Genomic DNA, 144179 nt, shown 5'->3' on the forward strand with positions numbered 1-144179 from the left:
CACCGATGTTTTTACTCTGCTAATTGGATGAGGCCACCCCGTAATTCATTCCATGCATTTCCTCATTGATCAGAAGAGTCAAAAAGATAAATCTGCCCCCGCAGTTTTATTCCCTCCTGATTTGGGAATATTAGTAAAAGTTCTCAGGATTATGTCCGTTCACTAGAACGGTCTCTGGGGGTTGAAAGGCAGCTATAGGGCAGAATCAAGCCTTATCCCCCTGCCCTGCTCTGATTGAATCAGGACTCCTCTATCTTTCTTTCTTTTTTTAAAATTTAATTGATGAATTTTGAAATGCGGAAGAGGTATGTTGTTTCTTCATGTTTACTCATCTCTTTAGGTATTGGGAAAGAGACTTTCTGTGAAGACGTTTCCATTTTAAGGCAGAAATTGAGTTGCTTTTTTTCTATGAATGCAATATTCTCTTGATCCTTACCTGTGATCTTCATTTTGCTTTTCGAAAAGGGTTTTTACAGTTGTCTCCTGTGTTAACCATTTTTCCTCCAATATTGTTTCTTCTTTTCTTTAAGTTTATTTCTTTTGAGAGAAGAGAGAGAGAGTGCGTGCGCACGAGTGAGCAGGAGTGGGGGAGGAGCAGAGAGAGGGGGAGAGAGAGAATCCCAAGCAGGCTCTACACCGTCAGCACAGAACCCAGCAGCCGGCTCACAAAGACCAAACCGTAATATCGTGACCTGAGCAGAAATCAAGAGTGGGACGCTTAACTGACTGAGCCACCCAGGCGCCCCTGTTTCTCCTTTGAGTGCAACTAGGTATCGATCTGTCTTGATGCTTCAAATCAGGTTAAACCAAATGTCATTACTGATACTTGCTGTGGTGTAACCTACAAAAAGGGCAGTTTCGTATCTGGCAAAGCTTTAAGAATCTCTTGTTTTTCCACCTCCGCTTTTCTCTGTAGTGTGGCCACTGATGGGGGGGTTAGGAGCTGTTGCCAGGTGAGGTGGGCTGAGCCCTTTGTGAACCGGAGCCTCTGAGGGTTTCCCACTGCTGGGCCACACGGCAAGTGGCTGTGGGTGGAAGGGGAGGAGGGGGAGGGTTGAGCGTCATTTCCCATTTCATCATCCTGAGGAGTTGCCCTTCGCTTTTTGAGCCCACGTGTCGACCGTGACATTGGGACCACATGGGACCACTCTCATCTCTGAATCAGTGTCTCCTACAGTATTTTGGACAGCACTCGGCTCCATGTAACTAATCTGTTTTTCTATTCTGCTTGCCTGCATTCTGCAACATTTCTGGTCTCCTTGTTACATTATTTTCCACCCCCCCCCCCCCAACCCTTAAGGTAATTGATTCACTTTGAGTGGGTGAAAACACGGATGGGTGTCCTCTTTGCCATCTGGACCTCATTTCTTGCGAATGACTTTAAGGAATCGTTACTGATTCCAAAAAAGGCTAGAAGTTCTTAATATAACAACAGCGAAAAAATTTTTCATTGTCTCCATTAGGGCCCCAGATCTGAATTGCTGTATGGATAATTTTGATATTACTCTCAAGAAATAGTTAACCCATCGGTTATGTTTACTCTTGGAGAGCCCTCAAAAGTACAGAAAGTTTTCATGTCATTTTAGAAAGCCAGCTTAATCATACTAAAACACCTGACAAAAATTGAACACAGCAAAAGGTGGCCTTTTAAATGACTGTAGATGTAAGCAAATAAAACCTTAGCAGAAAACATACAATAACAAAATAACATAATAACAATACCACATTACCAAAGAAGTGAATGTGAGTGCATTAAAGTCACACACACACACACACACACACACACACACACACACACAAAACAAATAAACAAAACAAACCCCCCAAACCTCAAGTATCTAAGCATCTGTAAAAGGTCCTACACAAAATCCAAACCATCTAGGGGTGCCTGGGTGGCTCAGTCAGTTAAGGGGTTCATGATCTCACAGTTTGTGAGTTTGAGCCCCACATCAGGCTCTCTGCTGTCAGCCTTCTGTCCCCCTCTCTCTCAGCCCCTCCCCTGCTTGTGCACATGCCCTCTCCCTCTCTCTCTCTCCCTCTCAAAAACAAACATTAAAAAAATTTAAAAAATTTTTTATCGAGAAATTAGGTAATTGTCTACTGAAACATTGAAAGTAATAGGCGTGGCCAGTAAAGGTGCAAGTTCCTAAATATATATGGAAAAGTTCATAGCCTGCTTAGATTCAGGGGGAAAAATCATGAAGATATCACGGGGGAATGATTCATTCACAGAGCAATCATTTATCTAAATTGTTTAGGAACAACCACAGCAAAAAAAAAAAAAAAAAAAAAAAAAAAGCAGGAATTGTACGAAGGCAATGAAAAATTTTCCCACGTCATACAATATAATAAGGCATTCCATGTTCTTTGAAGGGGTGATAATGTATTATATTATAAATATGTGAATTCCCTCCCCCGCAACAATCCATAAGAGTAATGAAAGTCCAATAAAAATGTAAACAGCATGTTTTGAGGGTGACTGACCTAATAAGCCTAAAATCTGGGGGAGAATAACCATGTGAGAATAACCAAGACGTTTTGAAGTGATAGCATTTGGAGTCTTTGAGTGAAAGCATGTAATAAATACTATGACGACAATGTGAGGTTCTCATGACAATGACAGATCGATGGACCAAAATAGGATGTCCCAAGAGAGATTCAAGTATGTATCAATTTAAATACAAGATAAATGTGTTGATTCACATCAGCGAGAAAAGAATAGGTATTAGGAAAACTAGTTCATCATTTGGAAAGAAAAAAGTTAGATGGTTCCTTCATTACAAACAGAGAAATTGATCAGGTAAGAAGCTCACTGGGAGGGTCTCTTTCTTGGTCACTCTCTCCCTGTTTATAAACGAGAACAAAGAGACCTAATCATATCCAAGCAAAGAAGGGGGCGTTCTTAAACTCACTAGATAACCATGTTGAAAAACATTATTTTGTCCTGTGTAATGGGTCTTGAAAAGTCACATTCGTACGTAGCGATGTGAGTTATTCTAGGCCCTTTACAAGACTGCACCTGTGTCAGAGGTCAAGCTGTAAAAAGCATAGAGGTGACCTTGGGCGTCCAGTGTTTGGTTAGTAAAAATAAGCAGTTTCTTTGCAGCCTTAGCTAATATTATTTCAACAGTTAAAGGGCAGAATGCTAAAGAGAAGAGACGATCAGATGGATAAAATGGTCCTCTACCCGCAGAAAAGTGACATTTGCAAAATCGGTCTGTTTCTCTCTCTTCCTCTCTCTACTGCCTCTTTTTCTTTCTCCTTCTCTCTCTTTTTCTCTATCTCTCCCCTTTCTTTCCTGGAAAGCCTGCAAGAATCATGGAGGCGATGGGGGATGTAAGAGAATCAACTTCCGGTCTTTCCCAGGAAATGAGAATGATAAGAAGGAGCAGAAGCTTCCAGAGCAGAAATCTCCTGGGAGTTCTACCACCTGAGGACATTTCTGGGACACCTACAGGTATGAACAAGATACAGCAACGTGCTTCTGAGCTGCACAACTCAGGGCACGCTGCCTAGTCTTTGGGCCTCAACTTCTCCATCTGTCAAATAGGGGTAATAAAACCTCAGGGGTCCACGTGAGGATTGAGGGAGAGCCTGGTTGAAAGGCACTTGGGGCGCCTGGGTGGCTCAGTCAGTTAAGTAACTGACTTCGGCTCAGGTCATGATCTCACGGTTCATGGGTTCGAGCCCCACATCGGGCTCTGTGCTGACAGCTCAGAGCCTGGAACCTGCTTCAGATTCTGTCTCCCTCTCTCTCTCTGCCCCTCCCCCACTTGTGCTCTGTCTCTCTCTCTCTGTCTCTCAAAAATAAATAAAATGTAAAAAAAATTAAAAAAAAAAAAAGAAAGACACTTAACACAGGGTGGGAGCTCATCAGTGTTAGCTGTTATTATTAAACTAACCGCATTGACACATTTGTTGTGCTTTGAATTGTGTCCTCCCAAAAGGTATATGTTTGATTCCTAGTCCTTAATACCTGTGAACATGATCTCTTTTAAAAATACAGTCTTCGGGGCGCCTGGGTGGCTCAGTCGGTTAAGCGTCCGACTTCAGCTCAGGTCACGATCTCGTAGTCCATGAGTTCGAGCCCCGCATCGGGCTCTGGGCTGATGGCTCAGAGCCTGGAGCCTGCTTCCGATTCTGTGTCTCCCTCTCTCTCTGCCCCTCCCCCGTTCATGCTCTGTCTCTTTCTGTCTCAAAAATAAATAAACGTTAAAAAAAAAAGTAAAAAAAAATACGGTCTTCACGGCTGCAATTAATATTTACGTTAAAACGAAGTCATGCTGGATTAAGGTGGGCCCTCAGACTAATCACTGGCCTCCTGATAAGAAGAAACAGAGACGGACACACTGAGGGGAGATGACCTTGAGATATGATAGAGACAGAAATTGGAGCTAAGCATCTATGCGCCAAGAAACTCCAAGAATTCGTGCAACCACCAGAAGCCGGAAAGAGGCAAGGAAGGATCCTTCCCTAGGGCTTACGGAGGGAGTATGGCTCTGCAGACACCTTGTTTCAGACTTTCAGTCTCCAGAACTACGAGAAAGTAATTTTCTGTTGTCTAAAACCACCCCGTTGGTGGTAAATCGTTATGGCGGCCTTGGAAAAATAATACAGCGCAGACTAATGAATCTTGAATTTTTAGGTGCTTAATGATATGACCGAAAAAACTATATTATTACGCAGAAAATAACAGGCGGAACTAAAAAGAAAAATAAAAACCATCTACAGAAGGATGTGCTATCCATGGGTGTTTGAAGGCACGCCTTCTAGGTTCTCATGAGAAAACCAAGCCTAAGCGTCTATGCCTACGTCAGTAAGTGCCACAGACACAAAAATCCCTGTCTGGGAAATCGGGTGGGCAAAAAAGAACTCTCTTGCACCTTTGAAAACTGAACTGAGTTTCCATTCAAATGCCCATCTTCCCAAGTGGTAGAGATGTAATCTCAGAACATTCTGGGTCATCTCAGGGGCACTCCCTGATCCTCTCCCCCCTGGACCCTTATCTAATCCCTCTGCTCCCACCCAGTATCTCCCGGTTGGTCTTAGAGAGTGCCAAGACATCATAGGGAATCTGGGCTTTGGCCATTGTTACCCAGCCACGGGGCAAATGATGAGCTGCCCTTTTGCCCTACCCATCTTCCGTCACTAGTCCGTGCCTGTCACAGTTGTGCATGTGTGTGTGTGTGTGTTTGTTTTTAAATTTATTGATTTATTTAAATTTATTGATTTATTGAGACAGCGTGAGCAGGGGAGGGACAGAGAGAGAATCCCAAGCGGGCTCTGAGCCATCAGCACAGAGCCCGATGTGGGGCTCAAACTCACAAAACCGTGAGATCGTGACCTGAGCTGAGATCAAGAGTCAGTCACTTATGGCCACCTGGGAGGTTCCATCACTTAAGCGTGGACTTCAGCTGAGGTCATGATCTCACGGTTCATGAGATCGAGCCCCACGTTGGGCTCTGCGCGGACAGCTCGGAGCCTGGGGCCTGCTTCAGAATCTGTGTCTCCCTCTCTCTCTCTGCCCCTCCCCCACTCATGCTCTGTATCTATCTCTCAAGAACAAATAAACATTAAAAAAAAAAAATTAAAGCCAAAAGAAGCGTCAGATTCTGAACCCACTGAGCCACCCAGGCGCCCCTGTTTTTCTTTTTTTTAAACAGTTGTTTTATGCCTTGTTCCAGATTGCCAGGCTTCTCTGGATGTCACTCCCTTATCTAGCCCCTGCTCCCTCTCCGTTATTTTTAGACCCTTCTCCATGCCTCCAGAGCTTTTTTTTTTTTTAATTTTTTTTTTAACGTTTATTTATTTTTGAGACAGAGAGAGACAGAGCATGAACGGGGGAGGGGCAGAGAGAGAGGGAGACACAGAATCGGAAGCAGGCTCCAGGCTCTGAGCCGTCAGCCCAGAGCCTGACGCGGGGCTCGAACTCACGGACCTCGAGATCGTGACCTGAGCTGAAGTCGGATGCTCAACCGACTGAGCCACCCAGGCGCCCCCCCATGCCTCCAGAGCTTTGAGGGGCCCCTAAAGAGGTGTTACGGGTCCTTTGTGCTAAGGAGCACCACAGCCCTTCTTTTCTGCTCTCGGAGACTTGCCCCTTCCCTGAACCCTCCTTGGGGACTGAGGTACAAGCCTCCTTTGCTCTGAGATTCCCTCAGGCTTAGTCTACGTCTCTCCTCCAGCTCCTGATGAATATATGCCTTGGAGTAGAAGTGACAGGACATTGGCTTCTGCTCAGAAAGCATCAGCATATCACTCTTTCCCTTTCCCTCTGATTTATCCCCCTCTCTTACAACACAAAGAAAAAAAAATTTAATCTCTCATAGAGGTGGGGGCCCAAGGAAACTCACCCAGAGTCCCTTACATTTCAGATTTATTATTTACATCCTACATCCTTTACTTGAAAGATTAACGTAATTTTTATCTACTATGAAAAGTGTAGGCTATATTTAAAATAAAAGAAAGTACCTAAATTACATTAAAACAAACAAACAAACTTGTGGACTGAGCATCCGACTTGAGCTCAGGTCATGATCTCACGGCTCTTGAGTTCGAGCCCTGCGTCAGGCTCTGTGTTGACAGCTCAGAGCCTGGAGCCTGCTTCTGCGTCTCCCTTTCTCTCTGCCTCTCCCCCGCTCAACACTCTGCCTCTGTCTCTCTCTCAAAAATAAATAAACATTAAAAAAAACGCAGAACAAGTAAAATAATTGCATGACCCTCGATGAATCGACTTTCAGCTCTCCTTTACTTATCTAAACAGGACCCGTTTTTCAACGAACAGTTGTTTCTTCTGATGCTCTTTTATTATCATTATTATTGTACCCAAGAGATTTTGAAAGCCGGGATGGTTAGTCTCCTGAAAAAAAAAAAAAAAAGGTCTCCACATTTTTGCATGCTAATTCAGTTTTTGATAGGGTGTCTTTCAAAACCTGCACCCCTTCCTTTCATATGTGAAATAATTGACCCAGACCAGAGGCAGGAAGCATGAGGAAATCTTTATGCAATTATCAATCTTTCCAATGATTTTTGGCCGAATCAATAATTCATGAAGATTGCCATTTGTCAAGTCCTTAGTTAAAACCCTATCCCTTGGGGGCTGTGGGCCTCTGGGGAAATAACAGAACAAAGAAAACCCCAGATACTTGGTGACTTGTCCTCCACCTGGTCTCAAAGTAAACCAAGCCCTTGCTGTATGCAGCTGGGGCCCCGGGACGTTCACAAAACACGTGTCCTCTGGGGTTCCTGACAATAACAAGTCCTGTACAGTTTAGGATTATGTTTCTTGACCCGTGTTCCTCAGAACAGTGACTGTTACTAGCTAGGGCACGGGTAAAGAGAGCCCGTGGTCCAAAAGGCTTGCAAACTTCGGACTGAGCAAATTGCCTTTCTGTCTTTACTGAAAAGTCGTCTCAGAGACTAGACTATGCTACTATTGAACAGGAATGCTCGAGACTTCTTACTATTGCCTTGCCCTAATTTTTATTTGTTTCCCAATCTGGAACAACCACCCCTCGCTCATCCCCATCTGCAAAAAATCGTACTCCTTCTTCAACAAGGTCTTTCTAAATTCCACTGACTTCGGAAATTCCTGCTCACCTCTCCATTGGATCTGAATTCTCAGTAACTCACAGCTCGATAATAATAAATTGTCGCCATCAAGTCACTTGCGATCGAGGAAGCAATTTTTACCTTGGCGTGAGATTAGCGAGAACCATAGAGGATTTGGATAAAGGTCAGCAGAGTCCCTGCGGCCTCGTTTCAAGCCTGCCTCCACGTCTGGTGGGAACTGACTCGACACCAAGACGGTACCTTCGGTTCTGAATGGCACTTGACCCTCCTTCCATGTGGAGTGGGTCCCGACTTCTGCTATTCCTTCCTCTGTTGTATCGACTCTATCGTGTTCCTTGCTCTGTGAGATATTTTAGATTTTCTCTTCCTGTTTGTACCCTCTACCGACGTTGCAGTTTGGGATTCTATGATTCTATGGCTGGCATCTAACTATAGCTTCTTTACTAGGTTGTCGGCTGCAAGCTTTTCTCACTTGGCCCGAATTCGGTTCTCAGCGTCTTCTTCTAAAATGCTACCTTTATTATGCCTGGGGCCGAGGACAAGAAATTGGGCATTTGCATTTGAGGTCTGAAGATCCTGGACCTCCTTGTTGCCTCTTTGTTTTTGTCTGTGTGGATTTATAAATAAGTCCAAGTCTGTGGGACCAGGTAGGTCTATACCCCAAGCAAGGATGTACCAACCTTCTATTCTCTTCACGTTGTTGTGATTGAAGGAAGTTCTGAGAAGCAAAAGGTTTCCATTCATGAATGATAAAGCTTTTACAAACTGTATGGGAATGTTGCACATGCAGAATTCAAAGCAGCAGGTGTATCTGTTGTGTAAGAGTCGTCAGTTGGATTTCAAGGGCTAACATTCTTCTATGATGATAAAAAAAAAAAATAGCAATGTGTTAAACCTCTCATCAGGTAAATACAATTTATTTTATGTTTAAAAAATTTTTTAATGTTTATTTTTGAAAGAGAGAGAGAGAGAGCACAAGCAGGGGAGGGCCAGGGAGAGAGGGAGACAAAGAATCTCAAACAGGCTCCAGGCTCCGAGCTATCAGCACAGAGCCCGACACGGGGCTCAAACCCACGAACTGTGAGATCATGACCTGAGCCGAAGTCGGACGCTTAACTGATGAACCACCCAGGTGCCTCAATACAGAGATAACTTAAAATGTCAAAATGAGGGGCACCCCAGTGGCTCAGTCGGTTAAGCATCTGACTCTCGGTTTTGGCTCAGGTCATGATCTCACGGTTTCGTGAGTTCGAGTCCCGCACTGGGCTCTGTGCTGGCACCATGGAGCCTGCTTGGGATTCTCTCTCTCCCTCTTTCTCTGCTCCCACCCCGCTCACGCCATCTCCGTCTCTCTCAAAATAAATAAATAGACCTTAAAAATAAAATGTCGGAATTAGTTTACTGTGTTTGGGCTACACTTTCTGGAGTCAGGCTAGGTAGGTGGTGAGCAGTTCAGGCCTGGCTGGTGGATGCGGGCAAAAGGGCAGGTATAATCAGTCAGGTGCATGGGGTAACACGTGGTCAGTCTCAATGGTGAGCACGCCCCGTATAGGCTGGGGTCATTAATAACATCACTGGCGGGACGGTCTGGTCGGCTGGCAAGAGAGTCTGTGTGGTGGAATGCGAAACCAGATCTGATGACACAGAGACAGGCATGCTTTCCTAAAATCTCAAAGAACGTTGGAAAGAGCAGATTTTACTCCGCGGTGGAGATGAATCAGGGTCTCAGAGCAAGTTTCCTGGAATCGCTCTCTCTCCCTGGCTCACCTTCGTATTCCTGTGTTGACTTCAACCTCAGGCATGTTCCCCCTCAGTGAGGAAAGTGTAACCGCCTGGAAACCTAGGGCAAGGGCACGGATCGTCCAGCAGTCACCCCGCCCGGCAAAGCCCTGTCGTTGAAGGATTCTGCGTCTTGCTTATTTCCCCGAAGTCTGGAAAAGCAGATGCTACAGACTGGCAGATAGATTACTCTGACATCGAAAGCCAAGGGTGAGTTTAGCTGTACTGAGATTTCACGGCATGAGCGTAAGAAGGAGTTTTTGCCTAGAGGAAGCCTTGGGAACTGTTTTTAGAAAAAAGGGCAGACGGACATTATAGATATCCATTGCAACAGCCACCCATCTCTGGTCTGAATTGTCAACACTTGGGGCAGAAAGCACCTCTTCCCAGGGCCCCACACAGGTCATAAGCAAACTTCATCCTGGAGGCGTTCAGCGCCCGTGTGAGTGCCGTTGACAATGATCAAGGTGTTTCATCCCCAAAACACTGTACTGCCATCGGGCAGGAAGCTGTCACAAGGAATTGTACCCTTGCAGTGATTACCATGTGGACGTGTCTCCTGGAATTCATGAAGGAAGGGACAGCCTGTACGTCGAAAGTCTGGCCCACAGTAGATATTCCTTTGATCCCTGCCTCCCGCCTTCTGATGAACAAGGGCTTTTTCGAGGCTATTTCTGACCGAAGGTGATCTTTTTGGGTCTTCAGGAAAATTCCTAGATGCAAAATGTCTGATGCAGGTCTTGAGAGGGAGAGAGCTGATGATAACAGAAGCGTTAGGTGAGAACATGAAGAAAAAAACGAAAATGGCATCTTATCCGGTAACTTCGTTCTCAGGAATAGTGAGTCCCCTAAAGAAAAGACAGGGGTATGTGGTTAAATAGAGACTAAAGCAATGCAAGAGCCTAAGGCAAGTTCTGAGGCTACTAAAATCACACTCCGGCTTCTAGAAAACCTCCTTAAGTTCATCGATTAGGGGCGCCTGGGTGGCTCAGTCGGTTAAGCGGTTCAGTATCTGACTTCGGCTCAGGTCACCATCTCACAGTTTGTGAGTTCGAGCCCCGTGCCGGGCTCTGTGCTGACAGCTTGGAGCCTGGAGCCTGCTTCCGGTTCTGTGTTCTGTGTCTCCCTCTCTTTCTCTGCCCCTCCCCTTCTCACGCTCTCTCTCAAAAAATAAATAAGCATTAAAAATAAATTAGTTGATTAAGAGAAACACTTTCTTGGGGGCTAAAACAAGTATAAATAAAGATTTGGTCACAGTTACGTATTCAACATTTACTGGCTGCCCGTTGTGACCGCCACACTGGGAATTTCCCCTGTGATCCAACCTATCAGGCCCCTGCCCCCATTCAATTCCTCAGGACCCATTTCAAAATCCACCCTCCCCATAATTTCTAGCTGATTATTTATTGCCACAATGGCTCTGTGCTAACAGGAATCGGTCACTGAGCTGGAATCCCGCCCTCCAGTCTCAATGCTGCTGAGAAATCCTTCTCTTGGAGAAATCTTCCTTAAAAAGCCAAGCATTTGCCTGTTGATCTCCACAGATGTCCGATAAAAGTACAAACTCTCAAGAAAAATCACACGAGGCCCTCGGGATCTGGCTCCTGGCTTTCATCTCTGTTGTCATTTCTTGTGTTCCTTCTAGCTCCCCCCCAGTGACTTCCCCAGGCCAAGCCCATGCTTCATTCAGGCTGAAACACGAGCAGTTTACAACACACAGTGCCCTCTCTTGACTCGGCCTTTTCGTGAGGTGCTCTCTGACGGGAATGCCCAGGTCTATTCTTCCCTGGGTCCCTTAGCTCGTCAACATGTCTTTACTGGACATCTCCTTGCACCAAGTGATATGCTAGATGTCCACGGGCACTACTGAGCGATGGCCTTGGGCTCTTTGGAGTGCTTATAGTCTAAGGGGGGGGGCATAGCATAAGCTCATACCTTTAATGTTACAAACCCTCATAGAGTCTGTAAGGAAGATAGCTGGGGACTCCAGAGAATCCGTGCCAGGAGACTTGATCAAAATAGGGGTGGGGGAGGGACACAGAAGACATCCTTAAGATGTGTTCCAGCTGATAGCTGAAGGGTGAAGGGGATGCATATTATAGGTAGAGACACCAGGGACCCTGAGACAGGAAGGGGAGCACATAACCAAGAACTGAAAATGAATCTGGTGAACGTGTAGCAAAATATCTGCTACTTCAGTAGAACACAATGCAAATTTGCATGCTAAAGAGTGTGTGCGTGTCTCATCTCATTAAGATTATAAGCTCCTAAGGCTCATGTTTCCCCATTTGCAGGACAGACTCTGCTCTGCCAGATCCATTTTACCCCCTGTTCCAGCCCCAGGAGGAGGTGACTTTCATCTGTTGTATCAATGGGCTCCTGAACTCTCTGGCTTCCATGTTGGTGTGGCCAGTGGGGTTGGAAAGACCTGGAAGGAGGGCCGGGAGTGTAGGACGGACGGTAAAGGAATGGGGCAATGGAGTGCTATATGCATGTTTTCTGGGGTAAAGGAGGTAACACAGGTCCAGTGAAGCATGCAGGTTCTTTGAGCAGGACCATTTGTGGGTTCATACACATCAATTAGGCTCATTATTACAGATGTCCAAAGGATGCTCTCTGTATTCTCCACACTGCTAGAAAGTCTTAGTATTTTTAAAGAATTATCTAGCTCTATCATCTATCTGTCATCTATATCTACCTACCATCTATCTATTACCTATATATATATCTTTATCTATCATCTATCTCATCTTTTTATCTATCTGTCTCATATATACCTACGTCCACCTCTCTATATGTATTTATGTATACTTATGTATATAACATTATATATAACTTATATATACTTATGTATATATATAGCACATATATTTACGAGTTATATATATATGTTATATATATATATATATACTACGATTAGTATATATAAGCATATAGAACTATAAGCTATATATATATATATACTATAAGTAGTATATATATACTATAAGTTATATATATATACTAATTATATATATATAACTTACATATACTTATGTATATAACATTATACAGAAATATATATAAATAATGTATAATATATATAAATAACTGGCCAGTATATTAATCATGGTCATTTCTGGGCCAAAAAAATTTGAAATTTTGGGTATGATTTGTTTTATTCTTTATGCTTTATTGTGTTTTGCATTTTTTAAAGTTTCTTTTTATGTATTTTGAGAGAAAGAGAGAGGGAGAGAGCACATGCGGGGGAGGGGCAGAGAGAGAGGGAGAGGGAGAGAGAGAGAATCCCAAGTAAGCTCTGCACTGTCAGCACAGAGTCCCATGCCGGCTCAAACTCATGAACTATGAGATCATGAGCCGAAATCAAGAATCGGACGCTTAACTGACTGGGCCACCCAGGCGCCCCTGGGTGCTGCATTTTTAAAAATAGCTTAAATGATTGCTTTTGGGGCAGGTAGGAGAAAGTCATTTTTAAAGGGATTCCTCACCCTAAAATGTAAATCCACTGTGGGTGCCACATGAGAGAAGGTAAGCAAGTGCCTGTACAGCAGAGTGAACGGGTTTTTGAGATCCAGGGCTGGGAAAGGTCTGAGGGTAAAGACACCAGACGAGGACGCCAGAGCAGGAGTGAGTGCCCACTAGGGAAAATGAAAGAAGCTGGAAGTCGCCAAACATCAACCTCATCTATGTCACTCCCCCTCCCCCACCAGTAGGAGACCAGATTCTGACAGCAAACGCTTTTCCTGGCACAACCTGATCATTTTCAAGGAGTGGCTGTGTGCTCTGCCATGGAAGGACAGGGGAAAGGGAGAAATAAGAAGAAATTGCAACTAAGTCCATTGTACTTGTTTTCATGGCCATTTTTTCTCTCTCAAAGAGTCCCGATAACGATTAGCTGGAATTGCTTTCCATTCTAACAAATGCATCTGAGTGGATCAAAGAAAAAGCATTTTCTAAGGAGTTGTGGAGTGGGACTCTCACAAATGTTATCCAGAAACTTTAATCAGGTTTCTGCATGTTTTTTTCCTGATGAGACAAAATGCCACAGTCTTCCCTCCTGCTGTTTTGTCAAAGATCTTTCTTTCCCCGACTGTTTCCCTGAGCTATTCATTGCCTTAGGTGGTCTGGGTCCCAGCAATGAAGCTTGCTTCCTCTGTGAAGGGTTTCCTCCAAAGGACTTTTTCCTTCCAGATTTTTTTATTTCTAATGTACAGAGCCGCCCTAGGTATTGTGAGTGATCCTGAAACTATGTCTCCTAAGTAGGGGAGGTCTTCAATATCCACATAAAGAAAATACCTATGTTTGAAATGTGAAAGCAGAAATGCACAACATTTTAACCTGTTGGAGCCAGAAGGGAATTTGGAGACCATCATTTCCCCAAGGAGGAAACCAAAGCCTGTTTGTCAGCATTTGTGAGACAGCATATGCTTTCAGACTAACTTTAAAATGGTGTTTGATTTTTTAAAATCTTTTTCCCCCCTGAATCGGACCGAAACGTCTAGAGAAAAAGTTCAAAATATATTACAGCTCAAAATAGTATTAAAACTGAACAGGTTTGTCGATATCCAATTTTAGGACACAACGAGACCTCAGACCTTGGTGTTCATCCTTGTAAAAGTTCATTGCTTTTAAGGCATCAGAAGCATTATAATAAGCTCTAGGCTCGTTTGTAGAATAGGTTGGGATTGGTACTTCTCAACACAAAACCGTGTCTAGCAAGCCACAAATACCCCCCAAGCTCCACCCAAGCATAGAGTTAGAATCACCAGCTCTTCTTTGGAAGGTCGAGGCGGTCTTCGCTGACTTGCACTTCCAGGGTCAAATAGAGCACGCAGCGCAGGAAGGCAGGCAAGAGGAAGGCTGGAAAGTCCCAGCAGTGGGCAGCAGAATTCCCTGGAAGGCACAGGACGCCGTGCCTGCTGCGGGGCCAGGTTAGCGGGCCCAGAGAGCTGCCTCTGTAATTTACACGGGCTGGTGCCCAGCTGCCAGGCTACCGCCCACACTGCCGGGCGTCCCGCTGAGACCAGGAAGCTAGGAAATCAGCAACAAATCGGAATGGAATAAAAAAAACCCAAAAAACCCTACCTCATGCAGGTTCCACGGGCCACCTCCCTCCATTACACAGCAAGGTGATTTGTATCCCTTCCTGACCTACTCTCAGCGGAACGCGCGAAGAGGATATAGGGTCAGGGGAGGCAAGAGAAAGAGGAAACCGCTGTTTATGGAAGGCAATTGAACTCCTTCACCGAGACGCGTGCGCACACGCGCGCGCGCGCACACACACACACACACGCAGCAATACAAACAACATAAAAAAAAATTCCTTCGTCAAAAGCTGGGCATATGGATTTGGAATCGGAGATGATTTTTTTTTTTTTTTTTTATAAACCTCTTCATTTCTCTCCTTGATTCTACTGGCTCATTTCCCAAGAGGTGGTTCCTTTCTCGGTCCTGGGGAACTCTCGATCATCCTAGACGAACACAAGCCAAAACAACCAAAAGCAAAGACGAAATACCGCCCTCGGGAGAAAAGGCTTCGCTCGCCCTTGGCCCGCAGCGGACCAACTCCGTAGGTGCAAGTCAAGTAGGAGCTGCTGGGAGGAATTCGGGTCGCCCGAGACAAACGGGGGCGTGGCGAGCAGCGCGGTACGCGCAACTGAAGCCAACAAAACTTCCAGAGGGCCGGGGAGGTGGCAGGGGGCGGGGCGGGGTAGGGGAGAATGTAGGGACACAGGCGGGAGCGGGGACTCGGAGGAGGTCAGTGCTGCGATGGGCTGAGCCGAGTCTGAGAGGTGGCTCGCCGGGTGGAAGTCAGGCCCCCGGGGATCCGGCCGGTCCTAGCTGTCAGTCAGACTCCCCCGGAGCCCCCAGCTCGCCGGAAAGGGGGCGAGGCTGAGGCGGTGCGGGGAGGGGAGGGAGGGCGGAGTGGGGAAGGGGCGTCGCCCCGATCGCCCCCGCCCTCTCCGATGTCATTGGGCCGACGCTGCGGGGTCCGCGCCACCTTTTCTCCATCCCACCCGGTCCGCCCGGCTGCGCTCGTCAGGCGGCTGGTGCGGCCCGGGACGTTGACGTCACCGCCAAGTTTGCTGCCCTCGGCGCCCCACGTGTGGCGGCGGCGGCGGCGGCGACCGCCCGGAGGCGGCGGGGGAGCGTCTGCGAGCGCTGTGGCCGCGGCCGCTGACAGGTCCTGCGCCGCCGGGCTCCGGCACGCCGCACCCAGGTGGGGACCGAGAGCAGTTTGGAGCAGCCGGGAGCGCACAGAAAGGGCGCACGGCTTGGCGCGGGCCTCGGGCTCCCGCTCGGGCAGCGGGACTCGGCGGGACCTCGCAGCGGGGCGCTGAGGGCGCGTCCCGGCGGCCACGGTCACGAAGGAAGAGGCACTGTCGCACGCTGTCGTCTGCATTGCACGGAGCTCCGCGGCCCCGGGGCCTGGAGTCTCTTCCCCGCGACCGAGCGAGGGATGCGCGATCGCTGAGCAGGGATCCAGGCCGGGAGGCCGCTCGGGGCCGGGGCTGAGACGCGCGCCTTCGCCGCCGCCAGGACTCCCCATTCCGGTCACTGTCGCAGAGCGCGTCCCCAAGGCTCAGGACTCGGGAGAGTCTGAGACGATGGTTTCTTAAGCACCGCACCACGTCCCCCTCCCGCCCCCTCGACCGGAGGCAGGGATCCCGCGCCGGGCGCCCGCGGCTACGTCTCCGCGGGGCAGCGCGCACGGCCGCAGGGACGCACGGGCGATGCGGGCCCCCCCGCACGAGGTCGCGGCCCCCGTTGGAGTCCCGGCCTAGCATGGCCCGCGCGCGGCCCGACGTCGCCTCCGGCTAGGATGGCCCCTCCGGGCCCGGCCGGCGCCCACCCCACCCCGGCCGAGCCGCTGTCCCGCAGCATCTTCCGGAAGTTCTTGCTGATGCTCTGCTCCCTGCTCACGTCCCTTTACGTCTTCTACTGTCTGGCCGAGCGCTGCCAGACCCTGGCGGGCCCCGTGGTGCGGCCGTCGGGCGGCGGCGAGGAGGCGGGGGCCCCGGGGCGCGGCGCCCTGGCCGGAGGCCCGAGGGAGCTGGCGGTGTGGCCCGCGGCGGCGCAGAGGAAGCGGCTCCTGCAGCGGCAGCAGCGGCGGAGGCGCCGGCCGCCCGCGCCACGCGACGACGGCGAGGAGGCGGCCTGGGAAGAGGAGCCCCCCGGCCTGGCCGGAGGTCCCGGCGGCTCCGGGGCCGGGAGCAGCGCGGCCGAGGCCCCGCCGGGGACCCTGGCCCTGCTGCTGGACGAGGGCAGCAAGCAGCTGCCGCAGGCCATCATCATCGGCGTGAAGAAGGGCGGCACGCGGGCGCTGCTCGAGTTCCTGCGCGTGCACCCCGACGTGCGCGCCGTGGGCGCCGAACCCCACTTCTTCGACCGCAGCTACGACAAGGGCCTCGCCTGGTACCGGTGAGCTGGCTCCGGGTGCCGCCGGGGTGGGGGGTGGGGGGCAGCCGGGGCTTCGGGTGGGCGAGGTGGGGGGGAACCCCCCCTACTCACCTCCCTCCCCATTTTCTGCAGAAGGCAGAGGGTCATCAGTAATTCTTGGGTTCGGAGGTCTTGTTCCCCACCGTGCCTTCTGTTTGCAGGGAGGTAGGTGTTGAGGGGGGCGGTGGGAGGGACATTTTGGCCTTGATGACTTTTTCTTTAGTTTTTGGGATTTCCTTTCCCTCAAACAGCCAATCTTCCTCCTCTTTTTCGTCTACTCTGCGAAAGTATCCCTGCTGTGGGCTAAAGGGGGGGAGGGGAGTACTTAAGTTAGAAACCTGTTCATCAATTATTAGGCACGTCGTTTACTCCATGCCTTTCCCAAGAAAGCCTGTCTTTATTTCTTCTCTATCTGCCGAACAAACCCCCGTGGCTCACGCTTGGTCTTTGCCATCAGGCATTCATTTCCCTTGACCCTTTGCCAGATCACTGTCCTAGGTGGTAAGTAATCTGGAGACTTAGTAAAAGTGTCAAGAACCTGAGGCTAAGGCAGTCGGGAAATCTATGTCTATGTCCGGGCAGGCAGCGTGCTTTAAGGAAAGGCTTCCTGGATAATAACTTTTGTTCGGAGTGAGGAATGAGTTTTGGAAAGTGTTTTCTATATTTAAAGGGGGAAAAAAGTACCTTGTGTCTTCGGCCTGGCTGAAACTTTTCTAAACATCTTCAAGCACTTCTCTTTACAAATGAGGTAGCCAATTTTTTTTTTTTTTTTTTAAGAAGAAAGACGGGAGGTGGGGGGTGGGTGGGAATGACACTGGTCACATTGTGAACGACTCTCCTAATAAAGTTTAGGAAACAGGTCTGATTCAGATCGTAATCTTAAATTTGCCAGTCTTCTCAAATTTAGACCACCTTTAATAAAGGAATCAGCCAAACTCCAGTAAATCCAAGTGTCTCCTGGATTTTGTTTGCCATAAAATATTGGCGTGTTCTTTTTTTTCTCTGAGAACAAGGAAAAATCGTGTGGCCGGAATTTTCATTTTTTAAAGTGTAATCTATTTCATTAAGTATGCATTCTTTTTGTTATTTTAACTGAAACAACATTACAAAAGTTATAACACAATTCAGATATATTTCAAAAGTCCACTAAGTAAATAATTCATCTCCAAAACAAAAATGAACATGATCTGACAAGTTTATTTACTTGAGGGGTCATGCATACCCCTCGGATTGATTTCGGGAGCCGAATTTACAGTAATCCAACTCATGAGAAAACATTTGGTCTTAAAAGTCAAGTTCAAACATTAAACACTTTTAAAACAGTAACTTTCCATTTGTTGGAAAGAAAAACAAACAACCTTCCCTTAATATAGAATATATATCATTTAAAATCATCAGCCACTTAAAAAAATCCCCTTGTGTTTCTGACATTTATGTTGTATCCTCTGGGAAGTTCTTATAAAAATGACCTGTTGAATCTGGAAACAACAGGTCCTTCTTTTTAGCACAAAGACTTCTCTGTTTTTTCCATCAAGGACACAAGAAAAAAGTGATTAAAGACCCCTAAAACTCTTATCTGTAGCAGTTTGCATTGAATCGGGCCTTGCACGGTGCTGTAAGTGAACACATTTCAAGCCAACTTCGCGGAACGCCTAAGACAACTTTTGACTCTGAGGTGCCATTAAATATGGTGAAATATGTAGTCCTAAAAACCCTTTATTTTCGTATTGCTGTGTAGCCTTTGTTTCCACAAAGTAGGATGGTTTCTTCTTCCAGAAGTGAGTCCTTGAGGGCACAGTGTCTCTACAGACGTGGATCTTACTTTACGTGAATCTTTCTAAGCTCATGTAAGAGAAGGAAGGTTTCAAGGTAACTAGAAACACAAGTATTAACAAAAGAAAGAGCCGTAAGCTTTTAGGTCACTCTCTCTTTTGGAAACTAGATGCACGCTGTAAAGTAAATCTCTCCTTGGATTGTTTATTTCAGCAGAAGAGTGCTGTGAAGCAATTTACGGTGGTTACAAAAATACAGTAGACTTCATGGTTTGGTGAATTTAATTTTCTAAGTGTTGGAGTAATGTCTTTGTTTTACCATTCGCAATGGTGTTTTATTGGATGCATAAATTTAAGTTTAACTCAATTACGTATAAAAATCTTATTAAAAAAAAAAACAACCTCCACCTATGGAGCCAGGATCGTGCGATTAGTTAATGAAATTTTGCCACGGTTCTCTTTGATCTTGTCTCTGAACTTGCGAGTCTGATGTTCATGAGAAAGATTGAAGACAAATATATGTGTATATATGTATATATATATATATATATATATATATATATATATATAAATCTCTTACGCAGAATGCTACTTACCTATATTAAGTGCATGTTACGGCTTTGTGTTTAGCCCATATTTACAGTTAGGGATTCGGTGAGACCTTCCGGAGCCAGCCCCAAATTTGTAATATGGGATTTCTATCACATACTTCTGTCTCCCCCCACCGCCCCACCTCACTTCCTCCCCACACATGAACAGAAGGAAAACTCCAGTGTTTGCGCCCCGAAGTGAATTATGGAAGAAAAAAAAAACCCTGTAAGATATTTCTTAGATGCTTGTTGAGATGGGACAATCTTGTAAACCCAGCCTTGTTTTTTTTTGCCTGGTGAAATCTTTCAGTAGGCCATAATAGTTCGTTGTGGCAGCGCCCCCTACCGTCGTGACAGAAGGAGAAGTGCGTTCCTGTTAGGAAGTTGGAAAAAAACAGTATGGACAATGAGTTTGAGAATTAAAACCACCCCAGCCAGGATATCTCGGTAAATTTCTCTCACTGAGAGAAAACATAAAGTACTTTGTAAATTGCATCCCGAGAATAGTATAATCTGTTTCTCCGTGGGAACAGATTTGTAGTGATGGCAAGAAAATGAAATTTTACTGCAAATCTCTAAAAAAATGGCTTCAGTGGAGTGTTCTGGGGATGAAACTCCACCCTGATGGGGTTTAAAACAACATTCCGCATTACTTAATTTAGCAGACATGATATCAGGACAACAAATGTCTGTGGCTTACGTATCATGGGAAAGCAATCCTTTGCAACGAACAGTCTGCGTTTCCATTATAGGGGTGGCGGGTTCGTAAATGAAAGTAGGGAACTGTTTTATTAGCTTTAAAACTTTGGGAGTTTAAGAGCAGGTGAGCTCTTAAACTGGAATGGAATAAAGAGGCCCCCCTCTCTCCCTGTGTATCTCTGCACCAACAAGTTGCGGTTTGTGTGTGTGTGTGTGTGTGTGTATGTAAGATAAGAGATACGTATTTATAAAGTATTTAAAGGATGTAGTGTTTAAAGGACTGCGAACGTACGTATACGTAACACTTCAGTTTCTGTTAACGCTTCTGTCTCATAGTTTTGGACAGGATAGTAAGTGTCCAGTACCTAATCTCTTATAGCATATTTCTTTCCTACGCTGTGATGTGTTTTTTTAGTAATACTGGATAATTTGAGCGGAGAAGAATATCACTAAAATATTGTACTCTTACAGGATCCAGGAAGATCAAAGATCACTCAGCTTGTAGTTTAGTAGAAATGAGTTCTTCCCCCGCCTCCCGTCCCCCACTCCCCACCACAGCTTCGTCAAAATTTCAAGTATTCTGGCCTCTAATGATCAGTGCCTTGTTTTTCAAGTCCCCCGAAGAGGCAGACAGAACAGAGGAACTTTCGGTTCCTATCAGGGGAAACCGGCATTTCTCAGCAGCTGGGAGCAGCTGTAGAGTACCTCCCTGTGCCATTTTCCCCCCTCCTGAGCCACACACCCCTTCTGCATGAAGGGGTGGAAATGAAATTCGAGCCAAGGGAGCTGCGAAGTCTGTGGCCACCCATGCAAGGTCATGTGGACTGAAGTCCAGAGAGGCTCTTCTGTCCTTAGATCGGAGTGAAGAACGCTGAGAAGGGGTGTGGGGTAGGAGGAAAGCGGGAAGACGTTGCTTTGGACCGCGAGCTGAGGGTGCACGCGTACAAGGGGAGGGATGTAATTTCTCTGGCACATATAGTTCCCGGGGGCTGAGAAGCCACAGTGTTGTCATTTTGTTAGCTGAATGTCTGTACTCTGGGCTTAGCATCCCAGTAGACTGCCCCAGCAGTACCAGTCAGACAGCCTAGTTCGTGTGTGTGTGTGTGTGTGTGTCCACGCGTACGTGCAAAAGCAGACACCTGGTAGGTAGGGAAGGTGATGAAATTGGTAACAGACAAGTTGTTAATTGGGGGGAGGAGCTTCTGGACAAGATCAGACAGCCAGCATATGGAACAGCCTCTTGATGATTGAGTCCAGGCATGAAAAACAACAGCAACAAAAAACACTTAGGTGGTGTAGCCCAGAACTGGAATACTTTGCGGGCGCGAATGCTCGTTTAGAACAATGAGATTTATCACGTACGGATGCGTTTTGTGGATACATTCGATGTGAGATGCATAACTCCTCTTGGATTGAAAACTCCTCCTTGATGTGATCTGCTCTCCACTTAAAAAGAAAGCCCTGGGGCCAAAATATTTGTCTCTTCTACGTAAGTCTGTTGATCGGCCCGGGAAAGGATAGATGCCAGGTCTGTATTTTGGAGGGGTCATGGGAATAAAACAATAAGCCTGTGCAATTAACGACATCAGGGGCCGACCTGCCACAGACCAGATGCTCACATTGTGAGGAGACCGTCACAGAGTTGCTACAATATTAGCAACGAAGGGCCTCACATCTCTAAGGGATGCATTCGAACAACTGTAAATCGTAGTTACCATGGGTCAGATTGCCGGGCTCCGTTGGGAACTTCACACACGTAGCGCTTTCCCTTGGGGGAGGGGACATCCTCTTCCACCCAAGTAATGGTAACTTGGCTGATAGACAGCGTCCTCTCTTGGTACGTTTCCCGGTGATGTCCGCCTCCACGCTTTTGGAAGATTGGTTTCTGCCGAGGGGATGAGTTAACAGTGGTGAAAACGAGGTTTATCATTAAATCTGTGCCTTTAATATGAATGGGAGTCATATTGTAACTACGGGCGTGTAGAAGGAACATCTTAAAGTGTTTGATAGCACATTCGCTAACTGGACACAGTTGAGCCCTCTCTGGGGGGTGGGGGATAGTGATACAGTTGGTAAGATAAACTGATGTGAAACCAGAGCTTAGAAATTGGGGAAGCACTGCGTTCAGTGCCCCCTGAAACCGCTTCCCAGTTGCTCGCCTCTGCTCCTGCGGTCGTGAGTACCATGGCCGTGACCGTTAACATGCGCCCTGTGATCACTTGAGGACCGTATTCCAAAAGTTCAGATTTGACCTGTTTCAGAACCCGTCAGACGACCGTGCGTGTCAGAAAAGAGGAAGCGTTCATTACGAGGGAAATTTAGTGCTTGCCGTTAGGCGCGGGACCCTCTTGCACAGCCGAAAAAGAAAATCAGTGGAGAGCAGCCCACGATGAAGGTGACATCTGGTGCCACCTAGTGGGAGGGAGAGTCTGCAAGGGACCCAAGCCGCTGAACTTGGGGAGAAAAACCTCCCTTACCAGGGAGTAAAGTGCAGTCTTAATTAGGGAAAGGGGGGGGGGGCGGGTCGCCTTTAGGTAGCATCTTACAGCAAGGATGGTCTGTTGGGCGTGGCTGAACAGTGTTTTTTTTGCCTGTCTGCCTGAGCTCGCTCCTTTCAGGCAGGGGGTTGATCCTTTGGAGAGAAATCAAAGAGACTTGCCTTCACAATAAACCTGAGAAACAAGATATAAGTGATTAGGAGATTTATATTGGAAACGTGCATGAGTGAAACGGGATGCCTGGTGCCCCAGATTAGTTTGGTTAGTGTGTTTTTTTCCCCCTCCCTTTCTGTAAGCCAGCTTCAAATGAAAATACTTCCAGATGATTTTAGTTCAACAGCAGTGATGCAGGCGTATTCCTTCCCCCGAGCCGTCCAGGAACGGGCACCGCACAGAAGCCTGTTTCACCCCGATTCCACAGACACACCGTAAAGATCCTGCCCATGAGGGACAGTTGCACGGGAAGATGATTTCAGGGTTCCAACGGGAGAGCCCTTCCTGTGACTGCAGCCCGGTGCCTGGGGAGGATGGAAGCGGGGGGGGAGAGGGGTGGGGGTCAGGTGAAAGTAAGGCAGGGGGGAGGGGAAAAATAGGAACATTAGAGCGGAGAGATTGGCAGACCCCAAGTGTAGCCAGGCGATAATGTTAACACTGCCTTGTATCACGTGGAGATCACACGCCCCCTGGTATGTGGCAGCAAGGAGGGCACCTCACCTGTGGGGATATTCTTCCCCCAAATCCCTAATCCCAGTCTAATGAGAAAACATTGGACCAACCCAAATGGCAGGGTAGCTACAAAGTAAATCCCTGACCACCGGTATTTTTTTTTTTAATTTTTTAACGTTTATTTATTATTGAGAGACAGAGAGACACAGACCGTGGGCAGGGGAGGGGCAGAGAGAGAGGGAGACACAGAATCCGAAGCAGGCTCCAGGCTCCGAGCTGTCAGCACAGAGCCCGACCTGGGACTCGAACTCGCGAACCGCGAGATCATGACCTGAGCCGCGAAGTTGGACACTTAAGTGACTGAGCCACCCGGGTGCCCCAAAGGCATTCTTAAAAAAATAATCAAGATCATGGGGTGCCTGGAAGGCTCAGGCAGTTAAGCATCATGACTCTCGATTTCGGCTCAGGTCACGATCTCACGGTTTGTGGGTTCGAGCCCCGTGTCGGGCTCTGTGCTGACCGTGCGGAGCCCGCTTGTGATCCTCTCCCTCTCCTTCTCTCTACCCCTGCCCTGCTCATGCTCTCTCTCTCTCTCTTTCTCAAAACAAATAAAGTCAGGATGGTGAAAACCAAAGACCGGTAAACTGTCACACATCAGAGACTAATCACCAGTGAGTAAAAACAGTGCGGGACCTGATTAGATCCTGTTGGAGGAAGGACGTTGGTGGAAAAGCTGGTGAAATGGGTATTGCGCGTGTTTAGGTTTCGTTCATGGAATTAGACGAAGATTAATTTCTAGTTTTGATCACCATCGTAGAGTCATGTAAGATGATCACCTTGGGATCTGGGTGGAGGGGTACCTGAGGATTCGCGGTGCTATTATTTGGGAGCAGTTTTAACATCCCAAATTACTCTAAAACCAAAGGATGCCCGACAGCATCCAGGGATAAAGGCTTCTACTCCTTCGCACGCCAGCTCCCTTTTGTGCCTTCCTCCTTCTTTCCTTCCGAAGGCCCCCGGCACAGCCCTGCCAGCTTCTCCCCTGCACTGCCAGCACCTGTTGCTTCCAGACATGCTGATCTTTCTCTCGGCTTATTCCGTAGTAAAATTGGCTCACGGCTCCCCTCCTACTCTCTTGTCCCTGAAACAGACACAGAGACGGTTTTGTTTTTCTTTCTTTCTCTCTCTCTCTCTCTTTTTCTCTAATGCCTGGCACATGTAAAGTGAAGAAGGCGTGAAAAGTCACCCACCCTGACCGGATCCTCGTGCTGGAGAGCAGAAACTTTGATGTAAAGGACAAGGTTTTTGAGAACACAAAGAACTGAAGGAGGGGTCAGAGGAAAATCAGTCTGGGGCATCTGGGTTTTTTTTTTTTTTTTTGGTACAATGTAGGAGGAGCGGTTGTGGGGGGTTATAGAAAGCTGGTTATGGGGTGGACCCATGGCACTGTGGCTCGTGGCTCGAGGTGACAGCACAGCCCCCATTTTCTTGACCAGCTTCCCTATTCTATCTGCTTGCTTGACCTGGTGCTTTCCGCCTTTGATTTAGACACTGGCTTTGGTTAGTGGCTTATGAGACCAGCCACTGGGAGCAAAACAGACGTGGAATGACCACAGAGTTCACGGACGAGGAAGGATCGGAGAAAATCCAACTTCTAGAGTGCTGGAGAACCCGGACCAGGGCGTCCTGGGTGGTTCTTCCCGCCGGGGCTGCTGAGCCCGGTGCCACTGTCCGTTTGGACTCCCATGTCCAGCCCAGGTGACAGGCTGGCATTTTCTGCTTCTGTTTTTAACACACAGTTGTGCGTCTGAGATTCTGGTTTGACACAGTAATGAAGATCTCCTTCGAAACGTTTCCTTTGATATTTTTAACAACTGTAAAAATAGTTTTATCCACGTTACGTTTTGACTTAAGCAAAACAAAACAGCCTCGACTGCATCTCAAGAACTTAGTGTTTCCTTTTAATCATCCCTCACTTATCTTTATCAGATCAGTTTTACGAGCCTGTTTTGTGCAAAGGACAGGCTACTCATGCTGACGTAGATAAAATAATTTTTGTGGTTTAATTCCTTACTTGTTTGGCTTTTTTCCATCTCAGTTGTATATACTTTTCTTTATGCATCTTGAACCTTAAAAAAAATTTTTTTAAACGTGTATTCATTTTTTTGAGAGACAGAGACAGAATGTGAGTCCCGGAGGGGCAGAGAGAGAGAGACAGAGACAGAGACAGAGACAGAATCCGAAGCAGGCTCCAGGCTCTAAGCTGTCAGCACAGAGCCTGACGAGGGGCTCAAACTCACAAACTGAGAGATCATGACCTGAGCTGAAGTCGGCTGTTTAACCGACTGAGCCACCCAGGTGCCCCATCTTGAAACTTTTTTTAAATTTTTTAAATAGCAAAATATTTTAACCCTGATGAAATATATCATTTTAGTCTCTCTTTCATTTATTTCTGCTCTGATCTTTGTTACTCTCTTTCTTCTACTAACTTTGGGCTTAAGTGGGTTTTTTCTAGTTCCTGGAGATGTCAAGTTAGGTTGCTCATTTGAGAGCTTTCTTTTTTTTCCAGGGTAGTTAGGCGTTTGTGGCTATAAACGTCCCTCTTAAATCTGTTTCAGGAGCATGTTGTTCAATCTCCACATATTTGTGAGGTTTCCAGTTTGCCTCGTGTTATTACCTGCTGGTTTCATGTGATTTGGTCGGGAAAGATACTTGATAGGGTTTCAGCCTTCCTAAATTTGTTGATACTTGTTCTGTGGAGCAGCAGGTGATCTGTCCTGGAGAATGTTCTACGTGTCCTAGAGATGAAATGTGTGTTTCTGGTGCTGTTGGGTAGAATGGTCTGCGTGTATCTGTGAGGTCCATCTGGTCTAAAGTGTCGCTCAAGTCAGTGTTTGTTCCCTCTGTGATTTTCTGTCTGGATGATCTATTGCTAAAAAAAATTTTCAAATATTTATTCACTTTTTGAGAGACAGTGTGAGAGGGGGGTAGGACAGAGAGAGAGAGGGAGACACAGAATCTGAGCAGGCTCCAGGCTCCGAGCTCTCAGCACAGAGCCCGATGGGGGCTCCCACTCAACGAACCTCAAGATCATGACCTGAGCCGAGGTCGGACGCTTAACCGACTGAGCCACCCGAGCTCCCCATGGATGATCTATCATTTTAGACGAAAGGTAACCATAGCCACTTGGGGTGCGGCTTCACCCTGTTGCTGAATGGTCTGCTGCGTGTAGTCTGAATATTTTATTAATGTGGTGACTAATATTGGGGAGATCATGTCACCGTTTGCTTTTTAGAGATCAGGAAACAGAGACCCAGAAAGGTGAAGTAACTTGCCCAAGGTCTTTTAGCCAAGTGAATGGTAGACCAGTGCTGGATCCGGGTCTGTCTACCTCCCGCGTGTCACTGCTTTGCCACTGGGGTAATCTGTCATGTTCTCAGGATTGCTCTGTGTGGTTCCTGCCCAGACAGCAAGCCATCAGTGGCTCACAGCTTGTGGGTCAAGGCTGCTCCAAACTGGGCAATGTAGGGGCACCTGGGTGGCCCGGGTGGTGAAGGGTCCGACTCGATTTCCGCTCAGGTCATGATCTCACGGTTCATGAGTTTGAGCCCTGCATCGGGCTCTGTGCTGACAGTGCAGAGTCTGCTTGGGATTCTCTCTCTCCCTCTCTCTCTGCCCCTACCTTTCTCTCTCTCTCTTTCAAAAAAATTAAAAAAAAAAAAAAAAAAGATTGGGCAATGTATCAGCATAGTTGAAAAAGTAAAATTTTAAGGGTAATTATATATCCTTGTGAGTGTTAGCCTGTATGGAATAACTTAAAATCACTTGTGTTTTTTCTCGGCTTCTCTTCCTCTCTCTTTTTAAAAAGTAATTTGATCACAGAATTCATCTTATTGAGCATATATGAAGTCCTGGGGGCGCCGGGGTGTTTCATTCGGTTAAGCGTCCAACTCTTGATTTTGGCTCAGGTCACGATCTCACGGTTCACGAGTTCCAGCCCCGTGTTGGGTTCTGCGTTGACAGCTCAGAGCCTGGCACCTGCTTTGGATTCTGTGTCTCCTCTCTCTCTCTCTCTCAAAAATAAACGTTAAAACAAAACAAGACAAAAAACATCCTGGGCCATTCAATGGATTTTTCTCCCCATCCACTAAAAACGACCAGTATCCGTGAAAACAACTCTTAACTATTACGTGGCCCCAATGAGCCAGTTTCCTCCTACGCTGCCGTGTGGGAAAGCCAAAATGCTGTCGGAAACACAGTCAGAAGGCTTCTCCCTGCTCCTAGAAATTGGGGCCAGCCGAGCTGGTGGCTGTGCCCAGTTGCTGGCGTTACCAAGCGGTGCTTTGCTCTGTTTCCCTGCAGGCACCCCCCTCCTCCGGACGTGGCTGTGTCACTGCCGAAGCCCAGCTCTCTCACTCTTCTGTGCTTGCATCTTTTGATTGGCATTCCTTTTTTAGTTCTTTGAGGTATGCTAGTCCTCCCAGTCAGGGCACAGCCCAGTTGTTACCCCACAGCACTGTCCTGTCCGTCTTCGTTATCGTTGTTATCAATAACCGTCATCTAATTGCTTTCCTGGCAGCTGGTCGTTACCAGTCCCCAAGCCCTTTGCTGTAGTGGTCAGGTCATTCATTGCTGCATAAGACATGGTTGCTGATTCACATTTCCATTGGTTCGAGCCAGATAGGATCATAAACTCTGAAGGATGCTGGCGTTCGATGGTATCCGAGAGATTAAGATGGTCTTTGGTTTATGGAGAAAGCGAGGTGCCTCGCTCAAGTTTCAGCTAAATAGGAACCCAGGGGTTCTAATTCCCAGGGTAGAATTCTGCAGAATAAAATTACAGACTCCAAATGATAAAAATTCCACTTGGGAAGTTTTGCAACAATGACAAAATATTAAAAATATTCCAGAGAATGGAACAAGTCACAGATTTTTTTTTTTCCTCCTCCCAGAATGGGTGAATTAAAGCATCGAATTCACCTGAGTCAGCGGTCAGGACATCTTTAAATGTCTGCTTTTCATCTCAGATGTCTTCCCCCACATTTTGATGCATATAAGGGGACCCAGCTAGGATGACTGGCCTATGGGTTCTCGTCAGTTAACTTGTGTTTTATGGACGTTGCCTGCTTGTAAAAGATTAGTGGGGGAAATCCAAGTACAGACAGGTAAAAGTTTGCTTTCTTTCTTTTCTTTTTTCTCTTCTCTTCTCTTCTCTTCTCTTCTCTTCTCTTCTCTTCTCTTGTTTGCTTTTTCTCTCCTGAGTGCTCAGAGTAGGAAGTAATCAATCAGATTATGGGAATAAAATTCCTTTTCCCTGTTTCAGCGTTTTTACTTGGAGTAGATCTCTCCTTTCAATAAGAAATAGCCAAAGTACCAAGCTGGGTAGAAGGACAAAGTCAAAAACGGTGTGTTTGGTGCTGTCATAAATCTTTATAGATTCTCACGAAGTTCAGGTGTTTATAAAGAGAGAACTGGATTAAGCAGTTAACTAAAGTGACATCCTTGGAGCTAAACATTGGGCTTCCTCACCTTTCCAGACCGAGGCCACGTTTGCTGTATTGATGGTTTGAAAAGCTCTGGCTGTAGGATGATGCTGCAGAGATGAAGTTACTTCGTTTCCCCAGCAAAGCTTTTCAGTAAACAAAATCTGGCGTCTGTTTTTTTGATTTTTTTTTTTAATTTCCTGGCGGACTCTAATTATTCCTGTAGTTTCTTTCATCAAATGCTGTGGTTGCTTTTTTTTTTTTCTTAAAGAAATAAAAGCTACTTGTTTTTCTTTCTAATGAGCTCTCACTCTTTCTTCTTAGTGTGGGAGGATTTGGGATTACAAAAGTATCTGTTAAAAAAGCCCTACCCCCAACCCAGCGGGTCTACTAGAATGCCCTGGGAGGGTTTAATGATGGAAACAAAACAAATTGGATCTGTTTTATATTTATCTTGGGGGGGAAGTCATGGGGAGCTAATGCCTGTGATGGGGTGGTGGAAATTCTTGGGATTTTCAGGTGCATTTGCCCTGTGGCAAAGGGTGGTGAGTTGCATTGAAATAAGCATTGAAGAAATTACTTCTCAGCTCTAGCTCATTGTTATTATCAAGTAAGAAAGTAGACTCATTATGGCCATGCCCTCGGATGTTTCAAAAGAATCTTGGACTCTTGATTAAAAAAAAAAAAAAAATACTGGGAAATAATTTAATCATAATGAAAAACCCGAAGCAATGCTAAAAACAAAATTCTGCGTGGGTGAAGCAACTCAGTCTCATCTGAAGGTGAAACGTAGCCTCTGGTCTGTGGTGAAGACCAGAGTATTTGTTAACAGTGGCCCCCGACGTAAAAAAATAATTGAAAAATTCTGACGAGTGTGAACTGAAGTCCTGTTTGAAAAGTCCAAAAAGAATGTGTTTTCGGGGTTCCTCGAGAAACTAAATGGGAGTGTTCCAGGCTGCAGATTCATCATCTCTGTGTTTTTCAACCTTGTATCTCCAGGGCCGGAAGCTCTCCTTCTGCCTAAGACATTCTTTATTGGTTTATTTTATTTTATTTTTTAATTGTTTTTTTATTTTCATGTTTATTTATTTTTGACAGAGAGAGAGAGACAGAGAGAGAAACGGAGCATGAGCGGGGGAGGGGCAGAGAGAGAGGGAGACACAGCATCTGAAACAGGCTCCAGGCTCTGAGCCATCAGCACAGAGCCTGATGCAACTGGAACTCACGGACTGTGAGATCACGACCTGAGCCGAAGTCGGATGCTCAACCGACTGAGCCACCCAGGCGCCCCTCTTTATTGGTGTAAAGAAAAACTGACCCTTAGGCCAGAGGTCAGCCTTCCCCCCCCCCCCCCCCCCCCGGAAAAGGCCAGGTAGTAAATATTTTAGGCTTCCTGGGCTCTCAGGTCTCAACTATTCAGCGCTGCTTCTGTAACAGAAAAGCAGCTTTAGCCAGTATGTAAATGAATGGGCAGGGCCGTGTGCCAATAAAACTTTATTGAGCAAAATAGGCTTTTGGCTCCCTGGCTATGGATTGAAGACTTCTAGGGGAAGCTGAGGGCTTCAAACCTGCCGATTTCCCTTTCTTTACTTATCTTGCTCTCAGGTGAGTACCCCCACCCAACATTCATTGCAGGCGTCTTGAACACATGATGCAGAAGTAACCTCGCACTTGAGATACGACTCAGATAGAGGACCTCCTTGTGGTTGTGTAACAGCAGAATAGTTCACCCCAGAACAGCATGGCAGCGACCTGTGGGAACTTTTTGAAATCTGTGGATTTGTTCGGGATGGTGGCATTTCATGTCAAGGGGATTATACGCTCAACTACACGCATTCTATTTTGGAAGAGATACCCTATGAAAACAAATCAAAGCAGCCTTTGGGCATCTTAATAATCCATTTTGAGGTTTCCTTGACTTTGTACTTGAGTGCATGATTGGTTTATAGATTTTCCCTTGCACCTCCATTTTCTCTTTTGTGTTATGCCTGGGCCTTCTATGAAGCATTTGAAAGGAGTCACGGGGGACACAAGGAGGTCATACTTATCCCCTGATGGATCACCATTATGAGGAACAATCCCACTATGTGGTTTAATTCAACTTTGTCTTTGTAGAAGGGGGGTGAGACATCATGTCGGGAAGCAAGCACGGGGAAAGAGTTTTGAGGGCTAGTAAGTGGCATGTTTGAGGGGTTTTCTTCTAGATCAATACTGTCCAATAGAAATATAATGGAAACCACATATGTCATTTTAAATTTCCTAGTGGCCACCTTATAAAAAGTAAGACCAAAGGGGTGAAATTAATTCCAATAACTATTTAGATTGAAAGGCGGTATGTCTGAAAAACAGTGATTTCAACAGATAATCAAAAACACATTCTCGAGGAGACATTTTGCATTTTTCATGCAGAATCTTCCAAATCTACACGTTTTATGCTTGCAATGCATCTCCATTCTGACTAGCCACATGTCATACAGTTTGAATGGCCCCGTGAGGCCAGTGGCCACCATATTGGACGGCAAAGCTCTGGAAGCCGGGCCGGGGTGGGGAGAGAGGGCAGTGAAGGCTTTCAGCAGAGGACTGATCCTACAGACCGCCTTTGGTTCTGCTGTGGACACCTAATCCCAGGTGGCATAAGAGGACTAGAACAGGTAGACCGAGCTGCGTGGCTGTCTCAGAGTCTAGAAGATGGATGAAGGAGGCTTGAACTGGAGCACAGCAGTGGGCATGGGTAAGTGGGAGAAAGATTTGCTGGAAGTTTTGGTAGTAGGAATTATAAAACTTCCCGTGGAATTCTAGGCATGAGGGAGGCAGGAGAACTTGGAAAATCTTTGAAGATTGCTAGCTCAGGTTTATTTATCAATAACTGTGACTGTGGTAGGGAGCACGGAAACACCAGGCACCGAGAACAAACAACTTAGACGTGTCTTAGGCGTGAAATGGAAAGGGCTTTTGGGGTAAGCTGGAGCTCGTGAGTGAGGTCAGGCTTGGGAGCATGTAAGGCATGATTGTTGAGATTTTGCCAGCTGTCACAAAGCTGAGACGTGACAGTGTGTAGCAGGCACAAGGAAGGGGGGAGAAGAGAGCGGGACCAGGAAAACACATTTATATTTTTGCCCCAAAGGAATATAGTTTCTATAGTTTATGTCATGCACGTAGAAGTGTTTAGAGGGAACAGGACTCATGTTTATAATTTATTTTGGAACACGGTAAAAAAGAGAGGATGAATTGGGTGGAGGGATGGATAGGTAATGTGGTAATACAAATATAGATTCTTAAAAAAAATTTTTTTTTAATCTTTATTTACTTTTGAGAGAGAGAGACAGAGACAGAGACAGAGCACAATCGGAGGAGGGGCAGAGAGAGAGGGAGACGCAGAATCCAAAGAAGGCTCCGGGCTCTGAGCTGTCAGCACAGAGCCCCATGTAGAGCTTGAACTCGTGAACCGATCGTGACCTGAGTGGAAGTCAGACACTTAACCAACTGAACCATGCAGGCGCCCTAGGTTCTTTTTTTAATTTAAATTCAATTTAGTTAACATACAGTGCCGTATTGGTATCAGGAGTAGAATTTGGTGATTCATCATTTACAAGTAACACCCCAAGCTCATCCCAGCAGGTGCCCTCCTTAACGCCCATCACCCATTTAGCCCATCCCCCCCGCCAGTACCCCTCCAGTACGCCTCAGTCTGTTCTCCATACGTAAGAGTCTCTTATGATTTTTAAGGAAAATACAGATTGAGCATTTGGCTGGTGGGCAAAGGGTGTTTCTTTTTTGTACAATTCCTTCCAGTTTTTGCCGTGTTGAAAATTTTTATAATAAAATGTTGGCGGCAGAGGGGAAGAGTTTTAAGGTCAGTGTTATCAAATGTTGTATAAAAAAAGCAGGGGGCACCTGGGTGCCTCAGTCCATTAAGTGTCCGACTTCGGCTCAGGTCATGATCTCACGGTTCGTGAGTTTGAGCCCCGCGTCGGGCTCTGTTCTGACAGCTCGGAGCCTGGAGCCTGTTTCGGATTCTGTGTCTCCCTCTCTCTCTGACCCTCCCCCGTTCATGCTCTGTCTCTCTCTATCTCAAAAATAAATAAAAACGTTTAAAAAAAATTAGAAATACACAGGGAATGTAAATGAACGTCCCCCGTGTGTCTGTCTCCTGCTTCTTGCCTGGACCGGGGTCAGCCAGTGGGGTCTTCAAACATGCTTTATGACCATTATAGTGGGTCATCCATGTAGATAAAACTGCCCTGTGTGAAAGGAGGGCTTAAAACATGTTTAGTGGGCTTTTATCTGGGTTATTGCATTTGTACAACCTGCTTTCTGCCCCGATGTGATTACTAATGTGCAGTGACTTGATCGACAGTTTTTTTGTCTTTTTTTTTTTAATCAGAGGGCTTTAGCTAGGACTTTTTTTTTTTTACCGGATGCTTGAGGCTTTCAGCATTAATTATCGAACACAAGTAGTGTCTGCTATGCCTGTTTTCTTGAAAACTTTAGCCAATTTTCAAGGCAATGCTGCACCAGCCTATCCTAAATTCCCCTGCAAGTGTGCAAAGGAAAATTAACTTGCCTTAAGAGCGTTTATCTTTTGGGGCACCTGGGGGGGCTCGGTTGAGCATCCAACTTCGCCTCGGGTCATGATCTCTCGCGGTGCATGAGTTCAAGCCCCCCATCGGGCTCGCTGCTGTCAGCTCAGAGCCCATCAGAGCCCACTTCGGATCCTTTGCCTCTCTCTCTCTCTGTGCCCCTCCCTGGTTTCACTCTCTCGATAATAAATAAACCTTAAAAAAAAAAAGAGCATTTATCTTTTGAACACTCGCTTGGAAGTTCCATGAGAGAAGACAGAAATTTAACTGCATTGTGTTTTCTTCTTCTATCATCAGCACTGAAATTTTTTTTTTAAGTTTCAACCATAAAATATTCTTTCATCAGCGACCTCTCATTTCTTCACTATGAACACCAAGGATCAGACATTCCTTATTCTGCTACTGATCCTTTCCTCTCTCCCTAGAGGGGAGAGGGTACAGAGCCCAGAGGAGAAAACGATGAAAAGAGCTAGGGGGCTAGAGTCGAAACAAAGACCTGCATGAAATCTTTACACATTTAATATCCTGATTGAGATAAAGCCAGCCACCATATGTGGCCTCTGCATGTATGTGACAGAACATGACAGCGTTTCTTTGGATGTCCAGACACCCTGCATAATGACAGCAGAGGAGAACGTAGAGACCCAGAAGGGAAAATGAAAGAAACAGCAGCACTGGACAGATGCTTCGGAGGGCCACCAGCCACCGGGCGAAGGGACCGCCACCAAGGGGAACGGGATGTAAAAGCAGACACAGGCCTTGTGCATGGCCAACCTTGGCATTTCCAGCAGAAGCCTCTGGAGACGCTTTGGCGTCCTGAAATTCTCAGCTGCAGAAATGTCGTTCCTGCCCCTCTGTGTCTGTCTCCCCGATCACACGCTTTTTCCCTGCAGCCATGGGTTTCCAGTAAATTTCCCGAGACCCTCAATGTATTGCCTTTTCAGTTTCCACCATAATTTTTTCCCCTCACTCTTTTTTGAAAAGAAACATGTCCCCCTGTTTCTGGATGCCGAATGGCTGTGCTGTCTTTCGTAGGAATTTAAATCATCCGCTTCTACAAAAATTAGCAAATGGTAGAATCTCACGAACTGTGCGGTCTCTTTACACGTTATCAGAGCGCGTGCCCGGGGTCACTCTACGTGGGGATGCTAGTTTAAAAAAGTAAGGCGTTCAGAAACATGGCTGGTATCTCAGATACTGTTTCTGATAATAGATGATTGATCTCTCGGGGAGGAAGCATGAAAATTGTTAATCAAATGGTATATTGTGGGAGCAGTGCTCTGTAAGTGTAAAAGGTGATTGTTAGAAAATGCTTAGAAATCCATGGGATGTTGAAGGTTCCGCGTGTAACCCCTTGATTGTGTAGCAAACCACCTCAAATGGATAAATTATAGTTTGGCTCTGTTTTCACAAGCATGTTTCACCTGCATGTATAAGAAAATCAAATAGGAAGGCCTGGCTGGCTCAGTCGGTTAAGCATCTGACTTTTTTTTTTTTTCCTCCCAATATATGAAATTTATTGTCAAATTGGTTTCCATATAACACCCAGTGCTCATCCCAAAAGGTGCCCTCCTCAATACCCATCCCCCACCCTCCCCTCCCTCCCACCCCCCATCAACCCTCAGTTTGTTCTCAGTTTTTAAGAGTCTCTTATGCTTTGGCTCTCTCCCACTCTAACCTCTTTTTTTTTTTTTTTTCCTTCCCCTCCCCCATGGGTTTCTGTTAAGTTTCTCAGGATCCACATAAGAATGCAAATTGGTGCAGCCGCTCTGGAAAGCAGTGTGGAGGTTCCTCAGAAAATTAAAAATAGACCTACCCTATGACCCAGCAATAGCACTGCTAGGAATTTACCCAAGGGATACAGGAGTACTGATGCATAGGGGCACTTGTACCCCAATGTTTATAGCAGCACTCTCAACAATAGCCAAATTATGGAAAGAGCCTAAATGTCCATCAACTGATGAATGGATCAAGAAATTGTGGTTTATATACACAATGGAATACTACGTGCCAATGAGAAAGAATGAAATATGGCCTTTTGTAGCAACGTGGATGGAACTGGAGAGTGTGATGCTAAGTGAAATAAGCCATACAGAGAAGCATCTGACTTTTGAGTTCGGCTCAGGTCCCGATCTCACAGTTTGTGGGTTCAAGCCCTGCATCTGGCTCTGTTCTGGCAGCACAGAGCCTGCTTGGGATTCTTTCACTCCCTCTGCCTCTCTCTCTCTGCCCCTCCCCTGCTCAAGGTCTTTCTCTCTCTCTCAAAATGAGTAAACATTAAAAAATTAAAAAAAAATAAGTAATAGTTCATTTAGACAACTCTATTAGTATATTGGCTTGAACATGTGAATTATGTCTACCCGTTATCATAATATGCCAGCATCATTTGAAAGGTTTGGGTGAAATCATTGCCCTTCAAAACAGGAAGTTCTTAAAAATTGGAAAGTAAGTAATCAGATGTGTAAGCAATTTCAGTATATTGATCTGGACATCTGACTTCTATATGCTTATCAGACTTTTGTAGAATATGTTAGCTTAGTGGTGAAGGCTTGGGCAACATCATTGTCCTTGAAAACAGAAAGTTCTTTTTCTTCCTCCCCAAGGCCTCTAAAAATCTGAACTATTGAACTCAGATCTGAGTAATGATGTACTATACTTTGCCAAATGAGTCGCTTCCCCTTTTATAACATCCATCAGAAAAAAAGGAAGTGTCCAGTCAGACAAACTGTTTCCCAGGAAAGGCCTTTTTGTGTATTTGCTGAAGTCAAGGTAATTTTAAAATCAGAGGAAAACTTGATATTGTTCTCCGGTGACATTCAGGAAGTGAAAAGGATTGAGTCTGTGGATTCTGTTCTATCGGCACAGAGATGGTAAGACAGCAGTCGAAGGAAAGAAGTGTCTTCCATAATCAGAAGAAAGTAATTTGGACTATTTCACGGCATATGTTCATATAAAAATGACAGAGATAAGACATGTTTCACATGTTTGCGGTTGTTTAAGATGCTGCCCCAACAAAACACAAAATGTGTTCTAAATGTTATTTTGGGGGCTTTTTTTTGTTTGCAAAATGTGAAATATTTAGGCTCAGAATGGCGTGATTGGATTTACTGTTATTATATTCAGTTCCTGTTTGGAATTTATGGAGCCTGTACTAAATCTCAGCCCTTTGGGACGTGAACTCCTTTACTCTTCATCCAAAAATAAATACCTTGTTACATTTAGAGAAAAACAGCACCCTCTCATAAAATCTCATCATTAGCATTGGGAATGACCTCCGGGTCATCTAGTCCAATTCTTATCTGATAGACGGAAGTTTCTCAAAACAGCTTCATAGCTATTCTAATCATCAAGTAGTGCTTTTGAGAGATGTCTCCAAAACACTGATCTAACACAACTTCTTTGCAGAGCGAACTATTAAGTCATCTGTTGTTTCTTTTGCCTACTGGGTGCCAGGCAGATTCACATCTATTTATTCTTCGTTCATGGGACTCGGTGTTCTGAGACCCTGCGGAGTGTGTAGACGAATGTATTACAAATGTTTCATTAGCTCCTATTAAAGCTTATTTACTTGTTAGAAAGAGAATGCAGTCAGTTCTGCGGTCAGGCTTGTTTTGAAAGCACGAATGTGTCCCAACGGAATTAATGCATTAAGACGCCGGTCAGTTAAGCATCTGACCATTTACAAAACAGGGGCACCTGGATGGCTTAGTAAACTAAGCGTCACTTCCCTGGGTGGCTCAGTCTGTAAAGCGTCCTATTTTAGCTCAGGTCACAATCTCACAGGTTCGTGAGTGGAGCCCCACATCGGGCTCTCTGCTGTCAGCATGGAGCCTGCTTCAGGTCCTCTGTCCCCCTGTCCCTCTGCCCTTCCCGTGCTTGCATGCTCTCTCTCAAAAATAAACATAAAAAAAAAAAAACCAAAAAACCAACCACTGTGGAGTTGAGAAGCCCAGGATCTAGTCCTGGCTTTGACATTGATGAGTGAACTTAAACTTGACTTCCCTGTGGCCGAATTCCTTCTTCTGCAGAATTACATCAAACGAAGGGATTTCTGTTCCCTTGTCCTAAAACTGTGCTGTTCCGCATGTATTCTGTACTGTGCTGTATGAATATAGGCTGAGGAAAGCTTCTGGGCTTTTCTATCATGACCAATATTCTCAAGGTCCCATTCTTTCTTTCATTTAGGAGGGGGCAGTGGGCTTTGTTCCCTAAAGGCTCTTCAGGGTGAAAGGCTGGGGGGAAGACAGGCTTCCCTATGGAAGCAGCTGGGAAGCAAACCTATGGACCCATGTTGGAGACAGAACCCCTAATAGCTCAGAGGATCGCGTCTAATCCAGACTAGGCAGGATCAGGATGAAGATACTACAACTCCACTAAATGACAGCATGCTGGGTAGGCCATCCTACCAAACCCCCATGCCTGTTCTTGCAGGAATGGAATTTGGGAGGAGTGACACTCATCAGCTTAATGGCAAAGAAAACAAGTAGAGTAGTTGCTTGTTCTCAGAATAACTAACCGATGGTGACCACGTCCCTTGATCTCACAGGCTGCAGAGGTCTTCATTAAAATGGGTGCTGTGCGCTCTTAATGGTTTTTGGATGCCCCCAACACTACTGTGGTGGTTTTGAAGACTGGGCCACAGATTCTTTGATGGTCCTTCCCTCAAGAGGTGGAGCTTAATCCTTCTCCTTTGAGTATGGGCTGAGCCCAGTGACTGGCTTATGACAACAAATTCAATATGGCCGAAGTGATAGAATGCTGTTTCTCAGGGTTCATTTATTAAGAGATTGTGCTTTCCAGGTTGGGTGTGCCCTTTTTCTGGGATTACTTGACATGAGGAAGTCAGCTGCCACGTTTGGTAGAGAGGCCCATACGGTGAGGAACTGAAGCCTCCTGCCACAGCCACATGAGTGGCTTGAAAGTGGGTCCTTCACCATGGTCAAGCCTCCATGTGACTGCAGCCCCTGCTGACAACTCGACTGCAATCGTAAGAGATAACCCTGAGCCTGACAAGCTGTCTTGGACCTGTGAGAGGTAATCAATGTCTGCTGTTTTCAGTCACTGAGTTCTAGAGTTATCTGCTCCATGGCTGTTCCTAACACAACATAGCACCATTTGTGAAGCTCTTCCTTCCCAAATCTAAGTGGGCGTTAGAATTTCCTAGAGACAGCCATGAAAGCACAGATTCTTTTGATGAAAGACGTTGAAGAAGACACAAATAAGTGGGAAGATGGTCTATGTTCATGGATCAGAAGAACTGATATCGTTAAAATGTCTCTATTACCCCAAGCAATCTACAGATTCAGTCCAACTCCTATCAGATATCAATGGCAATTTCCACAGAAATAGAAGAAAGTTCTCAAATGTGTATATAACCATAAAAGGCCCTGTACTGTGGAAGCAATGTTGAGAAAGAAAAACAAAGCTGGAGGCATCATGCTGTCAGACTTCAAATGATATTTCAAAGCTATAGGGATCAAAACAGTATGGTACTGGCATAAAAACAGACACCTCGATCAATGGCAGCATAGAGAGCCCAGAAATAAACCCATGCATAGATGGTCAATTAATTTATGACAGAGGAGCCAAGAAATCACAGTGTCCTCAATAAATGGTGATGGGAAAACTGGACCTCTCTCTTCTGCATTATACTAAAAGTAACTCACGATGGATTAAAGGCTCGAACGTAAGACCTGAAATCCTAAAATGCCTAGAAGAAGACATAGACGGTAGGCTCCTTGACATCAGTCTTAGAGATAATTTTGACAACCAAAAGCAAAGGCAATAAAACAAAAATAAATAATTGGGACTACACCAAACTAAAAAGCTTTTGCACAGCCGAGGAAACCATCAACAAAATGAACAGACCCACTGAATAAGGGAAGATATTTGGAAATCCTGTGTGAGAAGTGGCTAGTATCCAAGATACATAAAGATCTCATAACGGCTCAGTAGCAAGAAAAACACACAATTTGATTTAAAAATGGGCAGAGGATCTGAATAAACATTCTTTGTAAAGAAGACCTATAGACGGCCATCAGGTATGTGGAAAATTGCCCAACATCACTCGTTGTCAGGGAAGTTATAAACTGAAACCACAATGAGCTGTCACCCCACACCTGTTAGAATGGCTGTTGTCAAAAACACAAGACATAACAAGTGTTGGTGAGGATGTGGAAAAAAGAGAACCCTTGTGCGTGGTTGGTAGGAACGTAATTTTGTGCAACCACCCTGGGAAACCATATGGAGGCTCTTTAAAGAGTTAAAGATAGAACCACCCTTGTAATCCAGAGATCCCACTTCTGGGTATTTATCCAAAGAAAACAGAAACACCAATTTCAAGAGCTGTATGTATCAGCCATTAAAAAAAAAAAAAAGTGACATCTCGTCATTTGTGACAACATCGTGGATCTTGAGAGCAGAATGCTGAGTTGATGGAAGTCAGAAAACGGTAAATACCGTATGATCTCACCTCTGTGTAGAATCTACAAATAGAAAAAGAACCAAGATGATAAGATACGGAGAGCAGACTGGTGGTGGCCAGAGGGCGGGGATGGGCAGAATGGGTGAAGTTACAAACCTTATAGTAAGTCGGTCATGAGAATGTAGTATATACAGGGGGGGAAGGGCTGAGAGAGAGGGAGAGAGAGAGCATCTCAAGCAGGCTCTGCACCGTCAGCACAGAACACGATGTCAGGCTTGAACTCACACGCCGTGAGATCACGACCTGAGCCGAAACCAAGAGTCGGACGGTCAACCGGGTGAGCTACCCAGGCGCCCCAGCTAAGAAAGAGAGTAAATCTTAACAGTTCTCGAGAGATAATTCTGTAACTCTGCGTGATGAAGGACGTTAACTAGATTTACAGCGGTGATCATTTTGCCATACGTACAAATATCGAATCATCATGGAGTATACCGGAAGCTAACACAATGTTGAATGTCAAGTATATCTCAATAACCACAACCTCCCCCCCGCCCCCACCCCAACACACACATACGGACTCCTGGCCCCAGCTCCTGAGAATCTGATTGAGGAGGCTTAGTGTGGGGCCTCAGGCTTTGCATTTCTAACAAGTTCTTATTTAAACGATGGTCAGGGACCGTCTGTTAAGCGCAAAGGCCTTTATCTCCTTCCTGGAAAACATTGCTGTGATCATCTCATTCACAGCAGAGCAGAGCTTCTCCATGGCACTGTCCTGGGGAATTTTTCCAGCCTTCCTAATCTACCTGAGGCTTGCTATTCGGCATTGAAGCTGTGAATGAAGGTTAATACTTACAGTGAAGCCTTCTGCGGCTTCTAAATCTCCTGGTGTGTTGGTAGCCATTCCAATAACGAGTCAACTTTCCCACTCACTCTTTACCAGTACAGTTTCTCTCTTATCTTGGCAGACTCTTTGCCAACCCTTGGCATGGTCTTGCGCTGTCTGGGAATCGCTTAGACAAATGCAAAAGAACTAAAATCTCGGAACACCCATAGAATAAGCTGTAAGCTACAATGGAAGGGAGTTGAAGGGTAAGAATGGTTTTCCTACTTTTTGTTCTCCCAACATGAGTCACCTAATTAGGGGAGAGAGGGAGAGAGAGTGAGAGCGAGAGCGCGTGCAAGAACTCTCCGACTGGAGCTAGGAATCCACTGGATACAGACTCCTTTGTGCGCCTCTGTGGTTCCATCTTTATCTAAGCAATGCAGTTCTGTTTACATTGTCTCATGAATTTGGCAAAGGGTGAAATCAGGATGAAGGCTGGGAATTGCATTCCTTTCTGACCTCAAGCTTCATTACCCGACTTTTTTGATACTTTCTACCCCTTCGTGCAGGAGTTTGCAGTTTGGTGGAGAAATCGGGAAAGAATCGCGGTAGAGGGTGGGAGGCACAATGCCCCGCGAGGGGGAACAGGTGGCAAATATCAGAGAATTTCGAGCTAAGAGAGCAGGAGAGATCTTTGTGTGGCCGGGCATTGGAGTAAAGCCTCCTGGGTCATTAAAAATGGGTAGGGGGCACCTGGGTGGCTCAGTCGGTTGAGCATCTGACTTTGGCTCAGGTCACGATCTCACGGTTCATGAGTTCAAGCCCTGCGTCAGGCTCTCTCATGTCAGGTGAGAATCCAAATCTCCCTCTATCTCTGCCCCTCCCCCACTCATGCTCTTTCTCCCTCAAAAATAAATAAACTTTAACAAACGGGTAGAAATTAGATACACAAGGAAACATCGGGGAAAATTCCAGGTAGGGGCAATGGCAACGTGGGAAGGGGGATTATACTTGGGGGCTGTTGTAGTGGGGAAGCAAGAGAATTCATTTAACTGGGCGTGATGTTTTGGCGACAAAGGGGATTATGAGACAAGACGAGAAAGAAAAGTTAGACCCTCGTGGTGGGGGATCTTGAAAGTCCCTTGAAAAGTTTGGAAATTCTTTCCCACGGAAGTAGGGAAAGTTTCAGAGCAGGGTGATGACGGGTGCCCTTCAGTGTTTTTGGAAGACTGTTACAGCACTGAAGATAGATTGAATTAACTGAGGGGGTGCCGGGTGTGGGCTGGAGCGTAGTGGGGGGTGAGAACTCCCACCAGGCCACCATTTCCGTCATTTGAGCGAGAGGCGGTGAAGAGACGGTCTCGTAGCAGGAAGACACCTGCAGGGGCCGAATCATCCCATATGTTGGTGTCTGATTGGTTTGGGAGAATAACAAGGAATTAAAAGTGACCCTTTTTGGGGCTCCTGGGTGGCGTGGTCGGTTAAGCCTCCGACTCCTGATCTCAGCTCAGGGCCTGATCTCCCAGTTCGTGGGTTCAAGCTTACATCGGGCTCCACGCGGATGGCGCGGAACCTGCTTGGGATTCTGTCTCTCCCTCTCTCTGCCCCTTCCCCGCTTGGGTTTTGTCTCTTAAAATAAGTAAATAAGCTTAAAGTGAGCGTTCTTCGATGTTCATCATGATTGTATGGCAACAGGGGAAGGTAAGCGAGCATGGGTAAAAGGTTGTGGTTCTGGATTCTCAGAGAGGTCAGGAGGTGAGTTCCAGGCCGAACCGTCCTCAGCCAGAGGAGTGACACTGCAAGGCCGACTTGGAGCGATGTTTTGGAGCACATCACAGGGGACAAACCAGGGATGGATTGCACTTACAAGAGATGGGTAGCAGGAGGCCTTGGAAGAAGCCTTCGTTGGGGCCATTGGGCCACAGAAGGGTATTTGAAATGCGTCCAAGAGGGGTCAGATGAAATGAAGGGTCACTGCCATGCCGCGGAGGCCAGGACGGTGTTCATCTTCCGTGCAGACAGGCAGGAGGCTTGGAGAACCCAGAACGGTGAGAATCGAGTAGGTTTGGCGGTTAGGAGGTCAGGGTGAGCAATCTGATGGGCATTCGATATCTTGACCGAAATCCAGATGTAAGCGGGAAAACGCCAATGGAATGGGTTGTTCTGCTTCTCCAGGATCTCCTGAACTCCAGGCCCACACGTAAAAATCGCTTCCTGCCCACTGGGATTGAGCTATTAAATAAGCATGATCATAGGGTTGGAAAACGGGTCATCACTTTCCTGCAATTCAATACATAACCTTTTAACTTACTCTTTTCGTGTCTCCTGTATCCTTAATAGGATGGTTAGTTCCTTGAGTGTGTGTTTTGCTGATTTTTTAAAAAAAAAATTCCTGTGGTTTCTGGCCCAGTGCCCCACACCTGGTAGAAACTCAGACACTTAGCTCTTGAATTCCCCATCTCCTTGTTCTTGCAAAATAAGAGAGTGGGTCTGAATGTCAGGCAGGTGGAATGACCTTAGCAGATGAGTGTCACCTCAATCGCCTCTGGGCAGCCCAGACATTCCCCTCTAGGGAGCCCAGCCTTTATGAACAGAAGTTCAAGAACAACCACTTTAGCTGTGCGCCCGGTGTCAACCACGGAATCAAATCAAATCACTCCCGTCCCCTTGGCTAGCTCGTAGGTTGCCCTCAGCATCCCAGCGTCTTTAAAACCTCCACTTAGGGGCACCTGGGTGGCTCAGTCGGTTAAGCGGCCGACTTCGGCTCAGGTCATGATCTCGCGGTCCGTGAGTTCGAGCCCCACATCAGGCTCTGTGCTGACCGCCTGGACCCTGTTTCGGATTCTGTGTCTCCCTCTCTCTCTGACCCTCCCCCGTTCATGCTCTCTCTCCCTGTCTCAAAAATAAATAAACGTTAAAAAAATAATAAAAAAGAAATAAGTAAATAAATAAAACCTCCACTTAAAGTTTCTAAACGTAGTGTTCTAGTCCCTCCCGATTAAGGTCCCACAAGAAGGAAGTCCAACTGTTCATCCCCTTGGAAGGAAAGTATACAGCAATGCTGCATGTTCTAGATCACAGAAGATTTGTCTTATGCTCCTGAACTTGCCGTGTGACGGCTTGATTTGGGACAAGTCGGTTCCCCTTTTTAGGACTCTCTTTTGTCCTCCCCAAAATGGGTTCGGCTCAATGCTTTTTGATCATGTTTGGTCATCTCTAGAGAAGTGTTCCCAAGCAATTCGTGGAGGTAAGAAGGACACGGTGAGGGGGCGAGGTGAACAAAGACGAGGAGACGTGGAAAAAAAGTCTAACCAGCAGCATTTTGTTACTTAGGAAAGCATTTTCTGGGGAGGCGGTCTCCCTTTAGTTTTCTTCTTTAAAATAGCATTTTCTTACAAAGAAAAATTCGATATGTAGCAAAGCGGAAAGAATTGTACAGGGCACGTGCATCCACTCACCGCCTACGTTCTACTTAACATTTGACTGCACATGTGTTGTCGCATACCTTTCCATCTCTTTATCCTCTCTGTCCAGTGTGAATTCTCTTCCATTTTCATAGCCCTCAGGGCATGAGGAATCTCCCGAGGCACCACAGGGCCATGGGAAGGTTAGGAAAAGTTGCCAGTTAACCTCTGAGACAAATTGGAGTTGGCCAATTGGTCACCAGCGCCATCTTGGATGTCCTGTGCGGGAGATTGTCGTCCTTCAGTCTACAGAGGCCAGCATTTACTAAAGTAACATGTCAACTGTATGACACAAAACACGAACATAAGGACACGGAGGCCTTTTTTTTATATGAAACACAAGATTTGTTGTTTTAAATGACTGAAGTTCATCAAAGCAGCCTTGCTATCACACAGAGTATGGGCGGGGGCAGGGGCGGAGGGGGGGGAGGAGAGGGATTTTTTTCTTCTCACAACTGTCCAGCTCACAAGAAAACTGGCTTAATTGCCTCTTGGTAGGCACATGCTGATTAGACTCGTCATCGGCACTTCTCAAGCCACCACCTGTCCTCCTCTCTCCCTGTAGTTCTGGCAGTGGCTCACCATTCACCACCCAGGAGTTTGTGTGGGCTGAAGTAGCAAATGTGAGCTCCCTGGGTCTGCAGTCAGCGAAGAAAAGCTTTAATAACCACAGACGCCTCCTGTCTCTCTGATACCGAGCAACGGACTGTCAAATGCCTGGATCTCAGTTTCCTTCTCTGTAAAACATGGCCAGGAATTTTTACCTTGCTCTAGTTTGAGGGTTGTTGTTATTGAAGAGAGAGAGAATGAGAGAAAGGGAAAGGAAGGAAGGAAGGAAGGAAGGAAGGAAAGAAGGAAGGAAAGAAGGAAGGAAGGAAGGAAGGAAGGAAAAAGGAAGAAAGAAAGGGAAAAAGAAAGAAGAGATAGAAAGGGAGGAAGGAAGAAAAGGAGGGAGAAGGGAAGGAAGAAAGGAAGAGGAAGTTTAGGAACCTAAAACTCCTATAAATACATGAAAATTGAAATAAAAATCATAAGGCAAAAAAAATGACTAGAAGGAAATACATTAAGAGGCTAGCATGCTAGAATTATCGATGAGGGATTATTTCCTCTTCTTATTTCCAGAGCTATTTATCAGGTGATACTATCTTTATTATTATTATTTTTTTTTAAAATGCAGGGGCACCTGGGTGGCTCAGTCCGTTGAGTGTCCAACTTTGGCTCAGGTCATGATCTCTCAGTTTGTGAGTTCGAGCCCCACGTCGGGCTCTGTGCTGATAGCTCAGAGCCTGGAGCCTGCTTCGGATTCTGTGTCTGCCTCTCTCTCTGCCCCTCCCTGCTCATGCTGTGTCTTTCTCTGTCTCAGAAATAAAGAAAACATTTAAAAAAATGCATTAGGACTAAGCATCTTTTCTTACCATTTGGGGGCAAAAGGCAAGACATGATCTCTGTAGTAGATAGCTGAAGAAGAAAAGGACCAGTCATTTGGGAGAGAAATTGAAATATTATAGAGATGACCTTTCTTTGCCTAATACGAACACTGACTCCTGATTTATGCTTTCCATATCCTAAGAACATTCCTTTACTTGCACCCCTGCAAAGGGGAGAGGCCTGGGATCTCTCAAATGTGCTGAGAATATTTGAAAGTCAAAACTTCTAGCAGATTTTACCACTTTTGAGCTAGAAGACGACTTTGTGAGGTGGGGTTAGCTGTTGGTTAACCTGCTAACTGCTATCTGTGCTACTTTCCAAGCTGGATTAGTGGTGACTCCCAGAATAGAATTTCCAGTCTACCCATCTAGGACACAGTTTATGTGAGCAGGAAGGTGGGAGGAGTGTGGAACGGCTACAGATCCATTTGAGATTTGTAGAGCACAGAATGTGAACCCCAGGAAGGTCACAGGGGAGGCATCATTGAGATTCTTTGGGTGTGCGATTCAGAAGTTCCCATTTTTACCCTTTCCCCCCTGCTCTCGTTTCCAAGGGATTGAATTTACATCAAGAATTTGACTTCCAGTCTGGTCTTCCGCACTAAAGTTTTCAGAAGCTGATAGTTGTGAAAAATGAGAGCCTTAAAAATCGTTAATGGTTACATAGAGAGGTAGAGATTGCAGGAGCTGGCAAGGCACAGCTTGGGAACGTGAGCAGTGAATCATCTGATTCATTCTGGTATCATCTCGGGGCATCGGGCTTTGTGCCCCCGACGGCATTCCATAGCGGTCTCCACCGGAGGGCTCGTGTTGTCGCGGACGTCTGCTGTGTGAGGGCCCTGCATGTAGGTGCTGGGTGCTCGTTAGCCTCTCGGCTCCTGAGATGCTGTACAAATATAACCTCGTTATTAAAGCCTTTCATTATCTCAGAAACACTTCCAGCGAGGAGATGGATGGAGCTGGGGAAAGATGAGATCTCCTTCCTGCCTCCCTCCAACGATGAACAATAAACACATAGGAATGTTGCATAAAAATCTAACAACCACCACAGTAAAAACAAGTACACCCAGTCAAAGTTTAAAGAAAGGAAATCCTGCCAGAACAGTAAGGAGAGCCCGAGGCCGCAGGAACCCACAGAGGCGAAGCAGGAAAAAGGACCCTCAGGTGGAAAGGCCGGGGTTCTGGGATTTGGCCTGGGTTTGCCGGGAGATCCAGATTTTGCCCCCGACATAAAACCAAAATGCTTTGACAAACTCCGTGCTCTTTGACCTCATGGCTCGCCTCCCAGCTCAGAACAAAAAGTGCTGAGGAAGCTTTCCCTCTCTCTAGGATTTTGGACACAAGAAGAAATTTGCCCCCAGGGAATTCAAACCACGGCTATAGGAGTTGTATGTTTGCATGTGGTCTGAATTTATATTTCCTGTGAAGTGTGAGAAGTCCAAGCTGAGAAATGAACATAAGAACCTGCCTTGAACACCCCGTATCTTTGGCAGAAGAAAACTTGAAACTACCCTGGGTGATTTTCTTTGTTCTTCTTCTTATTCTTTTTTTTTTTTTTTTTTTAAATTTTTATTTATTTATTTTGAAAGAGAGAGAGAGCGGGGGAGGGGAAGAGAGAAAGGGAGAGAGAGAGAATCCCAAGCAGTTTCTGGGGCTGTCAGCACAAAGCCCGATGTGGGACTCAAAGCCACGAACCATGAGGTCACGACCGGAGCCGAAATCCAGAGGTGGAAGCTCAACTGAGTCACCCAGGTGCCCCTGGGTGATTTTCGTAACTTGGTTCCCTTGCTTTTCATCACTTCCCCAGAATGAACAACCACGACTGAGGACAAGTGCACCATTACCAATCTCAGTTACTTCCAGACAGACATCAACCACGAGGGAGGGGCTATAGGCCTTATAAACCTCAAGACGGACTTCATATAATACATCCCAAAGATACAGAAATGCTTATCTCAAATGAGTAAAGAAGTCAAATGAAATATAAAATCCAGGATGAAGACTCATGACCGCACAAAGAAGATTTGAAAAAGAACCAGAGAGAATGTGAAATAAAAAGTAGACTTGAGATTAGCAACTCTGTGGATGAGGTAACCCTCGGAGTGAAACAGGAAAACACAGTCATAAATAAAGGATCACCCTGATAAGTTTTCCAAACAGCAGAGCGGGAGAGCTGAAAAATAGGAATAACTAAAAGATTTGATAAAATTATCGAAGAGGTAATGGGATAGAAACTAAGATCAGGCAGTTTAGAGGCAGAGAGAATAGACCACATAGGTCTAAGATCTGTTTAGTAAGACTTCCCTAGGACGGAGCAGGGAGAATGTGGACAGTGCACTAACTACACACAGGCTTTGAATGAAACCACTACTCGATGACGTACTTTAGCAAGAAAGACTGACTCCGTGAAGAAAGCGTGGTGTAATTAAAGCAGTGTTGAGGCAAGAAATTGTTAAACTAGGAGGTCTAAATGAGCAGTGAATATAAAATTAACAGAAGGAATAAAGAAGTGAAGTGGGGCGGGGAAGAGGGGACAGTGTCAAGGCATTTTAAAGTCTTTGTGTGGATGGCAAGAAGGATAGCGACATTAACTTTCAATGTTCTTAAGTCCTTTGTCATGCGCAACATTGCAACTCAGCCGCTAAAAGAATAAAATGCAAGCTGGAGAGACTATAGAACAAAATACAAATAAATTTGTTCGATCCAATAGAAGTTAAGGAAGGAGCAAAGAAACAGACCTAGCAGGCGGAAAGCACCCAATAAGGTGGTAGAAAACAAGTTCAGATGTGTAACTTATCAAAATAAACGTAAATGGATTAAACTCAAATATGGAAAGATTCTTGGATTGAGTAATTTCCTCAGAAAAATAAATCTCTGTCAAAAAGCACCTGGGTCTTTAGAGAAGATCCTTACTCCCTGCAAACTTCCTCAATGCATTCCACTTCTGGTGTTTTCTACAGCAAGGGATAAAAATACATGTTGCAGTGCGCAGGCTAATAAAATCAGCGTATAGAAAAAAAAAACAACAACCAAAAACACACGAACACATGTCCTGAGGTGTTGCTGATGGAAGAACTGACTGCTTTTCTTGGATTAACATTAAAAACTTTCTAAAACCAATTCTAAACTCTTAAACTTCCTACAGAGCCGTGGTAAGGCAGCTTTTTGGTCAGTGGGACGGGTCCAAATGTTTCTTTGTGTAAAAGAAGATTGGACCATTCATTCGACAATAATTAATTAAGAAAAACCGTAACCCTGGCCCCAGTGCTAACAGTTGCAATTTCGTGATTTTTACGTTGCCCTCCAACAGTTCATGAAAAAGCATTTAAAAAGTTCAGAAACGTAGACTCAGGAAAGGAAGGAGTGCCAGCCATGTTCTCTAGGGAGAAATGTCCACAGCCAGAAGGGGGGAGAACAACAGCCTTCAGTCCAGCATCGTGGACATATGTCTTGAGGGAAGGACATTTCCTCATGTTCTGCTAGGCTAAAAACCTTCTGGACTCCATCCACTTACTGATTCCTTAGAGGCAGAGAGTGTCAGAGCTGGAAAGAACCTTCTGAATTTCCAACCCGTCAAGCCACTATCAAGGTGAAGAAAACTTTACACCTCCACCCCCCCCCCCCTCCAGCCCCCTCATGGGATCAGGGGAATGGCTGGACATCTGATACTTTCATAGTTTGCCCAAATTCCTATTACAAAATGAGGTACAAGGGGCTCCTTCCTGGGTGGCTCAGTCGGTTAAGCGTCTGACTTTGGCTCAGATCATGATCTCACAGTTCGCGGGTTCGAGCCCCGCGTCGGGCTCTGTGCTGCCAGCTCAGAGCCTGGACCCTGCTTCGGATTCTGTGTCTCCCTCTCTCTCTGCCCCTCCCTGGCTCACACTGTTGTCTCTCTCTCTGTCTGTCTCAAAAATAAAGAAACATTTAAAAATAAATGACGTACAAAAATCCTACTCGGGTTTCGCTGGCTCCAGCCGACGCCAGGTCCTGTAACGTGGCTTAATGATTTAGTGAATCATGACATTGGTCTAACCAACACACAGATCCTTCAGTTTCCTGAAACAGCAGAGAACTCGCTACCCTTTTCTGTGGCAGGCGCTGCCCTTGTCACCCCCCTGCTCAAAACACCCCTTGTAGTTTAATTTTACTCCCTTTTGGTACCGCGGTCCCCCACAAAATGATGACCAATGACTCTGACCTGCCCCGGGATTCTGGTGGCATGTTGGAGAGGTTCCTAACTGACTTTCTTCCTTTCCCAATGGGATCCATCCCTGGAGGAAGTAGGGTCTGGAAGGTTGAGGAAATCGGTTCTCTTCCTCCCACCTTGCATCTGGAGCACGCTCAGACCAGGTAACTATTTCCCACTTCTGAGCGCACCCCCGATCACTGGGATCTTGCTTAGGGCCCCTTTACCTCTGACGCCGACCCCTTTTCTCCAACAAAATGAGCCCACAACAGCTGGCTGACTTAGCTTTTCAGGCTCTGTATCTGCGCCTCATACACAGTCTTGCAGGCACCCGAAGTTAGACAAAAATCGTCTTTTTATGAACTCAAATACTGTCCTGTCATAGTAAATATAAGATGGTTTACGGTCGCGGGGGACATCGATTGGCTTCATAAACCCTGACTCCGGGAGCTCAGCTGGGTGCCTTGATATTTGACTCTTTGGATGGAGTTTGGCCCAGTGGAAATGTTTGCCAGCCGTTTCCATCAATGTAGAAAAACAGGACTTACAGCCCATAAATTCTCTTGCCTGGCTGGGGGTGGGTGGGGGGGAGGGTTGGGGGAAGGGCCTGAAGACAGAGGATGTTAAAAGACTGCCATCAGGATAATGTTTCTTCGGTTTTTGAATCTGTCTTTCACGCTGGACATTTTTATAGGGCCATTCAATCCCAGGATGTAAGGGAGATCAGAGGGGGCGGGAGGGGGCCACAATGTCAGGAATCGGATAAGGTTACCGGCCCGGCCCGCTGTTTGTCCGTGTGTGCCCCGGGGGCCTCCCTGGTGACAGGATGTGAGGTGTCCACAGAAGGGTCTGGGTGTCCCCACCTCTTGCAGAGTTGGCTGTCTCAGACTCCTCTCCTGGCCTGTCGCGGGAGCCCAGGAAACTCCTGGCACGTCGCAGGGCTCGCCTTCCCTGAAGCCGGAGCCCAGGTTCTAGAAAAGACAGTGTGGCAGTTGTGATGGGCAGAAGGGAAAGAAGGGACAGAGTCGCACTGCCCTGTGTTCTCATTTTTAGGTATTTTAGCACCAACGCCCGGCTTTGCTTGAGGATTGAACTGTCCTTAAGGGACATTTCGGTGCCTACCGATTTCTCCTGTCGCTGAGCATCCTGGCCCAGTGACCACCCTTCACGGCCAAGGACTTAGCTGAGAAAGCCCCGCACGGACCAGCACACCTCGTCCTCCCTTTGCTTTTGGTTCCTCCCGTCCCCACCCCGGCGATGCGGGACCTTCCCGCTGGCAGAATGCACAGCTCTTTTTTGGTGGGACCCAAAGACCTGCCGTGTCCACCCTGCTAGAGAATTCCCCGGTGTCTCCGGCCCGGTGGGAGGTCTGCGGTCAGTGCCTTTAGGAACGGTTCTGGCCCGGCAGCATCTCGGGGTGAACGCTTGCGAGGAGATCAGCAGCAGGGGAGAGAAAAATGCAGGGTAGCATGATGTGCTGAGACCAGAGACTGTTGGAGGCGGACAGAAATGAACAGCTGCAGCCAGTGTCTGGGCTTCTGTCCCTTCAGGACATTGGGTCCCCGAGCTGGCTGCTTCTCAGAATCCCCTGGGGAGCTTGTAAATACTGATGCCTTGGCTTTGTCCCCGGGACTCCTGTTTAATTGGCCCAGGGTAGTCTCCCAGGCATCTATGTGTCCTTTCAAAGGTCCCGGTTCTTTTTTTTGTTTTGTTTTTTAATTTTTTAATGTTTATTTATTGTTGAGAGAGACAGAGCGTGAGCAGGGGAGGGGCAGAGCGAGAGGGAGACACAGAATCCGAAGCAGGTTCTACGCTCTGAGTGGTCAAGACAGACCCCGACCCGGGGCCCGAACCCACAAACCGTGAGATCATGACCTGAACCGACGTCGGACGCCTAACTGACGGAGCCCCCCAGGCGCCCCTCGAGATGGTTCTAAAGGGCATGATGGATGGGCACCTCTGTGTAGACAGGTTATGAACAGAAATATGGGACATGGAAGCAGTTTGCGCCTGGCCTGGCGTGACACTCTCGCACCCCCATCCCCAAAGGCTGTGCGTTTTAGGGTTTTGGGCTTTGCTGGACAAGACTGCTGGAATTTTAAGTCTGAATTTTACTGATGTTTCCTCAGCCAGTAAACTTGAGGCATGCCTCTTTAATTTTCAAACGTTGGTGTCTTTGTCTTTAAAAAAAAAAAAAAAATTTAAAAAGTTTGCAAAGTACCAAGTATGGTAGTTCAACGTGAAGTTCTTCCCCGGGACTTGTACTGAAGGTGTACTTTGAGCAAAATAGAATTTTAGCATTTAATTACTTAGAGATATTCATCTATGGTAGTGAGTTATGGAGCTGTCTCGTTTTGTCCTGAAAGAGGTCAGCTCACTAGCGTGGGCAGAAGACACGGGGTATCCAGACTAACGAAAACCCTATATTCTAAACCAAACATCCAGACACGTGTTATGACGAAAAAGCAGGAGTCTCTCCAGGTTAAATATGCAGAGTGTGATCATGGTTTAGTTACCTAGGAGAATGTTTTCGTTCTTTTTTTTTTTTTTTAAGTTTATTTTTGAAAGTGAGAGAGGGAGACAGAGAATCCCAAGCTGTGTTGACAGCGCAGAGCCCGACACGGGGCTCGAACTCGCAAACTGGGAGATCACGACTCCTCTGACTGAGCCACCTAGGCGCCCCAGAGAATGTTTTTGTTCTTAAGAGGTGCCCTCAGAAGTCTTTAGGGGGGAGATGTCACCAGGCCTCCAACCATCTCTGCTGTGCCTCCGCAAAAAGAACAGATACATTCCCATGCACGCCGAGGCCAGTGTGGCAGAACCAAAAAAAAATAAACAACAGTTGGTGATTCTGGGCGAGGAGTATTACAGACACTCGCTCTGACGACTCTCCTACAACTTTGAAAGTTTTCAAAATGAAAATTTGGGGTCGATTAAAAAAGTTGGCATTCCAGTTCTAAAGCGACTCTTTGAAAAATGAATAGTGCTGATTGCACAGTTCCAGCAAAAATCTGTCCCCTCGATCAGTCAATCAGTATCTTGTCCTATTGTTCAGGAGTCTCCTCTGTTACTTTAAGGATAGTACATTCCTACGTTCCGGGCCGAGAATTCGAGGAAAACCGCGCTAGCCGCTGTCACCTCTTCACTGAGGCTGTCTGTTCATGGTTGGCTAATTTCTGTGATTTTGTAAGAGGAAGAATGCTGGAAAGATGATAAATTACTTAAACCTATATATATATACATACACATATATATAATATATATAATACATGTATTGTGTGTGTATATATTGTGTGTATATATGTATGCATATACACACACACATATATGTGTGTATATATATATATATACACACACACACACACACATATATATATATATATATATATATATATATATATACACGCATGTATATATACAGCCTGGGGGGTGCTTTTTTAGGTTTGCATCAAGGTACTATAGGGGTGACAGGTTTTAACTATTTTTTAATTTTTGAACAGTTTTTAAAATTTTTATTCATTTCTGAGAGGCAGAGAGAGAGAGACAGAGTGCAAGCAGGGTGGGACGGAGAGAGGAGACACAGAATCCGAAGCAGGCTCTAGGCTCCGAGCTGTCGGCACAGAGCCCGACGCGGGGCTCGAACCCACAAGCCGTGAGATCGTGACCTGAGCTGAGGTCAAATGCTTAACCGACTGAGCCACCCAGGAGACCCTAGAGGTTTTAACTCGTAACCATTCCTTAGGGCATCTTCCCTTTAACTCTTCCTTTTCCGCTTCAGTGATTTATTCATTTTTGCTTGGTCAGCTTTGCCTTGAGTTTTACTTTTAAAAGCCATTTGGTGCCACTTTGTTTTAATATATCTTTTCAGAGAAATGTATTCGTGTATTTTTTTAAAAATACATCTGCCAGTCTGATAGGATTACCTCACTTTCTTTCACTGATGTCACTGTAAGTGGGGTATTTGGGCCAAACGATCATCATTTTCTTATATGGACTATGATTTTTGCTAACTCTGTAAACGTAATCTGAATGGTATTCATTTTTCTTATCTGCTAATTATATTTAATATTTTCAAAAATGGAAAATGCATTTCTTTTATCATCAGAGCACAGAGAGAAAGTATCTGTTGACTCTCCCTCTATAAAATGAACTAATATTCCTGCTTTTACCTCTTAGCACATTTGTTTCTACCTGGTCCCATTTCTTTTGTTGTGGTGATAATAATATCCATAACTAATACTAATTGAGAGTTCGTATTTCCGGACTGTGGGATAAGAGATTTGTAGTCTTTGTTTTACAGATCTGTTATAATTACCCTGTGACGTGGCATTATTCACCTTTACAGAAAGGGAGAATAGGCATTGCAACTTCTTCTAGTCAGACAGCCACTAAGGGCTCAAGTCAGGCTGTGAACCCGGTTCCGTATTATTCCTGAGCTCAAATCTTTAACTGTATTATACCACCTGGCGTTTTATTATTACTTTTCAATGCCGTTGCCATTTTTTCAAGAGCTGTTCCTGACACTGGCATTCTGTATAAACATTTTTATGACAATGATATGGACTGTTGGGTGTCGCGTGTTTGATAAGGCTTTTATTCTCTGCTCTCTCCGTTATGCCGTTATTTAAAAAGACATATATTGGGGCGCCTGCGTGGCTTGGTCGGTTAAGCGTCCGACTTCGGCTCAGGTCATGATCTCGCGGTCCGTGAGTTCGAGCCCCGCGTCGGGCTCTGTGCTGACAGCTCAGAGCCTGGAGCCTGTTTCAGATTCTGTGTCTCCCTCTCTCTGACCCTCCCCCGTTCATGCTTTGTCTCTCTCTGTCTCAAAAATAAATAAATGTTAAAAATAAATAAATAAATAAAATAAAAAGACATATATTTCTTCAAGCATACACACGATACAGATAATCTTTTGGGTATTAGACTTGATACTTTGCTTCAGACTTAGATGGAGATGGACAGAGATATTTTTAAGAGACATAAACTTTGTAGTTAAATGTAGGCCTCTTGTACCTTCTCCCCCCCCCCCCTTTCTTGAGGAAACCCACTCTTCAATCTGTTTTTGAGTCCTTTGCTTGCATATTTTGATATTTTTGTTACGTATACTGTAAATAACAACAGCTATTTTTTTAATTTTAAAATTCGTATCACATATTTGGCATTTCGATTTTGATTAAAGGGCTGATTTCTGTCTTCGTTGTAGTGCTAGTTTTAAGTAATATTTTCAGCATTTCGCTATGAATCTTTGCACATCAATTTTGTTCCTGTTTCTTTATTTTTGAGAGAGAAAGAAAGTGCAAGTGGGGGAGGGGCAGAGAGAGAGGAGAGAGTGAGAATCCCCAGGGGGCTTGGAGCTAGCAGCACAGAGCCCGATGAGGGGCTCAAACTCACAAACTGTGAGATCATGACCTGAACTGAAGTCGGACGCTTAACCTACTGAGCCACCCAGACACCTCTGAACATCAATTTTTTAAAAAGTCTTCTCATAGTGAAGTTTTGGTGGAGTATAGCTTTCCTGAGTCACAGATCCTTCCTCCAGAAATTCTGCCTGATCGGAGGCCCCGGTCTCCCGGCATTTTAATGTTGGGACACCGGTGCCTTGGACAGCTTCTTTGTGTCTCGCTGTCTGGTAACTTACGGGATTCTGTCTTTGTTCTTAAAATTCAAAACATTTGCCGGGCCACATCCCACGATGGTCCCTTTTCGGTAAGTTTGCCTCGTCAGTGGTAAATCCCTTCTGCCTGCAGATTCCAGATTATGAGAGATTTTTCTGGAACATCGAGTCACCTGCATCCTCAGACTCTGTTCCCTTAGCTCTAATCTCTGTTCTCCCCCCTTCCTGTTCTGGTCTCCTGATGGCGTTTCTGAGCGGCCCAAAAGGACTTCAAGTTTGGCCTCCAACGGTTAACTTGTCAGCTGGTTCGGTTTCTTTTACTGATGTCTTTGACCTATCTGCTTTTCATTTCCGTCTCTCTATCCAGCAACTCCTTCTTTTTTCTTAAAAAAAAAAAAAAAAAGTTTATTCCTTTATTTTGAGAGAGGGAGAGAGAGCACGAGTGGGAGAGGGGCAGAGAGAGGGAGACACGGAATCCGAAGGAGGCTCCAGGCTCTGATTTGTCAGCATGGAGCCTGACGCAGGGCTCGAACTCACGAACCTTGAGATCATGACCTGAGCTGAAGTCAGATATTCAACCCCCTCCAGCACCTCCTTCTTAGCCTGTTTTTAGTCTTCATGCTTCATGCCTGCTCTATTTTTAGAGTCCTTATTTCACTTTTGTGAGCATATGGGGTTTAATTTGGGTTTTGTTGTTCTGCTGTGCCTTTTTTTTTTTTTTTTCCTCTCCAAAACATACCTTTGTTGTCTCTTTCTATTTAGGGCTCTGTTCCTTTCCTTTAATTCTGTGGCTTCCCTTTCTAGGACTGATGTCGGTTGTTATCTGTTGACTCATACTTGAATGCTCAAGGTTTTATTCAGCCCTTTAATTTGCTCAAAAGGACAGGGTGGGCGAGCCACCTCCGATAAACAGGATGTCCAGTTAATGAAACACATTCTGATGAAGTGCTTCGGCAGCAGCCGGGAGGGAAAAGAGGCCACAGGGCAGAGCACCCACCAAGAGAGCCTTTCTGGGCTGTCCCTCGGACCCCTGTTCACTCTTGCGGATCTGCTGGACAAGATGGCTTCCTTCTCCATGGGCGTCCCTTGCGAGTCTGTGCATTTTGTCCGATTCGCTGGGCTGAGCCCTGTCTTCGGGTAGATGATGTGACTGTGTCTGATCCTCCTGTGTGGCTGCCTTTTCTTCCAGGGAGAATTTCTGCTGCCTGAGGATTTTCTGCGGGGTGCAAGCACCAATGAGTTTCTGAGTGGTTCTTTGTGGATCCTAGGACTTCTCCCTGCTCTCTGACCTCTCCCCAAATTGAGGGGGATTCCAGATGTTTCCAGATGTTCTTCTAGGATATTCCCTGCTTACCGCTCGTCACAGCACACTGCTGTTTAGGAAGGATACCGGGTACCATAGCCCTATGACCATCCCTTGGCTTGATTCCGTCTGTGATCCCTCGCAGAAGGACCTGGGCACTGAACGTGACTTTCAGTGCTGGAGGGAGGTTTCCCACACTTTGATCTTCCTTTGGGCGTTTTGCCTAAAATGGATGAAGGGTGTGAGAAGGAGGGGTGGTAACGAAGCCAGAGGTATCTTTGACCTTCATGATTTGTTCCTGTCATTTATACTTCAGACAAAAACCTCTCCAGGGATGCCTGGGCATTCATCTCTGGGTTCAAGGTCTTCTGCCGTAATATAATACAGTCATATACACATTTCACTCTTCACGCATCTGGAACGAACTTCTGTGTGTGGCCAGAGGTACAGATGGAACTTCATTTCTTATTTCAAATAGTTACGTGATCGTCCCACCTTTACTTTGTGTGTTGGGGGGGGGGGGTGTCGGGGGGGGGGGGTTCATGTCTTGTTTGGGTGTTAGGTCTTCTTTTTTTTTTAAGTTTATTTATTGATTTTGAGAGAGACAGAGACAGTGTGAGTCAGGGAGGGGCAGAGACAGAGGGATAGAGGAGAATCCCAAGCAGGCTCTGCACCACCAGTACAGACCCCTATGCGGGGCTCGAACCCACCAACCATGAAATCATGGAGTGTCAGCCCCTTCCCAACCTTCTAGGTCATGAGCTCCCAGATGACCGTCAGTTTGAATCCCCTGCTCTGTTTCACTTACGTTCTTTCTCTGCCACCAAGTTGAAATCTATCTAAGGGATTTGGGTTTAGTATGACACCTTTTTTTTTTTTTTAATGTTTAATTTATTTTTGAGAGAGAGAGAGAGACAGTGCAAGCAGGGGAGGGGCAGAGAGAGAGGGAGACACAGAATCCGAAGCAGGTTCCAGGCTCTGAGCCATCAGCACAGAGCCCGATGCGGGACTCGAACCCACGGACCATGAGAATCACGTCCTGAGCCGAAGTCGGACGCTTCACCGACTAAACAAGGGTAGGGTAGGTGATGTTTTTCCATCTGCTTCTTCTCATTCCCACACTGCAGGTAGCCCGTGGTCGGGTTTAGAAGGACAAGGATCTGGGGAAGGGGAGTGGCTGGACGGTGAGCTTCAGGCAGACAGAGGGCTCCGCAGAGAGGCATGATGGTTCAGGCTGTACTCGGGGAGCCCTAGGTGTTCCAGATCAGCAGAAACGTGGGTCTCAAGCTGGGGAGGGGTGCGCGATCACGCCAGAGAGGCAGGCGGTCTGGGGCTCTACTGGGGGACAGCTGTGAAATCCAGACTGAAAGGTTCCATCACGATTTGCTAAGCAGCCGGGTGCCACTGAATGGCTTCAAGTGACACCATCCTTGGGGGACTTAGGGAGGGCAAAGTTGACAGCACCCGGATGTAGGATGGAACAGAAAGGGGGCCGTGTGCCTGCAGGGAGATAACTTAGGAGGATATTGCCATCGTTGCGTTTCGAGATTATAAGGCAGGAAGGAAGTTGGATGGATGGCCAGGGAGGTGGGATCTGTTTTAATCTCAGGGGTGACACTTTTATCCCACGCTGGCGGGCTTGGAAAATCTGGATGCGCTTCTCCTCTTCTCGCTTGGAAAACGCAACTCTGGCTCCTCTTGCGAAGGAAGGCTGAACGTGCTTCTGGCTAGGTTGGCCTCATAGGTCTGGGACTTGACAGTTCCTAAGCCAACAGCGCTTAGCAAGGAGTGCGGGTCAAGGCTGAGAGCAAGTGTCCATCAAGGACCGCATCGCGGTGACATCAGCACTACACGGGACCTCGTGCTGTGCACTAGCGTGTCTGGTAGCGGTGATGTCTGGGACAACTTTGTGGATTTGCCATTTCCCCTGGTAAGCACTTGGATTTCCCACTTTTATTTTTAATAAGCTGGATACATTATACAGCGCTCATTTGCTACTAAAATTGCAACCAGTAGAGCAGCGACCCGGCAATTTACTCTTTTGAGCGTCGTGGATTTCCCTGCTACTCGTCTGCCTTCGGCGGAAGGTTCTGAGCTCCCCAAACGGCTGGCTGGACAGTGCTGAGCCCCGTCCTGCCTGGAGCACAGGCTGGCCACTCAGCAGAAGCGCTCGGAAACCAGGCGAAACAAAGCAAAGCAAACTAACAAACACCCCCCCCCCAAATAAACCTACAGTCAAATGGATATGATGTCTTGTTTACGAGGCAGGAAATCGTCAACTCTGGTTAATTCTCCAAGGGTGTGGTTTTTCCTTTTGAACCCTGAAGTTTTCTCACAGTGCCCAGGGCCCATCCTTGGGGGTGATCATGTCAATGGCCTCATTCCTGTATCTTGCTGTCTACTTTTCCTTGAGATTCTTGCCTAGACTTTTCAAAGGAAACTAATCAGATTGTCCGTTGCTCTAAAGTACCTATCCGTAGGGGCGCCTGGGCGGTCAGTCAGTTGAGTGTCTGACTCTTGGTTTCGGCTCAAGTCATGATCTTGTGGCTCAGGTCATGGGATTGAGCTCTGTGTCAGACTTTGCACTGGCAGCTTGGAGCCTGCTTGGGATTCTCTCCCTCTCTCTCTCTCTCTCTGCCCCTCCCTGCTCTCTTTCTCTCTCTCTCTCAAAATAAATATATAAAAACATTTTAAAAATCAAGTATCTATCTGTAAAGGGCATCAGCATCAGAGAAAGAAAATTCCCTCTGGATATCATTTTAAGGAAAGTTTGATAAAGATGTGGGTAGGTAGGCTATGAGCCTACGAACAGTTTTCAAAGAAAGTACTTGAAAGAAGAAGGGTAGAAAGTTAGGGATCAAGAGCTTATTTTATTTTATTTTATTTTATTTTTGAGGAATCCATCCTATTTCATATGTTTAGAACTCTAGGAGCACTGAGAATGGAGTAATTTAACTGGCCAAGGCACCTCAGAAGAAGAGTCTTTATTTCTCTTTTAAGTTTATTTATTTATTTGGAGAGAGACCGAGAGCAAGTGGGGGAGGGGCAGAGAGAGGGAGGACAGAGGATCTGAAGCAGGCTCTGTGCTGACAGCAGAGAGCCTGATGTGGGACTCGAACTCCCCAACTGGGAGATCATGACCTGAGCCAAAGTCGGATGCTCAACCGACTGAGCCACCCAGGCGCCCCAGAAGAAACATCTTTAAGGCAGAGATTGCTTTGAATTGGAGCTTGATCTTGATTGGTGAGGCATCCTCATCTCAGAGATTTGTAGGGAGATGTGAACTGCTTAGAATTTTGGCCCACGGCGAGGAGGTGGTTCAGAAAGTAGTCTGATCCGGACAGGGCCCTGCACCAAGCACAGTAGACAAGTTATCAGTTGCGTCCACTTAGAGAGCACGGTATCGTTCTCACAGGGGGGTCTTTACTGGTGCTGGTGTAAAGCCGCCGGCACGGTGATGGCTTCTGGCAGCTTCCGCGTTAGCAGGTGCAGCGGCGGAGAACTGCTCCTTCCCGCAAGCAGGGGCTCTGCACGCACCGGGTCTGCGCAGGGGCTCTCCTCGGCCATCCTGGCTGCACCTGTTGTAGGTGGGGAGCAGCGTGTGTCCTGTCCTGGGACTCGAAGGGCCCCCTCCTCACTCTCCTGTCCCACCTGTACTCTCCCTACCAGCAAGAAGCCGGAGGAATGGGCCCCCGTTGTATGACTCCTCTGGCTTTGGTATGTGCCTTTGGGCCTCTAGAAACCCAGGAGTCAGGAACCACCACGGAGAGAAGTAGTTGACTGGGTTTACTCAAGGTTCAAATGATTTGCTTGCTGTGGAAAAGGTAAGCCGTGGGAAGCCCTTCACCCCCCTCTGCTGTTGGAATAACCTCAAGTACAGTGGCTGGTGACGAGGCTGGATGAGGAAAAGTTTTCTCTGTACCTTTCTTAGTCTTCAAAAGTCGCCCAGACCCGCCTCGAATGTTCCTAACCGATGCGCCACTGAAAAATCACGAAGGTAGATTTTAACACTCTCCCTCGAGCCCCTCGGCAGGTAGACGTAGTTCTGGAGAAAAATACATTTCAGTACAGATGGGAACTTCTTCCATATTTACGAACAGAGGTGACAGGGCTGAAGCCAGGCACCTAAGAGGAGGCAGAAAGAGCCCCCTCCCTCAGGGCACGCACATATCCACGTTTGACGTTGCCCTTGAGAACGCTTTCTTGGGGAAGCTGTATTGATCAGTGCTGCAGTCGTTATTCTGCCCTGTCATACCTGGCACTTAGGTTATAAGCACTGTGGTCAGCCGAGGGAAAATTAAAGTGTTCCAGAAGCAAATACAGCAATTGCCAGTCAGACAGCCATAAACTCAGGTCTAAATCAAATCAGTAAGTGCCCATCAATTGAGATCTTTGTGCTTGGGGATTAGAAGGAGGAGGCAGACAGGATTCTTGACTTTCACAAAGCATGTCGCGGAGTTGGACAGAGTAGACTCAGACCCGGAATGTTCAGTAGTAATTCTTGGGTTACGTAAGGTACGGAAGCCATAAAAGAGAACAAGGAAATGACACAAGACAAGTAGATCGTTATGATGAAGTCTCGCGGAGGAGACGCTTGGACCTTCACCGAGGGGGGTTTGGTCGGATGAAGACGGTAAAGAAGAAAGAGCTAAGGACAAAAGCCGTTCAAGTACCACGTAAAGATGGAAGAAAATGCAATTTATTCAAAAGAATGTTTTAGAAGATTCCTTTTTTCTCCCCCCAGAGAATGAGAGATCTATTTAAGCAGGAAGAACGGTTTGGAGCCTGAGAGGGAAGGACTCTGGCTCAGTAGTTTGGCGGTATCTGGTGCCCTTAGAACAGGACAGTTTAACCTGCTGCTGTGTGTCCGGTCGAAACTTCTGTCAGTTTGGGAAACATGGCGACTGGAGCAAATAAATGGCGATCCTGTATCAAATAAACTTCTAAATGTTTCTGTTGTACCCTTTAGCAGATCCATAATGCATGATAACATTTTAAAGCTCTGACAATAAATGAAACAAGCTTGTTTTCATTTAACCTTATGTTCCCCAAATATATAGGACCGTGGACATTCTCATAGAATGTCTGTCAATATCCTGTGGGCATTTTGGGAAGTGGTGTGTCTAGAGGAAAGGAAAGTTTTCAGATAATCAATAGGAAATGAATAAAAGGTCCTCCGAGAATCATTAACCATTAACAGCCCAGTTATATTTATTGGCAAGAATTTATGTTCAAGCATGTGGCTGGTTCGGTCGGTAGAGCGTATTGATTCTTGATCCTGAGGTCATGGGTTTGAGCCCCACGTTGGGTGGAGATTATGTAAGAAAATAAAAATAAAATCTTTTTTTTTAAAGGATTTGTTGGGACTTACGGTAGGCAGATTTTGTGACTTTTTGCAGTAAGTTTCCTAGAGGTTAGAATGGAAAAAGACCTGGCAAGAGAGTTCCAGCTATGACAACTGTAAATAGTGAAGTCTTTGTGGTGGTTGAGGGGATTTGTGTATGGTAGTGTTGATGAGTTCAACTACGGGGTCCCAACAGAGTGAGGAACGGTGCAGTTGGTTCATGGGGGAGGGATCAGTGTCAGGTCAATTTCCCTGAGGTCAGGGGATTGTTGAGTGGTGGTGAGCAAACAGAATACAGCAAAAGAAAATATCCCTATAAGAGTCAGGCATCTGAAAGCTCAGAGACTGATTGGTGCTGTACCATTAACTAAGCTTGTGCCTTTGTCGATGGGTGGCAGGTGTGAAATGGAGGCTATCAGCGAAGTCTTAGAAGATGGTAGAACCAAGGTCAAGGTGATGGTTGGTTCCATTAACCTGAATACTATCTAGGATGTTAAGAAACATGGTGGTTATAGGCTACGGATTGAAAATATGCATCCCCCTCAAGTTCATACGTGATGATATTTGGAGGTGGGGCCTTTGGAACGTGATTAGGTTTAGACGAGGCCATGATGGGTGAACACCCAGGTTGGCATTAGTGTCCTTATGAGAAGAGGAAGACAGAACCCTCTCTCCCTGTGCCACGTGAGGACCCGGTAAGAAGGTGGATATCTGCAAATCAGGAAGAAGAGCTCTCACTCAGCACGAGGCCTGCCAGCGCCTTGATTTTGGACCTTCCAGCCTCCAGCCCTGTGAGAAATAAAAGTCCGTTGCCTAGGCCACCTGGTCTGTAGACTTTTGTTAACAGCAGCCCGACGCTGGATAATACATAAAAGCAGTACAGCTGCGAAGTCATTTAAAGACCGTGGAAATGACTATCGGAAAGCATCAGAGTATGAACATGAGATGTGGACTTGTTAGTGTAATTAAAATTTTTTTTTCAACGTTTTTTATTTATTTTTGGGACAGAGAGAGACAGAGCATGAACGGGGGAGGGGCAGAGAGAGAGGGAGACACAGAATCGGAAACAGGCTCCAGGCTCCGAGCCATCAGCCCAGAGCCCGACGCGGGGCTCGAACTCACAGACCTCGAGATCGTGACCTGGCTGAAGTCGGGCGCCTAACCGACTGCGCCACCCAGGCGCCCCTTGTTAGTGTAATTAAATAATGGGGACTTGAAAAGGCACGACATATAGTGTTAGATGCTGAGGGGAGAGATGGAGATTTTTCATGGTACGTGTATTTTCATCCATTTAACACCTATTTACTGAACATCTACTGGATGGCACGGTGCTGTGAAAGGTTGGTCTCGTAGAGAATCGGTGTAAAAGGATTGGTAGAAATACATATGCATAATCCCACCCTCAGGCAACCTCCAAAATGGCAAGAGATTGGAGTTAAGGATTCATCTGATACTTTCTGAGTTACTGTGTTAGATGCCCTGCGTGACGCAGACACGAGGAAGACAGCGTATCCCTTCCGTGGAAGAGAGGACTTCTCCATGATCTCGTGGGAGATGCAATTCTGCCTCAGATCCGGGATCAACCGTATTCCCTGTCCCAAGCCCACTTGGGTCATTTCAGAGATCACAGGACTACATCCTCCAGGGCCAGTGGACTGTTCTGGAAACTAAAAAACCTCTTCCCTGCAGAGAGATGCTTACCTCCCAAGCATAGATAGGGAGAAGGGAGAAAAGGTTTCTCAGATGGTGAAGGCAAACCAATGGAAGAGAAAATTCGAGACGTGAAAGCTCCGCCATGAGGACAAGCAGAGCCTAGGACGAGTTATTTGGGGCGGCGCTCTCTGTGGAGCGCGGGGAGCAATCGATGTCTCCATTCGTTGTGCACGGTCCCCTCGCACGCTGCTTTCATTATTTGAACACTATCTGCTGTCATTAAGATATCAACGCTATTTAGGTGTATCTGCATTGGCAGTTTCATTATGTCTGGGTAAGGCTCGGTATTTATTCATGGGGATCTTGGGGAATTGTCAGGCACCAGCCCGGAGATAAAGGCGAGGCGCCTGAAGAATGCTAATCCTCTTCAGCTCGCCACTTGACAAACCCACACGCCACTTATTACCCGACTGATCGTTTCGATCATTAACAACACATACATCAGCCTCCTTCGCCCGAGAGTGCCGCACGCATCCGTCTTCCCGTAAGCAGTCCTGTGACAAGGGCGCCGAGAATTGATGTTCCCGGGGCATCGCCCGGTGTGGGTCAGCCATGGGATGCGGCAGGCCGGCCACCCCGTCAGCGTCACCGTGTCATTAATCAGATGGGGACAATAACCCACGGAGTGGGCACCACGTTCGTAAACAATAGCCAATCAGGGTGCCTTTGTGTTGCCCTGGGCAGCGGCTGCCTGGCTGTTTTGGAGGAGGCCGCTCTCCAGATCCCCGTGGAAAACGTGACTCTCTGCTCATCCCATCGCTGCCCGTTGGTAATAATTAACTCTTGTTCCAAGGAGCCGGGGCCCGGGGAGAGGATCCAGGGCTGTGGAGGGTGCCATCTGCCCCTCACGGGTCACCTGAGTCAGAGCCTCCCAGCATCACTTCACAGAAGCACGAGCCAAACAGAGCAAATAAAGAGGAGGGTGCCGGGCCAGACGTTGCAAAGGATGAGCGGGAGCAGGGGGAACAGAAGTGCTCCCAGGCAGAGATCCCCTGCCCTGGAAGGGAGAGGCAGGACAGACGGCATTGCCCGTGATCGAGAGGTCGTCCTAGTCTGGTTCTAGACCCTTCTGATGAAGGACGGGTGGTTTCTGCATCCACAGCTGGTTTGGGGTGATCTCTCACCCATTTCAGGGAAGAACCCCCCGTCCGATTTCACCGAGGCTCTTTGTTGTTCTTCTGAAGGACCAACGATTTTCAGAGTTTGGCTTTTAAGGAGTCTCGGCGGTTACCTTTTTCTTTATTTCTTCATTTTGGATAATTTTTTTAAAGTTTTAGTTTTATTTTGAGAGGGAGAGAGAGAGAGCAAGAGCAGGGGAGGGGCAGAGAGAGGGGAGAGACAGAAGCCCCACGTGGGGCTCAGACGCATGAACTGTGAGATCATGGCCTGAGCCAAAATCAAGAGTCGGACGCGTAACCGACAGCCACTGGGGGCCCCGAAATCCTCTTTTTAATAATTGAGCCAAAATATTTTTTTTAAGTTTATTTGTTTATTTTTTTGAGAGAGAACGAGCTGAGGAGGGGCAGAGAGAGAGGAGGGGTCACAGGATCCAAAGCAGGCTCTGTGCTGACAGCAGAGAACCTGACTCGGGGCTTGAACTCACGAACCATGAGATCATGACCTGAGTTGAAGTCAGATGCTTAATTGAGCCACCCAGGTGCCCTGAGCCAAGAATCTTTATCTTTGTCATTTCCCGCCTATTCTAGATTTCCTTCTAGGTACACGTGGAAAAAATCTGATTCTGGTAGCCCGCCAGAGGTTTAAAGACAGACATAGGAGTCTGGAATTTTCTTTCCTTCAGGCTAATTTCAGGTATGGAGGTATGTGGTAGTGTCTCTGTCTTCTACGGCTGCCATAACAAAGTACCAGAGACTGGGTGACTTAAACCACAGAGATTTGTTGTCTCACAGTCTGGAGGCTAGAAGTCCAAGGTCAAGATGTTAGCCGGCCTGGTTTCTCCTGAGGCCTCTCTCCTTGCCTTCTTGTGTCCTCACATGGCCTTGCCTTTGTGCACATGCGCCCTGGTGTCTCTCTCTCTCTTCTTTTTTTTCATTATATATATTTTTAATGTTTATTTATTTTTGAGAGACAGAGAAAGACAGAGTGTGAGCAGGGGAGTGGCAGAGAGAGACCCAGACACAAAATCCGAAGCAGGCCCCAGGCTCTGAGCCGTCAGCACAGAGCCCTACGTGGGGCTTGAACCCACAAACCATGAGATCATGAACTGAGCCAAGGTTGGACGCTTAACCGACTGAGCCACCGAGGCGCCCCTCTCTCTCTCTTCTTATTAGAAGAGTCTCTAAGTCTTATTAGACGAAAGCTCACCCCTAGGACCTCACTTAGCTGTAAACACGTCCTTAAAGGCCCTATCTCTGAATATAGTCGCGTTGGGGGTTGAGGGTTCAACACATGAATTTGGGTGGGGGGGGGCATGACTCACTCCATAACAGGTACGGTTAAGGCGTCCGTGTCTTCAGCCTATGTTGTCACCTGTACAGGAAGCAGAAAGCCAGCACCATTCACAGGTGGAGAAGGCCCCGAGGTACATCTCTGTTATTTGAGTAGATTTGAGTAGCCTTCAGGGGCTGTGTCCACTGTGTGCATTCTGTGTCAGTGGCCAACAGATGGCTATCTGGCCATGGCACTCAAAAACTCAAGCTAGATCAGCATTGAGGGTGATCAAACCCATCGCAAGTTCACACCCAAGGCAAGGGGTATGATTCCACGAAGGAGAGAGAGCTCTCCAGGAACCCGAGTCTCTAGGAGCAGCACAGGATGTAAAATCGGAAGGCTCCCCCCGCCCCTCTCAAATCTCAAAGACACGGGACTCAGATCTTGTTTTCTTACAGTCTGTTTTTGGGAAGGTGGTGAGGGTAATTACAGAAACTGACCCTTCCATTCCCAACGTGTATCCCAAGAGTGAGTGAGACAGTGATGAATTACCCGCGATGAGGTTAGAATAATTTAATAAGAAAAAAGGTGGAAATGGGGCCTTTAATTCCTAACCTTTTGAGCTGTGGCTAAAATCCATTAATAGAACATGGATTAGGAAGCCCAAAGTCAGATTACTCAGCATCACCGACCAGTGAATCACTCTGGCACTGGGGTCAAAATTAACATCCGAAAATTCTTTAAAACTTTAGGGCTGAGATTTCTTTTTTTCCTGGCTTGACTTCTTCTGTAGTCTTTTTAGCCAGGGAGATAGAAATGTTTGGCATCCATTCAAAGCTCATTCAAACCACAGGGTAGAACTATAAAGGTGGCCTTTGGGATATGTAGGGTCAGTCTGAAGAGTTTCTATCATAGTTTTCAGGAAAAAAAAATTCTTTTACAACATCAGTAGGGAGAATTCTATCACAGTATATAAGTAGACTTAGCAGGATTTACAAATCCACATGTGTTCCCTTAAGCAGTAGTTTTCAGATATTTGATGACCTTGGAAGTCTTGGTTCAAATGAAATTTTACACTGAAGTGAAATGAAACATAATTGATAGATACAAGGAAAGTGGATTTGTTTAGATCGGGATATGGGGTCTCAGAGACCCCAGTGTTCCTGTTTCACCCTTTTGGGTAACCCTTAAATGCCAGATCTTCGAAGACGATAGATTGAACACTTGTTCTCTTAGAGATTGTTACTCTACAGTGAATGTCTCCCAGTGAACCACAGAACATGTGTGAACGACAGTCGATCATTAAATAGTAAGTCACACCTCTCCTTAAGTTTTGCAAAAATATTTTGAAAGCGATGCGGTCTTCCAACATAAACGCAGAAACGAAAGGAGGTGAATTTTCCTCACAGCGGGAACATTTAAAACTCGGACTGTTTAAAACAAACTGCTCAAAAAAAAGGGGGGGGGGTTTGAACATGGAGGAGACCTTGTATATTGACATCAAGTGAGATCATTACGTAAAACTATTTTTTGTAACATCTAGAACGTTTTGCAAGAGTAAGTGTTGATGGTGATGTTTCCCTCCTTTCCTTTAACTGGAACTTTAATATTCCTTTGATGTTTAGCCCCTGACCCCCTTAAATGGAGCTCAGAAAAGGGGAAAATATCTTGCCCAGGGTCAAGCAGCTAGTCAGTGACACAGGGGACGCTAGAACATAGATTGTTGCTTGAGGACGTTTTGATCAAGTCACAAAAGCCTACTGGTCAGAGGCCAGTCAGAAAGGACAATACTTTCTCTCATATAAAAAGTGCATTTCATCTCTACCTGAGATGAATCCCAAGGAAATGTTTGTTGTTGGTACACAAAAGACAAGGCCATCAGACTGGACCTGTAAGTCTGAAGCCTGTTCATGGAGGGCATGGAAGCTGACTGACCTAAGCCCAAACTGGGGAGCACAGGGGCACCCTCCTTCTCTTTATGGCTCTTCAGTGATACATGTTGGAAAATGTAGAGTGGACTCTCATCTTATGTGGTTGCTGGTGAGTTTCTAAAATCAGTATAAAAGGCAAAGATCCTACAAAATCAAAATTATCTCTGAGAATCCTTTGGACTCATTTTTTAAAAACATTTTATTCATCGTTCGGAGACAGAAAGAGACTGAGTGCGAGCGGGGTGGGGGCAGAGAGAGAGAGGGAGACACAGAATCCGAAGCAGGCTCTAGGCTCTGAGCTGTCAGCACAGAGCCTGACGCGGGGCTCGGACTTACGAACTGCGAGATCGTGACCTGAGCTGAAGTCAGACACCTAACCGACTGAGCCACCCAGGCACCACCCCACCCTTTTTAAACGTCCTTTCGACTCTTAGGAGCTCGAAGACCTATCATCTGTTATTTGTGTCTCTGAAAATTTGGCTGAGATGTTCCTTTTCCTGTGATGTTGGAAGCCAGGGTCTCTTCTGGACGGAACAAGGTGGCATAAGTATGTTATGCGTTTTGTTCTCTGTGACCTTGATTGGTTGAGTATGTGGGTGGGTTTGCACATGATCTGATTCCACCATACAGATGTCCTACTTTAGCCACAGGTTGACTCATGGTGATGGAACTACCTTGTGACTTAAATAAATTTGAAATTAGGACATAATAACAAATACAAGGAGAAAAGTGTTCTTGGGCGGTGTTTCTAACCTGTGGAGTGAAATTATGGAGAATCACCATGACCCCACCCCCACCCCCAAACCTGGCCATTAGTACCCTCCTGTGAAGTAGGGTCTGGATCTAGAAGAACACGGACAGTAGTTGTGGGATTACTCCAACAATGGCAATCCACATTTGGGCATTCCACGTCTCCCATCAAGAGGTAGAATCAGGTGGGGCGCCTGGGTGGCGCAGTCGGTTGGGCGTCCAACTTCAGCCAGGTCACGATCTCGCGGTCCGTGAGTTCGAGCCCCGCGTCAGGCTCTGGGCTGATGGCTCAGAGCCTGGAGCCTGTTTCCGATTCTGTGTCTCCCTCTCTCTCTGCCCCTCCCCCGTTCATGCTCTGTCTCTCTCTGTCCCAAAAATAAATAAATGTTGAAAAAAAAAATTTCTAAAAAAAAAGAGGTAGAATCAGGTTATTCCCTCCCCCTTGGATCTGGGTTGGTCTCTGACTTGCAGAGGCTGGTAGAATGAGGCAGAAGCAACGCTGTGTCAGTTCTAGGCTTAGCCATGTGGGGGCATGACGACTTCTGTTGAGCCTTGGAGCGCTGAGCCACCATCTCAGAGGCCGGCCACCCCACTGGGGAGAGAGGTCAGCCAGCCCCCAGGTCTTTTGGCCTCCCAGCTGAGCACCTAGATACATGAGGGTAGCCATCTTGGTCATTCTGGCCCCCGCTGAGCTCCGGGATGAGTGAAGGTGAATGGGTGCGACTGACATCACACAGAACAGAAGAACCACTTAGTCGAGCCCTTCCTAAAATACGGAAGCATGAACACATGAATGCTTTGTATAGTTTTAAGCATTAAGTTTTGAGCATGTTGCAAAACAGCAGTGGGTGATCGAGACAGTTGGCCAGGAGATTTCTAATGGGTTTTGTTTCGTAGCCGCTTCGCTCCTCTCTCTCTTTCTTCCAAATAGACCTTCTTCCAATTCCTGTTGCAAAGGGACCCGGTGACAGGTGGCACAGTTACTTTCTAAAGGATTCAAATCCTCAGGGAGAAGGAGTCAGCGATAAAGATCTGAAATGGAAAAACTAGACACTTGCAGGGTAAGGAAGGGTAAATGAATTTCTAGGAAAACAAAGGGCCACCATGAAAATGTCAAGAAACAACCTCAGCGGCTTGCAGGATGGTAAATCCAGCTCTCCTGGGTGACTCAGTGGGCCTTCTGAGTGGCTGGGAGTAAGTCCATCATAGAGCCATTTCAGTCAACTAGAAAAGAAGTTTTTCTGGGGGCGGGGGGGAAGGTGGAAACACCATCTGTAAACACAAAAGGATGATTTTCGCAGGCAGTACCCACAGGGAGCTTGGTTCCATGAAACACAGTTGCTAGATGTCTGAAGATTAAGTAGCAAGACGCGTCACTTCTGTGGGATAGAGAAACACTATAAAATCACCGTGTCACTTAAAATACACAAACGTAGCACTTTATAGGCCAAATAGATAATTCTTGACAGAAAACGCCTTTTAAGACCTTGGCAGGGAGAAGCAACGTCTCAAGAATGTTTATCGTGTTAGTCGAAAACCTCCGTTAAATTCAGCCTTGTTGTCACCTAAGGAAACACCAAAGCCCAGACTTTCGCTTTCCTGGAATATCGATGGCATGAAGTGGAGGCTGATGAAATAAATAATTGTCATCACGTTTGGTACCTTGGAATAACCTTCTACCTGTGCAGTATAGGAAAATGCTTCCCCCCCCCCCCCCCGCCTGCCCTTTTCATCCCTATCCTGTGCATGAGGTATCTCTCCCCTCAGTTGATAAGCATCTGGTGGAAACTTTCGAAGATTTTTTCGAGGGGCACGAATTTGTCTTTAAGACTTGAAAGAAAATGGAAGAGAAGGATTCAATTACTCCTATGAGAAATGAACGTCCTACCCAAGGTTTGGCCACTGCTCGAATGCTTGTTTTAAAACTGAATTATAGGCGTAATACATTTGCCAGAGACACGGGCATTAATTTTTCCCAACCCATTCAAGACTGGGAGGACAGAACAGGAGGGCGCAGAGAGAAAATAAGATAATCAGAGTTTCACGTTGATTTATTCATCCTTGTGCAAAGTTAAGGGGCACGTGAGGGATACTGTTCCAGACCCTGCAGAAGGAAGGACGCTGGGGCAGCCTGCCAAACAGAAAGTCTCATTGTTGTTCTTAGATGATCTGAGATTGCTTTGTTTCTCTAGCTGCTTTATAAAAATACATATGCATAAAATACGCCCCATGACACAGAAGGAGTGAGCGGGGAGCCCCGCTGTTTGTCCGGGAAACGCCTGTATTCCTAACCTGCCTGTCTGCCGGCTCATTCCTTTCATAAAGATAAAGTGGGTCGGTGCAGAGCCGAGCTGAGGCTGTCATTCCTGTGTGTTCGAATCGGGCCGTGCAAGAGAGATCGGCGCACGGCCCGCCCTGGGCCAGACGGATGGGCTGGGGGCGCAAAGTTGATGCCGCACGGAAGTCTGTGTACGCGACCTGTCTGTCTCGCGGACCTGACGTCGATCGCTCAGTATGGGTGGGAGGGAAGCACTCCTCCAGGAATCCACGGATTCTTCCATCCGTCAGCGATCAGGCTTATCGTGTGGGAGGCAGAGCTCACAGTGCAAGTGTAGCGCTCCTGGTTACAGGGCTGAATATCGTGGCTTTGACAGTGGGGCACAGAACAAAGGCTGAAGCTCTCCGAAGCGTGGCTCCTGGGAGATCACATTGGTGTCATGCCTCGAAAGCCCATCCTGGCTCTAGGACTTTGTGACAAGAAGCTTCTCGTCTGGAGTCGTCCGTTTCCATTGTATGAAAAGAAACCGATCGGGGCTGGGGACAGTACTGGAACATTGGTGAAGGCGGTTAGCCGTATTGTTAAGTTGGATCTTCTCTCCGTCATAGAACCCAGGTCTTCATTCCAAAGAACCTTCCTGGCATGCTGTTCTTCAAACCATGTATCTGATGTATCTGTGCAAAGAGACGTATCTGTGGACCCTCTTGGGTCCCCAGGAGGTGGGGAACAGAGAGTGCGTGGCTATTGTCTCGTGAGGCAAAGGAGAACTTGGTTGAAAAACAAAAGAGCCAGGGGTGCCCGAGTGGCTCGGTTGGTTAAGCGCCCTACTTTTGATTTCGGTTCAGGTCATGATCTCACAGTTGGTGAGATCGAGCCCCGCATCAGGCTCTGCGCTGACAGCACGGAGCCTTCTTGGGATTCTCTCTCTCTCCCTTTCTCCCTCTGTCCCTCCCCCACTCTCGCTTGCTCTGTCTCTCTTTCAAAAATAAATAAACATTTAAAATTAAAAAAAAATTTTTTTAATGTTAATTTCTGAGACAGAGAGAGACAGAGCACGAGTCGGGGAGGGTCAGAGAGAGAGGGAGACACAGAATCCGAAGCAGGCGCCAGGCTCTTGAGCTGTCAGCACAGAGCCCAACGTGGGGCTCGAACTCACAAACCGTGAGATCATGACCTGAGCCCAAGGCGGTCGCTCAACCGACTGAGCCACCCAGGTGCCCCTAAAAAAATTTTTTTTAAAGAACATATCTTCTCATATCCATAAAATAAAATCAAGTCTATTCAGTTGCCTTAAAAACTACTCCTTGCCTTTCTTCTAAGGCAACGTAAACCACTTTTTGCCCCCAAACAAAATTAAAAAAATAATAACATAAGCTCATTTATCTTAGAACTGGCTTTGCAGGCAATGTTGGCAGGTCTATCTGTTTGAAAAGAGACCTTGAAACCCTAGTGCCTTCTTTAAAGCTTAGGTCTTGAGGCCGACCCGCAGGGAGATGATAGGTGAGATTCGGATGGAGCATCAACGTTTTTCTTGCTCTCGCCGCAAAAGGATCATGAAACGTGAACATAGAGACTTGGCCTGTGACTTCTGAGAAACATCACTCTCTGTCCAGCAGCTGCAAAGTGAGTGACTTTCTGTGGTCCTCCGGGTCACTTAGGAAAGATTCTGGAATCGCCACAAAAACATGCTGATTTTCCAGTTTCTGGTCTTGAAGAGAGAATCTAATACAGTTCTGCAGATCTCTTTTCTCTCCCCCCCCTCCCTCCACCCCTTTCTTGCCCCAGAGAACAGTGGGTCACTAAATCCCCCTCATTAGCATAAAGATAGCAATTTGACATCAGCTGGCTGTTGTGTAGGAACAGATGTGTTTCCGACCTATGGATGTTTTCCTTCTTTGGAAGAGAGGAAGCCCCAATTGGGAGGAGCAGGAGTCCTGCCGTACCTGGGGTCACTTTTACAGGGTTTTAATTTCTTTTTTTCTCTTCAGCCGCCTAATGAATAAAGTTGACCTCTGTTACTCCCCGGTTTCTGTTTGTGAATTCGCCCACTTGTTACAATTCGTTTGCAGCCCCCAGATTAACACCTGCGGTGCTTTGGTGGCCATTTTTGGACATGCTCAGAGCAACAAGATACTTCAGTCACCCTGGACGTGTGTTCCGAGTTGAAGTCAAACAAAGTGGTGCTTTGCCTCCTTGTTTTACCTCTCAGATTGTCAAGAAGTGTCCTTTTCGTGGTCTGTAGGATGCCATGTTTTTTAATATTCTTTGTGTTTCTTTAGTGCCCCCCCCAAGATAGTGCCAAAGTGCTGCCTTGTGTTTCTAAGTAAAGGAAGGCTGTGATGTTCCCCGTGGAGAAAATACGTGTGTTAGATAAGCCTTGTTCAGGCAGGAGTTACAGTGCGGTTGGCTGTGAGCTCGAGGTTAATGCATCAGTAGTCTCTATTAAATAAGGAGGTTTTAAACAGAAACACATAGAAAAACAAGATTTTGTATTAATTTGTTGACAGCAGTGTCACCAGAGGCTCATGGGAAGCTAACCCTACATTTCCCCTGAGATTCATCGGTTCGGTATTCACTAATTCAGCATTCCCGGGACTTTATGGACCGTAACGACCTCCGATAATGAGCACAGACTATAGAGGTGTGGAGAGCCCACCCTGTTCAAGAGCCCTGAAGTGAGATAGAATGTATCCTGTTCTCAAGAAGTGTGTTTAAAGGCAGTAGTAGCCATTTTGAGCATTACTCACTCCAGGCACCTGAATACAGTACCTGCCTTAACTCATCTCGGTGATAACGTTAAGTTGGGCATTAAACTATTTATAGGAACGAAGACTCAAGTTGGCACAGCTACTAATGGAATAGCTGGGATTTGGACCTGATTCGATTCATGGGCTCTCCCAATTCATTGTCCCATGCTCTTCTGTCTAGCTAGCCAAGGAAAAGGCCACTCACCTGCTGTCACTCTTGGACCTAGAAAAAGAAGGGACCAAAATGGGTATTTCTGGTTGGTTTTCGCAAAAAACACCCCCCAAGTTCGTCCTCATTTCTCTCTCCGGGCTGCTTTGGGATACCGGTAAAGCTGTTCTGAGAGAAGCTTTTCTAGAATTTACCATCCTTCATTTGTCCCTTTTCTTCTGATTGGTTGCAGTACATATAAGACAAGAATTTTAAACAAGAAAAGAACTTTATACTCTAGTCTGTGATCCTTGATCATAGTAAATAGCATTTAATGTTTTTTGTTCGTTTGTTTTGGTTATTGCTGTCTCATCTGATCAATTTACAGGCCACACCTAAAGCATTAGGGAGTTGTTTTTATGAAAGTAACATCTGTTTATTGAGATACAGATTCTTCCTATTATTTATTATTTTGAATTAACCGATTTGCAATGGATGTCACCAACCTCAAAGGACAGATACAGGGGGATTTCCTGTGGACTTAATAAAAAGTTTAGTAGTTTTTCAGATTATGACTTATTTTTTTTTTTCTTGTTCTTACTCTTGTCGTCTTTCCTTGAAAAGTCCGGGGACTCTCTATAAAGTAGGGTCTGTGTTTCAGACCTTTCCCCTCCAAACAGGACTTAGGACAGTGACAACGTTTCAATGTTCCTCAAAGGTTGCTGTCAGGACAGAGTGGAATCATTTATAAAAATCACCTTCAGTGGATACTAGAGCTGGACTTCTTAAATATTTGTTCCTTTTCTATTCCCCTTAGTTAAAAAAAAAATGTTTATTTATTTTGAGAGAGAGCGTGCGAGCACAGGGGAAGGGCAGAGAGACCTTAGTCAGCAGTTTATTTCTCTTTAGCATTTATAAAGTCATTTACAAGGCTAGTGTATAAATCAGAAAGCCTAACTTGTACAGCTGTTAACCACACATAATAACTTTGTACGTGTAGATTTCTCTATAGTTTACAGAGCCCCCTTCTCACTCTCAGACATATTTCATTCAATTTAATCCTTACAGCATCCCTGAGAAAAGGACAGAACAGATGCCATTGTCTTTTTTAAGGTAAGATGGTGAGGCCGGGGTCTACAGAGGATGAGGTTATTCGGGATAAGATCGAAGATGTCACTGAAAATAACGTGATAGAATTCTTCCATTCTCAAGAATTCTTCCATTTTCGTTATGAGTCCAAGTACATATGTCACCAAATTGTTTACCGGGTGCAGATGCTTCTTGGAAATCACCAGAACCGGACTGCAGAATGCCACTGTTCGATGTTCTTATCTTGCACTGCCCAGATGTTCCACATTTCACACTTTTATCGGAGGATGCCAGAGAAAATGGTTGCTTTTTTCCATCTTGGGTATCCTTTCTCCGGATACTGGAGAATTTCTTAACCCTCTTCTAAACTCTGAACATCCAGATCCCTTTTCTTTGTGGGTCTCTCCTTCACTTTCCTTCTCAATCTTTTTTTAACGCTTATGTAGTTTCTGAGAGAGAGAGAGACAGAGTGTGAGCAGGGGAGGGGCAGAGAGAGAGGGAGACACAGAATCCGAAGCAGGCTCCAGGCCCCGAGCTGTCGGCACGGAGCCCGACGCGGGGCTCGAACCCACAAACCGGGAGATCATGACCTGAGCTGAAGTCGGATCCTCAAGCGACTGAGCCACCCGGGCGCCCCATACTTTTCCACGTTCCTTCTGACACCTCAGGCTTTGGGTTCTCCTGGAAAGCTCAATTTGCCCATCTCATGGTCTCCATTTCTTTGGTCCCAGGTGTTCAGCTTCCTTCTTCTGGAACTTACTTCTGGCCCCTGACAGCCTGAGGACCATTCATTGGCCCGCTTGAAATCTGAACTTCCCAGGGGCCCATTCCTGGTCTCCCCTGGTCCCTCTGCTGCCTAGGAGAGCCTACCCATGGCCTTCTCCCTGTTCCGTGACAACCAGGTCTTTTGTAAATGAACGCGTGTGCAGGGATCACTCGTGAGTGCAAGCGAGAGCCCCTCTGCCTGCGTCTGCGGGAGACCACGTTCCCTACCCCGGGCTTCACAGTGGTGGCCGGAGAAGTCACTCACTGGTGAACTGTGTCCATGGCGTCTCCACTTGGGCGGGGGCCGTTTCAGCTGGTCTGGCTCCCTGTGCTTGCAAAGAGGCTTGATTCGGAACTCTTAATTACAGCCGCTCATTCAGGCCTGGCCTTCTGATCATTCGTCTTTTAAGTGTTCAGCTTCTGAATCCCATTTGGTTCCCTATCCCCCCTCCTGGCCCTCCCCACCTCCCCTTGATGTGGCCAGAATAGTTAACTCAGACAATTAGTAAATGCTGAATCATTGAGTCAGTGAATAGAGCAAGGGTCTGTGTGAGATATACAACTTCCTGAGTGGGTTTAATGGAAGTCTAAAGAGATTTTTCACAGATTCATGGGTTTTCAAAGGAGAAATTTGCATATTAATAAGAAGCTGTTCAGACTGATTCGCTTAATGTGTTTGGAGTAAGTATAATTAAATGTCAAGGGAGATAGATCATGAAGTAATGAAGCTGAAGCCAATTTATCAAAAATAAGGTCTAGGGAGAGACATTTCAAATAATAAACAGTTCTCTAACCTTCCTTTTTAAGGTGATTTGCTTAGTCTGGGCCAAGATTTACATGTTTTCTGAGGCTCGTGCAAACAAAGATTCTGGGAACGGGGTGGGGGCTGGGGAAGGAGAATGGACATTTTTCCTATTCAAGTTCATAACATTCAAGGAGGTCTTTCCCGTCCGAAACACTTTTAAAAGGGACAAAACCTGTTTAGTTTTGCTCTCTCAGATATTGAGATGTGGTTAGGATCAGCACCCCCCCGCCCCCATTCTACCCCCATGCACACAGCTGCCATTTGCAAAATCCTGCTCCTAGGACCAGAAACGACATTGGTGGAGGGTGGCTGGTCACTCGGGAATCGCGCCTATAGCAAAAACTGATGGAGCGTTGAAAACCAACGCTGGGTTCTGGGTTTTGAATCCTGAGCTATTTACTCACGAGCTACTTACTAAGGAGCTGGCCATTCCTTGAACAAACTCAACCCAAGCTTTGCTTTGAATTCACTTAGGAAAGAAGTCATGATGCAGTTACACAGGCATCTTTGTATGCTTTACTCCCTAAGTGTTTGATTGAATTAATCAAGACATTCAGGCTCGTGCAGTAGACGGACGGAGTCTCTTGAACTCTGCACGACACTAAAGTGACCTCAGGAGAAGTTGCTTAACAGGGTCAAATGGAAATAAATACTAGCGTTTGATGCTGTTTCTCAGAGTGGGGAAGCCAGGGGATTCATTCCTGGGCAGACTGGGGTGAGCAGGACCCTCACTGAGGTCTCCAGGAAAGAGAGAGGAGGATTGGAGTCAATGCTGTAAAACCACTGTGTGGAAGGAAGAGAGGAAATGCCTCCCTCCTACCCTCTTGCTACACTGACAACATGGAAAGCCACGTTTCAAAACAGAGATAGGAAAATAAATAAATAAATAATAAAAATAAAAACAGAGATAGGGACGCCTGGGTGGCTCAGTGGGTTAAGCGTTCGGCTTCGGCTCAGGTCGTGATCTCACAGTTCATGGATTCAAGCCTAGTGTCGGGCTCCGTGCTGACAGCTCGGAGCCTGGAGCCTGCTTCGAATTCTGTGTCTGCCTCTCTCTGCCCCTCCCCCGCTGTGCGCTCGCTCTCTCTCTCTCTCTCTCTCTCTCTCAAAAATAAATAAACATTAAATAAAATAAAACCTCAGAGATTACAAAGTGTTTCCCCTTGCGATGACTGTGGGTTGTACTGACTGGGGCCAGTGGGAGGGTTAGGAAGATGCCCTGATTCAGGGATCTAAGCTTTTTGACGGATCGTTTAATTTTGGATGGTGACAGATTCCCCCATGTTCCACAGAGCGAACTGAGGATCTATTTTGTCCTACATCTGAACAGATCGTGACACACGGTGTTTTTTTAAAAGTTAGTTAATGTGACCCACTGCCTTTGGACTCTGCCCATCGTGGGTTTAAGTCCCAACACCCTTTGTGATCCCTTGGGTGACTTTGGACAAGTCACTTAGCCTCTGGAAAAGTAGAAATCATAATGTCTGCCTTGTTTGGCTTTGGTCAGGAGTAGAGATGTGTATGTGAACTACCTTACTGTGATCATTGTGGTTGTATCCTTTCTCCCATGACCCCATGAAGCCATCATTTTTGGACCCATCCTTTGTGAGCATCCTTCACACTTTGAGTGACTAAACTTTGAGTGCCTAGTCCAATGACTAGAGACATTGGACCCTCTACTCTCTACTTATTTTCAAAGTTAAAATAAAAATAATAGTGTAGGTGGAATTGTGTATATGCAACCAAGAGAATTCCCTGGGAACTTTTTCTCTCTCTTCGGAGATTAAAAGAAAAGCATTTCTTTCCTGGCGATCTAGCCTCTCATCATGTCTCTTTTCCCAATGACTGATGTATGTTCCTCTGCGTGTGTGTGTATGTGTGTGTGTAGATGGATAGAGTACAGTTGTGGTTTTAAATGTTTGTGCCACTGGGACTCAGTCTTAAAATTAAGAACAAAAACAAACACCGTGTTGCCAACTGTTACTATACAATACTTATAATTACTTATAATACAATTACTTATAATGCAATACGTGCTAGTTGATTGAGGGAGGGGTGTGTCAGGAACCCACCAGCTTACCCTCTCCCTTGGTCAGGTCTCCCTAAACCCTTTCCAGGGGACCTCTAGGGCTGTATTCAGCCTGGTTTGAATGCATAACTCACCAGCTCACATTTTCTCTAGCATGAGTTGGTCATATTTGTCATCATGGTCTTAGTAATGTGCAATTTTTATCACATCACTGCAACTTGAAACGAACACGAGAGTATCGCGCTGCCGTCATAAATGTTCCTTCATTTCGCACAACGGGAAATTCTTTCCGTAGATGGTTGTTCGGCGACTCAGCAAAACGTAGGCCTGGAACTTCTCATTCATACCTTTCAAGTGTGCTTCCCGGCTGTTAAGCGTTTCTTTTTCGACCACAGGAACAGTACGTCGAATATTCCCCAGTCCCGCCATTCACTGGACCTTCCATGTCATGACCAGTTGGAAGGACCGTCCTCGTATCTAGCTGGAGACAAATCTCTTTAACTTCATCCTTGAGTCCAGAGGCAGCAAGTTCAAGAAAATAAGTTCAGTTCTGGAGCACCTGGGTGGCTCAGTCAGTTAAGTGTCTGACTCTTGATTTCAGCTCAGGTCATGATCCCACGGTTCATGAGGTCAAGCCCCGCATCAGGCTCTGAGCTGACAGTGTGGGGCCTGCTTGGGATTCTCTCTCTCTCCTTCTCTGTCTGCCCCTGTCCAATTCGTGCTGTCTCCCCGCTCTCTCTCTCAAAATAAACAAATAAACTTTAAGAAAAAGAATAAGTTCAGCTCTTTTATTTACTGCTAGCCCATTTTGATATGAAATGCTTTTGAAATCCTCAAAGTCAGCTTGCAAAATGTATTCCTTATAATGTTACTTCTATAGTGTTTTATGGTATCATGAAGGAAGGAGGATTTATGGTCAAATATGAATGGGAAATGAATTCTTTCTGGGGTAGATTTTTTTGATAGTGGACTTTTAATAGTTGTATGTGTAAGGTTCGCTGTGACCAACCAAATGGGATTTGTCGTCGACACTGTTTTCCAAGGACAGTGACGGCGCAAAAGCATTTGTCATGAACATCTGTCGGGACGGTGTGTTCCTTGGAACACAGTTTGGGAAAGGCTACCTTTTTTTTTTAATAAAGCAAAAATTGTGATTGATAAAATGAAAACTTCGTGAGGATAGACGAACTTCGTTGTTAGACTTTGATTGTGGCCTTTGGGAGGTTAACTGAGGACCCATATGGGCAGGTCCTTTTTTTCTCCTGAATAAGTAGACCGACAGGAATGTTGACTGTCAGTTTCGTTCCTGAAAACATGGGCCTAGAGTCTGAATTTCACATGATAGGTTGGTGTTATTATGATATGATAGATTTTTTTTTGTACCATGGGACAAGCAGTTTATTTTCTCCCTAACAAATAACAGGTGCTGTTGGTTCAAGGAAACCACCTACATAGAGATAAAATATCTTTCTCTAGGGCTGTCAAAAGTACTATGCTATGGAATTTTCCATATTTTATTGCTTTGGGTGCCTCGTTATTCTCCCAGGGTTACCATTTCCCTATATCAGAGTCTACAGACCAATAGGACTGTGTATATATATAAGGCATTTGTGACAGCTGTATATCTTGGACCCCATATTTTCCAGCTTTATCTCCCTGCCCGCCCCCACCACTGCATATACTTCATTCCCAGGCACTATCCATTGTCCCACATCCACAGCTATTACGTCCTTGTTCCTTTGCGCGCGTGTCCATCCCCGTGATTGAGATGCCTGTTTTCTTTATTCTGTCCATCCAACCCCCACTCGTTCTTTTTATTTTCAAAAAATTTAAAAAAAATTTAATGTTTATTATTTTTGGAGAGAGACACAGAAGGGGGAGGGGCAGAGAGAGAGGAAGACACAGAGCTGGACGTGGGGCTCCAGCTCACAGACCGTGAGATCATGACTGGAGTTGGATGCTTAACCGACCGAGCCACCCAGGCATCCCCCCTCCACCAACTCATTCTTCAAAGATACATTCACATGCCACTCTCTTCATGACTTGGCTGGCCCCAGTGTGGTTCCGGTGGCCAGACTTCCTTTCCGGGGCTGTAGGCCACTTCGTTTGTAATTCATGCTTTGTCACCATTTGAACTCTCCAGAAAGCAGATCCTTAGAAGGAGTTAGGAGTATAAATGAGGTCTTGGAGGTAGCCACCTGCACAGGAACAGGGAAGTAAGCTGGATTGGACAGAGCCAACGTAGAGTAAAGATTGCTCATCGAAGAAGGTCCCAATTCCCGCAGACGGGGCTCAGCTCCTGTGCCGCTGAGATTGACCCCATGGAAGGACTCCCAACAGCTGGAAGCTGTCAGCTGATGGCACTTCCCACAGCTGGGCTACGATACGAGTCCTTTTCGTGAAGAAGGATCAGAGTAGCTCATCTCGTGTCTTCTCTCTTTTTGCTGCCTCTCGGACTTTTTATTCCATGACCCACATACCCAGCGTGTGAGAACTCGAAGGGGCTTTCGTTATCATGCAGGTGAGCCTCCACGTTTTACAGACAAGGACACGGCACCATTTTTCACCCGCACTGGATTATGACTTCCTTCCTTGTATGATCCATATTGACTTGAGTCCCAAATCAGAATCTAGTAGGTCAGTCTAGCTGTTTTCATTCCAATGACATCTGTGTATCCATTTATCTGTACCCAGCAAGCACTCTTTTCCTGGGGGCCAAAAGATACTGTATCCATCCTGTTGATGGATTTTGGGTAGAAAATGAGGCAAATATTAGTGATATCTATAATAGGCTATAATAGTTCAATGACACATCAAAAAAACCCAGCCCTGACACTTTAAATAGTGGGCTTTTATGACTTGCAGTCCCCAAACAATTATGGGTAATGAAGGGACCTGGAACCCAACAACAGCAGATCAGCTGCGGCCATAGTTGGGAATTGGAACAGATTTTTGTTTGTAGAAGGAGGAAAATCAATAAGCAGAATGGGTCTGAATCACAGCAGAGTGTCTGTTTTCCTTTCTGTTTATCCATCGCTCTTTCTAGAAACCGTAGTGGCTCCAAGGCTGTCTTAGATGCACTTTTCAAAGCTCTGCTGTCTTTTCACTGGCTCTTGGTGCTCTTTGAGGGCGTGGTGGTGGGGAAGGGGGGGGCTCCACTCTCCCACAGGGGTCTGCCCCCCTCTACTGGTGACCAGTAATGCCTTAATTACCCAACCCAAAGCAGGTGATGTCTGTCTTCTTGGTCCTGAGGGCTCTTGATGGCTCAACTCCCTAAAAGGGAACACTTTCCACATCAATAATTAAACAGAGCAATTAGGGGAATTTAAAAAGTATAATTAGACAGAATCAACTCTGGGTCCCTTGAGCATTCTGTGTCTTTTTCTTTGTCATGCCCCATTCCCTCCCTCCCCTTCCCCTAAAGTGTCATTTTGTGGACATAGGACGCCTCTATTCTGTCTGTGTCTTTAAAGCCCAGGCAGAAGAGGGGGGAAAAAATCAATTGAAAGGATAAACGTGAGGAGCGGAAGCTTGAGTGCAGACGCAGACTGCCGGGTTCCAGTTGTTGGGATTTGGTATTTTCTCCTGGCCGGCCGCAGCTCTTGGGGCTGAGGCGTGGAAAGGGGGCAGGGTGTTTCAGGCTGGCACATCCAGATGTGCAGGAAGTCTCTGGAAATGGGGCTCCTTATCCCCAGAATAGTGACGCGCTTGTCTCAATGGGGCCGCATTTACTACAGAAATTCCCTCAGGGGGCGCCTGGGTGGCTCAGTGGGTTAAGCATCCGACTTTAGCTCAGGTCATGATCTCATGGTTCGGAAGTTCGAGCCCCGTGTCGGGCTCTGTGCTGACAGCTCAGAGCCTGGAGCCTGCTTCCGATTCTGTGTCTCCCTCTCTCTCTGCTCCTCTCTCTCTCTCTCTCTCAAAAACATTAAAAAAAAATCACAGGCCAAACCAGAGAATATGGTAGAATGGTGGTAATATGCTAATATGAATGCAAGTTTCCCCTTCTCCCAAATCCCCGATGAAATGGCCAAAGAAATAATAGTAATGAGGAACAAACAGTATCCGTAATGAAACAAAAGCAAGGCGCCATCAATCTACCAAAAAACTCGTAAACCCCTCTAAGATACAACGCAGGGGAATTTGGATTAGGGAAAGGGCAGGCAGGCCAGGAGCCAGGGAAGAGAACAGAAGGACCCACTTGGAAGCCTGTACCCTCAGATACTGGGACCTTGGGGAGAGTAGGCTGTAGTGCAGTGACCCAAGGGCAGACAGGTGTACCCTGGGGAGACCCCAAGGGCCAAGGTTGATGGGGCAGCGTTCACACCTGCAGACAACTAGGTGGGTCCTGCCGCCCTGATCCCGCCCCCTCCAGCGGCAGGTGGGGGCTCAGCACAGCTCATGCCTGGTGTCCCTTCCCTGGACCCGGCAGCTCCTGTGCTCACACCCCTCCTTCTCCATATATATATGTGACTTAAAAAAAATTTTTTTTAACGTTTATCTTTGAGAATCAGAGACAGAGCGTGAGCAAGGGAGGAACAGAGAAGAGAGGGAGACACAGAATTCGAAGCAGGTTCCAGGCTCTGAGCTGACAGCACAGAGCCCGATGTGGGGCTCGAACCCACGGACCGTGAGATCATGACCTGAGCCGAAGTCGGATGCTCAACCCCCATTTGACTTTTAATTAGACCAAGTAAAGCCCAGATAATAAGGTAACATTTCTCTTTTCCCTTCCTCTGGCCCTGACAGATTTCAGCAGGAACTCAGAAAAACAAAAGCCATCCCTGCCCTAACTGTGAACAAATATGGGTTCACCTCTGGCACCCTGTAAGGGCAACAGCAAGGGCACATGATCAAACATAAGGCTTAGTCCTTTCAGAGAATATCACCGACTGGAAGAATCCCCCAGGATCTAGAGTTCCAGTGTGAAATAAGAGAAAACTTGGAAAAATCTCTCATTCATTTCCCAGCAAGATTTAAGTTTTCAGTTCAAAAGGCTAACCAAATACCATGCAGAAGTAATGAACACGGCCCTCCATGTATCCTGATTCCACAGAGAAAAGTTTCTCAAAGGATGAAGGGGGAAAAACAAAAAATCTTAATCATCTAGATGACAAGCACAGGTTCCCCTAAAAGAAGAAAAATGATGTTTCCCTGAGACGTCTTTCTCAAAATATCGTCTTTCAAAAAGCAGTAGCCTGATACTACAGACTTTCGAGGGAGAAAAAGACATGGTTAATGTAAAGACAGTTTACGATAAAAACGAGTTAACTGGATGGAGTTCTATAGTAGAAAAGGGAATTAGCAGGGGCGCCTGGGTGGCTCAGTCGGTTAAGCATCTCACTACAGCTCAGGTCATGATCTCATGGTTCGTGAGTTCGAGCCCCATGTCGGGCTCTGAGCTGACAGCTCAGAGCCTGGAGCCTGCTTGGGATTCTGTGTGTCCCTCTCTCTCTGCCCCTCCCCTGCTCAATCTCGCTCTGTTTCTCAAACATGAGTCAACGTTAACAATTTTAAAAAGGAAAGGGAGTTAGTAATCTGTGATTACTCTTGTTTTCAAGAGACTTAAAAAAACAATATGGAGTAGTGTTTACAAATAGAAGAAGGGCCAAAGCTGACTTAGGTGTGTGGGCATGTGCATGCCCACACACACGTGGACACACATACGCATGTGCACACACATACACACACACTCAAAGGAAAAAAAGAAAGGAAATTAAGCTAGCTGGCATGACAGAATTGGCATCAATATAAAATTCAAGATCAAACACTTAAAATGAGATCTACTGTTAATAATCAAGATGGGGCGCCCGGGTGGCTCAGTCTGTTAAGCGTCGGACTTCAGCTCAGGTCATGATCTCATGGTCTGTGAGTTCGAGCCCCGTGTCAGGCTCTGTGCTGACAGCTCAGAGCCTGGGGCCGGCTTAGATTCCGTGTCTCCCTCTCTCTCTCCCCTCCCCCACTCGTGCTCTCCCTCTCTCTCTCTCTCTCTCAAAAATAAAGGTTAAAAAAATTTTTAAAACAATAATCAAGAGTACAACCTGTAGCTTAATTTTCGTGAACCTTTATGTACCAGATGGCATAACCATGTAGCACCAAGGTATATGAAAGCTGTTAGAAATGCAAATACATTTTACGTTTTGTGGGTTTTTTTTTTTTTACTTTTTATTTTGAAATAATTATAGATTTGCAGGATTGCAAATAAGTGGACAGAAAGTTCCTGTGTACCCTTCACCTACTTCCCTCAATAGAAACATCTTGTGTCACTATAGTACAATATCCTAACCAGGAAATTAGCACTGATATAATTCACAGAACAAGCAGAAATTGCTTAAAATATCACAATAGCAGTAAAACATTCCAACACATCCATTTGAATCTATGCCAGGGCAGTTGGGAAAGTATGAATAAAAAACATGGGAGTCTCCAAAATGCACTTAAAAAAATAAGTGTCAGAAGGCTACCTAATCCTACAAACAGAAAACAGGTGGCCTTTTCAAAAGTCTGTGAAACATTTACAGAAATGTTTATATACTTGGCCATAAAAAGCATAGTAAGTTCCCTGAAAGTTTAAATAATATGAAACTCACACTTTGACCACAAGTAAAAAATAATAATAACAAGGACAAATGAAAGTAATGACAAGATTAAAACCCCTTTTCTTTAAATCCTTGAATTCAAGAGGAAATCAAATCTTCGGTTACAGGTCAGTTAGAGAAAAGCCAGATGATCAACTAAATAGCTGTCATGCCTCTGTAGTCAGTGACGTAAGTGGAATGAATTCACGCTTATATATTTTAATATCACTCTAGAAAAGAATGGAAATGAGCCGAGTCAATGTTGAAATCCAAAAACTAAGAAAGAAGCAAAATAGAGTAAAACGATGAGAATAGCTGTGGCCAGAAATATCGAAGACCACGGAAAACACACACTATATAACTTTAAGGTAATGAATTTGAAACAGACTAGAAATACGTTCTCTATCAAAAAGGTACCCATCACCAAAACTGTCTGCAGAAAGCAGAGAGGACATCAGCTGTTGAAAGAGAATCCAGATTAAATTGAAAACGACTAAAGAAGAGCAGGCAAAACTAAGGGAGAGAAAACTGTTAGGAGTTTCTCCCTATAAAACTAACCCACATCTCTTATCTGAAGCCTAAGAGACCCTGCCCCACCACGGGGGCAGGAGAGGAGCGAGAGAGAGAGAATCCCAAGGAGGCTCCACACTGTCAGCTCAGAGCCCAATGTGGGGCTTGAACCCATGAACCATGAGATCATGACCCAAACCAAAACCAAGAGTCGGATGCTTGACGGTCGAGCCACCCAGGCTCCCCCAGGACCACTTTTTAAAGATCCACCCACTGGTTTTGTTCCCCACCAACACCACCCTCTTCCTTTGCTGTCTTTTCTTTCTGATTTTACCCCAAGTCCAGGCTTTGTCGTTACCAATTGTTAAATCGTTTGTCTCAAGGAGCCCATCCTTTTCCTTCTCAAGAAAATAACGGGACTGGCCTCATTCTTGGCCTTTTTCTTATTATTTCACCCGCTTTCTATACAACTACATGACCAGATCTTGAAATCACTTTTTTTTCCCCCAGAAAGGATCGCACGCAAGAAGAGAATGGACAAAACTTGGCTTGATCTTTTTGCTTGATCCCAGAGTCTTACGTGCTGGACCCTTGAGATCGAGTTCCTCCGCTGTCCTTTATGAACTTCCTGGCTGGTATAACTGCTCCCTTTTGATATTCCTTCCGCCTCTGATTCCTATCTTCCCCCATTTATTTCATTTCCAAACACTCAGCATTTATAGCTCATTCCAGATACCCATTTCAGCTTAAAAACTTGCTCTACCAATACCTACAAAATCGCACTTCAGTGTTTCGTGGTAATATGGCACAAACCAGGAGCGTCCTCTTCTGAACTCACTTTGTGTGTGTGTGTGTGTGTGTGTGTGTGTGTGTACATGAGTGGCCTATGAAACTTGAAATAGCTTTGGTGTTGTTAAACATTATTTGACCATTATATTTGTGTTCTAGTTTTTATGGATTTGTGTCGGATGGCCTTAACTGAGCAAATACCATTTCTTGTACGACTCCAGTATTCACCAACGAACTCTGTGTGATCTGTCCACAAAGTGAGATGTTCACAGACATTATTTAATAGATTTTATCCTGAAATAGACGATAAATCCTCACATGGCAAGATCTGGCTTCACACATTGTCCTTCAGCACAAAGACTCGCTAATTTGCTAGATGACCTGTGATGTTCCGTTTTGGTAGTTTTGTGTATCTACGGTACAGATATATTACCATAATTGCCTTAACTTGATAGAAGACAAAATTTCATTAGTTTTGGTGGAAAACTATATTAAATTAAAAACAACCCCAAAAAGCATGCCATAAATCACTGAGAAAAAAATTAGACGTTTCTAAGTGGGAAATTCAGCAGTAACACAGATAAATACTTTTTTGAAAGTTGATGTACTCTATCAGTATTATTCATACTTTTAAAATTCACATTATTTATATGCATAATCATACAAGTAAACAAGTGTGAAATATATGTTCATGAAAGAATACTTTCCCTTAGTTCATTCTGATAATTTCTATCCTATCTTATTTTATTCAATTCTTTTTAAAAATTTTCTTAATGTTTATTTTAGAGAGAAAGAAGGAGAGAACGAGCGGGAGAGGGGCAGAGAGGGAGAGAGAGAGAGAGAGAGAATCCCAAGCAGGCTCTGCATTGTCAGCACAGAGCCCGATGTGGGGCTCGAACTCATGAACTGCAAGGTTGTGACCTGAGCGTAAGTCTGACGCTCAACTGGCTGAGCCACCCAGGCGCCCCTATTTTATTCTATTTTTTTAATGTAGGTGACAATCTTGTAAAGCACTGACTCTGAATAAGAGGTGATTTTGCTTCCCAGGTGACATTGGGCCATGTCTGGAGACACGTGTGGTTGTTGTCATGCTCTGGGGGCGGGGGGGAGCGTGTTACTGGCATCTGGTGGGTGGGGATCAGGGACGCTGCTCAAACCCCACGTTCCACGGGACAGCTCCACAACAAAGAATTATCCATCCTAAAGTGTCAGTAGTGTTGAGGTTGAGAAACCCTGATCGAAAACCCACCAATCTAGAAACACCTCTATGCTCGCGTTTCCAAGAGAGGGGGAACGTTGCCTATAATAATAATATGCCAGGGGTCTTTCCAGAGGGATAATAACAACTTTTGTCTTCATGGGGACCCCACAAAGCAGACCCGTTTTGCCTTATTCAAGCGCCCGGTGTATGCTCTTCTTTGAGTTTACGTCAACTTGTGAGACTTAGGTCTTCAAAGTACGGGGCACTTTGAGGTTAAAACGTTAATGAGTGTGTCTCCAAGTGTCCATGAAAGCTGATTCAGCGCTCAGGGCAATTAGCAGTGTTGGGTCAGAACTAATGAGCTCTGGGTGGAGTGGTTGGTATTTGAGCTTAGTGGGGCATGAACACCCAGCAGCGGTCCACTTTTTCCTGACCTGCTTGCGCCTCTGTTTCTTCAAAACCCAGTAGTGAGAAAATTGCTGACATGGCAGTTTACTCCCCATCAGGCTAATTACTTCTTTTCCCAAGATCAAGACTAGAGTTTGGAAAGGGCTGGAGACATCTGTAAGCAGAGAACATCCTGACTGCTGGGGCAGGGACGCTGAGGCGGTTTTGTACCCTTCAGAAGAAATGGGCGTTTAGCAAAGAATCAGAAGGCGAGACGCCACGCAAGGCGGGGGGACTTTTAACGTGATCTGGAGAACAACATGGCCAAGAAGCAGGTTGTGGGTACAACTCAGTAATGTGGGTTTGGGGACTGTGCCACCACAGACAGCTGCTGCTGGGGAGGAGGAAGGGACGGCAGTGGCCCTGGGGACGTTCCTCAGAGCTCGCGTGAGCCACTGAGAATCTGGGAGGAAGCATATGAAGTTGCTTTTATTTAAAAGGGTTGAGGGGCTACCCGGGTGGCTCAGTCGGTTGAGCATCCAACTTCAACCTAAGTCATGATCTTGCTGTTCAGGAGTTCAAGCCCCGCGTCGGGCTCTGTGCTGATGGCTCCGAGCCTGGAGTCTACTTCAGAGTCTTGTGTCTTCCTCTCTCTCTGCCCCTTCCCCACTCATGCTCTGCCTCTGTCTCTCTCTCTCAAAAATAAATAAACATTAAAAAAACTTTTTTAGACTAGAAAATAAAAGGTTTGAGGCTGTCTCTGCAAGCTCTCAGCAAACTCAACATGTAGGGATGTTATTCTAGTTTTTCTGGGAATAAGCGATTTATCTGAGTGGAAATGTTTTGCACATTCTTTCGAATTTTTAGCTCTACAGATCGCTATGGGTTGCTTCTACAGACATGCACTGGTTGGGGAATGTTGGAGAGGCTGTTCTGACATGGAGGGCAGGGTCTTAGATTTTTGTCCCTATTTGATTCGTATGATGTTGGACAAATTATTTTATGTCTCTTAGGTAGGCACTTGTAAATAAACATTTATATTTACATTTAAATGTAAGTGTATGGTTGGTCTGGTATGATTCATAAAGGTGTGTTTCCCCTTGACTGTACTATGGATTTAAGAGGACTGGGTAATCGTGGAACTTCCCTGACTCTAGCCGATCTTTTCTATCTCCCCAAGTGGACATTTGGAAAGTAAAGCATACCAGAAAGGGACATTAATAACGAGTCAAGGAGCGCCTGGGTGGCTCAGTCGGTTGAGCCTCCCACTCTTGATTTTGGCTCAGGTCATGATCCCAAGGATCCTGGGACTGAGCCCCATGTCGGGCTCCATGCTAAGTGTGGAGCCTGCTTGGGGATTCTCCTCCTTCCCCCCCCCCCCCCCCCGCTCTCTCTCGCTGCCCCCTCCCCCCACTCGTACTTCCTAATAATAATAAAGTGAAAATCTTTTGGTTATAAGAGATAGGGAGAGGGTCCATAGCAATAGCTCATCAGTTCATTATTGATCCTTTGCCAGACTTCTCACTATTTTTAACGTGGAAGTAGGGAGATGACGGCAAATGGTTGAATTTGATTTTCATAACAGGAGAACTTTGGCTATTTCCATTGAATGGATGAGGACACATAGACAAAGAGAAATTTTGATATTGTGGGTCATCCACCTATGAGGAAATGGGACCAAATACCTCCTACCTCTCAGTTCTGTGCTTCTCACCAAGGGGTGCTTCCCTGATATTTTGGGTTTCTACAGTTATTTTAAACGCCCTGCAGGCAGTTAACAGCACTTGTTGAAGCTTAAGGTGGGGAGGGCAGTCCAACCAAATCAATAGTAGTTTGTAATTACTGTCTTTTTCTAGACTTGGTGAAGGTTAAGCATTAACCACATCTTCTTCTGGATGGTTGGTATGAATGAGTGAAATAACTGTACACATCAGTATCCAGCCACCTGATCTCATTTATTTTAATCACCTAGTCCACAAGCTAGATCAACCTCAAGGGGTTTAAGAGATCAGGTGGCTGTCCCTGGGGCTAGAAATACACACACCACCGCCATCGTCGTCATCATCCTCATCCTCATCGGCATGCTAAGTACTTTCAGAGTATTTGCTCATTGGTACGTCGTTTCAGGTAGCTTGAACAGTTTCCGTCACGGCTTCTATCATTCAAAGTAGACACCATGATTATCTCAGTGACCACCCCACCCCCCCGCAGGAACCCCTTGCACCTTTACAGCAGAAAAATGGGCTAAAAAAGAGCGGTTACGTGGCTCATTCACCGATGTTCTATTAGTGTCCAGACCAGAACAAAAGCTGGCTGTTCTAACACTTTTGCACATAGAGTCGGTGCTGTAACCATTTAGACTTACCCTTCAGGCGGCAGGCAGCTGCCAGAATCAGGATCTATTTTCTTATCTACTCTATTTTTGACATTTAAAGAACGGGGTAGAGAAGGACAATGAATCAAATCAGAAGCAGCAACCCCGTTTCTTAGAGAGTACAGCAATGCTTTCAGTGTTTGACCGCCCATTCCATTCCCTGGAGGTAACCACTATTAATAGTCGGTGTGCATCTGTCCAGATATTTGGTAAGCCTGTGTTATATACAAATACAGCGTATTAGTTATCTGTGGCTGAAATAATATTCCATGGCATTACCACAAAACCTCAGAGACATACAGTTCTTTATTTTACAAGGCTGCTGGGTTCCACGCTTGGTTTGCGATCTGAGCCAGCCTTGTTCATGTGTCTGTGGTCAGCCGTGATTCAGCCAGGTGGCTCTCTGATCTTGTCTGGGTCTGCTCACATGTCTGGGAATCCGCTGGCTGAAGGCTGATCTAGGGTGGTCTTTGCTCGGATAACTTGGGTGACTCAACTCTGTCCTCCTTGTCTGTCATCCTCCAGAAGCCTGGTCCAGACATGTCCTCACAGTAGTGGCCATGCTCAAGAGCACGAGTGGGATAGACCAGAGGCTTTTCAAGCCTCTCCTTGAAATAACTATACCCTTGCTAATGTCCACCGGCCAGAGCAAGTCACGTGACTGAACTCAGTACCAAGGAACGGGAAAAGAGATTCCACTCAGGATTCAAAAAAGCTGCAAAATCCGTGGCAAAAGGCAAGGATGGAGACAGGTGCAAAAAATCGGGGCCATCAGCACTATCCACCTAATGATCACTGAACGTCTCGTAACACACAAGCATTGTTTTTTTTATATTGTAGGCTTTTAAAAATACGAGATAATATCCTATCACTTCATGGCTTACGCTAGTTTGAAGACCTTACTTAACTTCAAACAGATTTGAAAAGATCTTAATTTGAAAAGATGTAATTCGATCTCTTTAACACTGAAAATATTCCATTATAGGAGCGTACCAGAAGTTTTTATCCGGTCTCTTAATGATGGACATTTAAGTCGTTTCCTGTTTTGGAGACCATTTTGACAGTGCTATCGTGTGCACCTGATTGCATAAATGCTTGTGTATTTATACTGGGATTTCTGGAAATTGAACCTGTATATTCAGGACTTAGGGATCCGTCGCACTTTATCCTCCCGCAAGACTGAGCCACTGTCTCTTAACAGCTCTGTGTTTTCAAACGCTATTTCTTCTGGAATGCTCACGCTTCTCTGATTGGACTTTGATAAACACTAGCAAAATCCACGGTAAAGAGAATGTACACAATTGAAGATGGGCTCCCAGCCTCCGTATCACACTCACTCTGCAATAACTTCAAGTTCCCAGCGTGTGCCATTGACGTGTTCTGGAAGCTACTTAGAGCTCAGTTGTCATCAGCACTCTGGTCTCCACCCAACCACCACTGTATTTGTGAAGCTTCTCCACCGTCCTTAAGCAGGTCAGGCGCTCCTTCTCCAAACATAATGAACACTCCCATCCTGGTACTTCTCCCACTGAAATACATTTGTTGTTACGCCCTTCTCTTTGAGAGGAGGATCATTGCCCTTTTGTCCGTGAAGTTCCATGTTCCAGTTAGGGTTCTTGGCCAAAGGAGGCAGTCACTAAATGTTTGCTGAATAAAAATCACGGGGCGCCTGGGTGGCTCAGTCACTTGAGCCTCTGATTCTTGGTTTTGGCTCAAGTCATGATTTTACAGGTTCATGAGTTCGAGTCCTGTGTCGGGCTCTATGCTGACGGCCTGGATCCCGCTTAGGATTCTCTCTCTCTCTCTCTCTCTCTCTGCCCCTCTTGCGCACTCTCTCTCTCTCAAAATAAATGAATAAACAAGAAAAATCTTACGCTTGTAAGATGCAGATGTAAGATACACTTGTAATGTCTTGACCATATAAGAGTAATTCAGTAAATATTTATTCGTTCATTCGTTCAAACATACTTGTTGAATTTGTACAGTGAGTTGGATATGTTTGAGATGAGAGAATGGGGAGAGAACAGGCATGTGCCTTCTTGAAATGGAATGGTGTTTTTTAGAGAGTGATGAGATTTCAGTCTTTTTGCCCAGAAAAATGCACATATGCTCACCCTCACATTTTTACATACACTCACGTGGGCTCACTACCTCTCGATTCTTACTCTCAGAACTTAGGTTAAAAACTTACTGCCTTCAGTTCGTAGGAGCATGGCCCCATGTCAGACTTGACTACACCAGAGGCAAATCTGGGTTCTTGAGGTTAGATCATCATTATGACCGACTTGCCCATCCGTCATAGTTCTTAATTCTTACCTCGTAACAAGTGTGCAAGTGGCCAGAATATGTATTCTGTCATATCCATATCTTAATCTATATTTTATTTTATTTTTCTTAATCTATATTTTAGATATCTAGTCTACCCCTAAAATATTTTTGACACTCATGTATTCTTGTAGGCTATTGATAATGAGATAGATGCAAATGGAAACATCTGTCACAAATATGCCATGTGACCTGTTTGACATTACATAACCATAATTCTGTGTAAACAGAGATATGTTCAATTTATTGGAAGAAAGAGTTTCAACGAAAATTGCCACGTAGGACATAGGACTTCTGCATCTTAATAAACATTTTAAGGTATATTTAGATAAAATGAAAAGTCAATAACCCATTCAAAATAGTAGCAAAAATAGCTATTTAGGAATAATGGCAACAAGAAATACACACAACCTGCCTATAAAAAACTTCACTGGGGACTTGTGACCAAAGAGTTCATAAACATGGCACCAAAAGCATAATCCAGGAAGTAAGTGGATAAATTGAACTTCATCAATATTAAAACTTTTGCTCAGCCAAAGACACTGCTAAAAGAAAGACAGGTACTATGTAGTATCACTTTTATGAGGACCTAAAAAGAAAAGTCAAAGTGAAACAGAGAACAGAAAAGTGGTTACCAGGGGTGCCTGGGTGGCTCAGTTGGTTAAGTGTCCAACTTTGGCTCAGGTCATGACCTTGGACTTCATGAGTTTGAGTCCCACGCCGGGCTCTGTGCTGACAGCTCAGAGCCTGGAATCTGCTTCAGATTCTGTGTCTCCCTCTCTCTCTTCCCCTCCTCCTCTCATACTCTGTCTCTCCCTCTCTCTCAAAAATAAATAGACCATTAAAATCAGATTTAAAACAAAAAGAAACGTGGTTACTGAAGGCTTGGGGTTGGGGAGGTAGGGACAGGCTGGTAAAAGGGCACAAGCTCTCATTTACAAGATGAGTAAACCCTGAGGATCTAACATAAAACATGGTGACTGTAAAAAAAAAACAAAACAAAAACAAAAACAAAAAAAAACAAAAAACATGGTGACTGTAGTTGGGAACACAGTTGCATAATTGAAATTTGCTAAGGGAGTAGCATTTAAATGTTCTCCCCCCAAATAAAAAAGAACGGGGATAAAAAAGTTCAAAATTTAATCATCACTAAATAGTCAAGCAGTCATGAAAAAAAAAAAAAAAAAAACGAGAAGACCAACCACAGACTGGGAAAACATTTCAGAATCCCGTATCTAAACAAGGACGTCTAGGTAGAATTTATAAAGAATTTTACAGGGCACCTGGCCAGCACAGTCTGCAGAGCATGTGGTCCTTGATCTTGGGGTCCTGAGTTAGAGCCCCAAGTTGCCAGTAGAGTTTACTTAAAAAATAAATAAATGTACAGCTTAAAATTTTTTTAAAGAATATATAAAGAACTTTCAAAACTCAGAAGTAAAAAAACATAAATTAACAACCCAATTTAAAAAATGGGCCAAAAACTTCAACAGACATTTCCCCAAAGGGGCAGTTGAGCAAATGAAAAGATGTTCAGTCTCATTAGCCATTAGGAAAATGTAAATGAAAACCACGATGAGATACCACTGCATAACTGTTAGAAAGACCAAACACACACACACACACACACACACACACACACACACACCAAAGAAACAAAACAAAAACAAAACACAACCTTCACAGAGTATCAAGTGTTGACAAGGGCTGAAACAATTGGAATTCTCATACATTGCTTTGGAAATGTGAATAGTATTGCTACTCTTTCAAATAATTTGGCAGGGCGCCTGGGTGGCTCAGTAGGTTGAGCGGCTGACTCCTGATTCTGGCTCAGGTCATGATCCCAGGGCTGTGGGATCGAAGCCCCACATCGGGTTCCGCACTAAGCATGTAGCCTGTTTAGGATTCTCTCCCTCTCTCTCTCTCTCTGTCTCTGTTGCCCACACTCTCTCTTTCTCTCTCTGTAAAATAAAAAAATAATAATTTGGCAGTTTCTTGGGAAGTTAAATATATGACTTATTGAACGACCTGGAAACCAGACAACTTGCTAGTTATCTGAGAGAGAAAAAAAAAATCAGTTCAACAAACCTACACCAGATGGTTTATAGCAGTTCTGTTCATGATGGCTGAAAACTGGACCCGACGCGACTGTCCTCAACATGTGAATGAATAAGAAAAAAGCTGTGGTATGTCCATACAGTGGAATACTACTCAACATTGAAAAAGAACAAGCTCTTGATGCATGCAGCCGCTTGAATGGTTCTCAGAGGCACTATGCTGAGTGAAAGAAGCCAGGCTCAAAAGGTTATATGACAAAAATTTCCATTTATCTGATATTCTCAGAAAGTCAAAATTGCAGTGATGGAAAGCAGATCAACATTTGCTGGGGGTTAGGGATGAAGGAGAGGGTAAGACTACCAAGCGAGAGCACAACATCAGAGTGATAGATGTGTTTTACACGCTGACTTGAGGTCATGGTCACACGAATCTAGATACCTATCGAATTTCATAGAACCATGCTCCCAAAAAAAGCCAGTTTTGCCTGTGTTCATTTAAATACGAAATAAAAGAAAAGTTTTATTAGGAATGGAAGAGAAAATCTGTATGAATGAAAGCCAGCTCATCTTTGTAGATTGACGGATTCGATACAGCGAGCTGTCGTTTCTTCCTAAATTAGTCCATGCATGTAATGGTGTTGTTGGTGCCAGTGGAGGTGAAGAGGGGAAGAGGAGTTGATGCACATATTTTGTAATTCCCTCTTTTGGAAAAAAACCCATTTAATACATAAAAAGAAAACATTTTCAAGAATAGAAGACAGAAGCCATGTCATTTTAGATTTAAGACATATCCTGAAGTTATAATAATTTTAAAAGTGTCCTTCTAGTGCCAACATAAACATAGAATAGCAGAACTTAACACACACGACATTGACATGGGATTTCAAATATGGAGTGTCAGTCCTGGATGAAAAGTCAGTTATCTGTCATTTAAAAAAAATTAGAATTCAATCTCAGCAGTCACTGAAAATGAATTTCAGAATAAAATTAAAATCAGAGATGAATGTCTGTTTCATGTTAGCAGCAGCACAACCCTACGTAGAAAACATCATCAAAGAAAAACAAGGGTCATAAAGAAAAGACCTGGAAGATGTAAAGACGTTTAAAAGTTTTTGTAAATACCGGGGCTCCTGGGTGGCTCAGTCGGTTAAGGGTCCGACTTCGTCTCAGGTCATGATCTCACAGTTCATGGGGTCGAGCCCCGCGTTGGGCTCTGTGCTGACAGCTTGGAGCCTGAAGCCTGCTTCGGATTCTGTGTCTCCCTCTCTCTCTGTCCCTCCCCTGCTCCTGCTCTGTTCTCTCTGTCTTAAAAATAAATAAACATTTAAAAAAATTAAAAATTTCTGTAAATACCAGGGTGCCTGGGTGGCTCAGTGGGTTAAGCACCGACTCTTGATTTTGGCTCAAGTCATGATCTCCTGGTCGACAGGCTGTGTGCTGATGGCAAGGAGCCTGCTTGGGATTCCCTCTCTCTCTCTCTCTCTCTCTCTCTCTGCCCCTTCCCCCCTCAAATTAAATAAATAAATACTAAAAAATTGTAAATACCGTAAACAAAGAGATTAAAAATGACAAATCAGAACATTTGCTACATATATACAAAAACATGTAAGTGTGTATAAACACATACATAAAAATGTATAAGTATTGTCAATATAAGGAAAATGCTTAAAATCTAAGGAAGAAAGCATCCCAGCAAAAGAAATACATAACCAGGAAATGTCTTAAAAAAATCATATAACTAATAAACATCTGGGAAAATGCTCACTAGTTTAAAATGTAAGTATTAAAATATTGAAACATCATTTTCCTATGTTTATCAGCAGTAATTGTGCAATGCCAAAATGCATAGTATTAATTAGGCCATGAAAAACATGTACCTTAATCTACTGAAGTAGAAATAAGATATTCAAAAAATACATTAAAATTCAAGGACAAAGTGTAAATAACCTTCATAGAAGACAAGTTTGTAACACGATTTAAAAACTTTCAAAACATACCTACCTTGGGCACCTGGGTGGCTCAGTCGGTTGAGTGCCCAACTCTTGACTTTGGCTCAGGTCATGATCCCAGGGTCATAGTATGGAGCCCTACATCGGGCTCCCGGGCTCCAAGCTGAGTGTGGAGTCTATTTGAGACTCTCTCTCTCTCTCTTTCTGCCCCTCTCCCTTGCTCGCACACTCGCTCGCTCTCTCAAAAAAAGAAATAAAAATAAATAACAAACAAAATACACATGCTTTCCTTTCCAGGTCAAGAAAATAATAAAACATTAGAATCTTTACCTATGGAAACAACCTAAGTGCCCAATGGTAAGGGATTCAGCAAACACTTTATGGCGATTCGTACAATGGGATACTGCACAGTCATTTAAAATGAAGTCGATGCGTAGTTCGTACCAGGAGTGATGTTTTCTGTTTATCCCTAGTGCTTTTAAAAAGCAGTGTAGAACGGCATATGCACAAAATAATTTCATTTTACAAATCAGTTATGAAGAAATGCATAGTCTAGATGGATATATTTTAAAATGCTGCATCTGAGTGATGGGTGTTGGGTACTTCTCCTTTTTAGGATTGCATGGTTCTCTGATTTCTCTCCTATTTCTGTGGTGTAGCTTTTTGACGTGTGCAACTTTTATTTCATTTTTTTTATATTAAAGATATACTCGTGGCTTTAAATGTCAAGCATCCTTCCTCCAACCTCCTGCCTGTTGTGATCCTTCCCACCCCAGCCCGGTGTTTCCCTGTGGCCCCCTTCCCAAGGGTCTGTCTATGAATAGGGGTTCCAGATTTCTCTCACTGTTGCCAGAATTCTGTGCCCTAAGGTCTGTCACAGTTCTGTTGGTCGGAAGCCAGAAGATCTCCTTCTCTTTACTGGCATTTGTCTGGTGTAAGAGACCAAAGAAAACAAAACCCTCCATGTGTTCCAAAATTCCATGAAAGAGTCCTATCACTCACTCATGGAAAGGTGTTTTGGCCCCAGAACTCTGTAGAACATTCCTTGGAATATTAGTAGGTGGAAATCGCGATAATTATTAAAATATCTATAAGTCTGATCTGCCAATGTTCTGGAGACAAAAGACAACGTACCCCTTCCGTTGTCTTTGTTTCTTATTTGTTAAACTTCAGACTTAAATAGTTACTACTGTATTGTTCTCCCTTTTCCACTATTGACCTGCTATTCTAATTAGTAAAGATTTCAGAGTAGGGGCGCCTCGGTGGCTCAGTCGCTGAAGCACCTGAGTCTTGGTTTTGGCTCAGGTCGTGATCTCACAGTTCGTGAGTTCAAGCCCCGCATCAGGCTCTGTGTTGACAGCAGGGGGACCTGCTTGGGATTCTCTCTCTCTCCCTCTCTCTCTCCCCCTCCCCTGCTTGTGCTCGGTCGCTCGCTCTCTCAAAATAAATAAATAAAACTTAAAAACGTTAAAACAACGTACATTCAGAATGCAGGTGTTTTCTGGATGGTCTCACCCTAGATCCTGTGACTTTTTTCTTCCCCTGTGCAATCACTCAGATATTGTGAGAACATGTCTGTGACATCTCTCATTTGGAAAGTCCAGCTCCTGAGGGCCCTCGGGCTTGATTGGAACCAGAGCCTCCTTTGTGTGCCTGCTTCTTTTTTAGGATGACATTTCTAAGTCCCGTGACTTCCCTCAGCCCTGACCTCCACGCCGTCCGGTCCCTGAACACGAACGCAAGTGGAGGTCCCGTATCCCATCGGTCTGAATGGTTAGAAAGTCCTAAATCAAGCTAATAAACTGTTAAATGACATATATTCTCTTCTCCTCTATTTAGGGATATTCCTTCCTAACAACGGAACAGAAAAGTATGTTGAAATCTATTGTTTTTTTTTTTTTTTTTTACATGTCTGAAAGTATTGGTCAAATGCCAGAGATAACTAGATGTCCTTCTGTTGCTCAGCTGGGTATTCTGTTGATGGGTCAGCAATGCTTAGACGGGTCGTAAAATTAGGACACACACAAATCATGAGCTAGTCTGTACTTCCACGGTATCTTCCGTTTTTTATGCTTAATTTCAGGCAGATGCTGATTCTGTTATAATTTTGTCCTATTGACAAAAACTATCCAAAGCAGGGATTGGAAAAGGCGTTTTTCTGAAAGGGCCAAGATAGTATTTTATTTTAAATGTTTTAAATTTATTTATTTTGGAGAGACAGAGGCAGAGTGTGAGCAGGGGAGGGGCTGAGAGAGAGAGAGAGAGAGAGAGAGACAGAATCCAAAGCAGGCTCCAGGCTCTGAGCTGTCAGCACAGAGCCCGACGCGGGGCTCGAACTCACAAGCTGTGAGATCGTGACCTGAGCCGAAGTCAGACGCTTAACCGACTGAGCCACCCAGGCGCCCCGATGTTTTGTTTTTAATTTACACCCAAGTTCGTTACCTTACAGTGCAATAATGATTTCAGGAGTTAGAATCCATTGGTTCATCCCCTATGCGTAACACCCAGTGCTCATCCCAACAAACGTCTTCCTTAACGCTTCGTTTTTAAAAATGGGGATTGCACATTATGAAACATTTTCATAAAATTAGAACCGTTCCGAAGCCTGGCTTTCAGCATCCACCGGGCTGCCCAGGCAAAGACTTCCGTGTCCTGCTTTGCCTGTTTCCCCCGGACCCTACGTATTCACGAGGTTTTGAGTAGCACCATTCGCTTTGTGATGCGGAACGTCCCTCCACCTCCCAGTGCACCTGTTGTGAGCACAGGGCTGGCCTGTGAGCACCTCTGGGGCCGTGAATTGGAAGAAGAGGTGAAGCCAGGACATGAACGCTCAGCATCACTAGCCGAGCTGGTGCACCTGCTACTTTCGTATCCAGTAGGTACTGCGTGCTCTGTGATCAGCACCATTCGATAAGCCACTTGTCTCTTCTCGCCGCCAACTGCTTCCCTCCCTCAAACCTTCCCGGAACCAGATCTGTGTCCACCTTCGTGTCCGCGTCAGCAGAAGCCCAGACCCGTGTCAGTTGTCGGCATTCAGCCGTTTGCTTTAAAGACACGGGGGGAGACTTGTGGAAGCTTCTTCTGGGACCTGAGCAGCGTTAGTCGTGAGAGTGGATGGCTATGGTAATAGGTTGTGTCGATAGGCTAATAAATTTGTATGTGTGCAGCGAGGACTTTCTGAATTTGGGGCGAGGGGAGGGCTCTGAGCAGGGCTGTTTCTTGTCGAAGGGCACCGCTGATGCCGTTCCCCGGGGTCCCTGGAGGAGCGACGATGGCTTTCCCCTTCAGAATGGCGTGTGGGACAGCCACATCGACCAACTGTGTCTAATGGACACTCGTTGACGGCTTTCCCAAAGTTTATTTTGTCTGCGTGCCTCGTTTCACGATGATGTCATGATTTTGGAGGTTTTCTTTATAGCATACGGGTGACATTCTGTGCGTGGGACAGACTGTGTATCCTTTTCTACTGTTCAAAACCAAAAGCTGGTGGCGGGGGTCACCTGCTGGCAATTTTAGTAAGAACCTCCAGGCAGTCCTAATCCCCCAGATCATGCAAAACCGTAGCGTCGCTTTTCCTGTTGGAAACTTAAAAGACACATTGAGAGGCGCCTGGGTGGCTCAGTCGGTTAAGTGTCCAACTTTGGCTCAGGTCATGATCTCGCGGTTCGTGAGTTCGAGCCCCACGTCGGGCTCTGTGCTGACAGCTCGGAGCCTGCAGCCTGCTTCGGATTCTGTGTCTGGCTCTCCCTGCCCCTCCCCTGCTTGTGCTCTGTCTCTGTCCCTGAAATAAATAAAGTTTAAAAAAAAAATTAAAGAGAGACACATTGACTTGGCACCTACTCTGTGTCCGGATTATAACAAACAGAAGGGAAAAAATAAAGCAACGGAAAGAAGCAAACATTGCACAAATGTAACAAAGGACCTTCCTTCTGGTTTCTCTGCATCCTGCCCTCCGCACCTCTCTCTTACCTTTCCCACTGTCCTTAGATTGTCCATTTCCAGGCAAGGAAAACACGTTTCTTTCCTTATCTCCAGCAGCACATATGCAAAGAGCTGATAATTCCAGGCTATGAGAGAGCTCTGCATCGAAGCAGCTGTCCACAGTAGCACACAGCTGATAGCACAGCTCTCAAACGGATCATTTATAAAACTCCTGTCAAGGCCAAGACAAGCCTTGATGGGGCTTTGTGGGGGCAGCCGCCACAGAGCCGGGAGACGTGCCCACCCTCGGCCCCCACTTCGGTTAGCAACCCCATACTCCCCTTCTAGATTGTTGATCTCCTAACGCCGGGTAAACTACCAGACGGGACCAAGAAAAACCAATTCTTGTAATCAGGGCTCACGTTCAATGTCACTTTCTGCCTCAGAAGCACTGTAAGGGAATTTTCCCTCTACGGGGGGGATTTTATCTTCCAGGGACTTGAAACGTAAAGGTGGTCGAGCCCTGTGTGTAGGGTATTTCTAGGATTAGAGAAGAATGTCCTATTACAGAAAGAGAGGGAACCGGAGGGGCTCAGTGGACCAGAGTCTAAGCTAAGCTTTGTCTCCCTTCAGCTGACTTCTCAGACCTTTCTGCGCCTGAAATGACAGGGCTGGATCAGCGGGAGTTCTGAGATCCTTCCTATTCTAATACTCAGCACTAGCCTTTTCTAGAACATTCTTGACTTCTTTGTTCTCACTTTCTCCATCTCTTGTCTCCCTATAAGCAGTCTCCTTCTCTTCCAACCTCCCTCTCTCTCTCTCTCTCTCTCTCTCTCTCTCTCACACACACACACACACACACACACACTTCTAAGGGTCTATAAATAACAACCTTGAGATCCTCACTAATTTAATTATACTTTACCTTTGCTATGTATAGTCCTTTATTGTAACGAAATGTAGAATCATTCTTTAAGACTTATTTCTACTCTGATTTTATTTTATTTCATTTTATGTTTATTTTGGAGAGAGACAGAGACAGAGCACGAGCAGAGGAAGGGGAGAGAGAGAGGGAGACACAGAATCCAAAGTGGGCTCCAGGCCCCGAGCTGTCAGCACAGAGCCTGATGTGAGGCTCTCAGAGCCTTATGACCCAAGAACCGTGAGATCGTGACCTGAGCCGAAGTCGGATGCTCAATGGACTGAGCCCCGCAGGTGACCCTGGATATTCTCTGATATCTTCATACAACATTGGGACAAGTGTGTCAGTTCCCAAGAGCCAGACGCCTTTTAAGAACAGAATTGGGGACCCATGGATACAGAGTTAAAAATGATATTTTAAATCTGACAAATGCCTAAATTCCCCAGTGAAGTAAACTTGGAAGGAGAAAATCAGGGGGTTGAGGCAACGAGCCTTGTAAAAAACTGGTCTGTTTCTGTATTTCCTAAGAGTCGATGAATAAGATAATTTGTGTCATTGCTTGGGAAACCCATGGTCCTACACAGACATAAAGGATTAGTGCTTGAATTTATGATCTAGGATGACCCCAGCTCCTTCCCTTTCAGGATTATCCTCCTCTCTGACCTGGATACAGATGTATTTTCTGCCATTTCATGAAGCCCTCCCCCCCGCCCCACCCCAATTATCAACCAAGAAGCATTGAATTTTCTCTCTTCCCCTGGAGTGCTAAGGAACATAATGTGTTTTTTGTTTGCTTGGTTATTATTTTTTTAATATTTTTTTTTTTTAAGAGAGAGAGAGAGCAAGCATGAGCGGGGCAGGGGCAGAGAGAGAGGACAGAAGATCCCAAGCAGGCTCCCTGCTGACAGCACAGAACCTGGTGTGGGGCTTGAACTCACAAACCATGAGGTCTTGACCTGTGTCAAACTCACTGAGCCACCCAGGTGCCCCTGTTTGGTCGGTTTTTTTTTTTTTATGTTTATTTATTTTTGAAGGAGAGAGAGACAGAGCATGAATGGGGGAGGGGCAGAGAGAGAGAGAGAGAGAGAGAGAGAGAGAGACAGAATCAGAAGCAGGTTCCAGGCTCCGAGCTGTCAGCACAGAGCCCGACTCGGGGCTCGAACTCATGAGCTGTGAGATCACGACCTGAGCCAGAGTCGGACGCACAACCGACTGACTCACGCAGGTGCCCCAGTCGGTTCTTTTAAATGAGCTTTCTCCCTTTGTCATCAAGCCTGGGGAGAGTGAAGAACTCTTTCTCTTTTTTTACTTGGTCGTTCACAGTTTTAGAAGGAATCTGCTATCAGTGGCCCTAGGAAGTATACCAGGTTTTTAGCATTGATGTTGACGTACCTTGACCACAGTTTGGTTACTAGAATCGCACGTCTAGGGCGCCTGGGGTGGCTCAGTCGGTTGAGCGTCCGACTTCGGCTCAGGTCATGATCTCACAGTCCGTGAGTTCGAGCCCCGCGTTGGACTCTGTGCTGACAGCTCAAAGCCTGCAGCCTGCTTTCAGATTCTCTCTCTCTCTCTCTCTCTCTCTGCCCCTCCCCTGCTCATGGTCTGTCTCTCCCCAAAAATAAATAAACATTAAAAAAAAAAAAAAAAAAAGAATCCTATATCTTGATTCGGTCAGTGTGGGAGCCGGTTCAAGAACATAAGTCTTCCTCTCCCACAGAAGCCAACTCAAACAACAGCTAAAGGGAGTTTTATTTCCAGCCTTACAAGTCACGTTTGGAGGGGGGTCCGACATCACAGCAGCAGGAAAAGAAATACTGATGTGTTGGGACCTTGGCCCGAGGGGTGGCGGGCTGACAGCGCTGGGAGCTTTCCTGCCCCAGGCTCACGGCATCGGGGACCCCTGGGAACCACCTTCACGCCAAGGCCATGCAAAGAGCATGTGTTTCCTAGCATTTTCTGCTGCCAGAGGCTTCCAAAAGCAGACACACTGGTTGTACAGAGTAAGAAAATGCGTGGTGAGCATGAGCGCCAGGGCCAGATTTATTGACTCCTCAAGGTAAATTATCTGTGTGTTACAGCTCAGGGACTTTCCTTTAGGAAGAAAGCCTTTGGAAACCACATTCTAGCTCTTCCTGCCTGTTTGCAGGATTCCAAGCAGAAACATTTTTCGCGGTGTGACGAGTAGGGAAGAAACGTCAGGCATGCTGATACATTTTGACAGAATATCGAAGGTGGCCAGTTACAGCAACCGCAAGAGTCCTGCTAAGGCTGCTGGCATGCCTGGGGAGGTTCAAAGATTTTCATATTCTGTCTCTTTTCACTCATCACCGTGTGTCTTTGGACAAGTCCATTCCCTCTCTGAACCGATCTCCAACTGGGAAATGATATTAACAATTCTAGCTTTTCGCTGCTGTCGTGAGATGCGAGAAATACACGTCAGATGGGGGTCTGCCTACGGTAAATGCTTAGTAAGTGTTCATTGGCTTCTGTCTTCAGATACCTCCGTTTGAATTTTTGGCTGCCCTGTGTCTGTTATTTTTCACAAAGCCCTATCTGTGAATCTTCGTCTCCTAGCCGGTCTAGCAGTGACCTCTTGTTTTGATGTCGAGGCCCAGAGAACTGATGTGATTCGCTCAAGGTCGCACATTTTAGGAACAGCAAAATCAAGATGGATTCGCTTTCCTAGTCCCAGTTTTGAGTTTCCTGTAAAACTGTGTTGTCCTCGTGGAGGTAGGTGATCCATCCGGGCCATATTTTATTGTAAAATCAATAATGCTTTGTCCTCATTAGAATTCTTAGGCAGAAATCCTAACCTTTAAAAATTAGCCTCAACTCTACTGAAAGAAAAACATATTCTTTTCCTTTTTTGGGGAAAAGGGAGCCCACTTCTTTCTTCAAAATAACTTTTTTTGGTGGGAGGGGGAGTGTTTATTCGTTTCAGTAAATTTCCTGGCATTTTCCATGTGTAGGCCTTTGGGATCTTCTTTGAAAACTGCTTTGTTTCCATCGTAATTCAGCTTTTCAGCCTCATCAAAAGACCTCTTCCTTTCCCGCATAAGCCTCCCCCCCAAGCCCCCCCCCCCCCCCCCGCCCACAGTCTAGGTCTTTAGCTCATGTTAGCAGAGCCTCCTACCCCAACTAACCACCTACTTTGTTTCTTCGTCCATCCCAGCATGCAGACACATTTCTTCACCTGCATTCAGTTCAGAGTTTGGGGCTCCCAGGGTCTTCACAGATACCCTCTGGGCAGGTGTCTCACGATCCCACGTTCTCCACCTGTCGGATTTGCCCATCCAAGCCATCTTCAGTGTATTCTCATCCCGTTCCTTCTGTCTGCTGACTTCCTCTTATCCGATGCAGTGGACATGAGCTTGCACTAGGCACTGGGGCACCCATCCGTCACCTTCCGTACTGCCTATGGGAACTTGTGTATGCCACTTAGGCTGTCTGAATCTCAGCCTGCTCGTCAGAAAAACTGGGGAGCACGATGCCTGTCTTATCCCTCCTGGATCCGGGTAAGGCTTGAAGCAATTGCTAAACTGTTTTTGCAAACATAATGCATTCTTTATCACCGCTGTTGACGCTCTAGAGACACATCCGCTGCGATGCCTGATGCTGTGAACACTGCTGTGCTTACAGAGCCATGAGAATCAGTGGCCCGGGTGTGGGACAGAGGTTAGGTGGCTCCTGTTCTGATCACTGATCTGGGCGAGGGCGGGGGGAGAGGTCATTGAGAGGACCACGGATTCCCGTGTATGGGAGCTGAGCTCCTTTTCCTTTATGATCTGAATTTCCACCAGTTGGAGATGCGGTCGGTTTAGCAAACGCACTGTTTTGAATGGCATGTTTTTCTTGGAGAATTAGGGAGAATTGGTCCATTTATTTTTTTATAAGTGTTGGAAACGTTTTACCGCAATGTAACCGAATCCAGAAAAGGACACAAATCCTGCATTATGGAGGGGGGGTTACTTCCATCTCTCCAGAGGCACCTTGTGCCCTGTTCCAGTCTCTCCCTCCCCCAAGAGCATCCACTGTCCTGACATCTAACACTGTACGTGGATTTTGCCTGTTTTTGAACTTTTTAGAAGAGAAATCATTCAGTATATACAATTTTGTGTCTGGCTTGTGTTTGTTAATAACGTTGTGTTTTGGGGATTCACTCACAATTTACATCATCAAAAACGATACACACACACACACACACACATATATATACACACACATGTATATGCATATGCATACATGAATTTACATATATGTATATATACATATATATGCTTCTATTTTTGATGGATATTTGGGGAGCTTGTCTTTGGGGCTCTTGTGATTAACTGTGAATGTTCATGACCATGTCTTTTGATGAACATATGTATGATTTATAATTTTTGTTTTAATGTTTATTCACCTTTGAGAGAGATAGAGACAGAGCATGAGTAGGGGAGGGGCAGAGAGAGAGGGAGGCACAGAATCTGAGGCAGGCTCTGGGCTCTGACCTGTCAGTACAGAACCCAACGCGGGGCTTGAACTCACGAACTGTGAGATCATGACCTGAGCCGAAGTCGGACACTCAACCGACTGAGCCACCCAGCCACCTATGCATACATAGGGTATGATTTCTATTGCATATGGTCCTGGGAGCACAATTGCTGGGCCATAGGGTATGCATATGTTCTGCTTTGGTGAATAGTTCCAAATAGTTTCCTAAAGTCTTTATGCCAGTTTATACTCAGACCAACAGGGAGCCAGTTGTTGCACATCTTTGCCCATATTTGGAATTCTCTGTGGTTTTTATTCCAGCCATCCACGTTGGGTGTGTGTTACTGTGTTTTAATATGCATTTCCTTGATGACTAATGAAGTGCAGTACCTTTTCATATGTTTATTGACGATTTGGGTACTTTCATTTTTGTATGCAGTGCCTGTTCACGACATTTGCCCATTTTTCTTTTATGATGTCTAGTTTTTTTTTAACTCGTTGATGGTGTAGGAACTCTTCATGTATTACGGATATGCATCTTCTGTCAGGTAAATGTATTTTAAATATCTTCTTTTAACACCTGTCTTCTTACTCTCTTAATGGAACCGTTCGGTGAACAGGAGTTCCTATTTTTAATATAGTCCAATTCATCATTCTTTGTGGTTATTCTTTTAAGACACTTCAGAAATACTTGCCCCCCTCAATCATTAAGATGCTCTCCTAGGTTTCCTTACAAAAGTTTCTATTATTTTGTCATTCGTGTTTATGTGTACCAGCCATCTGGAGTTGCCTTCTCTCTGTGGGGAGAGACCGAGATTTATTTTTCCATGTGAATAACTGGTTAACCAAACTAAAAACACAATGAGGGAGGGTAATTTTTTAAGGAAGAAGTACCTCTGGAGAGGGCCAGCAGCAGTTCCAGCAGGAAGGCAATATGAGGTCAGTGTGAATTCAGAGGAAATGGCCCAAATGAATACAAAGGGTGAAGCACATAATGAGGTCGGTTCTCTTTTATACTTTCTTGAATGTATTACACGCGTGATGACTATGTGTTGTGAGTGCCATCAAGGGCTACCTCTTGGTGGTGCCCTTGACCGTGCCAGGTGATGGTGGTGCACACAGCACTAGAGTGGCGGGTGGCCTTGTCTCTGGGACTGTCACTGGACATGGAGGCAGATCTATCTGTTCAGCAGTGTGGCAGAAGGAAAAGTCTTCTGGGTCACCTGAGTACTCCTATCACAAAGTACTCAGTTGACTTAGGGCTTAGGTAAAAAAAGAACAGACTATTTAGCAGGTGTATTATGGTTCCTACTTGGCCATTTCCTGTACCACAGACATCTGGAAAACTGCTCAAATACAACTGGAGGCCCATAGAGATTGATCCCAGTGAGACTGATCAGATCCAAAGTGAAATCCTAGGGCATCTGGGTAGCACAACATCCCGAGGCACATGGAAGTATTCCCAAACAGTTTCCTTCTGGGGACAGGTGTGCCACATGGCATGGGAAGGAGTTGAAAAACTGAGCTCACCTCTCTTCCACCGGAACAGGCCAGTCCTTCCAAATAACTTGGCTTTGCCAGGCTGTGGCTTTCAAACCAGGCACTGTCCTTGTCTGAACATCATACATACAGGGCCTCTAGTGGACAGGTGTGCAGATGTCCCGGGAACATGTCAGAGGGTCTCTGATCTTCTCTGGACCCTTGTGATCTGGACTGGATGGGGTTTTCCTGGAAGCTGGAAATTCTAAACACCAGGCATCCCCTTCTCAAGAACAATCTTGGTATGTCCCTTGCTATAATGGTCGTGTCAGTACTGCTTATGGTCCAGATTTCTGAGCCCTTTGGCTTGATTTTTTTCGGGTGAGGTGAGTAAGCGGAGATTAGAGAGGTTGAATGACTCACTCACAGTCACCCAGCCAGCAGTGGGCAAGAAGCAGGCCAAAAACCTCATTTCTTAACCAGACAGCTCCAGATACGACATAAATTCTTATATTCCCCTTTGGTCTAGCAAGAGGAGAGCGAGAACCACAGCCTCTCTCAGTACCTTGTGCTGAATGCTTCATGATCTGCAAAACCAGAAAGGCTCTTCTGTCTGATTAAATTCTGTGGATGCAATTGGAAGCCTTGTCTTCTTGGTGCGTTGTGTTTTTTTCTTTAACGAATGACAACATGATACAATCGACAGAACGTAATATTTCCCATCTTAACCGCTCTTAAGTGAACAGTTCGGTAGTGTTGAGTGCATTTACATCGTGGAGCAATCATTCCCCAGAACTCTTTCCATCTCACAAAATTAAAACTGTGTACGGTTAAACAGCTCTCCCCTCCGCCCCCACAGCCCGTGGGAACAACCATTCGACTTTCTGTTCCTATGAACGTGATGGCTCTAGAGACCTCACATACATAGAGTCACAGTCCTTCTGTGACTGGCTTATTTTTCAGACCATAATGTTGTCAAGGTTCGTCCTTTGTCGGAGCACATGTCAGACTCCCCTTGCTTTTTAAGGCTGAAGCATATTCCATTGTGCGTATGGAGCCTGTTTTGTGCATCCGTTCATCCGCCGATGGTCACTTGGTTGCTTTCGCTTTTTGGCCGCTGGGATTCCTGCTGTGTCCCTGTTGGTGCCATCCACTTTGTAATAATCCTTCATTTGCTTGTGAGATCCCCTCTTACCCTTGGCTTCCTCGGGGCAGGGGGGGAACAAGCTTATCTAATGTTTCCTCAAAATTCTAAAAAAATTTTTTGAATGTTTTTTATTTGAGACCGGGAGAGACAGAGCATGAGCAGGGAGGGGGAGGCAGCGAGAGAGAGGGAGACACAGAATCCGAAGCAGGCTCCAGGCTCTGAGTTGTCGGCACAGAGCCCGACGCGGGGTCGAACCCACAAGCTGTGAGATGATGACCTCAACGGACTGAGCCACCCAGGCGCCCCTCGAAATTCTGGTTTTACCCATTTCCCTATCTCCATACCTGCTACCACTGTCTCTAAATCTGTGTCACTGTTGAGAGGTGAAGTTGGGATAGGGTACATAGCTGGGAATTGAGGCCTCGTAGGACGTACCCTTCCTATCTACCAATTGAATTTCTCACTCCCCACCCCAACTCGTTCTGTTTTTAGGGAAACTTCACGCGTCTTACTGCACACACCTTTCTTCTCCTTTAGCCTGTCTGCTGTTTCTTCAAAACTGTCATGATACCGGGATGGCTTTCTCCCTGCCCATTCGGGGCCCAAGTCCTGGCACGGCGTAGGGTCCCAGTCTACTCCTCACTCAATAAGGAAGGTTGGTTTGCAGGTTGTCCTCAACAGTTTGAAGTAAGATATTCCAAATTACACGTGCATTTCCTTTCCTGTGATAGATGAGCTCGAGTTTGACCGTGACAATTCAACTTGCAATGTGGAAAGGAATAAAGAAATTAAAAAGGAGATTCCTCTTCAGCAAATCCTGTCGCGAGTCCTTTTACAGCGTCAGCTTAGTTAAGGATCTGCGTAGACGATGATTACTTGGTTTCTGAAGAAAGTAGCCTGCAGGCAGCTTCCAGTTAACTCCGACTCCCCATCCCCACCCGCCCTGTTAAAACCAGTTCTTCATCCTGTGGATGACAGTAATGAATGTGTTTTTCTTCTGAAATCCCATTTGAGCTGTTTCCTCTTTTAAACGCCTATCTTGGATAGCTCTTTCCCCTTCTCTGTTGAGATCGTTTGAAATATGGTTTCTTTTTTCAGGGACGTTAGCCGGGTTTCCTCTGGTGCAGCACAATCTGTAGCCATAATCTCTGCTGAAAGGCTGCTGGGGAATCTGTGTGTTCTCCAGAGACAGGAGGGGGGGCGGATTGAGATCACCAACCAGTAGTTTCTGAGCGAACTCTGTTTTCTCTATTTTACTGGCCAAAAAAGGAGGTAGAGTAGTTTGAAAGTCCGAGATCATAGGAAAGGAGGCAAGAATGTGTACTTCTTTTTTTCAACAGCCAATCCTTTTTCGTATCACGTCACTGACATTGAACGTTTGCTTTTGCTACCCCAGACCTTTTCACACAGGTGATCAAATTTCCTTCACTGATTTATGCCAACAGTATCTGGATGGATCTCCTGGCTCATCCTGGAAAAGCGTAACCTAAGCTTCCAAAGGGGATTGGCCTAGCCAGTTTGTCAGATCTCTGTGGGGAGCGTCACCGTGACGAGTCCGTGAATGGAGGTCACACAGAGACACCAGTGCTGCATAAGGCAGTGCCCGCAATCTGGGTCTTCCCCATGGCAACACTGAACTCTGGTCTTTGCTGAATCTTAACCCCGACCGGAAGGCGTATTTAAGGAGTGGGAGAGGATGGGTCACGTGAAAGGTCCTTTTGCAGAAAGAATTGCAGATTTCTTAAAACAACGAAAAGCAACAGAAATCAGATATCTACTTATCAAGTCCTTCTCCAAGGAAGAAAGTGAAGATAACCTGACTGAAGTAGCCAAGACCGCAAGAATCTGAGAATACCCAGCATTACTAAACTAACCCAACGTCAGTGGCGTATTGCCACAAATATTGAGGAATCTGCCACGAGGAAGCAGAATTGCTGTTGTTTGTTTTAAGTTTTCGTGTAAACTCCACAGTCAGTTAACATACAGTGTGATAATGCTAGTTTCAGGTGTACGATACAGCGATTCAGGAATTCCATACATCACCCGGTGCTCATCGTAAGTGCCCTCCTTAATCCTCATCGCCCATTTTACCCATCCCCCCCTCTCATAACCATCAATTTGTTTTCCAAGTTAAGAAGACTCTGTTTCTTGGTTTGCTTCTCTCTCTCTCTCTCTCTTTTTTTCCCCTTTTTTTCTCATTTGTTTTAGTTCTTAAATTCCACATATGAGTGAAATCATATGGTATTTGTCTTTCTCTGACTGGCTTATTTCACTTAGCGTAATACTCTCCAGCTCCATCCATGTCATTGCAAATGGCAAGATTTTATTCTTTTCTGATGGCTGAGTGATATTCTGTTGTATATATACCACATCTTCTTTATCCATTCATCCATCGATGGACACTTGGGCTGTTTCCATAGTTTGCCTATTGTAGGTAATGTTGCTATAAACATTGGGGTGCATGTATCCCTTTGAATTAGTATTTTTCTGTTCTTTGGATAAATACCTAGTAGTGCAATTGCTGGGTCATGGGTAGCTCTATTTTTAACTTTTTGAGGAGCCTCCCTATTGTTTTCCAAAGTGGCTACACCAGTTTGCATGCCCACCAATAGTGTGTGAGGATCCCCCTTTCTCCACATCCTTGCCAACAGCTGTTGGGGAACCAGAATGTTTATGAACCAGTTGATACGACATCTGAGACAGACTTTCGGGTAATTTATTTGTGGAGGGAGGGAGTAGAAATGGAGGGTGTTATGAATAATGTGAAATTGGCCACTAGTTTTTTTTTTTTTTTTTTTTGACGTTGGATGTAACGTGCATGAGATTTGCATTACCTTTCTCTCTACTTCGGGGTGTGTTTGAAATTTTTCTTAATATAATGTTAGCATTATTTTACTCCAGAGGCAAACTAGAAACGCATAACCAAATTAAGGGGAAAATACAGTAAACCCACCTTTAGAAATAAAAGTAAAAAGCAATCCCAGATAATACCTGGATTAAAAAGGAAATAAAAAGTATAAAACACAATTAACATATTTATGAAAATGACAACAGTGTGTGAAAACGTGAAACTTGACCAAATTTCTACGTCAAGGGGAAATAATGGTCTCAAAATGATTTTATTACTGGAGAAGAGAGATTGAAAATAAATGAAGCATCCTGCGAAATGAATTTGAAGAACAACAGAGCAGAAAAAGAAAAAGACAAAAGGGAGCATTAAAAAAGCTAAAATGCAAATAAATGAATTTAAAAAGATAAACGAATCTAGAAAGCAGAAAGAAAGGCAGAAAACACAAAATTACGGGAGACTGTAAAATTACGGTCAAGACTGGGATGTAAGGCTGGGTGACTTAGAAACATCTTAATTGCCAAAAGTGACACAAGACAGAGTATTTACAAAAAATAAGTAAGTAAAACTGAAAAGGTTTTTGAAAATTCTAGTTTCTGGGGCGCCTGGGTGGCTCAGTCGGTAAGTGTCCAACTTCGGCTCAGGTCATGATCTCGCGGTCCGTGGGTTCGAGCCCCGCATCGGGCTCTGTGCTGACAGCTCAGAGCCTGGAGCCTGTTTCAGATTCTGTGTATCCCTCTTTCTCTGACCCTCCCCTGTTCATGCTCTCTCTCTCTCTGTCTCAAAAATAAATAAACGTTAAAAAAAAAAAGAAAATTCTAGTTTCTTTCCTATCCTGCCTCCCACAAGAACCAGTATTAGATGGCTTTGTAGGTAATGCCCCCCAAATTTAAAGAACAGAAAATTATTTTCTACTTAAACTTCTCTAGGATATGGAAAAATACAAAACATTGCTCAACTCATTTGTGTAATATTTCATATTCTAACAATTGATTAAGCTATTGATCAAGAGAAAAATGACCGGAACAGCTCATAATGAATATGAATGAAAATCCAAAAGAAAATAACGATGAGCCAAATCCAGGTCTATATTAAAAGAAAAATAGATCAGAAACGGTCTGTATTCCAGGAATAAAAGTGAATCCAGTGTAAGAACATTTAGAAGTTCGATTCTTTTTATGACGGATCAAAGAACAAATTTAGTCATTGAAATAAATCTCCAAAATACATTTGTTCTAGTAATGATTTGTGCAACAGCTATTTCTTATAAAACTTGTAATTAGGGAGACAGTGCTTTTATATCAGATGGGGGGGTTTAATGGTAAGTAGTACGTTTAAAATGGAAGAATAAATAGGTTAACTCTCCTCCTCACACTTTAAAAACATGTTTATTTGTTTATTTTTAATTTTTTTTAACTTTTATTTATTTTCGAGAGACAGAGAGCAAGCAGGGGAGGGGCAGAGAGAGAGAGAGAGAGAGAGAGGGAGGGAGACACAGAATCCAAAGTAGGTTTCAGGCTCCGAGCTGTCAGCACAGAGCCCAACACGGGGCTCAAACTCATGAACTGTGAGATCATGACCTGAGCTGAAGTCAGACACGTTAACTGACTGAGCCACCCAGTCGCCCCTGTTTATTTATTTATTTTGAGAGAGAGAGAGAAAGAATGAGTGGAGGAGGTGGAGAGAGAGAGAGAGAGAGAGAGAGAGAGAGAGAATCCCAAGCAGGCTCTGCACTGTCAGCTCGACCTGGGACTCGATCCCACAACCTGTGACACCATGACTTGAGTTGCAGTCAACAGGATGCTTAGTCGACTGAGCCACCAGGTGCCCCTCTCTTACTCACACTTTTTGACTGGTCCTGAAACCCATCAGTTCCCAGTAAGACCACGTGCTTGAACTGGATAGCAATGTCTGCTCCATCAAGACTCCAGTGGCATATTTTTCTTTCAGCGTGGCCAAGTGATGCTAACGTTCATCAGGAAAAATGAGCAGACAAGAATCAAGAATGTTCTGAACAGAGAGCCAGAATTCACTTTGTTGTCGTGAAAATATAACACGATAATAATGCCATAATCGAGCCAATGGATGTAGACTGTTGGAGTGACACCTTTTCAAATTATTAGATTAAGTTTAATAAGTCTTGTCTGTTACAGGAACATTCAGAAATTCTAAAGGGAAGTATGCTGTGTACTATGCAGGGGCATTAGGTTAAATCTAATTGCTTTGTTTATAAGAAAACTGCAGAAAGTGTTCAGGGTATTTTAATACCATCTCATAGTAATCATGTGTTTATTATGTCTAATTTGCCTGAAGAATTTGATCAGGGTTATTTTCTTACAGCATTGTGGGCTGATAATAATAATAATAATAATAATAATGATAATAATAATAAGGGACATCTAGGTGGCTCAGTCCATCAAGCGTCTGACTTCGGCACAGGTCATGATCTCCCAGTTCTGAGTTCAAGCCCCAAGTCGGGCTCTGTGCTGACAGCTCAGAGCCTGGAGTCTGCTTTGGACTCTGTGTCTCCCTCTCTCTCTCTCTCTGCCCCTCCCCTGCTCATGCTCCCTCTCTCTCCCTCTCAATCTCTCTCTCAAAAATAAATAAACGTTAACTTTTTTAATAATAATAATAATAATAAATTGCATAGCTCTTATTCTGTGCCACTCTTCTAAGGTATTGAGATATATTAACTCCCTTAAGCATCACTAACGCTGTGTGAGATCCATAATATTGTTGTTTCCCTCGAGGCACAGTATTCGATCAACCTCTCCATCTAGGAAGTGGGAGAGTCAGCCCTGAGCTCCCTGGCTCCCGGGTCTACAGGACGCGTCCCTCCTCGGAATGCGCTCTCTCTGTACAGCTGGGGAGGTCGCTCCTTTTTTAGGCTCTCACGTGACCTTTTGCTTTCCCCAGGGACCTGATGCCGAGGACCCTGGACGGGCAGATCACCATGGAGAAGACGCCCAGCTACTTCGTGACCCGCGAGGCGCCCGCGCGCATCTCGGCCATGTCCAAGGACACCAAGCTCATCGTGGTGGTGCGCGACCCGGTGACCCGGGCCATCTCGGACTACACGCAGACGCTGTCCAAGCGGCCCGACATCCCCACCTTCGAGAGCCTGACGTTCAAGAACCGCACGACGGGCCTCATCGACACGTCGTGGAGCGCCATCCAGATCGGCATCTACGCCAAGCACCTGGAGCACTGGCTGCGCCACTTCCCCATCGGCCAGATGCTCTTCGTGAGCGGGGAGCGGCTCATCAGCGACCCGGCCGGCGAGCTGGGCCGCGTGCAGGACTTCCTGGGCCTCAAGAGGATCATCACCGACAAGCACTTCTACTTCAACAAGACCAAGGGCTTCCCCTGCCTCAAGAAGGCCGAGGGCAGCAGCAAGCCCCACTGCCTGGGCAAGACCAAGGGCAGGACCCACCCGGAGATCGACCGCGAGGTGGTCCGCCTGCTGCGCGAGTTCTACCGGCCGTTCAACTTGAAGTTCTACCAGATGACCGGCCAGGACTTCGGCTGGGATGGATAACAGTATAATTTAAAAAGAAAAAGAAAAATATCAAAATATAATATATTTTTTTACCACTCGGTAGGGAAAAGGCAGTTTAATATTTGTGCTGAAAATATTTGTTTCCGAATTTTTTTTCCCCCCCAGTGAATGTTAAAGAGAGTGTTCTGGCCTCCGCCCGCGTCTCGCCTTCCACGTGCCGACATTTGGACCAGCAAAAAAGGAAAACCTCACTGGTCTAAATACTTTCAGTTTTCTACTTTTATTTTATGTGTTCTGTACACAGTTATAAACCATGAGCGTTGGTGGCCATTGAGGGAAATCCTGAGGGTAAATTGATCGATCTCGGTGTCTGTCTCTGCCTCTCTGTCTCTTGTCTGTCTTTCCACAGGTCCCAGATAAAATGATCTCTGCTTCTATTTCCTCCCTTGTCACTTTTTTTTTCTTGCACCACTTTTCAAAAAGCATTTCCCAGTTAATAATACTCCCATATTTGTACACCGCTTCCCAGTTACCATAGAACTTTGGAATAAAGCACCTTTTCCCGTCCTCGTCCGAGGGTGAGGTAAGCACATAGCACATAAAGATTATGATTCCCTTTTTACAGAGAAGGCGACTGAGTCTCAGGGACGTTAAATGACTTCTCGTAAGGCCAGATGGTGGACCTTGGGCAAAACCCCATCTTCTACCTGTTCCCTATATCCTGCCACTTGTTCCAGAGGGAATTGGAAGTGAGGCATGTATCCTTTTAGAGACGGTTAGCTAGTCTGAGGACGATCGGAGATGGGACAGCGAGGGTTTCCTGTCGCCTTCTGAAGTTCCAGGCTAGCTTCGTGACACGCTAAGTCACAAGGAGTCACCCGGGTTCGAGGACACCGCTCAGACGTGGACATAACGTCTTTTAAGGGCCAGTCTTAGCTTGTTGAAGTACCCTGAGATCTAGAAATCTTGGTTTTGTTGAGGCTGAGAGAAATTACTGGATCTGTGTCTGGAGAACCAGACGGACACTCACACTAGGAACAGGAAAAAAATGGTAGGAGCATAAGTTACCTATGTGTGGTGTTCACTGTCCTTTTTTTTTTTTTTTTTTTTTTTTTTTTAAAGAAAAACCCACTTCAGCAAGAGCTTATACGTATGAACCTCCTTTTTTGTTACCTCTTTTTTTTAACAAAGAAAACCTGCTTCTCTTTGTAATGTGTCATTTCTAATCTTGGAGCTAATACTAAGAAAAAAAAAATAAATGTTATTATTTTTCACGGGTCGAAGACTGTCACCGTCACTTTCTTTCTCCCCCTGTTTCCTATTCATACCAGGGATAACCGAATATTCATTAATGTTTGGAAAATATTCTAAGAAACACAGATGTGGGTAAAATGGCAGTTTTTTTCTTCTCCCCATCTATTTCTCTCCTCCCCCTCCCTTTAAATAGCTCAAATAAATCAATAGTTTATTAAGAGTATTCCTTTCCTCTCTGAGTGGGCATTAACAAGATTAGCATTAATGGGAATTAAATTGGTTTAGAGAGAAGCACATATGCACGAAATATATAAAACATTTATAATTAGTCTGTCAGCAACCTTTTATTACAGTTGTAAACCCAAGAGGAAAATGTCTCCCATCTCATGGAAGTTTTCCGTATCTGCCAAAAATTTAAAGGACCAGACCCTACAGTCTCCTAAAATAATAATTCTTTTTCTTCTCCGGCGCGGTCAATGAAAAGAAACTAGAGTTGTCTGCAAATGTGCAGCCAAATGTGCCTCAACCATAGACGCTGCCTCAAGGGAAGTAAATCTTTCCGGAGAGACCGAACACGGGATTCAAATGAAGGGGAAAAAATTATTTAACTTTCAAGGTGTTCCAACATTGCTCCAGACCCTTGAATTTTCTGTACGAATATACCACTTAGGAGAGTTAAGAAAACCCCAATTCCCCATCTCCTTTGCCCAGTTGATTGCCTTGCCTTCCGTGCCCTTAATTTTCCAAGGCAGCACCCCTGGTTTTGTTATTCTTAAATCCTCACTTTGAGAAACGAGATACTCATCTGAAACTCTTTGCATCTTTTCTCTTAACTCATTTTGTTCATGCTTCTGATTCCTTGGTAAGCATTTGCCTGGCATTGCGCAGATGTGCCTTGTGCAGGGAACCTAGCGCATCTGACAGTTGGATTCCGCCATTTTCCTCTTGTTGTGTTAAGAAATAATAAAAGAACGGAATTGAGTTCAAAGCACCTCTTCTTGCATGTAGATTTTTTTTTGAAATTCATATTATTTAAAAAAAAAAAAAAATGAATGACTCTACAGCCCGCCAGGAGAGCTTTCTAACTTCTCAAGTTTCATAAGAGGGTCAGAAGTTATAGATCCCAGCCAAACAGATCTAGAGTCAGTGTACTGGAAGTTTCCTCCAGAGCAGAAATTGCACTTAACTCCTGCTGTGTGTGGACTTGGCTTCACATTTCTTTTGTCCATTTAGCTATATCAAATAGCGGGGGGGGGTTAAGATTTTTTTAGAGAGAGAGTAAGTGGGGGAGGGGCAAAGGGAGAGGGAGGGAAAGAATCCCAAACAGGCTATACTCCCCGTGCAGAGCTTGACACAGAGCTCCATCCCATGACCTTGAGATCATGACCGGAGCCAAAATCAAGACTCAGACACTCAACCTGCTGAGCCACCTAAGCGCCCCAGGTTTTGTCCTTGCTGTGAACATCTTAGCCAAGCTTTCTCTTAAGTTGTCTGTTCCATAGCCATGCTGACCTCCTACACGCTTCTTAGAGGTGGAGAATTCTGTCTCCAGAAGAGCATATAATTCTCTAGGTAACTTGGTAACTTTCAAGGGGAACTCATTTATCCTAACCACTGGACATTAATAAGCTCCTTCATTATTGCAGAGTATTAATCCCACTGTGATTTTATCTTCAAAGAGCTCCAAAGTCGGAACAAACCTCATGGATCGGGTCACCATTTGGCACTTAAATCCTTTCTATAACTGGTTACGTGGGGGTTTCAACCATTCCTGGGTCTGGACATTCTTCACTCTTGATTTTGCTGTTGTTGCAAAGAGGAATAATTTCTCCTAAACCCCTTCATCCGGTTCTGTCGGCCGAGACCTGCTCAATCTGTTCCACGTGGAGATATCTCCAATTCAATGTGTGAATACCTAAACATGTGTATTAGATAATAGCACGTTCCATTCACGTGGCAGATTGCCCTGTCAGAGGCATCCCCTTAAACCAACAGCAGCTCTCCGCTCTGTTGAATTGCACCTTACAGATAAGGAAAGGAACACTTAAGAGAACAAAAGACGCCTTTGCTTCCCAGGAAGGGTGTCTGGAGATACTTCTGTTGACGAAAAAGTGATGGAGTGTAGGGTGCTTCTAGTGGGCAGATCCCAGGGATGCTGCTCAAGACCGATGATGCACAGGTGAGCTCCCGCAACAACGAATCATCCTACCCCGAATCTCGGCGGTGCTGAGATTCCTGGTTTAAGAAGAAGTAAAGCCTATTCAGCGAGTGCGGGTCCAAAGCGGGTGTAAAAACCAGATTCTACTGAACGCTTGCCCAGTAATTCTTTCCCTTGTCACTCTAGGTTTTGCTCTTGAAAACCCTTCTTTCTCCAAGTCCGAGAGTGATCCCATCGTAGTAAGCAGATCTATGTTTTGTGTCACCCTTTGTCAGGACGAGCGCAAAAGAGAAACATCACTGAACTGAGTTTTTCCAGCTGAGGTCCAGGAGCTCCTAACAACAAACAGACAATGGCATTTCTGTGAAGTGGAATCCATCAACTTCGAGGGGGAAAAACAGCTTCCCGATAAAACGTGTCTGAAGGCTTTTTCACGTTCAAGTCTTGTGGTGTCTTGTGTCTCCATGACAGTGCCGTGACCATATCTCTTGTTACCTGACGTAACCAACGTGTCCAGAGACAGAAGTAAATGGCCCCACTTCTGGTAAACAGCTGAAATCAGACGGGGGTGCTAGGGTTTACAAAGGGCTCCAAACTGCTGAGCGATGGCAAAGGAAGGCAGATTCGTAACTGCCATGCTTTCCAGAAAGCCCAGAACTTTGTGTGTGATTTCCACAGAATCAGGGAAGAGAAGAGCTTAGGAGTGTCACACATGGGGAAGCGTGGCTGAGAGTCAGTCCGATACAATTCTTCTTGTGTAAATAAGGGACCCTACCTATTTTCCTGTCCTATCCTACAATTCCTGAAGAATGGGCCACTTCAAACCCAAACCTCAAGCCTTGTTGGGGAAACATCCACATTATCGTAGCTTATCCGGTGCTTGGCACATCAACGGGCAAGCAGATTTGCATTCAGCCTCTCAAGTGTATGGAAGGAAAACGTGGATCGGGAAACTCCCAAACCCATTCGTCCCATCATGGAATGTTGGCATGGGAGACCCACCCTTTAAAGCCTGAAAATTTGGAGCAATTAATGGGACCGAGCAACTTTATACCCAGAGTAACAAAATGATGGATTTTAGTTATGCCAGGAGGAAATAAAACTGAAAACAGAAATTGTTTCTAATGTATGGACCCATTGTGGGCTGTTAGGAAATGTGAGTATGTTTCAGGCTACCACCCTCATTTTCCCCTTCCGTTGAAGCTGTCAGTCATGTTCCTTTAATAGTTACATGTTCAACAACTTCGTCTCCTTGAGTGTTACTATCAGAATAAAAGGTGACAATAGAGGACATACCTTCTGCTGTCAGCCCTTTTCATCCCACTGTCCCTGGGTCTGATATCTTATGTGCGTCAGAAGGATCAGATAGGAGGAATGGTACCCTTAATTAGCTCTGCCTGGTTGGATTTTTAGCGTGGTGCTAGCCGTTAACTCCTAAGAGGGCTTTTAGGTCACTGTCTGGTCCACACATGGACACACTACAGTCTCTGTGCTTCACGTTCCTTTTTTTTTTTTAATTTTTAAAAACGTTTATTCATTTTTTGAGAGAGAGAGGGAGAGAATGTGACTAGGGGAGGGGCAGAGAGAGAGGGAGACACAGAATCCGAAGCAGGCTCCAGGCTCTGAGGTGTCAGCACAGAGCCCGACTTGGGGCTCGAACCCATGAACCGTGAGATCACGACCTGAGCTGAAGTCGGACACTTAACTGACTGAGCCACCCAGATGCCCCCACTTCTGTCTTGAAGCCCCTTTCTAGTAAGCCCAGAGTGTCTACTTCCATCCCTGGGGCTTTGTTTTCATTGCAAATAGGACTTGTCCCACCTATCCCACTCCATGCTACCTTCACTTTCTAGCGCCTTCTCTTCCTATGTGCTACCTGTGTCCTGTGATTCCGGCATCCCTGCCTCTACCAGCCTACGCTCGTCCCTCTCTTCAAATGCACCATGTGCAATGGCGTCCACTTCCTACTTCCGATTCCTGGGGAAACTGCTCTCGGCTTTGGCTTTGGGGAAGATAGTCTGAACGATGTAGACACCAGGAGGGACAAAACAGAAAATGCAAGAATGTGGGCACATTTTTTGACGGGAGACGGAGACGTTGTTGGAAGGACACATAACCAGGTTTCCAGTACCCCACCTCTCACCATAGACCTGAAGAACGGGGTCAACAACTTGGCATCCCACTTCTGAAGGGCTGTCTGCCTCTGGCCTAGGCAGTGGCATCCCCACCCCCACCCCCCACACCACCTGCTTTCCCAGAAAGTCTTCTCTAAGCTCATATTTCTTTATTTTGAGCCAGCAACAGCTGGTCAACCAGAGAGCAGTAGGAAGCGAGAAGACTTTCACTGCCATTTTTCAGCATGAACAAGAGTTCTTGATAGTCTCCCATCAACAGAGACCTTTAGAGGTCAAACGTATTCTTTTTAAGCAGGTTCACATACAGCACAGAGCTTAACATGGGGCCTGAACTCATAACCCTGAGATCAAGACCTGAGCTGAGATCAAGGTTGGATGCTCAACCAACTGAGCCATCCAGTCGCACCTAGAGTTCCAACCTAATTCCACTGGACCACTTGATGTTAGTCTTTAAATTCCAGATCCGTTCTTTGTTAGGAAACATCCAACTAAATACTCTATAATAACAACAACTTACTTTACGTAAAATGATTCCGAGCATTCTTACATCCAACTTTAGGCTGGAATAACTTTTTTGCTGTTGTTTTCCCTTCTTTCTAGATTAAGAAAAAGTCTATACATGATCATATTTTCTCATTTCCAACAAACTCCACATATCCCCTCCACAGAATTCCTTGCAGACGTCTTTTCATTCTTTTTCTTTCCACCTGCCTTCCTACCATATTATTTCTCTTCTGCGTGAACTGTTACCCTTTAATATTTTCCTACTTCCCTGTATCCAGATCCTTAAGTGAAAAGTTATTTCTGTCATTATTCCTCCTTGGCTTTCAATGGGACTCATAATTATGCCTTCCCCTTTTTTGGCAACCATCTGGCCCCAGCATTATACCTTATTTTTCATTTCAAAAGTTGGCCTTTTTTTTTTCTACCTCCTTTGATCTCCTTTACCTTTTCTCAGATGGTGCCTTTCCATTTCGAGAAAAGCTCTCTTTAGAGAAACATCTCCTTTCCGCCAGCCTTCCAGCATATGGCATTGGAAACTTTCTGGGGTTGTAGCCGTGTTATCCCTTCTTGAGTCGGTTGTGCACATCAGTCTTTCAGGGTGCGTCCCTAGCTTTGTCACCAGCCTGTTCTCTACTCTTCCATGCCCATTCATTCCTGCCACGTTTACACTGCAATTACTCTAGCTCGAATTTCTCCAGCCCGATTGCCATCATTTTTACTATCGTTTCCCTTATTTCTGCTGTTACCACTACGATGCTTCCTAGGCGTCTAAAACTGCGCCGAATCTGCCTTTCCCCAGTGCTGTCTGTCTGTCTGTCTGTCTTCAGGAACATCTTCATTTCCTACATTATTGAAGATGTTTGTCCATTCACTGAGTCCTGGGAAACAGCTACGTGATAAATAATGTGACTATGTACTCATGAGATTTCCCTGGCTCTTCACACCTATTTATACCTTGAAAGGAAACCATAGCTTATCCAAATCACCCATTTTCTTGATCCTACTTACTTAAAAAAAAAAAAAAAAAAGGATGTTCCTTTAATTCATCAGCTTCCTGTGCCTTAATGATGAGACCCGATATCTTGTGCATAATTTGGTGAATAGTCTTGATTTGACCACAAATAAGGAAGTGTTGCATGAATCATTCAGTGCTACTGAACTTCAGGGTGGTTTGTTGTTGTTGTTGTTGTTGTTGTTGTTGTTGTTGTTTGGATTTTTACTTTTTTGATTTACTAAAAAAAATGCAGAGCATAAACTGTGCTCGTCACAACTGAAATGTCTGGAAACATTTTAGGGTTGGGGCCATCGCTAATAATTATTTTTCTTCTGTCTCTCAAAACGGTTGTCATTAAATCAATCATCTTACCTATTTCACATGGGCCACTGAAAACTGTAATCAAAATGTGCTTTTATCAGTAAGACTCAGTGCTGGCTGGCCACGGAAACTTTCTTCCTTGTATCACTTGGTGACACCTGTCAACGTCGGAGAAGTGATAACTGTCTTTGAACTGTGAGTTTCTGCTTATTTTCCTTGAAGTCCATGCATTACCATGTCCCCTTGGCTCTGAGGTCCTATCTTTTCTGGATTCTGAAAAAGTTCTGTTGGGGAAAACGAAGTCCTTAATGACAGCTTCTAAATTGAGCCTATCTTAACCCATCCCTTTTAGGCCTTTAATTTACAGACTACCCCCGCCCCCACCTTGAACAGTAAAATATAAAGAAACTCATTCATTCTTGCTCTAACCATTGCTTTCACCATCACTTTGATCTGGTCCGGATAGGGCATGTTTTTCCTTTCACATGTGCTGTTCTCTGCAAATTTTCATATTCTTGTTTCCTCCCACCTCCTGCACTATCCCTTACTTTTTGCAAAAGAAGGAGGTAGGAATCCTTCAATCCTTTACTACTGAGAGAACTCACCCTTGACAACCATTTGGAATTGGGGACAGTGTTTCTTGCCTCCTGATTGGACATAAAGATGACTTCTGAGTCTAGAGTTTGTCCAAAGAGTGTCACTGAGTGACCACAAAAGCCAGTATCTGTTGCTTTGAGTCCTTGCCTCTATGGTCCTGACCATTAAATCCAGTCAATTTTCATTTGTGGGAATTGACTCAGGTCCCAAGGTGTCTTTTGAACTCCCTTTTCCAAAAAGGATCATCTAAGACAAATTGGGGATAAAATACACATCACATAAAATTTACCATCTTAACCATTATTAAGTGGATAATTCAGTGACATTAAGTACATCCACAGTGTTGTTCTGCAACCATTACCACCAACCATTTTCAGAACTTTGTCATCACCCCTAACAGAAATTTTGTACCCATTGGACAATAACTCCCCGTCCTACTGCTCTCCGCCTCGGTGATCTCTGTTCTGCTTTCTGTCTGTGTGAGTTTGACCCTTCTAGGTACCTCATAGAAGTGGAATCATGCCATTTGTCATTTTGTGCTTGGGTCACTTCACTTATAATGTTGATAAGGGTCATCCACATTGTGGAATGGATGAGAATGTAGTTCGTTTTTAAGGCTAAATAGTATTTCATTGTATGTGTATTCCACATGTTTAGTCATCTGTCAATGGACACTTGGTTGTTTCTACATTTTGGCTATTGCGAATAATGCTGCTATGAACATGGGTGTGCAAATATGTGCTAGGGTCTCTGGCTTTGGGGTACATGTCACAAAGTGGGATTTCTGGATCACAGAGTCGTTCCATGCTTAACTTTTTGAACAACCACCAAAGTATTTTCCACAACGGCAATGCATGAGTTTCCAATTTGTCTACATCTTCCCCAACACCTGTCGTTTTTTCTTTGTTTCTTTTCCTTTCTTCCTACTGCCTTCCTTCCTTTCTTCCTTCTTTAACCTTTCTTTTCTTTTTTCTTTTCTTTTCTTTCCTTTCTTTCTTTTCTTTCTCTTTCTTTCTTTCTTTCTTTCTTTCTTTCTTTCTTTCTTTCTTTCTTTCTTTTTCTTTCTTTCTTTCTTCTTTCTCTTTCTCTCTCTCTCTCCCTCCCTCCCTCCCTTCCTTCCTTCTTTAAAATAATAGTCATCCTAGTAGGTATGAGGAAAAAGGAGGGTTTTTTTTCTTCTGTTCTTATTCCTTAACTCAAAGTCTTTGGAGGCCCCTTTCCTAAAATTTTTCTAGGGGGACTTTTAACAACTAGTAATATCCAAACTTGCTTCTCATGTTCTTGCCCTTTTCTGTCCTCTCTCCCCATCTCTGTCCCTGAGATGAAATCAGCTTCCCTTTTTTTCTTACCACAACAGGACACTGCAACTCCTCTACTTTCTTCAACTGCTTTTTCTGTCTTCTTTCAAACTTCCCACACCTTGGACACTCTGCTGATCATCTACCGTGAAAGCATATGGTGGCTTCAACTGACTGGTGCCTGATTTGCCCAACTTGTCTGTCCTTTTCCTTCTGGACTCTCGAAGCTGACCACCCTGCACCTTCTTCTGCCTCATCACAGTAAACACGCAGAAAGGGCGCCCACGTTCATGAACCCACACGCACACACTGGCACACAGCCTTCCCCCAAAGACCATGTTCAATCTCGCCTTTACCCCAGGTATTGCCAGATTCTTGGTTTGAACATTGGAGATGCTTTTTTGTTGGTTTATAACACTCAGGAGACCCCCTTCCACCTACTCTGGACTTCAGTGAGTGGTCCATGTCTTTGGCTACCGGCCGTGACCAAGCAAGTTCCAGAGAGCAGATGCCATTCACATTTCCTTTTCACATAATATATTCACCAATAGAGTCTCTGGGCTGGCTTGTTGGGCTCCACGGAACTGTAAACACAGCCACTGCTTCTTCACTTGGTCATGATTTCTCCTTTATTCAGAAGACATAAGCAAAATGTAAACTTAAGCCTCCTTAGGAGAATCACTGTGAATAAAAGTTATTCATGGTTTTCGCTTTTTAAAAAAGCATCAGAAAACAAGTGTTACCACGAATAAAGAATCTGTGTGAATTCTTGCTGCTGTCTCTTGAAAAATGCAGATCAGAAAAATACGACTGGGAACAAATGCAGAGCCACCCCAGCAGGTTCACAGTCTCATCCTGTCTTTAGATGGGAATAGATGCCTAAATGTTTTTTTTTAATTTTTTAATGTTTATTTTTTTCTTGAGAGACAAAGGATGAATGGGGGAGGGGCAGAGAGAGAGGGAGACACAGAATGCGAAGCAGGCTCCAGGCTCCGAGCTGTCAGCACAGAGCCCGATGTGGGGCTCGAACTCATGAACCACAAGATCATGACCTGAGCCGAAGCCGGACGCTCAACCGACTGAGTCACCCAGGTGCCCCAATAGATGCCTAAGTCTTAAGTAGACAGCCACACACACTGAGGTCCCACCTGCCTTGACATAGCCTTCAAATTCTTTTTTTTTTTAATTTTTTTTAACGTTTTATTTATTTTTGAGACAGAGAGAGACAGAGCATGAACGGGGGAGGGGCAGAGAGAGAGGGAGACACAGAATCGGAAGCAGGCTCCAGGCTCTGAGCCATCAGCCCAGAGCCCGATGCAGGGCTTGAACTCATGGACCGCGAGATCATGACCTGAGCTGAAGTCGGATGCTTAACCGACTGAGCCACCCAGGCGCCCCAACATAGCCTTCAAATTCTAACGGTTAGGTCCATTTTGCTTTTCTGTGATCAAGCTTCCAATCTCACATAATTCCGCCCAGTAGGTTAGTGTTGTCTTCTATCTCTATAGCTGGGTTTCCTCCTTTCTAGCCTCTTCCTCCAGTTACTCCAGGCTCAGGAGGTATGTCCAAGCCTGTCTCTTTGTTTTATAAAAAAAAAATTTTTTAAATGTTTATGTATTATTAAGAGACAGAGAGAGACAGAACATGAGCATAGGAGGGGCAGAGAGAGGGAAGACACAGAATCCAAGGCAGGCTCCAGGCTCCAAGCTGTCAGCACAGAGCCCGACGCGGGGCTCAAACCCACGAACCGTGAGCTCGTGACCTGAGCCATGGTCAGATGCCTAACTGACTAAGCCCCCCCTGGTGCCTCATTTTATTTTTTTTTAAGTTTATTTATTTATTTTGAGAGAGACAGAGACAGCACGAAGGGGGGAGAAGCAGAGAAAGAAAGAGAGAGAATCCCAAGCAGGCTCTGTGCTGCCAGCGCAGAGCCCGACGTGGGGCTCTATCCCACTGGGAGATCATGACCTGAGCCGAAACGAAGAGTCAGACACTTCACCAACTGAGCCACCCCGGCGCCCGATGATGTATTTTAGTTTGAACTGATAGGACCAGATAAAACTGACCAGCACAGGCCTGAACCCACAGTGATACCAGGGACACTAGATACGTTAATATAACAACAAAAAATCACCTCGCACCCTTCTTAGACCCTTCTGAAAGGGCCTGATTTTTCCACCATACATCTTTATTCCTGAGAGTTAGTGGAGATTATTAAGAGGGTGGGCATTTGGTTTGGATTCTAAATTTGTCAATGTCGAGCTGTGTGACTCTGAGAAGCACACCTAATCTCTCTGCTCCCCAGTGTTCTATCCTGTAAAGAAAGAACGATAATACTAACACCCCATACAGTTGTTAAGAGGATTGAAATATTATGTGAAAAAAGTGCTTATCTCAATGCCTGGGACATAGCCAAGAGAACATGAGTTTCAGCTTTTGTTTAGAAGATTTGTGGACGATTCTGGATTCTGGAAAAGGACTGTAGTTTGCACGAACATGCCCACATACGTCCACATCCTATCTTTCTACGCACTTTCGGGCCTCTTTGCGCAGAGATAATGCAACTTGGGATCACTGGATTACACTTTAATAGCATTGTCCCTTGAAACTAGAAGATTGTTCAGAAATGCACCAAAAGTTTCCAAACCTTAAATCTGTCTAATTAACTAAGTAGAAATCATTTCAACTCACTGACAGAGAGGAGTCATTTCAACTCACTGACAGAGTTCATGTTCGTCATTCCATAGTTACATCCCCACATTTTCCTGAAACAAGTCGTGGGCAGGAGGGACACCAGCTAGGCTTCCCCACCATCAGTCATCCAACAGAAGGCAAATCCCTGAGCTCCCTGGCTGGCTCAGTCAGGAAAGCAGGCGACTCTTGACCTCAGCGTCGTGAGTTTGAGCCCCACTTTAGGGGTAAGACTTACTTAAAAACATTTTTTTTTTCAATAAAAAGAAGGTAAACACTTGGGGTTGCTTGACAGAGTAGGTCATCCCACTACACAGTTGTGAGGCTCTGTAAGGAGCAACCCCAAGCAGGTCCTAGAGTTTTGCTCTGCCTGGAACTATCCTGTGGTTTTACATCAATCCTTCAGGGCTCTTAGAGTCTCCATTTTCTCATCAAGGAGTAGGTTGAATGGTTTTGAAGGTCCCTAGCAGCTGTGAGCAAATATATAAATGCAGGTTTCATCAAACTGTCTGCTGGGGGAATCCTAGTGATGTCATATTTCACTTGTAGACCACATTAGAGTTTGCACAAGTCTTGACGACACAGACTACGGGTTTTCTTTGGTTAGAGGTCAGTCTCCCTAAAGGTGAGATATTTCCATTTTCATTACTGTATACTCCTAAAACACCGAAGTTCAATGACACTTCCTCAGTAACTCCTTGGCAGCAACGTGGCAGAGTATTTTCTTTATTTAAAGAATCATTTCAGGGGCACTTGGGTGGCTAAGTGCCAAACTCTCGATGGCATCTCGGGTCATGATCTCATGGTTGGTGAGGTTGAGGCCTGCGTTGGGATCTGTGCTGGTGGCTCAGATCGTGCTTGGTATTCTCTTTTTCCTTCTCTCTCTGCTCCTCCCCCATGAGCGCGCTCTCTCTCTCTCTCTCTCAAAATAAATAAACGTTTTTATTTTATTTTTATTTTTTAAAATTTGAGAGACAGAGAGAGCACAAGCAGGGGAGGGGCAGAGAGAGAAGGAGACACAGAGTCTGAAGCAGGCTCCAGGCTCCAAGCTGTCAGCACAGAGCCCCACGCAGGGCTCGAACTCACAAACCGTGAGATCGTGACCTGAGCCGAACTCAGATGCTTACCCGACTGAGCCACCCAGGTGCCCCAATAAATAAACATTTTTTAAAAAGAATCATTTCATGGCACAGCAATCGGGTAGATTAAGCAGTCTATGCCACACCCCGCAATCATCTAGTATAGAATCATCTAGGATAGAAACATATATTTTCATTAGAAGAGGAAAATGATGGTGATACAGAAGTTAAAAATTGATTGGTTTTTCAAGTAATAAGCTTTAGAGAAAAAGGCTTGATGGGAGATGATTCATACCCTGGCAAGGTTGCTGTTCAACCCAACAACTCTAAAAACTAGGTTAATCAAACGGGGATGCTCTGTTTATCAGAATGCTTTGAGGTCATGGAATTAATTCATGCTTACAGTTGCAAAACTTCCACATGATGAAATGGTCTTAGCAGTGGTTTCACAAGATGAAGATATTTACCATGAAATAGGACTTCTATGCTATGAAATAAAACTTTACAAGGCTCCCAGCTTTATAGACTAGGGCAATTAGCATTTTATATATCTATCAAGTTGGCTCAACAGTTTTAGCTTCTCTGCCTTTTCTTAAATTATAAGTTGTAGCTTTTCAAGGGTAAACGTGGGCTTCCCAGGGATTTTTGCAAATATATCAAGGTTCATAAAAAAACAAGAAAATTAATAGTTTCCCTTATTGGTTTGGTCCTGTGAAGCCGATTGTACATTTCTGTTTATTTTCTTCCCCCTGTAGTGGAAAGGGAACTGAAAGATCATTTGTGGTGGTGGGTGGTGATTTGGTGCAATTTGTTTTCTCATATTCGTTGAAGTAGTAATTATATTTATGCATATGCTATATTAAGGAGGTGCTCTATTTGAAGTTCCAAGATTTTTGACCGTATTTGATGATCATTAACATTTAAAAAAAGCTCCTCTCAAAGGTCTTCTAAAATATTTTTCTATGACTAAGTCGTCAAAAAGGTAGCTTTTATATGCTTCAAGTCTTTGAATTTTTTTAGTATTGCAAAATTTTAGCCCATCTGAGAGAACTCATCAGGTTCTTTCTCTGAGGAAATACAATTTCTTCTCCTGTTTTATGTCCATCCTCATTGATAATTTCTTACAAAAGTTGTGAAGGTCTCTTATTCAAAATGCTTCTCTGAGAATTTTCTTAATTCTGTACCTTTTGTACTTCAGTAATTTAAACTGGGAACTATTTCATGTATTACATGTAAATTCACTATGGCAAAACTATCAGGAAAATTATAGACAATGACAACAGATTACAAATTTAAACTTAAAGTTGGAAAATCTCATTTTATATGTATTTATCAAATTGTATCATGACACCAGGTTTTCTGTCTCCTTTTATGTAACCAGAAATACGTATGTTTTCTGTGATAAAGGTTTAAAGAGTTTAAAACATTCGTCTTCACAGGTTTTGTTGAACATTTTCCCTTCAGTGTTATTTCTGTTTAAAAAAATAATTTTGCTTCTGTTTTTATTTTATTTAATAAAAGGCACCCATTTCATACAATAGGTTAGTTGCTCTCATTTATTGATGCTTATTTATAGAACATAATGCTTACAGATCCCAATATTACTGATGAGGTAAACATTATTTCAACATTAAAGTTAGTCTTATGTTTTTGACAATGAAAATGACCAAAACCTTACACTTGTATATGTTCTTTTCCTTCCTTAAAATCAACTATGTCTAACTTCCTTTTGGTCCAAAAGCAAAACATGGGAGGGTTTGGGTTTTTTGACAAAGCAAAAATTAATGTTAATTTATTTATTATTTGTTCATTTTATTCTTTTGGATTTCAAAAATACTTTTTAACAGCTCTGTTGAAATACAGTCGAACATAAACTATACATATTTAAAGCTTATGGCTTGAGAAGTTTTGAGATACATAAAAACTATGAAACCATCACTATATTCAAAATAACAAATACATCCAACAGTCCAAAAAGTTTTCTATTTCTTCTTACAGTTTTATTGGATTTTATTTTATACATCTTGAAGTTCTCTTATTAGGTACATATATACATTTAGGATTACTATGTACCTTTGATGAATTGACCTCTTTACCATTATGAAGTAGTCTTCTTTACCCCTGGTTATATTCTTTTCTTGGAAATATACTTTGTCTAGAATTAATAGTCACTCAAGCTTTATTTTGATTAGTGTTAGCATGGCAAGTCTTATTTTTCCATTCTTTTTCTTTTAATCACTTTGTGTCATTATATTTGAAGTACTTGTCTTGTAGGCAGCATATAGTTGGGTCTTCCTGTTTTTTCCATTATGACAGTCTCTGCAATTTAATTGAGGTAATTAGAACATTCACATTTAATGTGATTATTGATATAATTAGGTTTAAATCTATCACCTTGATATTTGTTTTCTAGCTGACTCATCTGTGCTTTTTTCTCTATGTATTGATGTCTTCCTTTGGATTAACTGGCTATTTTTATGATTCCAACTTATCTTTTTTGCTCATGGAAGTGGATTATTTAACATAATGAGTTTTATTCTTATGTGATATGTGTAAGAAAAGTGGGCTTGTCACATTGCCTCGTCTTTATAGTTTCGTGACAAAAACAAAAGAACTATGTTTCTTCTATTTAACATCTAACATTAAATCCTACCTACCATCTGCTTGTTATGGTTGATCACATGTGGTTTAAATAAGCGTGTGCACACACCTCATTTCTGCACTGCTCTCATTTGGTCTTTCACCTCTCTAAACTCTGTCCTGGGATCTTATCACTTTAAAAAAGCACTCAGATTTGGGAACATTGAGAATGTGCATCAATAAGCTTACTTCCAAGGCATGTTCTTTGGTTTCTTTGGGCTGCCCTAACAAATCCCCACAAACTGAGTAGCTTAAAACAACAGAAATTTATTCTCTTATAGGTAAAGAGTCCAGAAGTCTGACATCAAGGTGTTGGCAGGATTGGTTCCTTCTGTAGACTCTGAAGGAGAGTCTGTTCCATGCCTCTTCTAGTTTCTGGTGGTTTCCAGAATCCTTGTCTTTCCTTGGTGTATCACTGGAATTTATGTTTCTGTCTTCGTATAGCCATCTTCCTTCTCTATGTATCTGTGAGCCCTCTCTGTCCAAATGCACTGTCCTTATAAAAACATTATAAGTCATTAGATTCAGGGCCCACCATCTAGTGTAGTATGCTCTAAGCTCTTTGGGTTTTTTTCCTTATTGGAGTATAATTGACATATAGCATTGTATTAGTTTCAGGCATACAGCATAATTATTTGACAATTGTATACATTGTGAAATGATCACCAGAATCAGTCTAGTTAACATCCATCACCATACATAGTTATTAATTTTTTCTTATGGTAAGAACTTTTAAGATCTACCCTCTTAGAAAACTTTTAAGTCTATAATACAGTATTATTAGCTATAGTCATCATGCTGTATGTTACATCCTCATAACTTACCTATTTTATAACTAGAAGTTTGTACCTTTTGACCACCTTCACCCATTTCATTAACTCCCCACACCTTGTCCTTGGCAACCACCCGTCTTGTCTCTGTAACTATGAGCTTATTTTTTATTTGTTTGTTTGTTTAGATTCCACATATAAGTGAAATTATATAGTATTTGTGTTTCTCTATCCGACTTATTTCTTAATGCTCTCTAGGTCCCTCTGTATGGTCAGAAATGGCAAGATTTCATTCTTTTTTATGGCTGAATAGCATTCTATTGTGTATGTATTCCATGTTTTCTTTATCCATTCATTCATCGATGGGCATTTAGGTTGTTTCCTTATCTTGGCTATTGTAAATAATGTTGCAGTGAACATGGCGGTACACGTATTATTTTGAGTTTTCATTTTCTTCAGATAAATACCAAGAAGTGGAATTGCTGGGTCATATGATAGTTCTATTTCAAACTCTACTGTTTTTAAATAGTATGACCTCATCTTAACTTGTTTAGATTCTCAAAGACCAAACAGAGCCAATTTCACAGGTAACCGGGACTAGGATTTTAACAGATCTCTTTGGGGGAACACAATTCAATCTTGAGAAGTACCATACATTCAGAGGGCTTAAAATAAATATTTACTGAGGTACACTAAATTCACCATAGAATAATTATCTATTTCCCCTGGTGTGTGTGTGTGTGTGTGTGTGTGTGTGTGTGTGTATCTATTGCTACAGAACAAATTGCCACAAGCTTCTTAGCTCACAGTTTCTGTGGGTCAGTAGTCCAGGCACAGCTTAGTTGAATCTTCTGATTGGGGTCTCACAAAGCTGCAGTCACTCAGGCTGCCATCTTTTTTTTTTTTTTTAATTTTTTTTTTTTAACGTTTATTTATTTTTGAGACAGAGAGAGACAGAGCATGAACGGGGGAGGGGCAGAGAGAGGGAGACACAGAATCTGAAACAGGCTCCAGGCTTCGAGCTGTCAGCACAGAGCCCGACGCGGGGCTCGAACTCACGGACCGTGAGATCATGACCTGAGCTGAAGTCGGCCGCTTAATCGACCGAGCCACCCAGGCACCCCTGCCATCTTATCTGGAGGTTAGTCTGAGGAAGAATTTGCTTCCAAGCTCATACAGCTTGTTGGTGGAATTTTGGTTTTTTTGAGGTTATAGAACCAAGGACACAGTTAGTTCTTGCTGACTGTCAGCTGGAAGCCACTCAGCTCTTAGAGGCCACCACAGTTCCTCTCCATGTAGATTTCCTCAACATGCCTGCCTGCTTCATCAAGTCAGCAAGGAGAGTCTCCTGAGTGAGTCAGCTAGCAAGATGAAATCTTGTGTCATATAACCTGATCACAGGAATGAGACTCATAACTCTTGCCATATTCTGTTGGCCAGAAGAAAGTCCTGACCATACGCCATGGGGAGGGGATTATTCAGAGGCATGTACACCAGGATGTGGGGGATGTTGGGGGGCACTTTAGAGTCTGTCTGCCACACGTTCCCTTGTCTGATGAATGAAGGGAATAAAGTTGATGCTACGGTTTCCTTCAGCTCTAGTATCTAAATGTCTAGGGAGATCCTTCACCCCTAAGTTTACATCTGCTGGCAATCTCTTCCCCCACCCATTACGTCCCACTTCTGACTTGTAAGCACAGAGCTGTTCATAACTGTATCCGTGTTTTTGTCAATAAAAGACCCAGACTTATCAACTACATTTGCTAAGATTGGTAACCACTCATAGAAAGGCTTCTATAACCAATGTAAGGTGGCTTTTAATTCCTGTGTACAACAAGGCTTTCAAGTTCCTCTGACTGAGTAGAATAACTTGCATTTATAGCACTCTTGTCTTTTTTTTCTTGATACATTCTCATGTGGAGTCCCTTGAAGAATAAGAGTACTTCCTTTGCTGATCTGAAGTTATCGTCAAATCCCTTGCTTCTAAAAAGGTGAATTCCAGATCTATGACTTTTTGATATAACCTACTAGTTGCTAAGAAGGTCCCCATCATATTGTTTTTCCCTTCCCTGGGTTGCTTTTATCATATCTGGTCTCCATGTTACTCTTGCACGGATGCAGCTAGCTTTACTATATTATTTATGATTCAAAATGATGTCCTCTGGGAGCGAAGAGCTCAGAACTTACATGCTCCTACTTCCAATTTCCTGCTGAGCTGCCACTCTGGTCACTGTCCATACACTTGGGAAGACCTTCTCCCTCCCCTTCCTCCCCCTCTCCACCCCCACCTGGGACACTAGGTTCTTTAACTCCTGGGCTAAGTTCACAGAACCGTTCCTGAAGCCCTAATGCCCTCTTCTCTCCTCCTCAGTCTGTTCTACTCTCCACGCTCACTCCCAACTCCACCTCTTGCCTCCCTGGTGAGAGAAAAACATTCTCAAACCTGAGATACAATGCAGAGCTAGGTCAGTTTTACTCTGAGATTCCAGTTAAATAATTCGGATTGCTGGCCAGTCTCTGTTGAGACTTTTCTTTGAATCTCCAGCCTTAGGACAGTGAACCCATTCTTCAATGTAGTCGTCTTTGTGCTCTCAGAAGATAGGTGGGATTATTTTTGGTGGCGTGAGGGCAGGAAACAGCACAGTGCCACCACAGAGAAGCTCTTCAGAATACCTAAGTTAATACGTGAGTTTATTGTTTTGGGTCATTAGTGGAGCATCAGCAGAGGTACAATGGCACCACTGTGGGTACGTACATTACCTGGGTCCCATGCCTTGTATGCTCCCTTCGTACCCACAGAAGACATCGCTAGCTGATCATAGTACTTTGACATAGCAAACCCCGATTTGCCCCAAGAATCTTCCCCAACCATACGCTTTGGGGAGCCACTACCAATTGATTGAAGCTGGTGCATGTGATGACAACTTCTTTGCTACCCCTGCTCTAGAGCTCAGGGAATACAAAGGGATAAAACGAGGAAAAGAGGCTTATAAAGGAAAATGGACGGGATTCCTGGCATCTCAAATGACAGCTTACTCTTGTTATAGCCTGATTAACTTCACCACACTTCAGCCTCCCACCCTATACCTCAAATATGGGTACCTGGAAGATATCTGGGTCCACTAAGATCACAGAAGCGGATGATCGTGGTTTTAATTTGCTTCCTTCGCATTGGTAAATCAAGAGCAGCAATGGCTTCAAGTCTGTAGAATTGTTGTAAACGTTCGATAAAGTTATGTACATCAGGTGCTTAGAGTAGTGCTTCGTATGGCATAGGTCCTTGATAGATATTAGCTATCACTGACAGTAATATTGGTTAGGATTTCCAAGAAGTTACCCTTCCGATGAGGCTTGGGAAATACCTTTTCCCACTAACACAGCCTTCCTTATGTGGGCTGGGAGGGATTCTGTCTCTGCTCCAGGGACAAGTCAGGGAAAGGGACTGTCAAACTTGCTTGCTTCTACATTTATGATGTCACAGAGGAGTGGATATGTCTGCCGGGTCCACAGCATTGTGTGAATCATAATAAACTTCTCAAGTGCAACCTGACCCTGGCCCCTCACTGTGCTTCCCGTTAGCTTTTACCTCACCTCAGAAAGACCTTCATGGGAAATGTGGTTTTAAAAGTGTTGGAGGAATTCGTCATGAGGGACCTCTTTGGTTACAGAGCCCAAGTGAAGGAACCAGGGCAGGAAATGCATCTGTCCCGCAGCACCAGGCTGCCCTGGTGGGTGCACAGCTCTCCAACTCCAAGGGAATTTTCCAGAGCGGCATCTCACGTCGTAGCCATCTGCCCCAATAAATCCTGCACCTAGTGCTAGTTAAAACCCATGGTATCCAGGGACAGAATGCTTGATTCATTAGCTACTGATGAGGCTAAGAATCGAAAGGCCTGCCTTCCGTTTTCTGCTTCATTACATTTAAGAGCAATTAAGAAAAGCAATTTTGTCATCATACTCTTAGCAATACATGGCAGCTTCAGTGGGCTTAGCTGGAGCCTTGAAGCACAAAAGGGTCACAGGTTTCTACTATATTTTGGGGGTTGAAGCTAATGGCGGTCAGGGTTTCAACCTCTTTGCCTATCTTTGTCTCCATTTTGCTTCCTAAAAATAAAAAGAATGGATGAACACTCTGACTTCCTTTCAGTAGAACAATGAAAGGTGGAGCCAGCTGGCCCTCAGGGACCTTCTTGTGGCACCTCGGGGTCACGCTCCAGGTCTGAGAGGCTGGAAGGAAAGGCACCATTCAGCCCGGCCCTGGGATTGGAGGCTCAGTGTTGGCAACAGGCATAATGGACCCCCTCCCACCCCCCAGATTTATGAAGTGTTCTGAGATTTCAACTTCCATTCTGGACCTGGAAGGTACATCATGTCCTCTTCCTTGTTCCTTTGGGCCACTCACTGTAACACTCCGAAGGGCTGTAATAGGGAAGGTGGGTTGATATTAAAGAATTTGGCAAATCACAGTGTCTTTTTCTCTTTTGCCCGTGCTCTAAGTAAAACACGAACAAACAAAAAAACAGTATTTGAAGGCAATGAAAAAACAAACCAAAAAAAACCTCCATGAACTCAGTGATTCCAACTATTGCCACTAAACGATGTTCTCTGCTTCAATCCTAATTATATCCTCAACCTACACTACCTTCTTCAGGAATAACAAACGACACATTAACTTTTAAAATTTTCTAACAACTCAGAATTTGAAAGACAGCAAAGCAATCTGATCTTTGTCCCAACCCCGTGGACCCAAATCCAAGCATTCGATACGATTGGCCGGGGGCATAAGCAAATGCCCAGAACTGTCGATAAAATGTCAACCGTGGTGCAGAAAATCTCAGTTAACTTTGAATTCAATTTAATCTTGGAGTTCAAAGGGATCTTTGGGGTTAACCGTTCCAGCACTGTCAAGACCTACCCCAAGCCCCCAAGGGTCTATCTTAGCACTTCTTTCCAGGGGTCACATCCAGATTTTCTCGACCTTCTAAGAGGACAGAGGAGAAGACCCTTTCAGTCGCTCTTACTCTATTAACAGTTCGGAAGTAAAGAGACATCCTAGAAGGGCCCTCCATGACACAACGGGAGCTTTTAACTGTATTTCTGCAACTTCAAATTGCATCCAGCAGCACTGAGGAAGCACTTTTTTTTTAGATTAGGAGGGGAGAATCCAGTACTTTCTCTAGAAGTTGCCTGTTACCACTGACAATTCCATAGTTCAGGCACCCTTGCTTTGGCGTTTTGGATATCCATCCAGACCTGCCTTTGTGGACTCTATATAATTTGCCCGAGCAATGTCATTTGGTCCGCCTGTCTCACTCATCACACCTTTAGCTCATTCTTTTCCTGGCATACTACACTCCTAGTCATGATGTCTGCAGCCCGTGGGTTATTCGAGCTGTCTGCTGAGTTCTAGGTTCCTTCTGACTTACCTTCGGACTCAATACAGAGAGCATCAGGGCGTTTACCTGCAATGACTAGAGAGCTTCAGAGTGGGAGGGAAGAAATGGATACCATTGCATTGTATGGCACACTGGGCTCAGCTCAAGGGTTGGCATGAGACATTCTTCCTGATGTTAATGCAAACCACATGTGGTGTGGGGACAGAGAGAGGTTTGCTCCAACTCATACAGCCAGAGTCTAGCACAAATAAAGCTGTAGTTATAGAGTCAGAAAGCTTAAAGATGGAAGGAGTTTACTGCATGCTAAACTCACTCTGATGCAGGGATGGCATGAGGTGGGTGAGAGAAAGCAAAGAAAAAAATCAAGATAAGACAGTGTGAAAACAGCACTGGCCAAAGGGGCTTGGGAAAAGATGAGAAGGTCAGGGTTGTGAGACGTGCGTTGATTTCATCAGTAAGGCTCTACTCCTCAACTCCTGGTTTATTCCAGAAGGAAATCCTTGCCAGCCAAAGGATGTCACCCCATTAATCCCAGAAGCTCCTGGCAGAGGGAATGACTAAGGTCTCTCTGCCAAGAGTCATCTACGGAAGAATTGAGGACATCCTGCCCAATGGAGCAAATCAGGAAATTGCCTTGTTTTTCCCCCAATCTGTCTACACAAGTATTTCAAGTGGTTGTAGTAGGAATCCCTGGTGGATGGGCTGTTGCCCTTATTTTTAACACTTTACTGATCTCCCTAATTATCATTAATACCCTGCAGCTCTGACCCTAGTGGCTGCGTGCTGGGTTCTTCTGTGAGTTCTCTGTGGTTTATGTCTGGCTTCAGTCTACACTCTACTCATGACACCCTCATGGATGCCTATTCTAAAGGATATCACTCTTCGGTGGTGGCTGCCATCATCACAGGCACAATCCCCGGAGGCTGTGCCCCAATTCCAGGAAATGTGCCCACCCACAGTGCCTTCTGTAAATCTTTAATGCTAAGCTATCATGCCGCAGAAGACTGACTACCGACCACTAGGGAGTATTTTCACACATGACACAATACCCGATTTCTGCATTTGCTTTTTTCCCCCACGTCAAAACTTACATCCCTCTGGTGCGGTAACTCGAGCTATGTTCTGATTATTCTCTCAGCTTGAAGATTTCCTTGATATTGAATGAGAAGTTCTCACTTCAATTAATCCAATCACAGTGTCTCTGAAGGGAGAAACTTAACTGATTCTTTTATATCGTCAGTGAAAGGGAAGTGTTATTCATCACGGCTCATGGGTTTCTGGAACCATTCAGGTCAGTGCTGTTTGCCACCAAAAGACACACGAGAGAGGTTTCCCCAACTCCTGGTACCTTCTGTCCCCTCCAGCACCCCAGGTTTCCTTTGCACCTGGGCTGGTGGTTGTTCTGGGACCTCGCACCAGCAAGGAGGAGACCGGGACTGGGCGAAGATCTTAGAGCCTAGATAAATGTCCCTCGTGGTCAGCAGTCCCGAGATGTGAAAACGGGAGTCTCATCAGTGACCGTGGATGCCATGTTTGGTGCAAAGATGCTTTCTTGGAAAACCCACCTATTTTAAAAGTGTACTTAAGGCAGGAGAAATACACTCCTGGACTCCGCAAGTCTGCCATCACTGGCAACAGTTCTGTTGTTATGCTTTCTGTCTTCCCCCAACACGATCTAATATTCTCTAGAATTACCTTGGTGTCTAACAGCACAATGCATCACAGTGCCTCTTTGGCCTTTATCATAGCAATGTATGCCATTTAAATTCCACACGGACACCTGCTGATTTTCATGTGTGATTTTTGGCGTGGCATTACCATTACCACCTAGTGACCATTCAGATGACGTTGTCAGGCGATTAAAAGGGCTTTCAGATTATACTTACGACGCACGCTGAAATGGAGGCACGCCAGACACACGGACCACTCTGACCTTTGACAGTGAGAAACAGGTGCACTCGAATTTAGTGGTCAGTGAGAGGAACATCTTAGAAGAGAATTCAAAACTCCTCTCTCTCTCTCTCTCTCTCTCTTTCTCATTCCTGTCCGTCTCCCAGTCCATGAAAACTTCAACCTAGTTTGGTGAAAATCCTTCTCCTTTTTCTCCCCTCCACCCCCTCACCTAGTTGTTTGGATTATACTCATGGATCCCATTCATCTGAATATCATCCTGCGCCTGCTTGCATTTCAGAGGGCGATGGAACTCAGAAAGGCGTTCTAACCTCCGGGGAAGGACGGTGGGAAAGACAACGACCGGAGTCATTTTCCAGCGGGGTCCTGACAACTGGTGAGACCTGGCCAGGTACAGTAGCCCACATCAACATGCCTTGCCGGGGAAAATTGCCAAAGGAAGTCAGAGAAAATATTAGGAGGGTCTGCAAAGTCTGCATGCTTCAGAAATCCTGTGCTTGTGGGGCAAGTGTGGGAGGGAGAAGAGAACCTTAGAAACCATTGTGTTTGCTCCCCTCCCCACATGCAAGCCTGCCTCCCACCCTGTGAATTAACCATGGCACGCTTATTGATTTGGTCTTTTTGAAAATCGTATTTGAGAATACATGGCTGGGTGGCTCAGTCGGTTGAGCGTCTGCCTTTGGCTCAGGTCATGATCTTGCAGTTCATGAGTTCGAGCCCCGAGTCTGTGCTGTCAGCACAGAGCCTGGAGCCTGCTTCAGATCCTCTGTCCCCCTCTCTCTCCACCCCTCCCCCACTCGCGCTCCCTCTCTCAAAGATAAATAAAACATTAAATTTTTAAAAAGAAACTGTATGAGAAAGGGATTAGTTATTTTCAAAATACTCACTTTGGACTACGAGGAATTGCTGGAAGAAATTCTCCCCATAACTGGAGAAAGGGACTGAATTTTTTACCCCCCAGTTTTAGTGAGATACAATGGGCACATAACTTTGTATGAGTTTAAGGTACACAACAGCAGGATTTGATACATGTGTATATTGTGAAGTAATCGCCATACAAAGTCTATTCAACACCCATCACCACACATAGTTACAACTTGTTTTCTTGTGATGTGAGATCTTCCAAGATCTATACGCTATTGTTAACTACAGTCACTGTGTTGTGTGTTACATCCTTACGGCTTATTTATCTTCAGATCGGGAGACTGGCAGGCATTTATGAAGAAAGATGGACTGAGACGGGAAGTTTGGGGGGCAAGTAAGAAAGAGCAAATTTTGAGGGAGGAACAAGTAGAAAAAATGAAGCCTTCTCATGAATTGCATACGCACATTGGTTTAAAAAAAACGAAAGAGGCAAGGTGCCTGGGTGCTTCAGTTGGTTGAGGGTCCAGCTTCTGTTCAGGTCATGATCTCATGGTTTGTGAGTTCCAGTCCTGAGTCGGGCTCTGTGCTGTCAGCATGGAGCCTCCTTGGGATCGTCAGTCCCCTTCTCTCTCTGTCCCCTTCCCCCCACCCCACCCCGCTACCCCGCTTCTCTCAAAAATAAACATTAAAAATAATAAAATACAATAAATGAAATGAAATAAAATAAAATGAAACAAACTAACAAGAGGGGAGGGCAAATATATTATCATGAAGTAAAATTAGCTCCAGAATAGAAAGTACTACGAATTGGGGTTGGGAAAAGAGGCCCAAATTTCCAGAGTCGTGTTGTTGGGTCAGCAAATAGCAATGGAGTCAGGGACACAGATCTCCGCAGATCTCTGTAAGCCAGCACAAAATGAAGCAGCTTTAAAGTTCTGTTTAAAACCCTGTTATAGGGAACCCGGGTGGGTGGGTCAGTTAAGCATCCGACTCTTGGTTTCAGCTCAGGTCATAGTCTCACAGTCCGTGAGTTCAAGCCCCACATTGGGCTCTGCACTGACAGTGCGGAGCCTGCTTGGGATTTTCTCTCTCTCTCCCTCTGTCTGTCTTGTGCTGTCTCTGTCTTTCTCAAAATAAATAAATAAACTTAAAAAAATAGAACAAAATAGAACCCTGTTATAAATGTTGGAGGTGACCTAAAAATGTAAAAGGAGGAGGAAGAGGAGGTGAAGAAAGAAAGAAAGAAAGAAAGAAAGAAAGAAAGAAAGAAAGAAAGAAAGAAAGAAAGAAAGAAAGAAGAGAGGAGAAAAGAAAAAAGAAAAGAAAAGAAAAGAGAAGAAAAGAAACCTGGCCGCATTAAGAAGACCACTTAGACAATAAAGGAGACATGTTCTCAGAGGAAAGAGGCAAAGACTCAGGAAATCTTACGCTCCTATTAAATAATGCACTTCCAAATGCATTCCCATTCCATTTTCCCATCCCCCTGGGGGAGGAATTTGGCCTTGCACAGGATAGGGGAAGAAAGAGCAAGCTCAGTGATCTGGACCAATTCAGAAGACCTGATCGGAGCCTAAAGTCTCCAGAAAAACATCCAAGGATGACTTTGACAGAGAGCAATTAAAAGCCCTTATTGTCCACAGACTAAAACAATTTATCATGAAGACAATTTCTCTTATAAGCATCAGGGAATGTAGTGCAACAGGTAGAATCGGGAGGTCTGAACATGGCCCGCCTCCATTCTGGATATTATAGAACATCAACAAACGCCCACCTGCTATGAACAAAGATAAACATTCCATAAAGAAAAATTGATAGGTATCACAGGTTAATATTTATTGAGTGCTTATTATGTGTTAGGTTGTATTCTAAGTTCACATGTGGATTTGCTTAGTGTTCCCAGCACCTCAGCATTAGTTTATGGAAGAGGAAACTGAGTCATGGGTCGCTCAGTGCTTGTTTACGTTTCCAAAGGATTCAAGCGATAGAGCCAGACTACGAACTAGACAGTCAGGCTCCAGAGCCTTCACCCGTAGCCCACCATTCCACTACCTCTGGTCCATGATAGGCACCTCATCACAGAGGACTTTGTTCTTGAGAGTTTCAAAGTCAAATGAGTCATACTGGAAAGCATTTCTAAGCAGTTCCTATAGTTACGGTGTTAGATGGTGTTATGTTACTTTTTGCAACGACCCTGTGATGAATCTATTGAGTTTCTTCCAAGTCATGTGCTCCGGAGAGTAGGTCTATAATCGAAGTGCTATTGTTTCCTCTGGAGACAGCACTTTTATAAAGAAAACCCCAAAGAACAGTTTAAATGAGTGAATCCTATTATCTCCACTTCCTTTGATTATCCATACCTCATTCCTGTTGTAGGAACCAGCTCTCCCCCGTGGCAGTTACCCAAGTCCTGGCAAGATGTCCAAGCTGGGTTCACTTACCTCCAGAGATGGCATTCCACATTTCTCCTTTGCTTTTCATCGATGCCAGATATCATATCTGTGGTCATCTTTTAATTCAACTGGCATCCTGACCAGAAAAAAAAAGTTTCAGTGTCAGATTGTTTCGGGGCGAAATAGGATCTTGTTTCTTTTATGTTCCTGGCTTCACACTGTCTGCACAGTCATCTTCCAGACGTTCTTAGAGAGACTCCCTCCTGCTCAGAAGTTCTCATTAACTCATTATTTGTCTTCCCATACTTCAGTCTGGATTATTTAGTTTTGATGTTACTGTGGTTTCCTTTCTTCCTTTCCTGCGCCCCATCTTACTGTCCATGCCTGCCTGCCTCTCAGACACTGGCTCATGCTTTCTGGAATGTTCTTCTGTTCTCCCCAACCTCCTAATTTCTCTGCAGGTCTTTGTGCTGTGAATCCTTCCAGGCCAGGTTGTGATGCTGTTTCTTCCATAATCTCCCCAACCACTCCATAATGTAAGCTCTCCCCCCTCTTTCCACAGCCTTCAGTGAACCCGTTGGTGATCAATTCAATGCTGTTATTTGTATGCTAATTATATACAAACTCATTTTTCTAGACTGCATTGTCCTTACGCATAGGACTGGCTTCACTCTGGGGTAGAGGCGGACACAGGTTGTTGTGATGAAGGGAACGAGAGCCTGGGTGCAGTCATTACTGCACTGGGCGTGCCTCACATTCTACAAAGACCTGGAACAGCTTCTCAGCACTTCACAGAGAAATGGCTGAGGGGAAATGACTCAAATCTTCTGTGTTTACTTTACATTTATATGTTTTCCCAAAGAGGACCAATGGGGTCATTTTGCCACCAGGCTGTATAAGCGCCCCCCACTGGGACACGTTTGTCCCAGATCACCCCAGAGGCCATTGACTTACTTCCACTGGCCCCACCCTACCTACAGTGGCTTGGAATCAAGCACTAATCCTTGAACTAATCTGTGATGAGCAGGGAAGGCCAGGTGCCTCATGCAAGTTCACTTTAGCCATAGCAGCTTATACAGAAAACTCACCATGTTTCTTCAAAGGCAGTTAGATTCATTTTCCTGCCCGCCCAGCACAGTACAGCACTACAAATCTGGTGATTTGTTTTCAAGGCTGGACGAAAAAAGGTTGAGTCCGAATTCTGTGTTTCTTCACGGGATGGCCAAACCGAAGCAGGAGTTTGAGGACCAAGACAGGAGAGCTTGACCTGTCCCCATTACCTGATTCAACGTCTTGAATGGCCAAAGAATGGTTCTTACCGGTCTGGTCTCAGGCTGGAGTAAAACCCATTGTATCAGCTAGCTTGGGCTATAGCCAGTCATGCCCCACTTCTCCCCATTCCTGCCCCCTCCATCACTTGGATTCAGAGCTTTTATTATCTGTGCTGGCTTGAAGAATACAGGCCAATAAGAAGTTCCTATGTGTACCCATCACACAGCTTTGTATAACCAACCAACATGCTCATGAGCTGGCCTAGAGCTGACTCCTGTTGGCTCACTGGAGGCAAATCTTTGCCATCTCTTCCCAACTTCATGGGCTCTGAATTCAGTGATGGTATGTTAGTAGCTTGAAATTGACCATGGCGGGAGTATTTACACCGTGGAAATTGGCAAACGCTACAAATATGGCCAGCCTGCCTTTTCCTTCTTCCTTCCTTCCTTCCTTCCTTCCTTCCTTCCTTCCTTCCTTCCTTCCTTCTTTTTCTTTCTTTCTTTCTTTCTCTTTCTTTCTTTCTTTCTTTCTTTCTTTTCTTCTTTCTTTTCTTTCTTTCTTTCTTTCTTTCTTTCTTTCTTCTCTTTTTATTTCCTTCCTTATTCTTTCTTTCCTTCCTTTTTCTTTCCTTCTTTCCTCTCTTTCCTTTCTTCCTCTCTTTTTCTTTCTTCCTTCCTTCCTTCCTTCCTTCCTTCCTTCCTTCCTCTTTCTTTCTTTCTTTCTTTCTCTTTCTTTGTTTCTTTCTTTGTTTCTTTCTTTCTCTTTTTCCTTCTCTTTCTTTTTTTAGAGAGCTGTTTTACCAAATGCCATTGAACTGAGCCCAAACGACCACTCCCAACAACAAATATAAGACAGAATACATGCCACAAAAGCATTATCCCATCTCTCCAAATACACAGAAGGCATCCTGTTTCTTGAGGTCAAGCCCATATGAGGAAGGTGGAGCACAGCTGATGGCTCCTGGGGAAAGAACATGCAGTGGAGCTCCAGAAATCATCTGGATTGGCTGGATTGGCATCTCAATTCCACCCAGAGTCAGCCTAAGCTACCCAGTCTTTCTGCCCTGAAGAGACAGAAGAACCTAAGGAGCAGGGAAGCAAAAGCAGACTCATTAACTTTTTTAAAAGGATAAATGA

General features: G+C 45.0%; 1 protein-coding gene and 1 long non-coding RNA gene across 2 annotated transcripts; one reads left to right on the forward strand and one right to left on the reverse strand.

Annotated features, from left to right (window-relative positions):
* Nucleotides 1–6981: 6981 nt before the first annotated feature.
* On the reverse strand, nt 6982–14636 carry LOC109245842 (uncharacterized). The gene is made up of 2 exons (XR_002071115.2): nt 14437–14636; nt 6982–10199 (listed from the first exon to the last, which is right to left on the reverse strand). It is a non-coding gene; the product is annotated as an uncharacterized LOC109245842 (long non-coding RNA).
* A 666-nt stretch (nt 14637–15302) lies between these two features.
* HS3ST3A1 (heparan sulfate-glucosamine 3-sulfotransferase 3A1) lies at nt 15303–117014 on the forward strand. Its single transcript, XM_053892292.1, has 2 exons — nt 15303–16773; nt 114187–117014. The coding sequence occupies exons 1-2, from the start codon at nt 16175–16177 to the stop codon at nt 114806–114808; spliced, it is 1221 nt and encodes a 406-aa protein (XP_053748267.1). The 5' UTR covers nt 15303–16174; the 3' UTR covers nt 114809–117014.
* The last annotated feature ends 27165 nt before the right edge of the window (nt 117015–144179 follow it).

The sequence above is a fragment of the Panthera pardus genome, unplaced genomic scaffold (assembly GCF_024362965.1).
Source record: "Panthera pardus isolate Hobbes unplaced genomic scaffold, ASM2436296v1 HiC_scaffold_3, whole genome shotgun sequence".
Lineage (NCBI taxonomy): Eukaryota > Metazoa > Chordata > Mammalia > Carnivora > Felidae > Panthera > Panthera pardus.

What these genes read in the sequence shown, in the direction of transcription:
- HS3ST3A1 (XM_053892292.1), top strand. Translation starts at nt 16,175, where the DNA reads ATGGCCCCTCCGGGCCCGGCCGGCGCCCACCCCACCCCGGCCGAGCCG. An exon ending in AAGGGCCTCGCCTGGTACCG is followed by an intron (nt 16,774 to 114,186) that starts GTGAGCTGGCTC and finishes TGCTTTCCCCAG; the next exon opens with GGACCTGATGCCGAGGACCC.